Source organism: Chenopodium album, chromosome 4 (genome assembly GCF_948465745.1).
Source record: "Chenopodium album chromosome 4, dcCheAlbu1.1, whole genome shotgun sequence".
NCBI classification, from domain to species: Eukaryota; Viridiplantae; Streptophyta; class Magnoliopsida; order Caryophyllales; family Amaranthaceae; genus Chenopodium; species Chenopodium album.
In genome coordinates, this window is record NC_137837.1 from 5,895,044 (window position 1) to 6,038,075 (window position 143,032).

General features: G+C 36.0%; 13 protein-coding genes, 1 long non-coding RNA gene and 1 pseudogene across 20 annotated transcripts in view; 8 read left to right on the top strand and 7 right to left on the bottom strand.

The window, feature by feature from the left end:
• Positions 1-350: 350 nt before the first annotated feature.
• Positions 351-6,735, top strand: LOC145628718 (chloride channel protein CLC-c-like). Of its 2 annotated transcripts, none has more exons than XM_081681096.1 (8): positions 351-759; positions 1,526-1,810; positions 2,218-2,418; positions 2,601-2,778; positions 3,414-3,676; positions 3,937-4,206; positions 4,568-5,696; positions 6,103-6,735. In XM_081681096.1, the coding sequence occupies exons 2-8, from the start codon at positions 1,596-1,598 to the stop codon at positions 6,190-6,192; spliced, it is 2,346 nt and encodes a 781-aa protein (XP_081537222.1). In that variant the 5' UTR covers positions 351-759; positions 1,526-1,595; the 3' UTR covers positions 6,193-6,735. The 2 variants fall into 2 exon arrangements, with proteins under 2 accessions (XP_081537222.1, XP_081537223.1); XM_081681097.1 differs by lacking the exon at positions 351-759 and adding an exon at positions 1,211-1,338.
• A 559-nt stretch (positions 6,736-7,294) lies between these two features.
• LOC145626460 (uncharacterized) lies at positions 7,295-10,888 on the bottom strand. The gene is made up of 5 exons (XM_081678896.1): positions 10,494-10,888; positions 8,890-9,805; positions 7,859-8,268; positions 7,684-7,753; positions 7,295-7,602 (listed from the first exon to the last, which is right to left on the bottom strand). Exons 2-5 carry the CDS (start codon positions 9,675-9,677, stop codon positions 7,539-7,541), a joined length of 1,332 nt encoding a protein of 443 aa, XP_081535022.1. The 5' UTR covers positions 9,678-9,805; positions 10,494-10,888; the 3' UTR covers positions 7,295-7,538.
• Positions 10,889-11,752: 864 nt separating this feature from the next.
• Positions 11,753-16,385, bottom strand: LOC145628719 (uncharacterized). 6 transcript variants are annotated; one of them, XM_081681103.1, is made up of 4 exons: positions 16,065-16,385; positions 12,872-15,542; positions 12,730-12,782; positions 11,753-12,534 (listed from the first exon to the last, which is right to left on the bottom strand). In XM_081681103.1, exons 1-2 carry the CDS (start codon positions 16,135-16,137, stop codon positions 14,341-14,343), a joined length of 1,275 nt encoding a protein of 424 aa, XP_081537229.1. In that variant the 5' UTR covers positions 16,138-16,385; the 3' UTR covers positions 11,753-12,534; positions 12,730-12,782; positions 12,872-14,340. The 6 variants fall into 6 exon arrangements, with proteins under 6 accessions (XP_081537229.1, XP_081537226.1, XP_081537228.1 ...); XM_081681100.1 differs by having other exon boundaries at positions 12,872-12,946; positions 14,279-16,377; XM_081681102.1 differs by having other exon boundaries at positions 11,753-12,054; positions 12,242-12,534; positions 12,872-16,377.
• Positions 16,386-21,527: 5,142 nt separating this feature from the next.
• Positions 21,528-23,012, bottom strand: LOC145626461 (putative carboxylesterase 18 pseudogene; annotated as a pseudogene).
• A 3,653-nt stretch (positions 23,013-26,665) lies between these two features.
• LOC145627531 (uncharacterized) lies at positions 26,666-31,529 on the top strand. Its single transcript, XM_081679914.1, has 7 exons — positions 26,666-26,944; positions 28,478-29,086; positions 29,172-29,258; positions 29,374-30,039; positions 30,128-30,265; positions 30,355-30,435; positions 30,801-31,529. Exons 2-7 carry the CDS (start codon positions 28,496-28,498, stop codon positions 31,527-31,529), a joined length of 2,292 nt encoding a protein of 763 aa, XP_081536040.1. The 5' UTR covers positions 26,666-26,944; positions 28,478-28,495.
• Positions 31,530-32,304: 775 nt separating this feature from the next.
• Positions 32,305-32,847, top strand: LOC145626463 (uncharacterized). The gene is made up of 3 exons (XR_014111009.1): positions 32,305-32,394; positions 32,540-32,612; positions 32,723-32,847. It is a non-coding gene; the product is annotated as an uncharacterized LOC145626463 (long non-coding RNA).
• Positions 32,848-37,887: 5,040 nt separating this feature from the next.
• On the bottom strand, positions 37,888-38,688 carry LOC145627532 (DNA repair protein XRCC3 homolog). The gene has a single exon (XM_081679915.1). The coding sequence runs from the start codon at positions 38,686-38,688 to the stop codon at positions 37,888-37,890; it is 801 nt and encodes a 266-aa protein (XP_081536041.1).
• A 335-nt stretch (positions 38,689-39,023) lies between these two features.
• On the bottom strand, positions 39,024-43,703 carry LOC145626464 (protein FAR-RED IMPAIRED RESPONSE 1-like). Its single transcript, XM_081678897.1, has 5 exons — positions 43,386-43,703; positions 41,127-42,591; positions 39,663-40,809; positions 39,500-39,562; positions 39,024-39,408 (listed from the first exon to the last, which is right to left on the bottom strand). The coding sequence occupies exons 1-3, from the start codon at positions 43,422-43,424 to the stop codon at positions 40,580-40,582; spliced, it is 1,734 nt and encodes a 577-aa protein (XP_081535023.1). The 5' UTR covers positions 43,425-43,703; the 3' UTR covers positions 39,024-39,408; positions 39,500-39,562; positions 39,663-40,579.
• A 203-nt stretch (positions 43,704-43,906) lies between these two features.
• On the top strand, positions 43,907-46,178 carry LOC145628721 (uncharacterized). The gene has a single exon (XM_081681105.1). It carries the CDS (start codon positions 44,074-44,076, stop codon positions 45,886-45,888), a length of 1,815 nt encoding a protein of 604 aa, XP_081537231.1. The 5' UTR covers positions 43,907-44,073; the 3' UTR covers positions 45,889-46,178.
• A 61-nt stretch (positions 46,179-46,239) lies between these two features.
• Positions 46,240-49,942, bottom strand: LOC145628720 (uncharacterized). Its single transcript, XM_081681104.1, has 8 exons — positions 49,718-49,942; positions 49,192-49,349; positions 48,853-49,085; positions 48,424-48,673; positions 47,992-48,137; positions 47,535-47,740; positions 47,260-47,384; positions 46,240-46,979 (listed from the first exon to the last, which is right to left on the bottom strand). The coding sequence occupies exons 1-8, from the start codon at positions 49,819-49,821 to the stop codon at positions 46,384-46,386; spliced, it is 1,818 nt and encodes a 605-aa protein (XP_081537230.1). The 5' UTR covers positions 49,822-49,942; the 3' UTR covers positions 46,240-46,383.
• A 20,703-nt stretch (positions 49,943-70,645) lies between these two features.
• Positions 70,646-72,566, top strand: LOC145626465 (uncharacterized). The gene has a single exon (XM_081678898.1). The coding sequence runs from the start codon at positions 70,719-70,721 to the stop codon at positions 72,459-72,461; it is 1,743 nt and encodes a 580-aa protein (XP_081535024.1). The 5' UTR covers positions 70,646-70,718; the 3' UTR covers positions 72,462-72,566.
• A 14,007-nt stretch (positions 72,567-86,573) lies between these two features.
• Positions 86,574-95,652, top strand: LOC145626466 (uncharacterized). The gene is made up of 12 exons (XM_081678900.1): positions 86,574-86,835; positions 87,897-88,007; positions 89,624-89,710; positions 89,868-89,921; positions 90,097-90,242; positions 90,349-90,499; positions 90,579-90,716; positions 91,301-91,372; positions 91,458-91,531; positions 91,636-91,777; positions 93,899-93,977; positions 95,223-95,652. Exons 1-12 carry the CDS (start codon positions 86,689-86,691, stop codon positions 95,318-95,320), a joined length of 1,299 nt encoding a protein of 432 aa, XP_081535026.1. The 5' UTR covers positions 86,574-86,688; the 3' UTR covers positions 95,321-95,652.
• Positions 95,653-116,641: 20,989 nt separating this feature from the next.
• Positions 116,642-127,493, top strand: LOC145628722 (RNA polymerase I-specific transcription initiation factor rrn3-like). Its single transcript, XM_081681106.1, has 15 exons — positions 116,642-116,918; positions 117,553-117,636; positions 117,735-117,806; positions 118,554-118,625; positions 118,696-118,938; positions 120,348-120,461; positions 120,637-120,753; positions 120,987-121,121; positions 121,223-121,291; positions 122,721-122,827; positions 123,256-123,339; positions 123,479-123,566; positions 124,931-125,050; positions 125,172-125,356; positions 126,757-127,493. The coding sequence occupies exons 1-15, from the start codon at positions 116,790-116,792 to the stop codon at positions 127,058-127,060; spliced, it is 1,923 nt and encodes a 640-aa protein (XP_081537232.1). The 5' UTR covers positions 116,642-116,789; the 3' UTR covers positions 127,061-127,493.
• A 508-nt stretch (positions 127,494-128,001) lies between these two features.
• LOC145626467 (PHD finger protein MALE STERILITY 1-like) lies at positions 128,002-130,922 on the top strand. Its single transcript, XM_081678901.1, has 3 exons — positions 128,002-128,317; positions 128,832-129,141; positions 129,524-130,922. Exons 1-3 carry the CDS (start codon positions 128,002-128,004, stop codon positions 130,920-130,922), a joined length of 2,025 nt encoding a protein of 674 aa, XP_081535027.1.
• Positions 130,923-138,052: 7,130 nt separating this feature from the next.
• The window catches only part of LOC145628724 (uncharacterized), a 10,545-nt gene continuing 5,565 nt past the window's right edge, over positions 138,053-143,032 (bottom strand). The window contains exons 7-12 of the mRNA XM_081681107.1: positions 142,257-142,351; positions 140,957-141,070; positions 140,298-140,365; positions 139,159-139,269; positions 138,672-138,906; positions 138,053-138,407 (exon numbers count right to left, since the gene is read on the bottom strand). Coding sequence (XP_081537233.1) covers positions 138,297-138,407; positions 138,672-138,906; positions 139,159-139,269; positions 140,298-140,365; positions 140,957-141,070; positions 142,257-142,351 — 734 coding nt within the window. The 3' untranslated portion in view covers positions 138,053-138,296. The remainder of the gene's footprint in view (positions 138,408-138,671; positions 138,907-139,158; positions 139,270-140,297; positions 140,366-140,956; positions 141,071-142,256; positions 142,352-143,032) is intronic.

Genomic DNA, 143,032 nt, shown 5'->3' on the forward strand with positions numbered 1-143,032 from the left:
TTATTGTTCAAAAGATCCTATTCTACTACTTACTACGGAGTAATATTACATTGATATTAAATTCAATGTCAAAACAATATTCATTATAAAGGATTTAGATTATGATTGAACAATTCAAAAACAATATTCAATTCAGCTCTATTCTGTTCAGTTCAGCTCAATTAAGTAAATATGAACAGACTCTTAAATTCCTTAATGGAAATAATAATGTAATTAAGGGACAAAGAAAGTACGAATTACCCTTTATCCTAATTTGGTGATGAGTTAATAGGATAACATTTTCATGTCCCATCTAATAAACATCCTCCAATTATTTATTATAAAAAAAAAAAGCATGGTATTAAGGCTCCCCATAATCACAAGTGATTCCAACAAATTCACAAGCATCATGTTCTTCTAAACCTTGAATTACATGTTCTCTCAAATTTTATTACGGAGTACCCCACATTCTTCATTTGTTCTGCACAATCAAACAAGATTGTCTTCAGCTATTTAGGATTTACTCTTCCCGAAATTTTCTCTCTCCAATCGCTAAATGCCAGCTTGTCTTCTATTTCTTCGTTAAATACCACATCTCTATTTTGTGTTGCCAAATTTTATTCTAAATCATCAATGATTTGCTTGTGAATTTTTCTTTTCAATTTCCTATAATTTCATCTTTTACAGTCATTATTGCTGGATTGGATTTGTTTTTCATTGGGGTTGCTTCAATATCACTCAACTTTTCTGGGTGTTCTGAATTATGCTGATTGATCAGAGGTATGTTTAAATTTTCAGTTTTTTTCCCTTCAAAATTCAATCTTTTTGCCTTTTCTATTAATGGGTTTTTGGTTAATTCAGAAAATCATTTCTGGGTTTTTTTTTCTGATGAAGTCTTTATCTTCATTCTCCCTCCAAAACTCAAATCTTAATTAATTTGCTAATTTGTATTTATATTCTTGTTTATGGGTAATTTCATGTATCATTAGAATGTTTGGATTTATGTTATTAGTTTACTTGAAATATAAAGCAAGTAGAAGTTGACTTGTGATCGTCATCTAAGATTTTGTAGATGTTGGTATGATTTGATTTGGTGGTGTAACTGGTGTTCTTAAATTAATATGGTTGTTGATGATAAAAAGCTCATGCACTTTACGCAAGTTGCATATGATTACCTTACCTGCTAGAACTTTTTAGAGCATCTGTAAGCTCTTTAAAGTAATATAAATAAAAATTGATTAGTTTTTAAGTAATTTTGTTGCCTTGAATTTGGAGCCCATGTCTCAATTTTATGTATGTAGTCTTTTTTATAGTAATGAACTTGCCATCATGATCAACTATAATCTAATCAGTTTTATGGTATGTTTAATTCATTTAGAATTTATGATTACTTTCAATTTGAATTGCCTATGCTGATTATGCATTGGTTTCTGGCTGTGTTTGACTATGAATGTGTTGCATGATGAACAAGTTACATTTGTTTTGCATTGGTCATTCTGTTTTCTTGTTTGTTAATTGAGCCTTGTAATCTGATGTATGTTCTCAGGAGGACTCTCAAATATAGGAACCGGGTTGTGGTAGGAAAGTGATCCTATACATACTATAGCTACTTGGGTATGGAGCCACATAATAATGATGTGAACCACAATGATGAAGAGAATGATGTGGAAAACCTTGGAGAATCGGATGGCCGGGAGGAAGAGAAATGGTCATCCTTATCGGAGAGGAACATGTCAATGAGGATGCCACTTCTGAGAAAAAGGACAAATACTACCTCTCAGATTGCTGTTATCGGTGCCAATGCCTGTCCCATCGAGAGTCTTGACTATGAGTAAGTAAAATTCTTTGATTACATACTATAGTTACTACGGTATATACATTTAAGACACATAGTAATAACGCGCAGACAACCTTTACAATACCTAACAAGTCAAATCATTCAGTGGCTTGTGAAATGTATTGCTTGTTTTATTGCTTCTCCCCTCTCTATTTCCTTGGTATTACATGGCTAGTCATTCTTGTCGATCATGATGGAGTGATGAGCAGAGTTTTTGAGGTTTATGGTTGACAACTACCAGACTGTTAATTCTTTAATCCTATGTTACTTGGACATGGAGACAAGGATCTGGTAATTCATCGGATTGTTGGTTTACTATACAGTCCAGCGTTCAGACTAGCACTTGCTTTTGATTGCTGCTATATAGTTTCCTTATTTTCCATTTTTATCTGGCATTTCAGGATGATTGAAAATGAATTGTTTAAGCAAGATTGGAGAGGAAGAAAAAAGGTTCAAATATTTCAGTATGTGTTCCTAAAGTGGGGATTGGCTCTCCTCATTGGTCTTACTACTGGACTTATTGGCTTTTTCAACAACATTGCAGTTGAAAATATATCTGGTTTCAAATTGTTGCTCACTAACAAACTCATGCTTCAGGGAAGGTAAGTTTCATTAATACGTGTCTAATATTTTTTTATAAAGAAAATACATGTCTAATATTGAACAATAATGTTCCAGTTTGTTTAATACCATTATTAAAAATGCTACATCAATTAGAGTTTGAAAATTTTACTCTGGTTCTTATATATTGTTTATTGTTTTATGCATTATGGTTCTAGTACAGTTACTTCAAGGCTTTTCTTGCATTTGCTGGATTGAATATAACTTTTGCTGCTGCTGCCGGATCACTTTGTGCCTTTTTGGCTCCTGCTGCTGCGGGATCTGGTATCCCTGAGGTCAAAGCCTATCTTAACGGTGTTGATGCTCCTTCAATCTTGGCTCCTATCACACTCTTTGTAAAGGTAAATGACTCCCTCAATATCCTGAGGGTTTTTAATTTTGGGGGGTGGGGTGAAGAGTGACTGAAGATATCTCACTTCTTTCATGATAAAGTCTGATGATTAGTGATCAAGAATTGCTTTTATGCTAACATTCCTTCCTCCAAAGACGGAGATCTTCGTTTTGATAATATTTCTATTTATGCAGTTATATGATAAAATTCTTAATCTTTATCCATACCTGCAAAGAAAGAACGGTTCAATTATTTTTTCTGTAAGGCAATTTAATTATGAGTTGAGTGGTTATTACTCAGTCTCTCTAATGAGGCTAACTAAAGAATTTTTAAGCATATGCTCTAAAATTTAGCCAACTGGATTATGATTTATGAATCATTACCAGAAGATTTTTCAAGTGTATGCACGAACAGTCAGGAGGTTTCTTTCATGTGATTGTTTATGAACTGACTAATACATTCCTGAACTTGAAGTGTTTATTCCCATCTGTATAAAGGAAATAAATTTCTAGTTTTCAGCTCTTATGCCTTTACTAGAGAAATTTTTCTTTGGTGATCAATCTTGTACTAATAGTGAAAGTGAGTCAGTTTGGCATGAAGAGATACTAGTTATAATTGTTGATTCACTCAATGTTTCATGGTCAGATCTTTGGCTCTGTTCTTGGTGTTTCTGCTGGGTTTGTGGTTGGTAAGGAAGGCCCTATGGTTCATACTGGGGCTTGCATTGCCAATCTACTTGGTCAGGGTGGCTCTCGCAAGTATGGTTTGACCTGGAATTGGCTCAGATATTTCAAGAATGATAGAGACCGGCGAGATTTGATCACCTGTGGTGCTGCAGCTGGAGTGGCTGCTGCTTTTCGTGCTCCTGTTGGTGGTGTGCTTTTTGCCCTTGAAGAAGCAGCCTCCTGGTATGCTTACTCTTGTTTACCAGCAAAGTGATTTTTGTTCAATTTGAATCAGGAATTTGATGTATCATATAAGGTTTCATGTGATAGCTTAGCATAGAACAATGTATATAGAATGACTTAAAGTAGATAACTATAAGCAATGAAATGGTATGAAGTCTTTAAGAATCTATCAATGGTCTTTTGGTCTGTTACTCCAGAATTTTACAAAATCGGCTGTTTTATATATATTTTATTTACCCATTCATTTCAACATATTTCAGGTGGCGGAGTGCTCTTCTGTGGAGGACATTTTTTACCACAGCTGTAGTTGCCATAGTTTTGAGAAGCTTTATCCAATATTGTTGGAATGGGAAATGTGGTCTGTTTGGTCAGGGTGGGCTAATCATGTATGATGTTAGTAAAGAGGTATCAAGTTATGGTAGTTATGATATCCTGGCTGTGATATTTCTTGGAGTCATCGGAGGTGTTATGGGTAGCTTTTATAATTATCTTGTTGACAAGGTCCTCCGCACTTACAGTGTCATTAATGAGTAAGTTATTCTAATTGTCTGTCTACGAATATGCTTTATTTTAGGAATTAACCATTGTGGTATGTTTTAAATAGTGTAATGTTTTAATGTAGTAGGCCTTTATTCTATAGAAACTGGAAATCTTTAAAATTTTCCTTATGAAATTCATGGGGTTCTAAACTTCTAATGATTACTTAAACATGAAGCTCGAGTAATAGAGATTGCAAAACGCATATGATCATTTTAGTGAATTTAGTCTGTTGATATTTTGAAGGCACGAATATTACATGCACTATCATTGACAATGCATCTGTCTGTAGTAGATTATGTAGTTTCTATATGATAGAAAGCTTCTAATGCCCCCATGTCTAATGCCTTGCAGAAAAGGTCCATCCTTCAGAGTTTTGCTTGTTATAATTATATCTGTCCTGACAACATGCTGTGCCTTCGGCCTTCCATGGCTCGTAAGTTGCACCCCATGTCCGACAGATTCAGAAAACGAGTGCCCAACTATTGGTGAAATTGGGCATTACAAAAGCTTTCAATGTCCTTCTGGATCCTACAATGATCTTGCTTCTCTCTTCCTCACCACAAGCGATGATGCTATACGCAATCTTTTCAGCAACACCATTATAAGAGAATTTCAGATGTCTTCACTCTTCATATTCTTTGTTACAATTTATTTCCTTGGGATCGTCACTTATGGGATTGCAGTACCCGCAGGACTATTCATACCTGTAATTTTAGCTGGAAGTGTTTATGGTCGTATTGTAGGTAGAGTCTTTCACTCTGTGTCAGTGCTTGATACGGGTCTATTCTCTCTACTGGGAGCTGCCTCATTTCTCGGGGGAACAATGAGAATGACAGTCTCTTTATGTGTGATATTGCTTGAGCTTACCAATAATCTATTACTGCTTCCCCTTGTGATGATAGTTCTCCTCATATCTAAATCAGTGGCTGATTGCTTCAACCGTGGTGTATATGACCAAATAGTGAAACTAAAAGGGTTGCCATATTTGGAAGCTCATGCAGAGCCTTATATGAAGCACTTGGTGGCCGGCGATGTTGTTTCTGGACCATTAGTCACCTTTTCAGGTCTGGAGAAGGTGGAAACTGTTGTACATGCTTTGCAAAGTACAGGGCATAATGGTTTTCCTGTTATTGGTGAACCACCTTTTTCAGACTCACCCGAGTTGTGTGGATTGGTTCTGAGGTCACATCTGCTTGTTTTGCTGAAGGCAAAGTATTTCTCCAAAGAGAGGAGGCTTTCGGGTAGAGATATCTTGAAGAAGTTCTCTCCCTCTGACTTTGCTAAGCCTGGGACCGGGAAAGGGCTTAAGTTGGAGGATATATCTTTAACAGAGGAAGACATGGAAATGTGGATTGATCTTCATCCAATAACTAATGCATCTCCATATACTGTGCTTGAGACTATGTCGTTGGCCAAAGCTATGATTCTCTTCAGGCAACTTGGACTGAGACATATGTGTGTTGTACCAAAGAGTCAAGGGGTAAGTTATTACTCGTATAATTTTTATTTATTTTTATTAATGAGTTATTGAGCTCCGAATCCCTTCCCCCCCCCCCCCCCCCCCCCTCTTCCCCTTTCTCTTCTCTTAACTAGTATAACTACTATTTTGAGCTTCATTGCTTGTTAAAAGTATCTGTATGCTGTGCAATCTAACTGTGTATTAAGAGTATGTTGCTGATATTTTGACCTTTTTTGGAAATCAATTGTTGTTGGATCACTTAGCTTGTGTGACTAGCTCGCATTGTTATCAGTTTGTACAAGCTGCTTGAGTCAGCTTTTAGTATTGTCCTGACTTGTTAAACTTGTATTGTTATCCTACATTCCATAAATTACTAGTATAAAAAACCAAATTAAGTATGTGTCTGATGCTCCTTTTCTTAATGCAGAGACCCCCAATTGTTGGAATTTTAACGCGACATGACTTCATGTCTGAGCATATACTCGGACTCTACCCCCATATGAAGCAGCACAAGTAAAATTATCCATGGAGAGCTCAATGTCCGGTGGATATTCTGGTTTCTTATTTTTACAGCTATTCTTTTTTCCCATTCTTCCCCCCCCCCCCCCCCCCTTGCTGAAGCATGTGAAGTCGCGACTTTTGAAGTTGGTTTGGAATTAGGAGATATATCAAGTGTCTGCCCGGAATTTAGAAGGAATGCATCTTCATGCAAATATGACGGTTGATTGGCGTCTCGCACTCCTATATCATGTGAATATTCATCATATTTCTGTTACTTCAACTTAGGAGTGTTAATATTTCATCAGAAAATAGGCTCCTATCATCATTCTTATGGCATTATATTAGTTGGGATATTTTTTAGTTTTTTACATAAGACTGGAATGTTAATAATGAAGTTTTGTTTTCAATTTTCTGAGGGGTAGGGATGATTCATCCATATTCACAGAATTTATACCTGAAAATTTTACTTTGATATATTTTTTATATTTTATGTAAATTTCAAAACAGAATTGTCTGAAATAGTTAATTACTGGTATCTTAATGTCAGTGCCTTGTTATATACGGAGTAGATTGTTTTCGTGTTATGTTTATGGTATGTATGGCTTTCGAAGTTCAAATTATCATCAGTGGTTCTCCGGTTTAGTCTCTTTTGTTAGTTGTGTTCTTGATGCTTGTCGTTTGCCCTTGTTCTGGCAAAGAATACGGAGTACATTTGTTACAAGATCAGAGATTGCATGGTCAAATTTCTGTTAATACAATCAATTCATTAGCCCAACCTTCTCTAAGCAATCTTACTGTTTTGTACTGCAATGTTCTTAAATCCTTATGCAACATGAATCAGTCTACCTTATTGCCCTCAATCGTTTTCTTGCACCTCGATTCAATGGTTTCATGTACGTTCATCACTTCTCTTTATTGGTCCTATTTCTTCACTAGCCTCCCTTGTACCTGGTACAATATACAATACCTAAGAATCGCCCTTGTTGAAACTTGAATGTAGGAAATTTAACTCTATACTGCTGCTAAACTGCTAATAAGCGCGTTAATCAGTATGGGTCAGTATTCACCTTTCTGGCCCGAAATTAGAACTTTGAATACCGAAAAGGCAGAAATTTGAATTGAAGAATGAACTAGAAACTCAAATTATCAAAAGAATAAGGAATATACAAATTAGCTTTTACATTATGTGGGGGAACACAAATAAATAAGCCTAACTAACTTACAAACAAAACAGAATTTTCAGGTACAAAAAATTTAAAATACTAGTATGCCATGTCACTGAATCCAAGTAGCTGACATGAATGAAGGTGTTTATTGGAACACTGCAATCATTTAGGAGGCTGCTGTAAGATAGAGGACCCTTTAACTGAGACGGAACTTAGGTCGGACCATAATTGCTCCTGGTCTTGCTTCATCAAATCGATACCTGCAATGTCAAGTTGCCATTTTATTACAAAATACAAAAATTAGCATTGGGGTTGATATGCAACGAGACACGCAGACTCACCCATTGTCAGCAAGGAAGGTCCTCACGGCGGTTGGAAGTGCAGCCCCACCCCGACTATGATTTCCTATGCCTGCCAATGAAGAGGCCAACTTTAGTAATGATGCAAAAGCAAAATTAATTTGAATTTGCAAGCAGTGGGATCCATACTATTTAGAGAGGTAATTGGCAGCTATACCTGTTATGATTTCCAACCATATTGGCTTCAGCCTATTTAATGCACCATTGTCTGGTTTTTCCAAATTATTGCAGCCATCAGGATATGAAGTACACCATTCTTCCGTTTTGGTCCTGAATCTGTTTGGAAGTTCTGAGGACCTTGAACCCTCAGACAGCATTTGGGTCTCAATCATATGCAGGCGTTCCTTCACTGCTTGGACTGCTTCTGACGCATGAAGACCATGCAAGTCCAGCCTCCAGATTCCATTATTCTCATTTCGTATGCTCAAAATATCACAGGCAGCCTTTGCGTTTAGACTTTGTGTAGCTTCCCATTCCTCCCGCGCTTTTAGAGAGAACTGTTGGGCAGAGATGTGATCACCTCGTAAAAACGAGTTAGTTGCTGCCCTGGAATGACGTGCAGCAGCCCTGTTGAGAGAAAAATGATTTACATTACATATAAGTAGAAGAATGATTGCTTATAATTAATATGCAAACACTAAGCTACATATAGATTTCCCTAATTGATACGGAAACAAGAATGACAAATTATTAGATTGCAAATAAATGGTTTAAATCAAACCTAAAAAAAAGCCTTAACTTCCCTAACCCAATTGGTTAGTACAAGATGAAGCTCTACTACAGAGCAATCTAGATTTACTTGATTCGATTCTCGGTAATGCATGCTATGACTCTCATAGTTATACAACTACACCCAACAACAGCAGATATTACTCTTAGACAGAAAATAAAACAACATTCCCCAGCCATTCTAATGTTGATCACAGGAGATGTTTTTTCAAAAACTGAAGCCTATGACATCCAAATAATCAGAATTCAGAAAAACCTGCTTTAGAAAAGGATATGTTCAAAGCTATCTCAATTTTGAAGCTACTTTTTTTCTTTTCTTTTTTTTTTTATATTATTATTAGTACACCTTATGTGACTTATCCTTTTAAAAAGATTCAAATCAGAAAGCAGATACACATACTTTGCATACAAAATTAACTGAGCATTATTAATGTGAATAGCAAGTATAGAAACCCAAACCTCATCATCTTTATTGCATCTTTACGGCTGCTTAAGTACACATCATCCTCTTCCCACTCAGGCTCAACAGGCACAGATGTCAACTGCCCCAGCATTGCATTGAATTCCATACAATCATCAAATAGCTTTCCAGCAGAAAGAGTAACATCATTCGTCACATTTTCGATGTTATTACCAACACATGGCTTCAGAACAGACCACGTCGTGGCAGATTCAGACATACGTTTCAAGGAAGCATCTCTTTTTGCAGGTATCAATTTTCCATTGGTCACTGGTTCCATATTACTAAAGCTAGAACTTTTCATTACAACATTCTCATGTTCCGGTGAACTCTGGTCATAAACCATGGCTTTCAAAAAGGATGATGCTTTGTCAAAGTCACCACCTGCAGCAGCAATTATATCCTCAATCAAACTATCATCAGCCCAGTCGAATAGCTGTTTAAGCTGTCTAGAGACCAAATCGTTATTGTTGTTCAGAGAAATCTGACTGATCTGAGGCCCTACAGAGCTATTAATTCCAGAAGACTTGCCATTCAAGTCTTCTTTTAAAGGAGCTGGAAAATCTAGTGAAGGCAGTATAACTGATGAGAATGATTTCACTTGGCGTTGCTTGTTTCTTGAAAATGTTTTTTCAGGTTGAACTGTACCAGAAAGTGAAGGAAACGCCTCATTACTAGGCCGATCATCAGGATTGTCGTTCTTCCTTTGCTGCTGGTCAAAAGCAGCCCAACCAGAAGTCTTCCCACGTCTCTGAGACATCTTCGGATCACCCTTGCTCGCAATCATATCACTCAAACTCTCAAACCAAGTAGCAAGGATCTATCCGGGAGCTGATTTTCCCTCCACAAACTAAATAATACCCTTGAAATAAATAGCGCCTCTGATAAGTCTCCGCTTTCTACAACAATAAAAACCTGATATCCGACACACAACACACAAAAACGGACTTTAAAAACTTGCATTATGTTGTATAGACAGATATACGAATTCGACAGGTGCACTACCAAAATCACGGCATATGATCATTAGTTCTGGCAGGAAATCCCAACCATTCCCAATTGTCTATTTCCAACTTCAATAGAGTTTTTCAGTTGACATACACCAATTGTTACAAACTTGATTCATAAATCCATACCCGGTATTAGACAAACAAAACACGAACACTGAAACCGCTAACTCAATCAGTTTATTAACATGAAACCGCTAAACAACTAAGATAATTTAATAAGCTGTTGGTCGATTTTGAATTTTTGATAACCCAATTAACTGGAGACATATACAGCACTAAAAAAATAAAAATTGATACAAATAAACTAATCACACATATAATCAAGCTTAAAAGATGAACATGAATCAACAAATTTTCTATAACTTTGATTAAATAAACAATAATTAAACTGACAAAAGATTAATATTTAAGAAATTAGCTCAAATTTGACCAATCAAACAATGATTAATCTCAGAATTAAACACCCCATCACCAATTTCCAATCAAACAAATTTAAAAAACTCATAAACAAAAACCCCAAGAATGAAAAACAAATTAAATTGAAAATTTGTAATAAAAATTAACAAAATTAAACATTGTGGATGGATGATTACCTAAAAGGACGTCAAATAATCACCGGAAAATACTATTTCGGAGAACTAAACTGGAGGTAACGAAACCAAGGGGTAAATCTGGAAGAAAGAGAATTGTTGAAATCAGAAGCGTTGAAGATGGAAGGATCGGACGGCTGGGAAGCAATGGAAGAAGCTGAAGAACATCTGAAGCTGTAAAAATCCATAAAAATCAAACCTTGAAATTGTTTGTTGAACTGATCAAACAAAAAAAAAAAAAAATTGTTTGTTGAAAGATGAAGAGGAAGAAGAAGGAAGAAACCCAGAAAGAGGAAAGGAAGGTTTTTGAAGAAGTGAATTAGATTTGATTCGTTGGGTTATTTTCAAACACAAACTTTATTTTAATTTACTACGTATTTTTATTTTTTAAAATTGCCTATTAGTCCCAACTCCCAAGTCTCCTAACCTAAGTCCTAAATATGTGGAGGTGATAAAAAAAAGGTCGGGTTTGTGCATAAAAATTGTGCCCAAATTCGCAAAAAGGATCGGATTTTTCGGGCCAAAACGAACTTTTCAAGCTTTCCCAAATTGGGGTCGGACTGTGATTTTAAAATGCCTTTTAAGCCTTGTCCAAACCCACACGATTAACTTAGGATGATCATTCTCAAAAAGATCTCTAACACATTTTTAACTAGTTTGACTTTTTAATAGTACCACGTGTCTATGTTTACATTAGGTAGTATGAAAACCTAGGTACAAAGTACATCGTTGGCTACATACGGTGTGATGGTTGTAGTGGTGGAGAGAGAGGGGGAGAGGAGAGATTATGTATATATTTTAAACGAATCACTAATGTTCAACACGTTGCAATTTTAACCGGTTTAATATTATGGGCCCAATTATTAAGCAAACAATGTTCTTGTTCATCATGATTCATAGCTTTTATGTTCCAACCCAATATATGTTGGTCCCAAATTCGAACCATTATACAAGGGGGCCTACGTAGAAACGCAATTTGGTCCAAAATAATAAAAGGAAATTTTGAATTTTAACACCAGAAAAAAGCAAGAATTTGATTTTTAACACTACCAAAAATAATAATAATAATAATAATAAAATAATAAAAATAAAAATAAAAATTATTTTAACACCACCAAAATTTTAAAAAGTTGGCTTTCACCACCACATAACTGATTCATGGATGGAATCTGTTAATAGGGCTCACGATGTCTACATGTCAGCATATAATTGGTCCAAAATAATTAAAAAAAATTAAAAAAACAAAAACCCTAAAATTACCCTAGCCAAATCAAAATATATTCCATCTCTTCCAAGTTTCATTGTACATGAGTACATGACACTAAAATCACAGGATGTTTCTACAGTTTAATGGTCTTCTTTTCCCATCAGAGTAAGGAGGAAGAGTAGTATCCTTCACGACTCTCACCCCTTCCTCCTTCCTTCCACTGGCTTTTGCAATATTTTTAGTCTGTTCTACCAGTATAATAACTCGATATCTCCTAAAGTCCTTCATAGCCGTTGCTACTTTCACCCTTGTCTGCACATCATCAGTTCTACAGTTTTTAATCACATTGCTCAAAACCTATTCACAAACACAATTAAACACATGTCAAAAAGACCAATAATTTAAAGAACAAAACAGTCAACTAATAAAAGATTTTTAGACCAGGAGGAGAAATTAATTGCTCCAGGTACTTTTGAGTGGACTTGAAGCATATCGAATGGCACTACAGCAGTTGGAAGTACAGTTGATCAAGGCCGCATCATACCCCATATCCACCTCCACCACCTCCAAGAGCCTCTTCTTCATTTCAATCTAGCTTTTTTCCATTGTGGATCTGTGCCAATTGTTCTCTCTCAGCTACATACTTCTCGTTTTCTCAATTTCTTGGTCCTGCATCTTCTTAAACTTGGCTGCCTCCTCAACCCTGCAATGAAAGGGAAAAGAAAGCTGCTTCTTCCCATTGTGGATCTGTGCCAATTGCAGCCTCTCAGCTACATACTTCTTGTTTTCTCAATTTCTTAGTCCTGCATCTTCTTAAACTTGGCTGCCGCCTCAACCCTGAAATGAAAGGGAAAAGAAAGCTGAAAAGTGTATGCTAGTGATGCTACTACATAATTGCAATATGCATGTCAGCAAAAATTTGTTACAAGCCAAACTTTACATAAAAGATAGACAGGCTTCAAACTTTTTCTTACAAATTACAACATAATGAATAACCAGGACAGATAATTGAGGAAAGAACAATGTAATCACCTGAGTCTTGAGTGAAATAGACACATCTCAGATAGCACCACAGCTACAAGGTCCTTGCACAAACAAACGAGATTAAAACCATTAGGTGCTTCGGAATATAGACCTCTACTTTGTTAATGCTGTCGTGTGAATCATGCTTTACCTTAGTGATGAGAGTGTTGTAGACTTGCAGGCAAAAAGGCAGCAGAGAATTGAGCTTTGCTCATGGCCAGGAATCCTGTGGTTTAGTCATGGTTATAAGCCTTTTAATCTCTGCCTCTACCAGTATTGGCTCAGACATGTCAGTTGGGTGCCAATAAGGCTATACACACCAGCCAACAGAAGCAATAGCTGCAATATAATCACATTCTATATACTGTGCTTTGTATTACATACAAGGAGAGAATAGAGAGTCAGAAAAAGGTGTCGTATCATTTATCAATGTACTTAAATTATGTTGATGCAACTATGCAAGGGATTCTAGTAAGAAGAATTTAGCTACAAGGAAACCAACAAATCTTACAAAATAAAATAAGTCTCACGTATTTAGCAACCCTTACAAATCAACAGTAAGCACTAAGCAGTATATTCATTGTATAATTGTACAGAGAAATCAGAACAAACAACAAAAATCTATAACACAAGTAACTCACTCAAATTGGCCTAAATAAGCATGTGTTGATGAGAAGAATAGACATTCAAGCATTTAGATGATTGGATATACTAACATTTCAAGTAAAAGGAAATGTGGCAATTAGATAACAATATCAGCCGAACAATTTTTCTTCAATTCAACCAAGTTTTAATACATCTTCTAACTGCAAGATAATACGAAAAATTCTCATTGCATTCTTTTTAGCAATATAACTGATTGATCAATACTCGGCAAAAAAGAAGTCATCCTGCACTTATCATGGCATTAGCATGAGACTACAGAATTTGCCTTCTGTAACATGCAAGCATTTTTAATCTTAGCCACTTGGAGTCAGTTGCTAAGTGTGCCGTCTCTAAGTTTAGAATTCATTTCCATTAACAAGTTATAGCTTTCATACTCTGCAATATCATTAACTATCAAACCATCAATAATATTCCTAAAGATATCCACACAACAAAGAAAATTTCCAGCTCAGAGTATCAAACTATCAATAATATAAGTAATACTCCCTCCATCCCTAAATTAGAAGTCTCTTTCCAATTATTATGTGAATAATAAATGCTAGAAAGAGGCTTTGTATTAAGGGACGACAAGAGGATTAAATTTCAATTCAGGGGTTACATACATAAAGCTTTCATCCATCTGCAAGAGAGTTAAAATGATGGGTAATGTGGTTAAAAAACCCATCGTAGCTGAGATTATACACTTCATAGGACAGAAGGCAAATGAGAGAATGTCAATTTTGAGGATAATTGCCAACAAAGCCATAAAGTTTAAAGGCCTCAAACTATATATAATGAAAAGAGAACAATACAGTTGGTACAAAGAATATTAAAATCAAGATGAAGCTTCTTATAATTTTTATTTCTTTCAAGTGATACAAAAGTAATGGTCAACTGTAGAACAGCAACATACCTGATGCACAAATTTTTCCAAAATCTCATGGTTGTAAGTATTGAAACCATCTCAAATTCAACTCAATTGATGAACTTTCGCAGCAACTCCTTATCACGAAACAAAAGGCCGGTGAACAACGAGAATGTGTCGGCGTCAGCTTCAAATCCGTTGCTAACCATAATATCTCGATAGTGTAAGGCATTTGGAAAGTCATTGTGTTGAATAAATCCTTTTATAACCGTGTTATAGGTTATACCATCTGGAAAGCAGCTCTTTTCTTCCATATTAGTGAGAAGTTGAACAGCTTCACTCATGAGCCCTTTCTTGCAGAAGGCTTTGACCATTATATTGTATGTTTTAACATTAGGTTGCAGACCTTTTGTTACAAGATCTGAAAAGAACTTTGCTGCATCTTCAAGTTGTCCAGCCTCACACAAGTTGTCTATTAGGATATTGTAGATGACAACATTTGGCTTAACACCATTATCCTCCATTTCTTCAAGCAATTTCACTGCCTCATCAAGTTGTGCACTTTTGCAAAGACTGTCAAGCAAGGAGGCATAGGTGACAACATTTGGAGTAACTCCGGCAGCTAGCATTTCCTTGAACAATTTACGTGCATTTAGGATTCTATTGGCTTTGCACAGTCCATCAATAAGAGTGCTATAGGTAACAACATTAGGTGTGATATCTTTCCGAAACATCTCTTGGAAAATGTTAAGGGCCTTGTCAATGTTTTTAGCCTTGCAATATCCATTAATCATAGTGTTGAAACTGAAAAGGTCAGGCTCACAGCCATTTTCAGCCATGAGAACGAGTAGGTTCTCTGCATCCTCCATCTGACCGCACAAACAGTATCCATCCAGTAAGGCAGTATAAGTAATGATGTCAGGAGTCACGCCTTTCTCAATCATGTGCTTTAGAATGGACTGAGCTTGATCAACACAACCATCTTTACAAAACATGTCAACCAGCATGCTGTAGGTCTGAACATTTGGTGCTATGTTGCTGTCTAACATCTCGGTCAGCACACGCTTAGCCTCATCCCCACAACCGGAATTGTAGAGGCCTCGAACCAAGGAAGTAAAAGTGACAACATCGGGTTTAATGCCCTGAGTTTTCATGGAGGAGAACAGGTCCAGGGCCTGTTGTAACAACCTGTCCTTACAAAGACTATCGATAATAGTGCTGTATATAACAATGTCGGGCTTAAAATGAGATCGAGATTGCATTTTGTTGAGCAAAGTGAGAGCAGACACATTGTCGCCAATCCTACAAAGTCCTTTGACAATAGTACTATACGTAATTAAGTTGGGTTGGAAACCAAGCTTGAGAATTTGATTCAACAAATGAGCAGCTTGGGGTAGCTTATCAGAGTGAATATAGCCATTAATTAAGGTGTTAAAAATGACACAATCAAGGGGATAACCAAGCTTAATGATTTTACCAAGTACAGAAAAGCCGAAATCAATTCTGCCCAGATGACAGTAGCAATTGGCAAGAATACCAATTGAATGCATATTGGGTTTGATTCCATACAACTCAATCTGCCGGAAGAGAGAGATAATGGTGGAATGTGGATTAAAGCGCTTCAATTTGACAATAGCAGTAAATAACTGATTGAAATACATAACAGAAGGAAGAGGGCGCAAATTAACCATTTGATTATATAGAAAAAGAGGGGATTTAAGATCGGAAAACCCTAATTTGGATTGTTGAGTAATTGAAGTTAGAAACAATTGACGATTTTGGAAAGAAGAGAAAAGTCGAAAATGGGAAAGAAAAGAAGGGGAAAGAGAAATACCGGCATTAAAGAAGAAAGCAGAAGCTTTAGAAGGAATCATCATCATCATCATCATCATCATCATCATCATCATCCCTGAGTTTCTCGCAATCTTGGGTCTCCTACTCCACTTTGTTGCTTTTGAGTCTTTGACAGCCTTCGGTGTAAAATGGGAAATCTCATTTTGACTGTACGAAATTAATTATTCGTAGTATTTGGATGAGTTCTTAAGAATTAAAAAAAAAAAATTTAAAAAAATACTTAGTAAATACGGTTGCTACAAACATTCCTAATACTCCATCGGTTTTAAAATACTTGTTCAATTTCTCCGTGCGTGGAGATTTAGGAGAAACTGAAGAAATAATAAAATATGGAGGTAATTGGGTAAGGGAAATAATAAATAAAATAAAATAAAAATAATGGATAGAATTAGAGGAGAGAGGATATGGAATTAATAAATACAGAGTAAATATTTATGTTGGATCCACTAGGTGAGAGAAATTGATTGAATATTTTACCAAATAAGGAAATAGAACAAGTATTTAAAAATGGATGAAAAAGGAAAAAGGAGCAAGTATTTAAAAACGGAAGGAGTGTAAAATATGTGTGAAAATTTTAAGGTACAACCTCATGTACCTTGCTTGGTATAGACAAAAAAATGTGCAAAGAACATGTACGTGTTTTGTTAAGAACATATAATTGTTTTGTAAAGAACATCTAATTTTATAATTTTTATTTTTATACTCCCTCCGTCCAATAATATAGTTCTTGTTTGTGTTTTTTCACGGTATTTAAGAAATATGAGGAAAAGGCAAATAATATACATTAATAAAAGTAAAATACAATCATAAACAAAATTTAGGGAGAGAAAGTACAATACATGTGCAAAATTTGAGGGTAAATTAGGAAGTACAATAAATAAAGTTAAAAAAAATTAAGGGTATAATAGACGTGACATACTATCCAAAAAAATAGAAACAGGAACAAAATTTTAGTTCTCCTAGATAGGAAAACGGGAACTATATTATTAGACAAGTGAGTATCTACTGTGGCGGACCCACGAAGGCACAAGGGGTTTTTGGGAAAAAAAAAAGTGTTCAAAGAGACCGCTTATTTAAGATAAGTGGTCCGCTTTCCATGTTAAAATAATAAAGACATGTCTTAAATAACATGTCTCTTTTAGGCTGTCATACTTGTTGCTTCCATGTTAAAAGAAAAGAGAACTGCTATTTATAAAACAGGCCTTTTAGGGTTCGTTTGGCATTGCTTTGTTTTTTTTTTTTTTTGTTGTATAAAAGTATATAATATATGTCACATAATGAATCAAAAATTATTTAAACTTATTAAAATCATAATAATTTTGAAAACTGACTACAAAAAGGTGGAAACACTTTTTTCTTGTTTCTTGTTTTTGGATTTTAGTTTTTTAAAAAAAAACAGGAAACTAAAAAACAAAAATGATGCCAAACAAGCCCTTAGATTTTGGTTTTTTTTTTCATTGAAATAAATTACTTTTACTTATAATTGTACATTTTTTTTAAGACTCTCATTAAGTTATAAAAAAAACTGTAAAGTAGTAGAATATATAATTTTGAAATTATAAAATGTACGGAGTATATATTTATACTTTACTTTTTTAATCACCATACATACTACATAATACAAAACATAACAATAAAAAATTAAAATGAGTAACTTATTATTCTTAAAAACTCCTATTTACACACTAGTTTGTTACTCCGTAATTAACAAGGATAATGATACAACTAATTTAAAAGGAAGCAATAATGATCTACATGCAACAATACAAGGTCCACAAGATGGTTGGGGGAAGACTTTTGATTGAGTAGTTTCGGTTGCATTTTCCATCCATTGGTCCTACTTTGTTTACTAGCTACCCGCACCAGTGGACCACTGACAAAAGTGACAAATCCAAATTCAATCCATGAATCATGAGTCCAACTGTTTTCGTACTCCGTCAAAAGAAACGATTAATAATATTACGGCGTACTTGTAATTATTTTCAACGTCAACGTGTTACACGGAGTGTCGGAATAAAATTCATTTCAACTCTATTCATTTCAGTTCAACACAGTTCAGTAAATTAGAATAGGCCCTTGGACCGTTGTTATTGAAATTGATTGTCAAGTGGTTACTAACCGCTTGTCAAAAGGGGCCACCCACCTCACTGATTTGGATGCAACTCTTTTGGATGCTATGAGGCGAGAGCCGATACACATACAATCATTGTATGTTGTCCCTACATACAACACCATTAGAAATTTGACACATCAACAAAACATGGGAGAAAATTAGGAGTCAAAATATAAATTGAATTTAATGGAACTTGTGCCTATTATTTTAGCCAATAGAAGCATTACAAATTAGAGTTGTATGTAGGGACCACATACAACAATTGTATGTGTAGCCTTTACCGCTATGAGGCTGATAATCTTGCTAAGTACATTCCATTTAATGTTGAGCAAATTTGGGAGAAATATGTGCCAAATGATGTCTCCTTACGTACTCATGGATAATCTTATATATTAATGAACTAGATTAGACCCGTGCGATGCACGGATTATAAAAATTATTGAAATAAAATAGCTCATTTCTATTATTTATTTTATTATACATACTTATAAATTAAATCATAAAAGATATGAAACTATCATCATAAATTACATGAGTAACAAAATATAAAAATAAAAGCCTATTTCTAAATAGCAATTTATTTATTCCAACCAAAAATAAATTTTATTTATTTATTGACACAGTCAAAAGATTGAAATGAAAATGATTAAAAATAAAAAAAATAACCAATTCAAAAAAAAAACAAAAACAAAATATATATGACATCATAAGTGCATTTGGTCGGAAAAATTTTCATGAGAAAGTGACATATATATATTTGAGAGAGAAGGTGATGTCAGCAAATTTTTGTTTTAGTTATAGTTAATAAATGATTAAGCCTTGTGCTCCCTTTCAAAAAAAGAAATAAATAATAATAATAATAATAATTCATGTAAAAAAGATTAAATAAATCAAATTAAACAACACCTTTACGTGATTATTGATAATTAATTTTGAAATATTATTCATTATTAATTTATTATGTACTCGTATACAATTGTACACCATTGTTTACTCTATTATACACATCATTATGCACAGAATTTCTTGTTTATGTGGAACTAAAACAAACATGCAATATAATACAAGTACTTCGTAAATATTGTTCAATAGTTTTGTATGTGTGGTATGTATATAAATCTAGATGTATAACAGATATTTTAGATAACGTTAAAGTGATAAATCAGGGACATGTTCTCTTCACATGAAACAAAGAGATTTGGTCTGATTTTTATAAAATTTAATCAATGCAGTGTATACTGTATAGTTTGTTTTTTTTTGTTTTTTTTTTTTTTTTTGACAAGATGTTTTTAATACAACCTCCGTTAATGGTTATCTGTAACTTTGAAATTTTTTTATACCTCACAAATAATACCCCAAAGTTGCAGATAACCATTAACGGAGGTAGTATATAATCAGTCTCGGAATTTGTACCAGTGTACATGTTACTGATGTTTATTAAAAATCCTTGCTGTTGTAGGACGAAGTAGGATGTAGGACTATTAATCATAAATGTCAAGGAAATACTCCCTCTGTCCCTAATTGATTGCCCCAAACCACAAATTCACTTTATTAAGCCTTTGGGCAAAAAATGGTGCACATGGGTTGGCACAAATATCAATGAAGAGAGAGATAGAGAGAGTGGAAGTGGGAAAACATGCCAAAAGCAGTATAGGGCAATCTTATAGGGACACCTTAAAAAAAATGAAGCCAATAATTAGAGACAGAGGGAGTAAGGAGTATCACCTTGTTTTAAATTTATTCATAAAAAGAGTCATGAAATCTACTTGTCAATTAACAACATGCACCTCCGGCTCCACGTAATAGTCATAATATTCATAAATAGTCACTTTCTCTTTTAAGGGGACATGCCATTATCTTTGCGCTCTCTTCCTTAAGTGGGAAATCCCAAAGAGTCAATTTTCACCGCAACTTCCAAAGAAAAAATGGATATTATATTACAAAGATAATATTATAATAATGGTACCAATTATATGGATGTATAAAATACTTTTATGTTGTATACTTATATGCCAAGTGTACCATCATTTGTTCCAAAGTTTTATTTTAGGTAAGATTAATATTAAACTATGTGAAAATTAAGTCATAGTACTCCCTCTGTTCCTAATTGTTTGCTCCACTTTCTTTTTTAAGGTGTCCCTAAAAGATTGCTCCATATTATTTTTGGCATGTTTTCTCACTTGCACTCTCTTTATCTCTCTCCTCATTGATATTTGTGTCATCCCATGTGCATCATTTTTGCCCAAAACCTTAATAAAATAGATTTATGATTCAGGGCAAACAATTGGGGACAGAGGGAGTAGTAATGTACTTGATGTGTAGTTAGGACAAATAATAATAATTTTCTAACAACATCAATTTAAATTAAATAGAGTTAAGATAAGTTTTAAACTAAAATAGATTTTGATAAATTTTGGTCAAGTTATCAAAGCTCAATTTACAATTTTAAGATAACTTCATCTTTACTCATAAAAGTGAAAATAAATTCTGATTTTAGATAAATAAAAATAAGATGAATACACAGCCACACCCACTATAGCAATATAAATTTATCTCTCTTATAAACACTACTAAACCTAACTACATACAGTAGTATGTACAATTATTTTGTAAATTTTGATTTTTCTAATCTCTCCAAGTCTCCATAATTTGCAATTCTTTGATTTATCTAAGTTTATAAAGCATATATGTTCTCAATGCGTGGGAGGTTCGAGAATTATTGTTTACGGACTACTTTACTTCATATATATGCATCTCTCTTGTGCATAATTCTCATAAAAAATGTCATAATATTCTTCATTCAAAAATAATTTTATTCTTAGTGGTGATATACATAAGCATGCCTAATCTAATGGGAGCGTACTATTCCATGCGCGATTAGAATTGAAGCACCATAACATTCGTGTTTCGTGTTTAAGCTACTTGTAATCATTAATCAAGCTAGTCCTTTCAAACTGTTTGCCTAATTAGACTATGTGTGATATAAACTTTTTCCCTTTATTTTGTCCCTACCAATTAAAAGACGCACTTTCTATTTTAAGTAGATCAAACATTATATCAAATTAATTTTCTTTAGAATAGAAAACCCATTGAAACAATTATTTATTCATAGTAGTTTTACACTATATTCTCGACTTTAATCATACACTAGTACACTAGTACACTACTGAGTACTGACTACTCCATCCAACATACCCTAATCCTAATAAATTTTAAGCAAACTCCAATTGATCTCTCATCAATTTCGAACCGTTTCATCATCACTCTAATCATCATTATCAATATGTTCTTGTAACTTCAAAGTAACATATATCTCAATTATTTAAAATCTTCATCTAAAAAATTCACATAACATTATAACAAAATAGAGAAATTTAACAATATAACTATTAGATTATACATGGAACCACACAAAAGTTAATCAACAACGAGTTTAGGTTATCAAACTAGAGAGCATCTCCATAAACCTAAACGACTTGACATGCCATTAATAATTACGAAGCATTATATATATATAAACCCTATACATAATAATAGGTTTATATATATTAATCTTTTTTTTTTCTTTTTTCCCAAATTCTGAAATCAATGAACATAATACACAACTAAATTGAACCAAATAAAGATACTAAAAAAATAATAATAACAAAAGCAGCTCAAATTTTAGTTCGCCTAACTTTAGAAATTTGGTTGTTGAAAAACTCCTTAACCTCAGCAAACAACAACTCAGCTTCAGGCAATTCAGGAAAAACGTAAAAAGCATGAATAGCACTAGAATATTCCACCAACTTCACATCTTTCCCATTTCTTCTCAACCACTCATAATACCTCTTTTGCCAATCCTTCAACGGGTCAAACCCGCCCACAAACAACAATGTGGGCGGGTATTCGACCCGACTTATATCTATTGCATTCGGCCCACTTACATTCACGGCCCAATGATCACAGTCCAGCCCATCTGGTAAAAACGCCTTCCACAACCACTGGGTTCGATCCATTGACACAACTGGCGCACCCTCGAGTTCGATTTCCGAGTTGACTCGCTCTTTCCCGCCGAAAAAGGGTTGGATGTTGACGAGTCCGATGACTTTGAGGAGAGAGAAAGTGGAGGATGATTTCGCGTAGTTTACGGCGAGGTGGTGTGCGAGGTTACCGCCGGCGGAATCTCCGGCGAAGAATACGGTTGACAAGTCAGCTTTTTCCGGCCAGAATGGGAGGTTTTTCCGATTATCGGGGTTGTCGAGGAATTTAAGGACGGCGAAGGTGTCGTCGTATTGGGAAGGGAATTTGTGTTCCGGCGAGGGGCGGTATTCGACGGAGCAAACGACGGCGTTTAGTTTGCGGGCGAAACGACGGCAAACGGCGTCGTATGCGTTGGAGGCGGCGCTGAGGAAGGCGAAACCGCCGCCGTGGAAGAAGACGATGATGGGGAATGAAACGACGTCGGATTTGTGAGGGACGAAGAGGCGAAACCAGAGATTGTTGGAAGGGTCGAAAACGACGTCGTGGGTTGAGACGGAGTTGTAAGGGGTGGGATTGGGTCCGACGCGGCGGTCTAGAAGGTTCATGAGGGTGCGGTTGATTGTGCCATCTGTACGGCGGACAATGTCGGTGGCGAAGTTGATGGCTGTGACTTTGACACGTGTTTTGAAGGGTAGTGAGAGAGATTTAATGGGTGAGGGTGTGGTGTTAGTGGTGGTTGCCATTTGAGGAGAGAGAAAGTGGGAGTGGTTGAAGAGAGAGAAAGAGAGTGGTGGGAGAGAAGAAGGAAGGAAGGAAGAGAGGGAGATTTTATATGTATGAAATTATGAATTATGAATTTGAATTATGATTGTTGGATTTTTATGGATAAATTATTGGGTGATAGATTTAGCCAGGATTCTAGTGTTGGTTTATGCAACTTGACTAGTGTACCCGGATGCACAATGCTGAGTTATTGCTAGTAGATTTTAATTTTACTCGTAACGCTTATGGAGAGAGATTTGTTTAAGGTGATGGGGATTGGAGGTAAACCGCTCGTTTATTTCACTATATAGGGATTGAGTTCGTGACTAGGTATGGACAGGGATTGGATAGATATGATGAGTTTTAAAAAAACAAATTAAATTTTAGTTGAATAGGATGAGGTAGTTAAAAAGTAAGTAGGGGTAATTTTGCCCCTAATTCGATATTCTAAGTATAATACATACCAACCATGAGAAAACACTTGTTATATTCTTAAATATCTCAGTCTCCTATATTTTCGAGATCTAATATTATTACTATTCCTTATCCTAAAAATTGCATATAAAATCCTTTATTGATTAAATTAGGATGGAGTGTTGATATAAAATGCGAATAAATTTACACGTTAATTGGTGAGTATAATTATTGTTTCATTTAACCAACCTAATATTTCCACTTTTGACTGATAAGGGTGCATACATTGATCGTTTATCTAAATAATTAAGAATATGGTGAGGTAATAATGTGATAATAATGAGGAAAACGATATAAAAAACATTAGAAACTACAAAAAGTATATGAAAATCTTGTCGAACTAATTAATAAATTAAGGGTTTTCCATAAATTAAAATAAAACATTAATTTACTTCGTTCCAAAAATAATGTTTATTCCATGAAAGTCTAAGGAGGAGCGAGGAAGCTACATTGCTTGTAACCCTAATCTGGAGCATTAACTGTAAATATAATAAGTTAATGATGATGGTTGTAGTATGATTATTGGGAGTTGGTTTGAAAGATGAGAAAATAAATGAAAAAAAGAAAGAGTAATGGGAGTTGGAAATTGTTGGTTGTGATTTCATGCAATTGTATTCGAATTTATTTTAATGGAGTCCTACTATACATGTCATGTATTATGTTGGTGCACATTTCTTTTCGATGCCAACCAACTTGAAGTCTTTAGTCTCAAAAAATCTTCCCAAAAAAGAAAATAAATACCTAACTTTTAACCCTTACCTTTTCATGTTATAGATAGAAGACTTTGCAGTAGTAAAACTTTAAAAATTAAATCCCATCCATGCAATGTAGGCATGTAGCTAAATAGACACTTCTAAAGATCTAAGTCTCTAATTACCTCATCAAATTAACCATTGTGTTGCAACATATGTTGAAAAAATATACTTCTAGTATTTAAGTTTGATATGGAGTGAAGAAAAATTTACTTGGCCTGGGGCTCACTTGGGGTCGGTCAGGGCCTAGCCTTGGTGGTTGTTCCGCCTCAAGATAGACAAGCTTGTGGTGGATGTTAGTTGTCGTAGTAGTTAATTAATTAATTATATATATTAGTTTCCGATGCTTGAAATCGTTTTCATTTGTGACATGATACTTAACCGTACCATTAACTTTTCATATTAACTCATTGATATACAAAGATACAATACAACAAATCCTAGGTTGAATGAATAAATATTTAAGTGAAATTAAATTATTTATCTTTCAAATGCTACTTCAAAAAGTACCATCACTTTATTTTGTTGTTATTATTATTATTTATTTATTTATTTTGAAATTGACACACCATTTATCATGATGGTGAACAGTGAACTGGTGACAAGAGTATGGCGTAAAATGACAAAAAAAAAAAGTAACACATGAAAATATCAATTATATTTATTTATTTTTAATAATAAGGATGAAATTTGGCATGATTTCACAACAACAAAAAAAAAAGGGCATGAAATATTTTAAAATTATGTAGTAAAAAATGTAAGGATGGGAAGTGGAGTCGTATTAGCTTTAATTTGTAGCTAGGGAGGTGAGTGATGAGTCTTGTTGGCGTTTTGTTCTTCTCATAGTTTAAATTGAATTTTTCTTTTGACTTGCAGCTTGTTAGTTGTATAATAATCCCTTTTTATTAAATTGGTATTATTGCCAATTTGCTACCTCTTTTATTGGTTTGTTTTTAAGAAGGTAGAATTCATTTGAACTACTTGTTTCTATATTTGTGAGCCTTGTGTTAATGATAGAATAAAATTGTTAGTTGGTCCACTTTGATGAAAAGGAGGTGACTTTGGTGAGTGAAGGAACGGGTGGGATTAGAATTGGATGCTGTAATTCTGTAAAACTTGTCTTGTACGTACGAAACTAGTACGTAGTAATTTGACTATTTATTCCAACTTTAATCATATTAGATTTTCCTAAATTCGACACATGTTACTTCATTTTCTCCGTTTGATAATGGATATTGTTTACTCCTCTCGATAAGTGTTACATTTTGATTTTTTTTTTTTTCGCTGTTCACTTAATGGTTTTAAATTGATTAACTTACTAATATATAAAAACAAATGTTATTGTATAATACATTGTTGGATTTGTTATATTGTATACTTCCATAATAAGGAGTATCAATTTTTCACTTATATACATATTATTTTGCAAATGCAAGACTCTCATCTCATGTAGAGATTGGGAAGTTGTTGTTACTCAATGCTATAGGGAGGCAAATCGAGCAAATGATTATTGGTTGGCTAACTATATATGGCATGACAACGAATTTGAGAAGAGTTGAAATCAAATCGAGGAAAACAATGAAGAACTTAACCCTAACCAATTAAATGACTAATGAACAACCCTACCCAAATAAAATTATTGTTGACGGACTACAAAAAAATGGAGCAAAATGAAAACATGACGGAACCCAACGTTTTGTTGCGTGGACATCGTTGTGTGGCCCCAATATACCATGTCATGATGAAGAAACTACATAAATACCCCCGATTTAAGCAGGCGGAATATCAAGAATGCCCCTTGATTTACTTGGTATAGCATTGTGTATTTGTGTACATTGTGTTCAAAATTATGCACATCAAATTTGAATCATTTTTATTTTTTTTTTTTTATTTTATTATTTTTTTTTTTTTGAAGAATATTTTTTTTTTATTTTGCACATTTAGTTAAAAAATTATGCACATACTTTTTTTTTTGCACACTTAATTATTATATAATAGTATCTGTTCAACGTTGTCTAATTTATAGTTCAATGAGGTCATTTATTAGTGTGCTAATAAAAATTATTTCAATTTCCAACGATAAATTGATAGGTTTTAGTTGTAAATATAGAAGTTTCCAATATTTAAATTTCAAAAATATTAAATATGATAACTGTAAAAAATAAATAAAAAAAAAAAGTTGTCATCATCACTGCATTTGGCGAGAAAATTTTATTTGAGAAAGTGACACGTGGGCAATGGTGATGTCAGCTACTTCTGCTTTAGTAATACGGAGTAGTAAATAGATTACGGATTATACGAAAATGATACTCCATGATAAACAAATTTTCGATTTTGTCTACTACTCTACTTGATAGCTGAACGCCTGAACTTATTTTCTGTTGATAAGAATGCACTTCCTAAAAAGGTGTATAACGAGGATTTCTTGGTCTCTAGATACTTGAGACCAGTTTGGTCTCAACCAAGGGTACCATGGTAATTTCATGTTAAAGCTGACTTACTTTATATAAAAAAAAAAAGAAAAAACAGTAGTAGGGGCCCACACGTGTACAGCAAAATTTTGAAATGAAAAGTCAAGAAAGTGGAGAGAGATTGTAAGGCTTTTGGAGGGAGTAACTGAAAAGGCAGAGAGAGAAAATTTTCATGGGGTTTTGAAGAAACGATTGAGACAGAAAACTTAGAAGTGCTCCGGCGTTTTCAAATTTCGTTGTTTTGAAGCTAGTAGTGGACGCGAGAAGATCGGCAGTAAAGACGCGAGAAGATCGGCAGTGAAGTAGCATTTCCGAAGAGCATTTGGTAATTCTCTTCTCTTGATTTCAAAATGTTTGTATAGTTTGTTTAAATGTCACTAATTTTGGAGGGTTAGGGTTTACCGTGGCTTAAGTTTGTTTAAATGTCACTAATTTTGTAATTTGTGTTAGTTAGTGTGTTGGGTTGCTATTTGTTGATATTGTTTCTGGTTTGGGTTCTGCTGTAATATAGGTTCTGCTGTAATTCTCTGATTTTGTGTTGTCTTTGATTGTTTTTATGATGGTTTCTCCAAAATCGGATGCATTAATTGTGTTTTGTGTTGGGTATTTCTGAGTGGATTGTTCTGCCATGAATTATTTGGAGATAATTAGAGTGTTAATTTCCGGACTAGAGATGCAAATGAAGGAAGGTTTGTTGAAACTGATGATTTGAGGGTGTGGTCTGTTTACTAAAATGATTTGAGAGGTTGGTGCTGTTAGGTGTAGTGTCGGTGTTGTATGAATACCATTAGGAGTTTGTAGTGTATTGGTTGGTGTTGGCTTAGTCCCATTTTTGCTGTATTATATACCATCCTGTGTTAGTTGTACATATATATTTATATTTATTTATTACTATTTTCCCAATAGCACATGAAGTTCAAGTTTATTTTTATACTATTAGAAAAATATTAGTGACCTTTAGAGAAGTGTCCTAGCTATTTCTGTGTAATCTAAAATGAGGAAATTAGTTTAGATTGTGTGCTTGGCTGCTTGCTGTTCAAGTAGTTCAACTGCGTGACATTCCAAGTAGAGAAAAAGAAAGAAGATATTAAGTGCTGTGAGATCATTCTTTTGATGAATTGTAAGGGACTATTAGCTATCATATCTTTTACTAGTGGTTCGTGTAAGCCATAGTGGCTATATATCTCTCTTCAGTGCTATTTATATGTTTAGTGTGTGCTTTCAATTGAGTAGGAGTTTTGACTGTTGGTCTTGCTTTCATGTCGTGTTAAAGTGATAATGGTACCCATCGTTGTTATCCATATATTTTAAGTGAGTGGCTGTACTTAATTTTTATAAGGAATTAGTTTTGGATTCTGTAAATCACATTATTATAGATTAAGGAATTACTTTTGCGGGAAAATTGTTGTACACTTAAGTTTGTGGGAAGAGAAGGTGAACAAAGTAATATATGTTTTATTAGGAGCTGGGCTAACACTATGTAGTCATGATGTTGTTGCACTCATTTAACAATTTTGTGGTTGTATTTTTCTTTCATTCTTGCCCTTTGGGAAATATTTTATTATTAGGAGCTGGGCTAACATTATATTCTATCTGAATATGTGAAATATTTTCAAATTTTTTTTTATCTTTGTAGCATGCATGTGTTCATGGTGTGTATTTAATGAAATGTATTTATCCTTTGTTATAGTCATGGTGTTGGAGAGGTGTGGTGACTCCTCAATAAGCTGCAGACGTAATTGGGGGGTGAGTGTAATGAAGTTGTGTTGTAGTTGGTCGTACTAGCTTGGTTTACAGAATTCTGAATTTGTTAGTAGTTCAATAGATTTGTTAAATATTGTTGTTATTACTTTTTTAGGCCAGCTTGAAAAACATTATGAAGAACACTCCTGTCCCGGCTTCTAGCAGCAAACAAACGGGTAAAAGAAAACTGAAAGCTGTGGTGGAGGATGTTGTAGTGGAGGAAGTAGTAGAGGATGAATTTGAAGATGACCAGGAGGATGATGGCAGTGAAGGGGGCAGTTCTGAAGACGATGATTATGTAGAGGAGGTGGAAGAAGAGGATCCAGATGAGGTGTTAGGTGGTGGTGATTATGTTGAAGAGGTGGAGTTCCTAGAACCTGCTCAGAGCGGGCGTAAGCGGAAACTGGTTGAGAAGCAAGTAAATGATGTGCCCAAAACTTCCAGCAGCAAACCTGTTCAGCAACAGAAGAGGATTTATAGAACGGTGAAGCGTCCGGCAGCTGTGAAAAGGCAATTTGTACAAAGGCCGCAGAGGCAGTACGTGGAGAGGCAGTACGTGGAGAGGCCGTCTGCAATTGAGAGGGAATACGTTGAGAGGCCGCCTAAAGTGCAGAGGCAATATGTTGAAAGGCCCCCTCCAGTCCACAGACAATATGTGGAGAGGTCCCCTCCAGTGCAGAGGTCGGGCCAAGTACAGAGGCGGCGAATTGATATTGATGATGAGGTGAAGTAAAGTAATTATTTTTTTTGTTAAAATATGTTGTGGTTGTTAGGTCTTTAGTATTTATACATGCATTTTGATTTTGTAGATTGATCTAGAACCTGGTCCATCGGTTGGTGAGAAGGTGAAAATGAAAGGGGTTGTTGTTAGTACGCAGTTGAGGAAGTGTGGGAAGGTAAACCATGATCCCTCTTTTTTGGTGTGAGTAGGTTATGTTAATTTTGTCTTGAATTATGAGTGGTTTTCTGGTAGTGTTTGGTATAATTTATTTATTTATTTATTTATTTCAGTCTGCAAATTACAACTGCCGGGTTTCTGTTTTTTGTGAGTTGATCAGTATCTTGAAAATTGATCAAGGGAAAATAGACCTTGTGACTAGTTGTGGGTTTGGTGGCTTGATGAAGCTGAAAGTTAAAAAAATTGATCGGCGGTTTTGTTATTGGCTCATGACAAGGGTTGATCATGATAGGAGTGTGTTAGTTGGTGTTGATGGGCAGGAATTGCCTTTAGGTCCTGAGCAATGGAGGTGTATATTTGATCTGCCCCGGGGTCCAAGACCTGTGCCAGATATGGTAGAGGATCCCGTAATGCAGAGTAAAGTAACGGACATTGTTACGCATTATGGTGAGTTGAATGCAAGTGGGCGAGAGAATATCTCGATTCAGAAGGCATATGAGTGTTTAGGGTTGATGCCTATTGGAACGGAGGAGGAGAAGGACAATTTTATGAGGGCCTTTCTTATAGTTGTTTTGGGCTGCATTTTGTGTCCAACGACTAACGGTCAGAGCATGTGTACTAGCTTGTTACCTGCAGTTACTGTAGGGGCTGGTGCTGCTGAGTATGACTGGTGTTCTTGTGTGCATAGTAGGCTGATGGGTTCTGTGCGGGAGTTTCACAAAAGATTTGACCCGAAAGGGTATGCTGCTGGTGGGGGTGGATGTGCCCTGTTTCTGATGGTGAGCTTCTAAATCTGGCATTGGTTTGTGTATTGTGATTCTTAATCGTGTCATGTTCTAGTGTATTTAGTTGAGCTTCGTTTTGCAGATATTCTATTTGGATCATCTGGCATTGCCTCCTTTGAGTTGGGGGACAATGCCGAGAATCGATGTGTGGAGTGATAAAAAATTTACTGCAGCTATTCAAGCGGACTTGTTGCCGTCTTTAGATTATAGGAAACAGAAAGTAAGTGAAACTTGGTTGATTTCTGCATCCGAATTGTTGTATTTGATATAGCTGTTGTGTATTATTGATGTTGCGTATTTATTTTTCAGTTGGTTGATGTAGCGTACGGGGAAAGGCATCCATGGGAGCGGGACTCCGCGGAATCATTAGAAGTGAGGGTTGGAAAGGAGGTATGGGATTTAGAATTTTACCTTTTATCAGAAGTGAGGGTTGAGGTGGTTGTTATATTTGGGTTAGTAATCCATTTTCTTGGGTAAAAAGCAAAAATATACTACTCTCCTTGTCCCTAAAGAAATAAATGCCAGAAGTAGGAATGTAATTTAGGGACGGAGAGTCTAGTAACTAGACTTTATCATCACTTTTCACCTCTAAAACAAAGTAGTAGATAGGCATAGAGATATCAAGTAATGGGAATTGTATTTGAAATAAAAATTATTCTAACAACAAAACAAATTGAGTTGAATTTGTAACTGAACTGGAGTCTGAGTTATGTTGTGTTTTTTGTGATATGATGTTCTGTTGTATTTGATTATAGGTGTTGAAACTGATGAAGCCGTATTTGGAAAAATTTGAGAGCATTCTTAATGCTGCTAACAGGGGGTTTGTTAGGAATGCCCCTAAGGAGAGGTCTCCTGTTAGGTTACCTATTGAGAGGTCGCCAATTTTGAATGTGATGAGTTCCAGATCGGAGTCCATACAAGAAGAGATGTTAGGGGAAGTGAGTAAGGGTAGGCTTGAAGAGACGTATAGACAGCTGCAGGAGGTGGTTGGTATGAATGTCGAAGACCCGATAGGGCGTGTGGTTGATCAAGTGTCTTCAGCGGTGAAAGACCAGTTTGGTGTGGAAGAAGATCCGGATCACTCCCAAACCGGTGAAGCAGTTCCTTTAGTTGCATCACCCTCTGCTGCAGTTGTTTCTGCTGTAGCTCCTAATGAGGGGGGGGGGGTTGAGAAAAATGGGGGAAAAGGATTAGGTGATGGAGGTGCTGAGAAGGTGTCTGATGGAGGGGGGTCACTGGGGCTGAAGCAAGGTGTTCATGATCAAGGGGATAAGCTGGAGGAGGAGGAGGGTGGTTCTTTGAAAGGTGGTGCTGTAGATCAGAGCAACCGGGACCGTAGTGTTGGTAAGAGATCTTTGAAGCCTTCATCTAAGGTGTATTCTGATGACTATGTATGTGGTAATCGGAAGACAAGTACACTAGGGTCTGCAGATACTGCCCTCATCAATTATTGCAGGTCTTGGAATTCCCAAAGTGGCAGGTAATGTGTAGTAACATATGTTAATAATATATTTATATAATTTTGAGTTAAATCTGAAAAATAGTGAACTGGAATTAACTAATGCATTTTATGTTAGTGGACCAATCATGCTTCAATGTGATGATGAATTTGCTCGTCGGGAAGATTGCCATGACGTTGTTCATTGTCGGAGGAAAGTGCGAAGCCAATATGTTGGTGTTGTATCAAAGATCTACAACAAGGAATGGGCTGTTAAATATGAAGGCCACAGCAAACGGATCATGCTGCATCCGGTGTATGGGGTATGTGAATAAGTCATGATCTAGTGATAATGCATTTCATTTAGTCATATGCAATTCATGTTTTTAAAATGTGAACTTGTTTATTTTCAGATGAAGCTTGTAATTGACATGGACACTCCCCAAATACTTGCCCAAAAGCACGGCCAACCTTTGATTGGAGTACTAGCTAGCCAACTGGGCGTGGTGAGTTTTGGCTAGTTGCTGTTGTTATGTTTCTACTCTTTCAGCTTTTGATATTATTTGAGGCCTTTATTTTTGCGATATACACAGGTGTTTGTGCCGGTTGTGAAGGACGATCATTGGTGGTGTGCTGCATTTTCTTTCAAGGAAGAAAAGGTGTGGATCATTGACTCGTTATTCGCTGATCCTGTTGCACAACACAAAGATTTTCTAACCAAACTGGTATGGTCTTTATTTTTGAACTTCAATTTCTCATCACAACTGGTATTATTATTAGCTTTAGGTGAATTATGGTCTTTATTGTTTGTATGGTTGTTGTATGGTAAAGCATCATGATCAGACCTGGCCCGAAGGATCCATTGGAGCTTGGCCTATTGAGTCCTTACGAGTTGTTCAACAACCAGACATGTCTGTTGTTTATTTAAATAAGTTGTTTATTGAAATTACTTTGCAAAAGTTTGGTTTCCGATGTTAATGTGATTTTGGACTTGGAATGCGATTTATGAATTGGGTATTTTCTTTGTGACTTGGGTTTTTACCAAAATGGTTTCAGTGTTTGCTGTGGGGTGGTGATGCTTGCATGCATAAAGGACAGCACTCATCGATTTAAGAGCAGGTGGCAGATGGTAAGTTAGTGAGCCCAGTTTTGGGTTCAATATGATGTTGGAATTTGTAATGGGGGTATCAAATTGTTGTTGATGTTGAATTTTGGTTTTGGTTAATGTTAATAATGCAGGATGGGGGTGACATTAAAGCTGGACGGATGCAACTGCTCATTGAAGACCTGAGATCAGAAGCCAATGAAAGGCGACATGAACTTGACGGCCTTACAGAAGGGTGCTAGTTGTGCTACTACAAAAGATGTTGGAGGGGTTATCTGAATTATTATTATTATAACTAAAGACTATGTTGTTTTATTTAGGGTTAAATACTTCAATGCTGTTTGTGTGTGGGGTTCTATTTTGAGTATAAACATCGGTGGGTGGTGATGAACACATGTTGTGATGGTTTTACGTTAAGATAACTTTTTGGGTGCTTGGTCTGTTGTTGATGAAATGGGTGTTTTGTTTTTGATTTTCAGGAAAGAGGTTCAGGAAATAATGGAAATAGATTCACGAAATTAAGTGAATTAGTTAGGATGTATTTAGTATGTACTATCCTGCCATCTGATTTGTTTAACTCCTGTACCATCCACCCATCAGATGGTATAGAAAGGTAGGTCTACCATCCCATCAACATACTGAGGTCGTTCATCTTCTACTTGTACCTTATTTATACCATCCTGACGACATAGGATACCAAGAGTACCATCATGTTGGGAAAGATACCATCAAATTGTACCATTATGTAGGTAAAGATACCAACCTGGTGTTGGATCTGTGTAATTGTAATTGTAACCCTAAACAAAAGTCTCATTGCCTAGAAGAATCTGATGCATTAATATTTGCGGTTTTTATTGTATACCATATTATCCTAGGCTATCCTAACGAATGAGTGTAGGGAACTTAGGCACGGAGGCTAAGCAATTCATACTTCTAAAAGGAATGGTGTCCTTCGAACAAGTGTATTATTCTGATCGTGGAGACCGCTTCCAATCAGTAATATTGATGTATAAATATTGACTGAACCCTTCGTCGTGGGTCACAAATTAACTCAGAAATTAATGAGTCGCCTGAGTAATTAATAATTAAATTCATTTTAAAATAGTTGATGTTGTACCATTGTTGCTGTATATGGTACTGTACGTAAACCATCGCCACAAATTAAAACACCTTCATATCCTTTGTTGGTGTTTTTTTATTTATATGTGGAAGGGGTCATATATAATTGGTTGGAGTAAATGGCGTCATAGTTGTATTTATTGTGAATTTAATGTTGGACTATAAATATGACTATAAATATGAGGTTGATGTTGTGAGGATATATCAGTTCTTTTAAAATGACAACTTCTCCAAATATTTGTAGTAAATTAAAATCTACCCAGTTATCCCCTACTACACGAATTCCGTATCATCCACCTTTTGTTATGTATCTTAAGCCTCTAGAGACATGTGATGTAGAGTTTGATATCAACAATACGGTGTATTACAAGAAGTACGATGATATTGATCGCGTGGATCCAATAGAACTAGTCGAGTTAAGGGTTTCGTTGTTGTCTTCTGCTGTTTATTGGGAGCCTTTCATTGGACGATTCATGCTCATACCATCAGGTGAGAAAATCTTCCCTAGTCACTTACCTTTGTTGTGTGATTCGTATGGCATGCATAGGGGTTGGTGGGATTATCTTGAGTGGGAATTACAAAACTTGGAACAAGGGTTGATTCCTGAAAATTTATTACCTATATTTGATCCAAAACCCCAATACCAATTTGATAATTTGCCTATGTATGCTGTACCAACGAAGACATCTCCGGTCTTTGTTGGTTCTTTCACTGATTCTATCCATGTCATGGAATTGGCCACTGTCGCGGTGGTGTTGCATGTCCAAGTGTATTGTTCATATTCCAAAGAGCAGCAACTGCGTTTCCATGTCCACAAAATTAAGGCTGCTCCAACATCTCCTTACTGTAGCTCAAGTCCGATCATTCCAAAAGGCAAAAAAATAGTATGCTGGAATGCTAGAGGAATGAACCGTCCATGTTTTGTACGGCATTTCTATGCACTTCACCAACGTCACCAACCAACCATAATGGTAGTGACAGAGAGCCGTAACAGGTACGAAGATCTGCTACTTATTAAACTAGCACTCCCTATGAATTATGAGTTGGACTTGTTTGGTCCTATAGCTTCACTGGGAGGTGTAGTGGTGCTTTGGTGCAAAGGTGAAGTTCAACCTATGGCCCATCCACTCAAACACCCGGATGTACCACAGATAGTTCGGCAAGTTGTTAATCTTTCGTTCCACGTAAGAGCAATAATTATTTTTTGGTGCGGTGCATTGTTCATACCATCCAATTTGTGGTTAGTTGTTGTCTGACTACGTAATTTTGTACAAACGTTTGCAGGGACCTCATGGTGGTGCATCACCCACTAGCAGGAGATCACTGAAAAAACTATTCGGACAGTCATTTCATGGGAATAAGAGTTCCAAAAATATATGATCATTATTTTAGATGGTACCATATTGTCATTTTTGTTAATAGCAATTAAAAGGTACTTGGTACCAATATGATGTTTAATGGTATTCATTTTGAATATAAATTATTGTAACATGATTATGCTAACATTAAGGAACCATCCTATGCATTATGGTACTTATGTTATTATTTCCTCTAAAAATTTCGAACCACACTGAATGTCTAAGAAATGTCTATTCTAAAATACTAACTACGAACTGGTATAATATGCCACTCAAATTTTGTAGTTCTAATAGTGTGGAAATTTAAATTTTCGGTCAACACACTCAACACCTTAAATGATTATTGACTGACAAGATACAACAGGAAGGCTTTCTGGACAGTCTACTAATAGCTAGGTGAAAAATTAACAGACTACACTAGGTGAACACGTTACCCTTGGTAGCTGGGTTTCCGGTATTTTAATTGGTCCTCAATGGACTGTGCATTGTACACCAACATAAATTTCAATGGTATAATTTTGTATCTACAATAACACCATCTTAGCTTCTATCAACACCAAAGTAATCTTAAATGGTATAACTGATACAGGGTATAGTTGAACACTTCGCCTTTTTGGTTACTACATAAGTTCAAATTTGATTGGACCGGATTTCACCCAATTATGACCCGAACCTATTACGACCCGTCCTGATTAACACTTGAACTGTTTTCAAACCGACCCGCTTCAACCCAAATTGATTATGACTCGAACCGACTATAACCCGACCCGATAAGGACCCAATCCGAATAGAAACTGCAATTAAAAAAACCAAACCGAACTGACCCGATAATTTTCAAAACCGACCCAAACTAACCCGCATATTATTACAACCCGTTATAAACCGACCCGTTATAATCCGAAACTGATAAACCCAACCCAAACCCGAATTGTTTAACCGAATTGACACCCCTAATAATATGTGTTGTTGGTAATGTGTAATAGTTATAATTAAATAACATGTTATAATTAAATAAGATGGCGTACACACTTTAGTGTATGTGTTGTAATAAAAGTGGCGTAGCACACTTCATTAAATGAGAAGTGACCTTAAGAAGATTCAAATTTCCTATATTAACTTCATTGCAATAACTCTTGATGGGAATAAAAGCATGTCAAAGCTCGCCTCTTTCAGTCACTTCCATTAAATGAAGTAAATGAAACTGGTTGTTGATAAGTGCGAAATGCATAAATGCTTCATGACTTGATATATGTGTCCAAGGTTTGGTGTTGGATAAAACCCAATCTCACATACAACGGTATATTTAAGGCCGTAGATGGTATCACATAAACTACTGTGAAGATATTAAATAGCTAAGACACATCACATACTTTATCACACTAAGCACGTAGTTGAAAATTAAACAACTAACACACATCACATATAGTTAAATAACTAACATACTTAAAAAAACACACAGTTACACCTGATTAAACAAACACACAGTTACACCTGGAAGACACAATAAACATAAATCTGGATTGCCTTAGATCTCTTCACTACCATCCGTGTTGGACGAGTCTGAGGTGGTGTACTCCGTTCCAGAACTTAAATCTATATTAAAAAAGAGTCGGTCCGTGAGCTTCTTCACAGCCAAATCCATCTGCTTCTTGTAGTCTTCAGGATGGAGATCAGTGATGTATGGATTAGTAAGTAGGATATCGATGTGTTCCATAACATCCAAACCATTGGCCTCCATCATCATGTTCTTGAACGTAAGGAAGTTTTCCTCGTCATCTTCGAGCTCAAACCTCAAATTTTCATGGGAAAAGTTCACCCACTCACATGTGATATTGATCTTATCGGCTACATGAACACCGACCCCACTTTCGCCAGAAAACTTGCGTCCTAATATAATAATACCCCATTTTCCCAACTCCGGCACATTCTTCTCAACAATATCATGAACATCTTCCACCCATGCTTCAATTGGCTTAAACAAGGCAAAGAATTTCCCTAGCCAAATATATGCACGTTTATTTTGCATGCATTTTGGCAAAATTTTTTTTAACTTGACCACATCAAAAATAAAAGCCATTTTGTAGACATCTAGTAGGTAAAACAAGAAGCAATATGCGTCCTTTCTAAACTCTCTCCCAGGCCCTAGTTCTAGTAGTGTTAAGTAAGGATAATCGGGATGATACCTTAAACCGCGTATAGCACCCGAACCTTTACCACTATAAACAGCCATATGCAATGGCCGTATTAGATTCTTTGACCGATTCTCGAGTAGTATGGCTCCTATCGAATCTTTCACATCCCTCTCTCCTGGTTCTTCAAGTTCCTTTCATATGTCGAAGTCTTCAACCTTAGCTTTTCCCTTTTCGGCATACGTGTACCGACGGGTCATGCTCCTTGTGATTCTTTTTCTTTTGTGGGATGACGAAGAATCACCGTCGGGTTTTTTTTCCATGATCGAATATGATAAAATGTAACAATTTAGGAAATGGTGTTTCTATTCAAGTTTTAGTGGGAGTGTTTTGTTTAGGATGCAAGTACAATATGGGTTGAATGTATTAAATATGAAGCACTTTCATTATTTCAAGTTGTTGGGACGCTTTTATTTTCTCCCGTTTACAGCACATTTACGAATACCATCCTCACCTAGAATGGTATTGGAATGAATTAAATTATTGTACCATCTACAGAGTAAACGGGAGAAAATAAACATGGTACTCAGTATAGACATTGTTCATTGGTAAATGAAACCCCCAACAACCAAATAATTTTTATTACAGCATATAGACACTAATGTATGGTACATTATAGGTACCATCAAACCTCTAATAATCTGACAAACCCATAGCTGTTACACTAAAAGGACAACGTCGCCCTTGAAGGTGTGGGGATTTGCTCTTTACTACCATCCATTCCCGGTACCATGTTTGAGTTTCTGTGTTGAATTGCTTTGAAATGAACATCTTATTTGAAATATAACCTTCCCCCCAAGCAGTCCCCAAGGATGGTTTGACCTCCCGGCCCGACGTATAGGTTTGCAAGGATGAGCTCCCCGAACGAAATGGTGCGTCAAACACATTTGTGACCTCGTTGACGACTATGAGTGCAATGTTGTAACTTTCAGCAATTTGTTTCATTTTTCTAGCTACGGCTACTAACATTCGGTGCCGTTCGTAATATCCTTTTGATGTGTTGTCATGGTCGTCGCGAAATAAATGTGCTATAGAATCAAGCACGACAACCCTGGTGTGCCTACATCCTTCGTGTGAGTACAACACCATTTGCTCAACTTGGTTTAACACTAAAAGAATTTGTTGAGGATTGTCAACCTTCTTCACTTGAACCAAACAAAGTGGATTTTCATCTATGGCGTAATGTTGTAACAGATGTGTACTTATCTGACTAAGCCTGTTCACTGGAAACACTGGGCACGCTTGTATGTAAATAGAGGATCCATATAAGCCACCATCTTCCGGCAACAACGTACAATTCAATACCAACTGCAAGCATATTTGTGTTTTACCCACGCCACTTTCACCGTAAATTTCAGTTACCTCACCGGTGCGTACACCACCTTCTAAGACCAAGTCTAATCTTTGACATTTGGTCTTACATTTTTGATTCATTTTCGTAAGTGTAGTTTAATATTTTCACTAGTTTGATAGATCTGATGGTAATGTATATGTAGGGGGGGTACTGGGATATTTATGTGGATAATGCCTTTGGATTACATTATCCACAAGTACATGCAAGGTAAACACCCATAAAAACCCACACACACGTGCTCTCCTGTCTATGATGGTGTAATTCACATTCTCATTGGTGTGTAATGCATACCTTTCAAGGGCTGGATGGTTTGACAGGCTTGTGGTTTTGGCATACCTTTCCAGGGTTGGATGGTTGTAATGCATACCATGACATGTTTGTTAAATACCATCATAGGCCTAGTTTTGTACCGCAATCAGTTCAAGTGCTGTATTAGTTTAAAATACTAATAAAAATTTACATAATCCAATGGTTCGATAAAGTTAAGTATTATTTATGGAGAAACTAGGATGGGGATGTACATTTCCCAAATGTGGATTTGGATTTTGCATGAGAGTATGCGAATGTGGATTTTGTATCGTCGTGTTGGGCACATGTGCCGGGTTGATAAAATGGCTGCCATCGCCAAATTGGATTTCACCATACGCATTGTTAGCGGTGAAGTAACCAACTGCCTCACTATGTTGGCTCATGTGTATCCCACCAGCTAGTACCCTCCTGTTAAACGGTGGGCAAGGAACACTCCCACTTCCGGTGTAGACCAATGGGTCACCACCAGCAAAGTATCCTTGGTTGTTGACCTATATAATCATATATATAACACAACTATGAATACAATCATCTCCAACACTTAACACACTGAAATATACACTTTACTCAAATTGATGTTACCTGACTATTGGGAAACATATTCCCAATATGGTGCCGAGAAGGTAATACATTTGGGAAACCAACCTGTAATAATGTAATTACTTAGCATGTAAGTAATAAAAAAAATGTAGGAATAGGAAAATAATTGGCACAATAATAAAGCACTTAAAGGAGTTCAACTTACCTGTTGTTGAATGAACTCAGGTGGGTGGGGATTCACCTGACCGTATTGTACTTCGCTGTCACGTCCCTTGCCCTGTTTCTTTTTGGCCCCTGTCTTTGGTACCTTAGTCATGGCCTTTTCCGTTGGAGATACGTAACGTGTTGTTCGAGGTCTCCCCTTCTTATTATTACCCCGAGGTTCGGGATCTTTCACACATGTAGAAGAATTTGGTGTATCCGTAGAACCTATAACACTACCTTTGTTAACTGAGCTAGGGGTTTTGGGGGTTACGGTTTTGGGAGCTTGAGGTATCATTTCACCACTAGGCGGCCTTTCTTCACCACCCGAACCTTGGCCTGACCCCTCAGCCAACGCATGCAACTCATCGACTTTTAGGCTCATTAGCTGAATCAAGTCCATTAACACTTCCACAGCTTCATCAGATGCAGAAGCACGAAGTACAATAGGTTCAAGTGCTAACATAAGTTTATCATATCTTCGCACCTCCTCTGTTTTTGATGCGTCATGATACGCAACTTTGACAAGCGTATGTTTCCTACTTATGTCCTTTCTCCACCGATCCACAACATACATGGATGGAACTTCAGTCACTCCACTCATGTATAACACCTTTATTATATGCCTACAAATAATTCCATGACATTCAAAATGTCGACAGTCACAGTTTGCCTCTTTCCTTTCTGTATTATACACAACAGTATATTCCTTCAACCGACCTTTTAGGGGAGTCTCCTTCTTCTTATTCTTGCAATAAATCCACACACGATCTGAAAACACATACTCCACCTCATTTTGTGACAATAACTTCTTCGACACAAGAGTGAGGTATGCTACACGGTTGCATTGGTTTTGAACTTCCACAAACTTTGCATCCGTATACACCTTCTGGAATTTACCTTCTAAGGCAAATTCCGATATTAGAGGCCTAAAAATCGTGCACAATTAGCATCCGCTTCGTGCTCATCATTAGCTCGGCTCTCCATCGCCTTAATATAATTAGGAGCAAACTCACACAGCCGTGTATGTTTATTAATATAACCATCAAAAAAACTATTTATGCTCTCAACACGTTGAGTAGTCTGCATTCCTGCCCAAAATACCCCTTTAACATACGCAGGAATCCACATCTCTCGCTCCTCGTATAGACCTACACACAACAAAACCAACTACAATGAAGCAACAACAAAGATGACACAGCAGCATAAGGAAATAAAAATCACCATCTTTCACTAGGATGGTAATACATTACTTGATTTGGTACAATTTGTGTGTATAATGGTACCATCTGTCAATAGATTAGTACCATCTATGGCTAGAATGGTTTTCAATGCATTTTTCAACATATCAAGTTCAACTACTGAAACCTCTATCAGTAACTAACAGTGCAGATTTCAGATTTCAGATATTAAATAAAACAAGAACACATAACCCTGAAATACAAAATTAATTTAAGGAGCTACTAACCTTCCAGCCACTCGTAGCACTCATATTGTTCTAGCTTGAACTTTTCCACCACTTCCCACCAAGATTCAACAAATTCATCAGGTGTAATGCTGTTGTAGATCACACCTTGCAAAGCATCTTTCACAGCTTCGTAATCTTTTACAGCACCCAACTTCGTACCAAACTTTTTCATGATGTGCCACATACACCACCTATGACGTGTTGCCGGCATAGGGAACACGGCTCTTATTGCCTTCCTCATCGCTGCATCTTGATCTGTCATGATAGCCGCCGACCGCTTTCCCCTCATGCAAGACAGCCATGTCTTGAACAGCCACTCAAATGTCTCAGCATCCTCATGTGATACCAAAGCACAACCTAATAGAATAGTCTGACCATGGTGGTTGACACCCACAAAATTTGAGAAGGGAAGTTCGTATTGGTTAGTCAGGTAAGTGGAGTCAAAGCAGACAACATCTCCAAAATACTGATACGCCTCCCTGCTCCTACCATCAACCCACATGATGTCTTTCAATCGGCCCTTCTGATCAAGCCGATGCATGTGGAAAAAATTCTGGTTATCGGCAGTCATTTTATCAAAATACTCAAGCATAGCCGATGCATCACCGTTTTTTAACTTCAATCTCCTCTTCCTATTCACTAAATTATGAATATCTTTTTTCGTAAAACCAACATTCCCAACTCCGTGTCTTTGGCCCGCCATGTTGTTGAAAATCTGACTAACCGAGGCACCAGAAGCATGGTCAGTTTCAATCCTTTGCTCCAAATGCTTTGTAATCTTTTGCTTTCTGTACATTGCAATGTGCCTTGATAGCTCAGGATTCACAGTGTGATTGTGCTCATTAACGGCTTTCTTAATCTTCCACACACCGTCACTGTGGCCTTGCCCATACAACATCACTGGACATTCACATTTTTTACTCTTCCTCTTCTTTGATGGCTCATCATATACCACAACCCTCTTCTTCCCATTAACCCTCTTCTTGTATGTTGTAATTCCATAACACTCGCACTTCCAAACATAACTGCTATATGCCGCTTTGTTGTAAACATCATTCTTTCTCCCACCTATACACACAACCCCAAACCCTTCTTGCTCTCCATATGTACGATAGTAATTATTCATGTCATCCCAAGAACTAAACTCCATCCCTACTTCTGGATGAGGTAATGCAGCTGCACCTATACATCTACCTGTTCCCGAATTGTGTAAGTTCTGTCCACAATCATTATTCAACTCACCAACATCCCTGGGAAAGCTACATTCACCAGGGTCATTATTCAAATCACTAGTACGGCAGTCAGCAGGGTCCTTATTCAAATCAAAAAAATCCCCTCCATCAATATTCAAATCTTCATTTAAATCAAATTGCAAGCTATCATCACTATCTGATGAGCTATCCGAACTGGAGTTAACAAATGTGCTCCCCTCCATGACACTGTTCTGGTTATCAACGTTACAATCCTACCCAAACAAACCAAATATTAATATAGCACTATCACTTCTGACATTATAATACATTATAATAAAGTACAAAGCAACAATCTTCACAACATTACAATAAATCAACACACCACTGCTATACATAACAAAATCCATACTTGTCCAAATTGGCAGGAATAAAAATTATAAACCGAGGACAAAATCAACCTTACATCCATCAATTACCATTTTATTGTAATCTATTTCATAATTCATCAAATAAATTACCCCAACAAACATACAATCCGACTACCACACATAAAATAAAACAACTTCATATCATTTACTTACATCCACCTTCACTAATTCAATTCATGAATTATGTTCGAAGAACATACAAACAGAACCACAATGCATCGATTAAATTCAATCTCAGTTCCATCTCTTACGCATTTCACCGCTTATGCAATTCCATCTCAGTTAATGGGAATGAGAGTACCAAAAACATCTGATCTTTATTTTAGATGGTACCATATTGTCATTTTTCGTAATACCAATTATAAGGTACTTGGTACCAATCTGATATTTAATGGTATCAATTTCGAATGTAAATTATTGTAACATGAATCCTTTCTCAACTCTCTCCCAGTTCAATTGAATCAATTTCTTACAACTACCATCTTCAGATTATCTCAGCAATTACAACTACTACCCATTAACTGCATTGATTTACAACTACCACCAAATAAGGCATTGATTTATCAGTAAAAACTAATTCAGTTGCCTGAGTTTGTAGAGCAAACTAAACCAATTCAAAGATTGTTCAAAACACTAACCTCAATCATCTCAATCTCTGTAGTCGAAAAATTACGCATCAATTCGCCAACGGTAAACTTGCTCAAGTTATTAATTGATGAAGAATTTATTCGCCAACGGTAAACTTGCTGAAGTTATTAATTGATGAAGAATTTGAGTCAAATTCTGTGAATTAATTCAACAGACAACTAGGGTTTGAGTCGCCAAGAAATCAACCACAAAAATACTCCAACTCCTCCCAGCTGATTTGTTGATTATAGTCGAGCCTTCAAAAAATAATGGATGGGAATCCATTAATTTTTCCAACAATAATTTGAAGAGGGGAGGGAAAAATTTGGGGAAATTTGATCCCGCCATGAATTTGGGACAAAAATTAAAGAGGTGAAATATGTGAAATTTTCCATTTCACAGTACAAAAACACTGGTCCCCCACAACCTGTTGTCCTTTTCTTTTCTTTCATTCAGCTATTTTGTCTGCACTCTAACTTTTTCAATTCCAGCTATTTTTTTTTTTTTTTTAACCTTTGGTTGAGACCAAACTGGTCTCAAGTATCTAGAGACTAAGAATTTCCCGTGTATAACAGAGCAAAGAGCTGTGAGGGGGCTGAATTGCTGAAAGCCTGGAAGTGCATTTCCTAAATACTTCACCCAAAGGCTGTCAAAGCAACAAAGTGGAGTAGGAGACCCAAGATTGCGAGAAACTCAGTGATGATGATGATGATGATGATGATGATGATGATGATGATTCCTTCTAAAGCTTCTGCTTTCTTCTTTAATGCCGGTATTTCTCTTTCCCCTTCTTTTCTTTCCCATTTTCGACTTTTCTCTTCTTTCCAAAATCGTCAATTGTTTCTAACTTCAATTACTCAACAATCCAAATTAGGGTTTTCCGATCTTAAATCCCCTCTTTTTCTATATAATCAAATGGTTAATTTGCGCCCTCTTCCTTCTGTTATGTATTTCAATCAGTTATTTACTGCTATTGTCAAATTGAAGCGCTTTAATCCACATTCCACCATTATCTCTCTCTTCCGGCAGATTGAGTTGTATGGAATCAAACCCAATATGCATTCAATTGGTATTCTTGCCAATTGCTACTGTCATCTGGGCAGAATTGATTTCGGCTTTTCTGTACTTGGTAAAATCATTAAGCTTGGTTATCCCCTTGATTGTGTCATTTTTAACACCTTAATTAATGGCTATATTCACTCTGATAAGCTACCCCAAGCTGCTCATTTGTTGAATCAAATTCTCAAGCTTGGTTTCCAACCCAACTTAATTACGTATAGTACTATTGTCAAAGGACTTTGTAGGATTGGCGACAATGTGTCTGCTCTCACTTTGCTCAACAAAATGCAATCTCGATCTCATTTTAAGCCCGACATTGTTATATACAGCACTATTATCGATAGTCTTTGTAAGGACAGGTTGTTACAACAGGCCCTGGACCTGTTCTCCTCCATGAAAACTCAGGGCATTAAACCCGATGTTGTCACTTTTACTTCCTTGGTTCGAGGCCTCTACAATTCCGGTTGTGGGGATGAGGCTAAGCGTGTGCTGACCGAGATGTTAGACAGCAACATAGCACCAAATGTTCAGACCTACAGCATGCTGGTTGACATGTTTTGTAAAGATGGTTGTGTTGATCAAGCTCAGTCCATTCTAAAGCACATGATTGAGAAAGGCGTGACTCCTGACATCATTACTTATACTGCCTTACTGGATGGATACTGTTTGTGCGGTCAGATGGAGGATGCAGAGAACCTACTCGTTCTCATGGCTGAAAATGGCTGTGAGCCTGACCTTTTCAGTTTCAACACTATGATTAATGGATATTGCAAGGCTAAAAACATTGACAAGGCCCTTAACATTTTCCAAGAGATGTTTCGGAAAGATATCACACCTAATGTTGTTACCTATAGCACTCTTATTGATGGACTGTGCAAAGCCAATAGAATCCCACACGCGCATAAGCTGTTCAAGGAAATGCGGGATCATGGAATTGCTCCAGATGCTGTAACCTATGCCTCCTTACTTGACAGCCTTTGCAAAAGTGCTCAGCTTGACGAGGCTGTAAAATTACTTGAAGATATGGAGGATAATGGTGTTAAGCCAAACATTGTCATCTACAGTATTCTAATAGATAACTTGTGTGAGGCTGGACAACTTAATGATGCAGCAAAGTTCTTTTCAGATCTTGTAACAAAAGGTCTGGAACCTAATGTGAAAACATACAGTATACTGGTTAAAGGCTTCTGCAAGAAAGGGCTCACGAGTGAAGCTGCTCGAGTGTTGAGGATAATGGAGGAAGATGGTTGCCCCCCTAATGATGTTACCTATAATACAATAATCAGAGGCTATATACTCAATCATGACTTATCAAAAGCATTATATTATTGTGATCTTATGGTCAAAAAAGGATTCAAAGCTGATGCAGACACTTTGTCATTGTTTGTTGGTCTCTTGTCTTCTGATAACTTAAGTGACTCAAACAAGGACCTGCTAAAGAAGTTTATCAGCTGAATCTATCTGATTTGTATATTTGACAAACAAAGTCATCTATGTTGTTATGTCCTCCATAAGGCCTTGAAGGTATTCTGTGGAATAAAGTCAAAGCTGTTGTGCTGTGCATTGTCCTAAGGTTTGATGCTTCTTATCCTGTCTAAAATTGAAACTTTTAAAACTGAGATCAGCATCTTTAGCTTTGGTTTGTTGTTTTGAAAGTAGAATTGATTTGAACTACTTGTTTCCGTATTTGTGAGCCTTGCGCTAATGATAGAATAAAATAGTTAGTTGGTTTATTTTGATGGAAAGGAGGTGACTTGGTGAGTGATGAAACAGGCAGAATTCGAATTGGATGCTGCAAAACTTGTCTTGTATGTAATTTATAACTAGACTTTTAATCCAACTCTGATCAAGTTTTCCTGAATTAGACTCAAATTCTAACTCAATATTATTTTATTTTCTTAACAAAGCACTATAGATATATACATGTGTAAAGTTAAGTTCAGCTAGTACTCATTTGTTCTCAATATTGAGTATAGGCTTGACATCCTTATGCATTGTTCTAAGAATTGTAGTAACTTGCTCTACCTGTTCTTCACTTGAACAAGATGAAAGAAGAACTTTTGCAGTCCCTCCATCAGGAAAACACCCAGCATCTATCATTTGTTCAAATATCTCTAAGCTCATCTTGTACTGCTTCTTTCTCGAATAAGCTCCTAGGCGCGATGTCCATGTCACAACATCTGGTTTCAATTTTTTATCGCCGAGTGAATGGAACAGCTGCTCCATTTTCTCAAAGTATCCAGCTCGACCATATAAGTTTATTAGTATATTGTAAGTACTTATATCAGCAGCTACATTGGGTTCGTCCTCCATTGCACTCAAAACTTGTTCCATCTTCTCAAATTGGCCGAACCTACCATACAAATTCATCATGCTATTCATGACATAAGTGTCTGGTTTGATACCTGACTTCATCATCTCATTTACAAAATCTTCACTCTTGGCAATGTCCCCTGCTTTCGCGTAGGCACATAGTAACAACATGTAGGATTTCATGGTTGGAGTCATGCCGAGTTGTTGTAGCTGCACGAACACACCTTCCGCATCTGAAAGCATAGTATGAGAGGATATTATTATCCCAGTAGAAATTTAACACCAAAGTAGACTCCCTTTGTTCCTAATAATTGGCCAAAATTCTAATTCAGGTAATTTGGTCTCAAATAATTGGCCACTTTTTAAATTTAGTATGTTAAAAAAATTGAAATTTTAGATATTACCCCTCAAGCATAAACAAACACTTCGCAATTTGTTAGAGCTAATGTTTATATGCATGCAACCATGTCTGACTCGAGCTCTTAGAAGTAGTATGATGGCAAATTATGTTACCTTCAACTAGACCAGCTCTACCATAGGCATCTACCATGATGTTATATGAGGCTCTATCTGGCTCACAACCCATGTGTTGCATCAATGAAAATATCTCTGCAGCGCCATAAGGATACCCTGCACGACTATGAGAAATCGAAAACAAAGGAGATAAATTAGTTAGACTCTACTAGTATCATCAAGTTAAAGACATAACAAAAGACCGCCTTACACGATGTAACAAACAATCCAAAAAGTTTATCAGGAACCATGGAAGCATATAAATAGATACTAACTTGTAAGCTTCCATCAGTGCATTGTAAGCATAAACATCAGGCTCAAGGCCAGCCTCTTGTAGCAACTCAAATATCTCTTCCGCTTTCTCACATTGTCCATCCCTTGCAAATGCATTGATTAGTGCAGTGTAAGTACAGATGTTTGGCTTGCCTTTACGAGTTCTCATCTCATTGAACACCTTGAGGGACATATAAGATTTATTTGCCTGCATACATAATGGCCATTTATTTGTAATTCGATCTGATCAGATTATGTCCGACCTATACATTTGATCGAATAACAATGCCAAGAAACAGAATGGGTGTTTCAGACTTTCTGTAACTGATTGCAGAAACACTGCACAAAATTGGCTTACAGTATGAATTAATGATATTGATCAAGGTCCAAACAATACGCGGCTGCATGCTGATGGCTAATATAAAAGATAGTTCCTATGAGTATTAAGTTCTGACTAACCTTTCCATATAAATTGATTAGCATTGTATAAGTTTCAGTAGTTGGCTCACATCGTTCCTGCTTCATCCTCTCATATATCTCAATCGCTTTTGTGTTGTTTCCTCCTTTTATCAATCCTTCAATATAAGCATTATACACAACGGCACCTAAGAAATCCAATCAAGAACTTCATTACAGCAAATAAGAAAAAATTACAAATTTTGTGTAAGCATGTTGTCCCTAATTTTACTTAGAAAATTTACTAGTGTAAACTATGCATTATTTTTTAAGGATGGATCAAGAACAGTAAAAGGTTATTTTCTTCTATGCTACATAGCAGAAAACATGAGCTTTATGGCAAATTTTTACCATCAAGAGTGGATATAGTATCAATCATTCATGTTCTGTCAGCATACAGTTAAAAAAAAAAACAGGCAGTATATAAGAACATACTCGAGGAAAGGCCATATTTTCGCATCTCAGAGAAGATAGCTTCAGCTTTAGCAAACAACCTAGAAGCACAGTAAGTCCTCAGCATAAGTGCATAAGTATCTTCAGTTGGAATGCATCGAGCCTCTAGAAGTTCTAAATACACAGCTTCTGCCTTCTTATGTTGTGATTTCTGTCCAAAAGCATCAATCATCAAATTGTAACACAGAATGTCTGGTTTGAAGGAACTCCGGTGCAATATCCATTGACACAGCTGCAAAAAAGCCAAAGTGTCAAACTAATCATAAAAATAGCTATTCAAGGGCTAAAGAAGGATCTTCCTAGCTTCGATACCATGTCAAAGAACCACTCTGTCAAAAGATTAAACCGAAGCTAGCTACATTTAACATGACACTATACGAAAGAACTGATGGAGGTAAAAAGTTTCCTCACCACCACAATTTCATCCCATTTTTTGTTCAAGCGTAGTTGTACAGCTACATTTACAATATCATCCCAAGTGGTATGTGTTCGAGGAAGGGTGTCAAGCACGGTCCAAATTCTATCAATATCTTCATTCTGTTCTACAAGTTCCAGAATTTTCAGAGCAATTGGGCTAAGCACTGGGAAAACACCATCAATAAATCCAGAACCAAATTTCCATCCGCGTCCTCTTAATCCTCCACCTGATTTTGAATAACAGATTACCAAACTTAAGATAAAAGTTCATCATATATAGTTAAAAAATGGGTGTTAGTGCTCAAATCATTGCTATGCTTTACAAGTACATACATCGTTTCCTAGACAACTTTTTTCGATTGAACCTTCTGAACTTGCCTCGTCTGTCAACATATGTGTCCTCATGCTTCAACTTCTGAGGAACCTCAACATCGGAGCACTTTACTTTCCAAGTACTACGGTTGTTATACCTTCTTAGATCCAAATATATGCTGCACAATTGACATTAAATTAATTACATGTTAATTATGATTCTATACTATTTCACACTAACATCAAATTAAAGATCACTGGACTGTACAAAAGACTAGGCCAACTTGAATGGTAATTAAGGATATATATGATCAAATTTGTCCACACTAATCTTATCTAGTTAAATTCATATGGAGTATAATATAGTGCAAATACTAACCAAGTTTTATATATTTCATCTTTTATTTGCATTCTAATGATTTTTTCAATGCATTATCTAGTCTGATAGTCTCCATTGACTTCCAAACATTACCGCAAACTGTTTAATAGTCACGTTGATAGTATAATTTGAACTCGTAAGGTGACTAGTTGACAACTAAACATTCACCTCATGATATAGTAATTGGCAGCCTGGAATTTCCATCTGGTACCTTTAGTAGGCAATGAGCCACGAGTGAGAGAGGTGGTGATGGGATATCCGACAACCGTCATCGGTGCTCTTACTTTGACCTTAGATCAGCTCGTCAATTCTTGGTAGTAATACTAACAGTTTGCAGCAACATGTTACTTCATTTGCTCTGTTTGAGTGTTTGGCGGGGAGAGGGATAGTGTTTTAGAAACTCTCTTTTAACCACTTACCCAATGCATTATCTATGGATTTTGTCCACTTCATAAATTCCAAAAAAAATAAAACAAAGGTACATGTATTTATCAAATCAACTAAAAAAATAAAAATTGGATACAAATGTAATGTTCACCATTACTAATCTACCATTTTTTTTTTTTTTTTTTTGAAACCTTACTAATCTACCATTTATTGTGCAATAAACCTATCAAAAATTGGTCTGACTTAAAATCTTGTCCTTCCATATCTAGTAAGTATTCCTTCTGTTCCTAAATTTTTGCTTTTTTACCTCGTTGCAAAATGTTGGGTCAACTTTTATAAACTTTGACCATAAAATACTCTTAATCTATAAGTGATAATATAGTCATGCGAGATCTTGTTTGATGCGCATCATTGTACATTTTATTGATATTTAGTTTTTATAATTTTTACACGTAAGAAAATGGAGATATAACCGTTTTAAAACGTTGTTGGAGATAGCGAAAAGTCAAATGGGGCAAAAAATTAGGAGCGGAGGGAGTATTACGGAGTAACATGTACTCTTCTTCAACAAATTCCTCTTTATTTTTTTATCATAATCGTGACCTTGATCAACACTCCTTACTTTTTACGTACGGAAATATATAATTGACTCCGTGTTTTTAAGTATTACAGGACTGACACGTAGTTTTAGGCAATTTAATTTACTTAAATAAAATAAGATGTAATTGGGGTACTTGGAGTATTAAAAAATTGTAAAAGAAAGATAATGGGGTTAATAGTTTATTGAAAAATACTGTGAAAGGAAAGATATAATAAAAAAAAAGTAGCAATGAGTTTGGGTGTAGACCATGAAAGAAGAGATATATAATATTTTAATGTAATTTTTTGCCAAAAAAAGAAGTTTAACACTTAATAAAACACGGCCGAATTTAGTAAGTGTAACACTTACTTCGTATTAAAACACGAAGGGATAACTACGGTCTAAAAACATACTGTTTCAATGACAAATGTCATACGGAGTACTCTTGTAGTACTCCTTCCGTTTTTAAATATTTTCTCCATTTTCTTAATTGGAAAGACTTTACGATATTTAATTCATTTTTCTCACCCAATGAACCCAATATAAATCATGTTTTATTAATTTTATATTCTCTTCTCTCCAATTCTCTAACCTGTTTTTTTTTTTAGTGTTTAGAGAGGTACAAATTGGTGAGGTAAGAATCAATTTCAGGATCTCCTAGAATCGGGTGGAAAACTCTAACCACTTGAGTTATTCCCCACTCGACCACTCTCATTCTTTCAACTAATTACCTTCATATTTTATTATTTTCTCCTATTTCTTCACGAAGAAATGAAGTAAGGGCCTGTTCTGATTGACTGAACAGAGCTGAACTGAAATGACCTGAACTGAGCTGAACTGAACTGAACTGAACCGAACTGATCTGAACTGAACTGAACTGAACTTATTAATTAGTGATTTTTAACTACGGATTAGTAACTTTGATTATTTATTGATTATTTATTCTATACATATGTGTATATACAAATTTACATATTAAAATATTTACGAAAAATATACTATATAATTATAAAATTTATGGAAAATATATTAAAAACTTGAAACCTCTAAACATTTTAAACACATATACTATTTAATTTAAAAATAAAATAGTATTATGACAAAAGAACACAAAACACTTACATGTATCTAACCCATTTAAACAAATTTTTTTTAAAAAAATATAACCATTTGAACAATGAATTGTATCAATATTATTATTATTATTATTATTATTATTATTATTATTATTATAATTGATTATTGATTATTATTATTATTATTTATTATTATTATTATTATTATTATTATTATTTATTGATTATTATTATTATTATTATTATTATTTATTGATTATTATTATTAGTATTATTATTATTATTATTATTATTGTTATTATTATTATTATTATTTATTGATTATTATTATTATTATTATTATTATTATTATTATTATTTATTACTTATTATTATTATTATTATTATTATTATTATTTATTACTTATTATTATTATTATTATTATTATTATTATTATTATTATTATTATTATTATTATTGTCGTTGTAATAAGAACTTAAAAGAGTGAAATTTGGCTTTATATCATTAGCAATATCATTAGACATAAATTAAGAGCTGAACTGAACTGAACTGAACTGAACTGAACTGAATTTCAACGGAAGAGAACAGGCCCTAACTATCTTTTCAAAAAATTTTAAAAAAATAATAATAAAAAATAAAAATAAAAATAAAATAAAATGGGGGAGTATTATTAGTATTTTTTTTAAAGAAGGGGGAGTATTACTATAACAAATTAAATCTTGTTCATTTCTGAGATCACTTGTATTTTCTTCGAGCAATTTTCCACAATAATGCTAGAATAAAAATAAATTCCCTTTATGCATCGATTTGGAAACTAATTCCCTAGATACCATCCATGTAGGATCGGTGTTGGGTGTGATTTTTTTCACCTTAAAACCGCTAATGACAATAGCGGTTATAGCTTTAAACCCGCTACTATCATTAGTAAAAGAGACCTCCTATTTCAATAAACAGGTCTCTTTTCTTCTTTCACTTTTTTAAAAAGGTAAGGAGGCAAAGAGACCTAACAATAAAAAAGGAGGTCTCTTTTCTGAAACCATGTCTTAGCCAATACCAGAAAAGAGAACGCCCACATTATTACTGTTAAGTTCAAAGAGACCTAATTTGATTAATAACTGGTCTCTTTTCTTTTTTAAAAAAAAAAATACCAAAACCGCCAATATTGCTAGCGGTTTTATCCAAACCAAATACCAATCCTATATGGACGGTATTTTGGGAATTTGTTTTTAAATGGGTGTATAGAGGGAATTTATTCTTGTTTTAACATTATTGAGGGAAATTGCTCTATTTTCTTCCTTATAAAAAAATACACATTCAACAAAGGGGGGAATTGAATGAAGGAAACTGATTCCGTGATCATTCCATTAATTTGTCAGCCAATATATACAATTCAGTAGCCTTATCTCAAGGCACTAATTATGCTACAAATAAGGGAATAGCTAATTACAAAATATACTTAGGCTATAAACAAGGTAACTAGAATATTTACATTGACCAAAGATATATTTTGAATATATCTTAACACACCCCCATAGTCTAAGCGGGAGGAGAACGAACACTTAGACTATCCTTGAAGTCCTCAAAAAGCACTCGAGGGAGCCCCTTCGTAAAAATATCTGCAATTTGGTGCCTAGACGGAACATGAAGAACACGCACCTCACCACGTGCTACCTTTTCCCGAACAAATAAAGTATCCATCTCTATATGCTTTGTTCGTTGATGTTGCACCGGATTGCCGGAAAGATAGATAGCACTTACATTGTCACAATACACCAATGTAGCCTTTTTAATCGGACAATGTAACTCCAAAAGTAAGTTTCGAAGCCAACATGACTCAGAAACTACATTAGCAACACCCCTGTACTCTGCCTCAGCACTAGACTTGGAAAGAGTAGGTTGCCGTTTAGAGGACCAAGAAATCAAATTATCACCCAAATACACACAATATCCGGATGTGGAGCGTCTAGTATCTGGACACCCTGCCCAATCAGCATCTGTATAAGAAACAAGAGATGAAATAGAGGACGGATACAGATGCAAACCATGGTCAACTGTGCCCTGTATGTATCGAATAACCCGTTTGAGAGCAGCCATATGACTCTCTTTCGGATCATGCATATGTAAGCAAACCTGTTGGACCGCATATGATATATCTGGTCTAGTAAAAGTAAGGTATTGCAAAGCCCCTGCAAGACTACGATACAAAGTAGGATCGGCACACGGAGAACCTGTAGAACTGTCCTTCGGTTTGACCTCTACGGGTGTAGCCGAAGGTTTGCACGAAGCCATCCCTGCTCGGTCAATAATTTCCTCCGCATACTTGCGTTGTGACAAAAATAATCCACCCTTATGTCTTGTCACTGCGATGCCAAGAAAATAATTAAGAGGACCCAAGTCCTTCATAGCAAATTCCGAGCTCAGAAGGGACATAATAGAACGCCGCAGAGTATCAGAAGAAGCAGTAAGAATAATGTCATCAACATATAACAGCAGATAAGCCACATTTTTCCCATGACGATAAATAAAAAGAGAATTTTCACTCTTACTATTAGTAAAACCAATAAAAGCAACAAAATCTGCAAACCTCTTATACCACGCCCGGGGTGCCTGCTTAAGACCATATAAAGAGCCCCGCAATAAACACACATAATCAGGGTGAGTTTTATCACGGTACCCAAGTGGTTGATGCATATAGACCGTCTCCTGTAACTCACCATGGAGAAAAGCATTCTTCACATCAAGTTGATGAATTGACCATGCTTTAGATAAAGCAAGGCTAAGAACAGTCCGGATAGTAGCCGGCTTCACAACCGGACTAAAAGTCTCCCCACAATCAATGCCAACCTGTTGTGTTTTGCCATCACCTACAAGACGGGCTTTATGCCTCTCAAAAGAACTGTCAGATTTCACCTTATGAGTAAAAATCCACATAGAACGAATGACATTAACATCAGGTGGACGGGGCACCAACTCCCACGTCTTATTTTTAATAAGAGCATTATATTCATCATCCATAGCCATTTTCCAATTCGGGTCACGAAGAGCAGACACTGGGTTACGAGGGAGAGGGGATTTCGTAACATTAGACACCATAACATTGAAATTTTTATATTTCGGGTTTGGTTTCACAATGCCATTTCTGCTTCTAGTGACAATAGGAGAAGGTGGAGGTGGCTGTTGGACTAGAAGGGGTACGGTTGGGCTAGGAGGAGAAGAAGGAAGGCTTGGGCCAGCTGTGTTACAAATTTTTGCCTAGATTCTAGGGTAGCTAGCTTCTCCTACACCCCCATGCTACTACGTCGTTTTATATTGAATCATTCTGCAATTTTGTTTTTTTTTTTCTTCATCTTTTTTCATTTTTGTTAACTTTCTATTCAAGCAACTATATAATGATTTTCCTAACCTAATTTCTATTTTCTTTCTCTCTTTTTTTACTTATTTCATTTTCTCTCTCCTGCATTTTTTATTTTTCCCCCAATTTTTCTCTCTCTTCTTCCATGGAAATTTCTAGCTCAATTGTGTTTGATCGTGACTGTGATTCTAGCTTAATTGCTTTTGATCGTGATTGTGATTCTATTTTTCCTGCTGGAGTTGGTTTAGTCGACTCGTTTTCGCAACAATGTGAGTAATTTTTCCCTCAATCATTCGATTTTGATTATGCTCTGTTTTCGCATGTAATAGTTCGATTTTGATTTCATAATTTGATAATTGTATGAACTATAGTTTATATAATGCTCAATTATAATTTTTGGTTTTGTAGTTTTGCTTATTGTATGAATTAAAATCAAAATTATGGTCGATTATAATATTTGATTTCATTTTTATTTATGATTATTTTAATTTATAGTTTGTGATGTATTGTTGTGATTCGATTGATGTTTTTTCCAGTTTTCTGCATTTTAATGATTGTCTATAGTTTTATAAAATTTGACATTCAATTAATGCTCATGTATGTTAGATTATATGTACATTTACGTTAACATAGGTGTAATTACTGTAATTTACATTTATCTATGTAATCATAAATGTTCATTTATATGTTTTATTATCATTTTGATATATGTTCATTTATGTAATGATAAATGATCATTAACAGTTTACATGTGGTTATTGTACATTATTGCTATTATTTGTGTTCATTTGTTACATTTTAATATTGCAGTGGAAAAAAAGAATGGTATTGTATTTGAGGAAGCAGCTAGTTCTGAATTTTATGGGAAACAATTTCCTTCTGAAGATGTGGCTTATGAAATGTTTAATGAATATGCATTTAGAAAGGGCTTTGGAATTAGAATTGGAAAAAGTAAGAGGCGAAGAGATGATTCATTCTCTATGAAAAGATTTGTTTGTACAAATGAGGGTTTTAAAGATGATAAGTGCAGGAATAATAGGCTGTATGAGAGACTTAACATAAGGACTGGTTGCTTAGCTTTTGTGCAGTTTAGTATTGACCGTTCAGGTGTATATACATGTACAAGACATGAGATGGTTCATAATCATGAAATGATTCCTGTTGACAAGAGACATTTAATAAGGTCTCAAAGGGATATTTCTAAGGAACATATTAATTTCATTTCTACACTTAGATTGAGTGGAGTTAAAGTTTCTGATTCTTTGAGAGCTTTGAAGAAGGAGGTTGGAGGGTCTCCTAACCTTTGTTTTACAGCTCCTGATGCTTATAATGCTATTTCTGTTGAAAAGAGAGCTAAACTTGAGGGAGGTGACAACAATCAACTAATCAAATTTTTTGCTAAGAGACAAATTGATGAAGCAGATTTCTATTATGATTTTGAACAAGATGAAAATGGTGCATTGGTTAATTTCTTTTGGAGAGATGGAAGGATGATGAGAGATTATCATTACTTTGGTGATTTGTTAGTTTTTGATACTACTTATAGGACTAACAAATATGGTATGATTTGTGCTCCATTTGTGGGTATGAATCATCATGCAAATAATGTGATGTTTGGCATGGGATTTATACTTAATGAAAGAACAGAATCATTTGAGTGGTTATTTGATACTTTTCTAACTTCTATGGGAAGGAGAAGTCCTATTACTATTATGACTGATCAAGCTCAAGCAATTGCAGCTGGGATAAGAAATATTTTCCCCAAAGGTGTTCATCATAGATTATGTGTGTGGCATATTGAACAAAATTCTAAGAAACACATTGGGGCGTTGAGAGCTTTGGATGGTTTCACTGATTTATTTGGTTATTTACTGAAGTATTGTGAAACTCCACCAGAATTTGAGCATTATTGGAAAAGGTACTTCTGCTTTATACTTGTTTAGCTTCTTAAATAATTTTTACAGAAATGAACATTTAGTTTTTTATAAATGTTTATTTATAATGATCATAACTGTTATGCTTAATGATCATGTTTCATTTACAGAATGTTGTTGAAATATGACTGTGCAAATGTTGATTGGTTGAATGATTTGTATAAAATCAAAGAGATGTGGTGTCCAGCTTTTTCAAAGAAATTTTGGTCAGGAGGTGTGCTTTCATCTCAACGTAGTGAGACAACTAACAAATCATTTTCTCAAAGGCTTAACAAGACACAAGGTCTATGTGATTTCTATCAAGTGTTTCTCGATGTGGTTCAAGAGTGGAGAAGCAAAGAAAAAGGGAGAGATTATAATACAATCAGAGGTAATCGTCATTTGGCCTTTGCATACATTGGGATTCTTGTTCATGCTAGATCATTGTATACTATTCAAGCTTATGTGCTTTTTGAGGAAGAGTTCATTAAGGGTACTGCTTGTGATCATAAGGATGCTGGTGTGAATTTTCCTGAATATTATTATCATTTGTGGAGACCTGGGAAAGATATGATCAAGCACGAGGTTGTTTTTAATAAAGAAACACATGCAATATGTTGTACATGCATGTTGTTTAGTGAAATGGGTTTGCTTTGTTGTCATGCTCTTCGAATTTATCATATGAATTGTGTTCATAAGATTCCAGATGACTATATATGTAAGAGGTGGACTAAGGCTGCTATGTGTAGTCATGGCCTTGATGAACCTACAATGAAAACCAATGTAGTATCTACAAGTGTTTGGAGGACACAAACACTAAGGAAATTTGTTAAGTTGGTAACAAGTTGTCAACACTCTTTGAATGCTAGAGCAGAGGTTGAATGTTATTTCAATCTTTTAAAAGAAAAGATTGAGAGTGTTACTGGTACTATTGATTTTAATGAACCGGTTGAAGGTATTGAAATTGTTGATCATGAAGTTAAGAATCCGGAAAAATCAAGACCTATTGGAGAGAGGAATTATAGGCCTAAGAGTAATTTAGAGAAGGCTTATAACAAAGCCAGGGGTCAGTGGTTGAAGAAAAAGTCAGTATACACTCCTTATAAAAGATCTAAAGGTCAAGCAGTAGTTCAGGTAATAATGCACATTTATGTTTTTGTTATTGATCATTTATGTTCAAGAATTGAACATTTTTGTTTTGCCTAAGGAATTGGACGAGAATGGGTGTCCTATATCTTATGCTAATTCTTTGGCTGATCCTAATGAGTTAATTGTGATTGAAGATCCAAGTGCTCAGGTAAAAACTTATTTTCTTTTTTTTTTATCTGTTTTTATCAAATTCTTTAGAATATAAAACATTTTTACTTTTAATTTTTTTTCAAGGTTTGTAATAAAAAGACTGCCATTGTAGAAGATATCCCTTCAGATGATAGTGTTTCAAATGACTTTGAACAGGTATTATGTAAATGATTATGTATGTAATTGTAGTTGTTCATTTTAGTATTTTAAGTTGTGATTATAATGTTTTTATAATTTTCATTTTATTATAGGAATATGGATATAGCTCTATGCAATCAAACGTTACTGTTGATCCAGACATATCTTCTATTGTTAAGGTGAAATATTAATCATCTACCTTTTAATTTTGTATAAGGTCATTATGAATTTTGAATTTGATCATTAATTATTTTAATTTTGATCATTAGGGTAAAACAGCTGCAATTGCTCATGATGTTGATAATGTTCCAACAAGTTCTCAATTGCCACCAAAGAAACCAAGAAATGTACAATTTCCCACAGTTGTGCATGCCCAAATCAATGCTCAAGCTCCTTCTAAAGTTTCTAGCATTGTTCAAAATCCTCCAAAAGCTCCAAGAAATGTTCAAGTTCGTTCTAGTGTTTTGAAGAAAGTTCAAGCTCCTTCTAATGTTCCATGAAGTACTCAAGGCTGTTCTCGGAATGTTCAAGTTGATTCTAGTATTTCAAGAAATGTGCATGATGTTCCTAATGTTCCAAGAAGTACTCAAGGAAATTTAAGGAATGTGCAAGTTTCTCCTAGTGTTTCAAGGAATGTTCTACTTTCTCCTAGTGTTTCAATGAATGTTCAAGGATCTCCTACTGTTTCAAGAAGTACTCAAGGCGGTTCTCCACAGATTTCAACCAAATATGATAGGTTATTAGCGTTTTTTGATACTAGTGTGGCTAAGAGATTGGCTACAAATGGTAAATAAGATCGAGAGTAAATCAATATGCAATTATGTTTTGGTGTTTAACTATCAACATTTTTAGTTGTCTCAACTTTATAGAGATTCAAGTGCTTTAAGTTTTTTATATTTTGATTTATTAAGTAATTTGAATCTTTTTTTTTTCAAACTATTCTTAAATGTTCTATAAATGATTATTTTTGCTTTTGGAAGTGATCATATACTATTTTAAATAGTAAGAACCATTATTAAATTGGAATAATTATATTAGATGATTTAAAACTGGCAATTATAATGTAACACTTTACTATTTGTAAATATTAAAAAGATAATAAATTTTGTCTTTACTTGAACAACAACAAAAACTTATGTCCATACAAATACTGAAAGCAAGTATGATCATATATATGTCTATATATGAACATATTGTATTAAGCTTTGGCAAATCTTCTTGCTGCTCTTCTATTGTTCTGTGACTACCTGTTTCCTTCATTCAGCATTAGTTCAGCAGTGTATTGTACTCTGAGCTTTCTGATTTGGTTCACCTGTTCCAAGAAAATAATTTATTATAAACATGAACATTAATGGGATATAAATTATCATTATGTATTATAAAGTGATCATGAAGTATATTTTTTTGTTTTGTTGAAATTTACTTACATTGTTTGGTTTTAGGTCACAAACCCATTCTTCATTGGGATCAGCAGTGAAAGTTTCCATATGTTTCATAATGTAAACTCCACAGTTGGTGTAATCTTCGTTGCTCCTCCACTTCATTTTTTGCAAAACCACCTTATATTTCTCAATAGAATCTGCATCTTCATACCCCAACCCTTTCAAATATTCTGCATATCCTTTTAACTGCAACATATACAGAAAAAAAAATTCAAAGGATCATATTAATATTGATCATTTTAATTTTCAATATTGATCATTTTGTATAAACAAATTGATCATTTATATATCTATTAAACAATATACTTACCACCAATTGGGGTTGGTTTTCATACTTTGTTGCAATTGTTTGATGTTTTGGCAGTTTCCTGTTGTCAATTATATGCATTGTCTCATTGATATGATCAATGCATAGAAGATAGAAATGTGCATATATGGCCACTGGAAAAAAAATCTGTACATAGTACACAATATTATTATATATACACATTAATGTAAATGAACATATTATAATTCCATATTGTTCATTAATACCTGTTGATATCCAACTGCACTCTTGATTTTGTATAACCTCAATTCATTTGTTATTCTTTCTTTGAAGTATGCAATTCTAAGCTCCATTGATGATCCTTCAGGACACACTGTATTTGCATACATAATTTGCTGCAAATAATGCACAAGGATCATTTTAATATTCATAATGATCATCTAGTATAAGTGAATTGATCATTTTAGTACACCAATGTATACATGTGTAATTTCAATAAAGACTTACATGTGGAAATGTTGAAAAGTATAACTTGTTCTTTGACCTTTTTTGATTCAGAAGTACTGCCCATGAATCGATCACATTGTTAACTACTAATGTATCCCCTTCAAGAGTTTTCATCTCTGCCCTATTGATCAAATTCACTCCATCATAGTATAGTAGCTCACTGCAAAATATCATTTTTTTAAGTTTTATGAGTTTAGAACAAACATAATGTTAAAGTTTTAATGAAGTAAGTGATGTATACCTTTGATCTTTTCCACTATAAGCATAGTCTGTTACAAGTTTGTTCATTGTGTCTTCATCTTTGAACAAATCCTTGTACTTGACCATGTATGGAGATCGGAAAGCAAGAGGAACATTTGGGATTTCCCTTTGTGGCCTAGTTAATGTGACCAAATATTAATACAAATATGAATTTTTTTAATAATGAACAAATAATTTATATAAAGAACAAATAGTAATACCTTATCTCTTTTTCCTTTGCAATCTCAGTTTTTGCCTTCTCAGCTTCTCTTGATTTTTTTCTTTCCAAAGTCTTCTCTCTGTCACTGAATAAATATTGAATTATGAATTATCATTTAGTATATTGATAATGAACATTATAAATCTATACACATGTAAAGACCATTTACCTTTGTCCTGTTGTGTTTTTGGAAATTTGAATCTTCTCTGTTTCAATTTCTTTTGAATCCTTTTTTGTCTCACTGAATATAAATATAGTATAAATGATTATTCAGTTTAATGAAAAAGAACATGTATATGTGGAATAATCATTTACCTTTCCTTCACATTTGAAGCATATATCTGTTTCTTCTTGTCTTCTCTGAAATATTAATCATGGTTAGTAATGAAGAGTAATTAATATAAAAAAACATTATTCTCCTTTTTTGAACAATAAACACTTAAAATATTACTAAGACATTTAAATTAAAATACATAATTTACATATCTTAAATTGTGCATTCCTACCCTAAAGCAAAATATTCCCTTCTGATTTTATAATACATATCCATTACTAACTTCATAAACAAAAACTGTCCAAAATAATTACACTTTATAACCAAATTTATTCTACATGTCCATTCAAAATTCTATATTTTCTAACAAGATAGGTCTTCCATGTTTACCCCATGCTTCCTCCTTTCTTATTTGATTTATCAAGGACATCTTCCATACTTGAACATGCTGGAGATTTCAAGATTGTAGAAATATCTCCAGCAGCTTCCCTATTTTCAGTTGGTGTCTTGGGATCACCAACTTTTGAATCAGATGCTGCAAACAAAATACATGAAAGAAATTTTATATAACTAGAAATGAACATTATACTTAATAATTTGATCATTTATTTGTAATATGTGAACATTGTACCACTCTTTGAATTTCCTTCAACATTTTCTTCTAATGCTTCAGATTTTGAACCTTCACCTTTGTATTAATTTGCATTCACACATATATAGACTTAGTATCATTAAAGAAGAATATTTTACAATCACAAATGTTCATTTAATACTATATAAGTGAACTTTTTACCTTTTTTTGAATTTCCTCCATCTTGTGGTTCTTCAGAATTTGAACCTCCAACTCTTTCTGTTGATTTAAAATATATGAAATTGTTAATGTAAATGAACATTTGTTATTCTGAATATATAATTTTTTGAATATTTAGACTAAACAAACTTATTATTTTATAAATGAACATTATACTTTTCATAATTGTACATAGATATTAAAGCTTTGCCCTCTTCTGGCTTAGAAGAAACATTTGCATCAGTTGTTGTTGAAGTTGTGGCTGCAACATTAATCTGTGCTTCTGTGTTCAAATAAATTAAATTTTAATTCTTTAATTATATTATACTCTTTAAGTAAGGATATTCAAAATAATGACAGTTTTTAATTAAGCATATTTACCAGTTGTTGGAGTTGGGGGAGTTAAGTTGCAACCTAAACTGAATGCCTTCCTTATATCATATTCCTTCTCATTTCCTGTTTTCTTTTTTTCTGCTTCACTTGCCTCCATCAGTTCCTTCTCAATTTGTGCTATGGCATTCAAAAAATCCTCTGATCCAAATATTTCTTCATCTTGGCTGAGAATTGATGGTTCTCTTGCCATCTTTCCCAACACTTCATCTACCTTCTTGACCAACTGATTCCCAGGGAAGAGCTCTTTTGCCTTAACCAATTTGGTAGAAAGTCTTGCCAAAGATGCACCAACTTCTTGTACCATTGATGCAAATTCATTCATAAAGACCTGTCATTTATAGAACATATAAAAAAAATCATATAAGACGTTATGTGTTTTGATATTGAACATTTCATAATTTATAAATGATCATTTTGTACCTTAGGATTGTCTTCAGGCTTTTCTTCTATTCTTGGAAGGATTTTTCCATATCCATAGTTCAAATCATTTTCTGTTTTTATCCTTTCAAGTGACATATCCCTTTTCCAACAAGAAATTATTGGAATTGTTCTTGGTTGTTTTTTGTTCAATCTTTGAACTCTGTCAAAGTAGAACAACTGCACCAAAACCCATTACTATAAATGAACATATAATATAATACAAATGAACAATTAATATAAAAGATTAAAATTTTAGACGAAATCGATATTTAACATTTTGTTAATGAACATTCATTGTTACTAAAATGAACATTTTATAATTTACTATTGTGTGTTGTAAACTTACCATCAGAAATTGCAGTGGTCCATTGTAGAATCCTTTTCCTCCACTCTTTCTCCATGTCACATGGCAACTGATGAGAGAGTCAAACACGTACTGACACCAATTCAAGTTTTTTATTTTTTCTTTGTCCATCATAGAAAACAGAAACTTGAAATGGCATTGGTTGTTTGAAATACACTTCATCAAACAATTCACAACAACTACCAAAAAGTTGGTGAGAAAATCTTCTTCTGCTGGCCTTTGGTTTTTGAATTTATCACTTGTATATTGAGCAATAATTTGGTTTACAGATGGTGTTTTGCCTTGCCATTTTGACCTCCAATTTTTTATAAATACACCAAAATCTTCACTTGCTCTGTCTGATTTGGCTTCAACAATGGGAATGTCTCCCATTGGCAAACCATATACAATTCTCACATCCTCCACCTCAATTTCAATTTTCTCACCTTTAGGCAGCTCAAAACTACAACTACTGACTTCAAAGCTATCTAAAACCCAATGGCTGAATTGTTTGTCAAGCTGAGGAAGTTCTATATCCAACAACGGCCCCAGTCCTATTTCATGCACTAATTTCTTCTGTGTATCACTCATTTTCTTAACCCAATTCATGAATTTGACATGGCCTCCTCTTGTCGAACTTCCAACTTCCTCTTCATTCTTTTCTTCCTCCTCTTCTTTTTTTTTAGCCACTGAAAATTCAGTTTTCCTCTTCACAATCTTTTTTATTGGTTCCCTCTCATACAGAACCATTCTTTTTTCTTCAGCTTTTGGTTTTTTCAATGTTGTTTTCTTTTCTTGAACTACTTCCACCTCCTCACTTTCTTCATCTTCTTCTTTTTCAGCATCAAATGCTGGATCCTCACTGTCTGATCCACTATCAGTATTACTTTTATCATCTTCTTCATTTTCCTCCTTTGATTGTTCTTCAATGATTTTTGTTTTCTTCAAAGGGCCTTTAGCTGATGCAGAAGGCCTCTTCTGGCCACCTAAACATTTGATCAATTATAATATGTAAAATGAACATATATATGAAATTGTAAATTGCTAGTTTGTATTTGAACATTTAACTTTATTAATATGTACATTACCTTTTTGTTCTACTTTTTTAAGAATTTTCTTTTCTGCAGGAGCAGAACTTGTTGCAGGGACTTCTTCTTGTTCTTCATCCTCTGATGGTTCATCATAAGGCACTTGATATATGACTTTTCTTTTTTTTGCAGGACCTTTGGCTGATGCAGCAGGTCTTTTCTGACCACCTAATTATTTGATCAATTACATTAAGTAAAATAAACATTTTCAAAGTGTAAGATTGTAATTGAACATTTATTGTTTTAGATATGTTTTTTTACCTTTTTGGACTGCTTTCCCAATAACTGCAGCCCTTATACGCCCTGTTTTCTCAGCAGGTTTCTCTGCAACTGCAGTTGCAGCCCTTGGACGCCCAGGTTTTTTGGGTGTTGTTGCTGCTGGTAGGTTTTCAGCAATTGCTGCAGCAGCTGTTGCTATAGCTGATATGCCAGGCAACTTAACATCTGCAAATAAACATTGTTATATAAATATTAATATAGTTGTAATATTTTATTTAATATGATCATTGTTATATTAGAAATTGTACATTTTATTTACCTCGTGATTTACTTCTTGTTCTTCTTGCTGGTGATTGTTCATCTTCCTGTTTTTTCTGATTTTCTTCCAATTCTTTTTTCTTTTGATTTTTCCTTGCAACCATTTTCCTTCTTGGTTGCTTTGAATTTTGTGAAGATTCTTCACTCTTTTGAGACAAATTTAACTCTTCAACAGTTTTTATACCTCTCAATATTCTTGTCAACTCCTCATCCCTTTGCAATTCTTCTTGTCTTTGTCTTTCCAATTCTTCTTCTGTTTCATCCTCAATCTCAATTTCTTCACCACCTATACATTTAGATCATTTACAAATTGGTAAATGAACATTTTCAGTATAAGTGTTATTGATTAAAAAAATTTAATATTTAATTTAACAATTATGTACATTACCTAATAGGATTTTTTTAATTTCAGCAGGGGCCTTCTGTTGTGCATTGGCAGAACTTTCTGCATGGGATTTTTCTGCAGCAGAGGACTTTTCAGTAGTTGTAGCTGGGGCCATTTCAGCAGCAGTGGCTTTTCCAGCAGTATCAACAGTTGTAGCAGGGGCCTTTTTAGCAGCAATGACCTTGCTAACAGGAGCAGTTTTCCAGTTTTTTGTCAGTTTTTTTAGTATTCCTTGAGTTGACACTTTTATTTTTTTCCTGGCAACAGATAATTTATGATCAATAATATTGTAAATGTGGAATAGAAACATTTAATAAGTTATATATGTTCATACTTTTGCATTATGTACGAATGTGTTTCTTCAACTGCTGCTGGAGGCTCATCCTCTTTTGGAGGCTCTTCCTCTGCTGGAGGCTCATCCTCTGCTATAGCCTTCACTTGTGGTGTAGGCTGATCCTTTGCTGTAGCCTCTTTTGGAGGCTCATCTTCAGTTAATTCATTTCTGAAAATTAAAAATTGAAAATGATTAAAAATGTTTATCAACTAATATGAAAATGAACATTAGTTGATTTCTGAAAATACCCTGCTGCATCCTTTTTTGGTTGTAGTTGTTCAACCTCTCTTGTGTCTTTCTTAGGTGATTGATTTCTGAAAATCAATTAATTTTAAATGATTAAAAATGTTTATTAAGTAATATGAAAATGAACATTATGGGAATCAAATACCCTGTATTCACTAATTCTGATCCAGCCTTTTCTTGTTGTAGGTGATCAGTTTTTGCTTCCTCTTCAGTTGTTTTTTTTTCTGAGAATGCAAATCATTAGATTATGTATGACAACTAAGAAATAAATGAACATTAAACACATTGAGGTAGAATATACCCTTGATTTGCTGATGCATCATCTATTTTTGAAGTTTCATTCTCTTGTTCACTGAAATTTTTCGAATGTTAATACATAAAAGTATGATTATGTAACTGTATAAAAATTAATTATTGAATTTTTATTAAGTATTTATACCTTATTGATTGATTTTTCTCTGGCCTTGATCTTGACATTATAAATTTCACTTTCAACTTTTTTGGTTCACTAAAATTTTACAAATTATTTCAATTATGAGATTAAGTATTGAAGTAAATGATTGTACATTAAATATTACATATATGAATATTTGTAAGTATATCAACTTACTTGGGATGTAGGTTGTCTCCTAATAAATAGGGTTCCCACTTTTTTATAACTTCATTTCTATCCAATTTGTTGTCTATTTCAGAACATTCTTTTCTCTCATGAATTATAGGATAAGGATTGAACATTCCATTGCCAAATTGCATCAAGTGTATCACTTTAAATGGTACATCACTACAATGTAAATTAATATTGTAAATCATAAAAATTGACATGATGTTTCTATGTTAGACAAATGTACAGAATAGTTCATATAAATGATCAATATAGTTGTAGCAATGAACATTTGTATACACATATATGGATATATATAACATAATATGAATTTTGACCATATAGTGTTTTGTAAATGTTCATTTTACTACACAGATGAATAAAGTATATGTTTTCTATTTAGAAATGAACAATTAATATGTCAGTAAATGTATACACATAAATTTAGAAATAAACAATTTAGAAACAAACATAAATTGCATGCTGTACACATAATATACAAATTTGAACATATGTATACATATATATGCACACAATCCAATTTGAACATATACTGTTTTGTATTTGTTCATTATATTTCACAATACTATACTTTATATTTTTTTCCACAGTTCGTTTTTTTGTATATTTTATGTAGTTTTTGGTTGATCATTTAATCAAAATTATGCATACATTCCAATATTAACAGTAACTTGTTTAAATTTTTATTATCGTCTCAGAAATAGAGGAAAATTATGTTTATTTTGAAATTAAACAGTAACTTGTTTAAATATGAGCAAATTTAAATAAATTTATGCTTATAATTCCAAAAGAAATAGTAATACTTACTTTGATTGTTCTGGAACTCCAGCATTTTCAATTTTTTTCCTGAAGCATCATCAAAAAGAAAAAATACCAAAAAATTAGGGTTTTGTTTCGCAATTTTCAATTAATTTTACACTAAACATGTAAAACATACTTACTCATTAGATTTTTGGTTTGTTGTTGTTGAAATTTGTCGAGATTGTGCAATTTCGTCTCTTATGTCGGACATTTTAGACAATTTTACTTGCTAATTGCATGTACGAAAATGGAGTAGAGAGAGAAAATGGAGGTTGAGTGAGAAATTGGAGAAAGAGGATGAGAAAGAAAATGCAGAGTAAATTGTCTAAAAAGTTTTTTTTTTTTTAATTATATATATATATATGGGTGGGGTAGTGGGAAGTTACTGGCAGTTTTAGAGGGAAGTTACTGGGTAGTGGTACGCGTCGTTTAGGGGGGGTGTAGGGATAAATGGCTAAACTAGAGTCTAGCCATAAATAATTACAGCTGTGTGGGTAACACGCGAGTGGGCCGTGGCTGATTGAACAGGCCCACGGTCCACGTGCGTGCTATTCTGCCCAACAGAGGCCTGAGCACTTCCGGGTTGGTGAGGAGAGATAGGAGAGGCTGGGCTTGAGGGAGAGAAAAGCCCAGACGTGTGAGGAGGGTCCGGAGTTGGACTTGTAGGGGAAGTTGGCTCCGGACTGGGCTGGACCGTAGCCAATGGGCTGGATCCATAGGGAAGTTGCAAATTGTGGACAACATACGGATGTAGACCCTCATCCAAAAAATCATAAGTGTGATTAGTGGGCTTATGCAACTTAGAAAAAGGAAAAATAGTCTCATCAAACACAACGTGACGACTAATAAAATTTTTATTAGTAGATAAATCATAACACTTGTAACCCCTATGATTCGGGGGATACCCCAAAAAGACACACGGAGTTGAACGAGGTTGAAGTTTATTGATGGTGGTGGATGGAAATAAGGGGTAACACAAGCAACCAAAAACACGTAGGTGAGAATAAGATGGTTTCCTTTGATAAAGAATTTCAAGAGGAGATTTGGACCCTAATAACTTACTTGGAAGAATGTTATGAAGATAAGTTGCCATTTGTAACGCATGATGCCAAAAAGAAGGTGGCAAGGATGCATGAGCAAGAAGAGTGCGAATAATATTATTCAATGATCTAATTTTCCTCTCGGCCTTTCCATTTTGTGATGATGTATGTGGACAAGAAAGACGAAAAGACATGCCATTTGATTCACATAAAGCCCAAAAGGGTCCGTTATCATACTCCTTCCCATTATCACATTGAAAAGTTTTAATAGGTCTTTCAAATTGGGTGTGAATAAATTTTTGAAAAGCCAACACTTTATCAAAAACATCCGATTTCTTAGCTAATGGAAAAGTCCACAAAAACTTAGAAAAATCATCCAAAATTAGCATATAATAACGATGACCCATAGAACTCAAAATAGGAGATGTCTAAAGTTCACTATGAACAATATCAAAAGGCATAGTAGTATTAGAAATTGAAGAAATAAACGGCAACTTAACATGTTTTCCAAGTACACATGAATGGCAAACACTAGAACTAGAGGAGTGAGTACATTCAATGTTCTTATTATTACTAAGAGTCCGTAAAACAGAAGCACCCGGATGTCCCAATCGATCATGCCATAGAGGAGAAGCTAAAGCAGTGAAAGTCGAAGGTGATGAACGAGTGAAAAAGCTAGTGAGTGGATAAAGGTCTCCTTGGCTATCACATCTCATTATTGGCATCCCCGTCCGATAATCCTTCACAGAAAAACCATAAGGGTCAAACTCAACAGACACACAATTATCAGTTGTAAATTTACGAACAGAAATGAGGTTTTTGATGAGTTTAGGGGCATGAAGGACATTAGAAAGGGACAATGGAGGGTTTGGGGAAGGCAAAACCATATTACCACAACCACGAATTGGAATTGAATGACCACTACCAACAATAATACCATTATGATGATTGCTCAAATTAAAATAAGACGAGAGATTACCGTTGGTGGATGTCATATGAGAAGTGGCACCGGTATCCATGTACCAAGAGGGATCGGGTTGCTGCAATGTCATAGTGTGAAAAGCCGACTCGATGTCCGTTGGAGTGTAGGACTGAGAAGCCGCATACGCTTGCTGTGGACGTGGACCTAGTACACCAGGCTGCTGCCTTCCTGGGCCTTGAGGACGAGCCCACCCTTGGGATGGGTATGGGCAAGGTGGGCTGGCCCATTGAGGCATCCAACCCCAAGGAGGATACTGATTCTGCCAAAACGGAGGAGCACCCCACTGACCGTGCTGCACCTGCTGACTGCCGCGGCCTGCACCCCCTGATCCGCCGGAATTCTGACCACCGCCGGAGCTGGAACCACCACGGCCACCGCCGGAGTTATTTTTCCGACCATTATTATTATTATTATTTTTTTTCTGATTTCGTCCCTTACCACGAGCAGACGCCGAGCCATCAGACCCCGAGTCCACATCACGCAAACCCGCCACCATGGCTGATGCAGAGGCAGTCGCCGCCTTCCTAGCCAAGCCCGCTTCCTCCAAAGTTAGCATCGACCGAGCTTGGTAAAATTGAGGGAGTGGATTGCTTTGTCGGATCAAGGTAGCAACCCCAGAATAGGCTTCCGTGAGACCGGAAACAAGCTGAAGGACGAGGCGGTTGTTGTCCACCGGAGCACCCACGTTCTTCAACTGGTCGGAGAGGCTTTTTAGCCGTTGACAATACGCCGAGGCATTAGCAAAGTCCTCCATATGAGTGTTTGAGAACTCATGTTCAAGAGCAACGGCACGAGAATTCTGATTGTCTTGAAAAATGTCTTTCAACCTTTTCCAAGCTTCCATGGCCGTTGAGTCAGGTTCAATGATAGTGTTCAAAAGGTCATGAGAAATGGTGGAATAAATCCACCCTAGGACAGCCGCATCGAGAATCGACCACACCTCCTTTTCCTCATCAGTTGAAGGTGGAGTGACCTTCGTTTCGGGGGGAATAATATGGTGAAGGACCTTATGAGAACGAGCATGAACCTTAAAAAGCTCCGCCCACGTGGAGTATTGAGAATTATCCATCTCAAGAGTCATAGGAATACTAGTCTTGATGTTTGAAACAGTCAGTGCGGGATGAATTTTGGAGTCCGACATTGATGTTCAAGCACAGGAAGAAGAAGAAGAAGAAGAGAAGAGAAAACAGAGAAGGAAGAAGAAGAACAGAGTGGGCGGAAAACCTAGGGAGCAGCGGAAATCAACCCTAGCAAATCTGATACCATGAAGGAAACTGATTCCGTGATCATTCCATTAATTTGTCAGCCAATATATACAATTCAGTAGCCTTATCTCAAGGCACTAATTATGCTACAAATAAGGGAATAGCTAATTACAAAATATACTTAGGCTATAAACAAGGTAACTAGAATATTTACATTGACCAAAGATATATTTTGAATATATCTTAACATTGAAGAAGGAGGTCGAAGGTTGCGAGAAGTTCAAGGATGATGATGATTTCTTCTAAAGCTTCTGCTTTCTTCTTTAATGGCGGTAATCCTCTTTTCCCTTCTTTTCTTTCCCATTTTCGATTTTTCTCTACTTTACAAGATCGCCAATTGTTTCTAACTTCAATCACAGAACAATCCAAATTAGGGTTCTCCGATCTTAAATCCCCCCTTTTTCTATATAATCAAATGATTAATTTGCGCCCTCTTCCTTCTGTCATGTATTTCAATCAGTTATTTACTGCTATTGTTAAATTGAAGCGCTTTAATCCACATTCCACCATTATCTCTCTCTTCCGGCAGCTTGAATTGTTTGGTATTAAACCCGATATGCATTCTATTGGTATTCTTGCTAATTGTTTCTGTCATTTGGGCAGAGTTGATTTCGGGTTCTCTCTCCTTGCTAAAAGACTTAAGCTTGGTTATCCCCTTGACTGTGTCATTTTTAATACCTTAATTAATGGCTATATCCACTCTGATAAGCTCCCCCAAGCTTCTCATTTGTTGAATCAAATTGTCAAGCTTGGTTTCCAACCCAACTTAATTATGTATAATACTATTGTCAAAGGACTTTGTAGGATTGGCGAGAATGCGTCTGCTCTTACTTTTGTTAACAAAATGCAATGTGGATCTCATTTTAAGCCTGACATTGTTATATACAACACTATTATCGATAGTCTTTGTAAGGACAGGTTGTTACAACAGGCCCTGGACCTGTTCTCCTCCATGAAAACTCAGGGCATTAAACCCGATGTTGTCACTTTTACTTCCTTGGTTCGAGGCCTCTACAATTCCGGTTGTGGGGATGAGGCTCAGCGTGTGCTGACCGAGATGTTAGACAGCAACATAGCACCAAATGTTAAGACCTACAGCATGCTGGTTGACATGTTTTGTAAAGATGGCTGTGTTGATCAAGCACAGTCCATTCTAAAGCACATGATTGAGAAAGGTGCGACTCCTAACGTCATTACTTATAATGCGTTACTGGATGGATATTGTTTGCGTGGTCAGATGGAAGATGCAGAGAACCTACTTCATCTCATGGCTGAAAATGGTTGGGAGCCTAATCTTGTCAGTTTTAATACTATGATGAATGGATATTGCAAAGCTAAAAAAGTTGACGAGGCTCTAAACTTATTCCATCAGATGTTTTGTAAAGGGATAACACCTGATGTTTTTACCTATAGCACTCTAATTGATGGGCTGTGCAAAGCCAATAGACTCCCACATGCGCATAAGCTGTTCAAGGATATGTTGGCTGCCGCAGTTATTCCAAGTGTTGTCACCTATGCCTCCTTGCTTGACAGCCTTTGCAAAAATGCACGGCTTGACGAGGCAGTGAAATTACTTGAAGATATGGAGGATAATGGTGTTAAGCCAAATATTGTCATCTACAATATTCTAATAAACAACTTGTGTGAGGCTGGTCAACTTGAAAATGCAGCAAAGTTCTTTTCAGATCTGGTAACAAAAGGTCTGCAACCTAATGTTAAAACATACAGTATACTGGTCAAAGGCTTCTGCAAGAAAGGGATGATGAGTGAAGCGGGTCAAGTTTTAAGGATAATGGAGGAAGATGGTTGCCCCCCTGATGATCGAACCTATAATACGATAATCAGAGGTTATATACTCAACAATGACTTATCAAATGCTGAATACTATTGTGATCTTATGGTTGGAAAAGGATTTGAAGCTGATGCACACACTTTCTCATTATTCGTTGGCCTCAAACAAGGACTTTAGAGTGTATTTTAGTTTAGACTTTAGAGTGTTTTTTTATGTGTCTATCTGATTTGTATTTTTGACAAACAAATTATGGTAGTACCTCATCAATTTTGTTGTGGTTAAGTGTAAACTTGCTATGCTGTACATTATTGCATTGTCCTAACTCCTAAGGTTTGATGCTTCTTATCTTTTCTAAAATGGTGGCATTATAAATGGTCATTATTAAATTGCACATGCAGTTCTTTCTAGCTCTGTTATGACTAAGATGAGAACTATTAAACCAAAACTTTAACAAACTAAGAGCAGCATCTTTACAAATTCAAACCCAGGCTTGGCTACAAATCAAATTCTACTAAACATTAGCTTTATTTTCATTGCTTTATTTTATTCGAACTAAATATGTTCCAAAATATCATAGTAGAGACTATACCCTTAATAACCATATGCATGGAAGTATGGAACACAATTTGTGTTAGATTATGCGAGTAATTGTTTAACCAACATATAGGCTTATTGAAGTTAGCTTATTGCATAAGATATTCAATGATATATTTTTTCGCATCTTCTGTATTTTCATTATTTATTTCATAAACTGGGATTAAGGCTTTGATTGATTGATTGATTGATTGATTTCATAAACTGGGATTGTCTCTTGGTATTGCTATCATTCTTGAATTGAGTAATTGACCTCTAGGTGAAGGATTTGTTTTTAACTTTCTCATCAATTCAATATATGAGGATAATATGTTTGCTGCAGAGAAAGCTGACATGAAGTAGAAAAGGCAGGTTACTGAAGTTCTGACTCTTCCGAGACAACTATGAAAACAGACCAATCTTTGCTCCAATGGGCATGTTTCTTGTGATGGTCTGAGACCAACAATCTTGGAAGCATGCAAACTAACCCCTATATATCTCCTTGATGATTCAAACATATCAGCATTATATCATTTCGACTACTAGCTGCTGCTGCGGAAGTGCTGACCAGTTGTGAAGGGCTGATTCCATAGCCGAAAACTGATGTTGTTATCAATAATGTCACTAATTGGATAAGCAGAGATTGAGTTGTCAGTGAGCTTCACACCAGAAGATAAGTATCAAATTATCAATGGTGCATCAGCTTGCCAAACATGCTTTGCAGACAGATTTATACATAGCCGGAGGTTGATGCTGTTATCAATAATGTCACTGGCAGCTTACACTCATCTAGATATTCAGGACAATCAATCTTTTGTGGTTTCTCCATCAGAACTCGAAGTGTCGAAGATGATCAAAGTCTTTTAAGGTGTTTTCATCACTTTTGCTGTACTTCGTATTATCTTTAATTTGATCGTTTAAACTTTGTTACTATATGTTCATACTTGTCTGCAAAATTATATGGTATCAGTCTTTGTATGAGCATTAATTGGCTTAAAGCTTAAAATCCTGTTTGTTAAGAGTTAATAAGTGCAATTGAATTACATATTCTCAAATAATTTAATTTGAACACATTAAGGCTTGTTTGGTATCGTTTTTTGTTTTTAGTATTTTTGAAAACTAAAACCCAAAAACAAGAAACAAGAAAAAGGTTATTATGTGATATATATCATATGATTTAAAAAAAACAAAAAACCAAAAAATAGAAAATCACAATGATGCCAAACGAACCCTAATTTCTTTGTTATGTTTTTTGTTTTTTTTTGTTTTTTTTTTTTTTTTGAAAAACACATCAACTTTTATTTGAATTTATTTTGAATTTCCTTAAAAAAAAAAGGAAAATTATTTTTGGTACTCTCGTTTTTTTTAATTTTTTCTTTGGTGAAGTGCAAAAAAAAAACTTGTATTATCTTTGATAATTATGTATTATGAATGTTCCGTATAAATTTTTAAATAGGGCTTATAAGTTTTTTTTTAAAAAAATTAATAATTAAATTATATTAAAAATTATTATTTAAAGAAAAATAAATTAAAGCTTGTCCTTTTTCCTAATATAGTACTCCGTAACATACTATCACCATTATACCCACTTTCATATACTCATAAAAGTAATTAGAAAAAAAAAACACTCTTATGAGTCTTACACTCTTACCTACTTGTAATCTTTTCACATTTGTTTGTGAGGCAAACAAATAGGAATAGAGGATTTTCCTAAAAAAAAAATTAGGAATAGAGGGAGTTATATACTCGAAAAAAAATATACTCGAAGTCTCGTACCAATTTATGTGGAGCCTAATTGAGTACAGGTAAAGGAGAAAAGTAGGGTTTTTCTAAGCTATATCCCTCAAGTTATTGAATTTTTAAGCTGTACTCATGTTTTTTCAAAGTTATAAGTTGTGTCCTCCACCTCACGATATTTAATCAACAATACCCTTTGACAGCCATATCCGTTAACGAAAATTAAGTTATTTTATCAACAATGGTGTCGTGCCACTATTAATTTGACACATGTCTCGTTCTAATTGGTTTAACACTTTAAAAAAAATTAAAAAATTAGAAAATAAAATAATAAAAAAAAATGTTATTGTTAACGTCAAAGGTTATTGTTAATAAAAATTAATAGGGTTGAGGGCACAAGTTAGACATTTGAAAAAGTATGGACACAGCTTAGAAACCGAAAAAATTTAGGGGCATAACTTAAAAAAACCTTGAAAAGTAAATACTCCCTCCTTTTTAAATACTTACTCCATTTCTATTTTTTGCAGTGTTCATTAGCATGCGTGTCCAAGAGAAATGGAGCAAGTATTTAAAACGGGGGGAGTACCAATATTTGTACGAGTAATTTACTGATAACGTTATACGGAGTCGATAAAATACTTTTTGAGTCATTGGATTTTGCAAGAATACGAGTCACAAGCTAATTTTTGGTGACAAGCTAGAGACCAAAGTTGAAGAAGAAGCTACAGAAATGGCAGGATTGAAGAAGATGATTCCTAAAGCTTCACCTTCCTTCGTTAATGGCGGTATTACTCTTTCTCCTTCTTTTTCTTCTTTTCTTTGTCTTTCTCGATCATTTTCCTGTACCAGATCTCGTGACCCTCAGCTGTTTCTAGATTCTGTTAGAGATCATTGCAATTTAGGGTTTTCCGATCTTAAATTTCCCCTTTTACTCTTCAATCAAATGATTACTTTGCGACCTCTCCCTTCTCTTATTCAATTTACTCAGCTTTTTACTGCCATTTCCAAATTGAAACGCCTTGAACCTCATTCCACCATTATCTCTCTCTTCCGGAAGATTGAGTTACTTGGCATTTCATATGATATGCATTCTTTAGGTGTTCTTTCTAATTGCTACTGTCATTTGGGAAGAGTTGATTTCGGCTTCTCTCTCCTGGGTAAAAGCCTAAAGCTTGGTTATCCCCCCAATTGTTATACCTTTAACATCTTAATCAATGGCTATATTCATTCTCATAAATTCTCCGAAGCTGCTCATTTCTTTAATACAATTGTCAAGCTTGGTTTCCAACCTTCCGTTGTTAACTATAATACTATTGTCAAAGGTCTTTGTAGGATTGGCGACAATGCGTCTGCTCTCGCTTTTCTTAACAAAATGCAATCTAGATCTCTTATTAAGCCTAACATTGTTTTATACAGCACTATTATCGATAGTCTTTGTAAGGACAGGTTGTTACAACAGGCCCTGGACCTGTTCTCCTCCATGAAAACTCAGGGCATTAAACCCAATGTTGTCACTTATACGTCCTTGGTTCGAGGCCTCTACAATTCCGGTTGTGGGGATGAGGCTCAGCGTGTGCTGACCGAGATGTTAGACAGCAACATAGCACCAAATGTTAAGACCTACAGCATGCTGGTTGACATGTTTTGTAAAGATGGCTGTGTTGATCAAGCACAGTCCATTCTAAAGCACATGATTGAGAAAGGTGCGACTCCTAACATCATTACTTATAATGCGTTACTGGATGGATATTGTTTGCGTGGTCAGATGGAAGATGCAGAGAACCTACTTCATCTCATGGCTGAAAATGGTTGGGAGCCTAATCTTGTCAGTTTTAATACTATGTTGAATGGATATTGCAAAGCTAAAAAAGTTGACGAGGCTCTAAACTTATTCCATCAGCTGTTTTGTAAAGGGATAACACCTGATGTTTTTACCTATAGCACTCTAATTGATGGGCTGTGCAAAGCCAATAGACTCCCATCTGCGCGTAAGCTGTTCCAGGAGATGCGTGCTCTTGGTATTGCTCCAGATGCTGTCACCTATGCCTCCTTGCTTGACAGTCTTTGCAAAAGTGGCCGGTGTGACGAGGCAGTGAAATTACTCGAAGATATGGAGGATAATGGTGTTAAGCCCAGAATTTTCATCTACAATATCCTGATGAACAACTTGTGTGAGGCTGGACAACTTGAAGATGCGGCAAATTTCTTCTCCGATCTCGTATCAAAGGGTCTGCAACCTAATATTAGAACATACAATATATTGATCAAAGGCTTCTGCAAGAAAGGGCTCGTGAGTGAAGTTGCTCAAGTGTTGAGGATTATGGAGGAAGATGGTTGCCCTCCTGATGATGTTACCTTTAATACGATTATTAAAGGTTATATATTTAATAATGACTTATCAAATGCATTATACTATCATAATCTTATGGCTGGAAAAGGATTTGAAGCTGATGCACACACTTTATCATTGTTCATTGGCCTCAAACTTAAGTGACTCAAACAAGGACCTGCTACAGAGGTTTATCAGCTAAATTTCAGTTAAAATGTATGCAAAGATTTTGGACTTTGGTTATTAGAGTGTTTTTCTAAGAATTGTATCTATGAACCTACTGATTGTATTTTCAGTTAAAAAATTGTAAGAAGCATCATCTTGATTTTAATATTCTTTGTACCTTCTGTATTGCACTCTTTTCATCATATATAGTTTGATGCCTTCAAGCTTTGATTGCTTTGTTGCCAATTAACCTCAAATTTGACACTCTCTTTTCTTCTGTCCTATGAAGTGTATAATCACAAAGTCGCGATGGGATTTTAACCACATCACCCATCATTTTAACTCTCTTGCAGATGGATGAAAGCTTTATGTAACCCCTGAATTGAAATTCAATATGTTCATTTATGGTATTGATACTCTGAGCTTGAAATTTTCTTTTTTGTGCATGTGGATATCTTTAGTAATAGTATTTATAGTGGTTGATATTGCAGAGTATGAAAGTTATAACCTGTAAATGTAATAGTGCTTTTAGCTGGGTGCCACCTGCTATGCCTTAATCTTCATTGTTAGCTGATTTTTCTATCTTAAGAACCAAGTATGGAGTATTATTATGCTTGTCAACTGAGTTTATCCCCCCCTCTCTCTCATCGTCTCTGATGCACTGCTACCTCGCTCTCAAAATAATTGACTAGCTATGTTTGTGAAAATAATGAATCATGGATCTTCCAAACCTACTTTGTACGTTGTACTTCATATTAAAACAATAATGTTGTACTCTACTTTAGATTGGTGGTAGGGAATAGCAAGCATCTACAACATTAATGTTTTTTTAAAACAAACACTTAAACTTTTTCAGTATTTATTTAGTGGCTTTGACTTATTATTATTTTGGCGTATGACGGTATCCCTTACGGAGTATTGACAAATGTATTGGCTCGGTACTAATAAAAATTACAAAGAGAATACCGTAGTAATTAGTACTTAGCACTAGCACTGTCAAAACGGTTTGACAGTTCGGTTTCGGTTCGGTTTGAAATCGGTTCGGTAGTTAATCGGGTCGGTTTGGAATCGGTTTAATTGTCTCGCGGGTCGGTTTTGGTTCGGTTTAAATAGTTATCGGTTCGATTCGGTTTCGGTTTATTCTTAAGCGGTTTTAATTCGGTTCGGGTTGTAAACAGTTCGGGTAGTAAACGGTTCGGTGCAGGCGGGTTGCGGTTTGTTAACGGTGCGGTGTAAGCGGTTTTTATCCCGGTTCAAACAGTTTCGGGTTGGAAACGGTTTCGGGTTAGAAACAGTTCGGTTCTTTTTTGGTTCGGTTTGTAACTGGTTCGGATCTTTTTCGGTTCGGTTTTTTACTGGTTCGGTTCTTTTTCGGTTCAATTTATAATTGGTTCGGTTCTTCGATGGTTTAACCACTTTAACGTTATTCATATCGGTTCCATTTCAAGTTTACTAAATTACGGTTCGGGTCGGTTTTCGGTTTGAAAAAATAAATTGTTTATCGAGTTGTTTGGATTCGGGCACTTAAATGGCTTTGGTTTGAAATTTGATAGTACTTGCTAACCTTTTGCGTTCACAAGTTTTAAATAAAGTCGGCAAGTCGCAAATCATTTCATATTTAGGCAACATATTATAAACAAATTCTCATTTATTTTATAAATACATATTATGCTCTGTTTCAAGTTTAGTCATACTGATCTTACTAGTTTATTACGAAGTAGATTATAAGAATTAGTGTATTAATGTATTATTGTTATACAATTAGGTTATTATATGCTTCTTATTTAATCATTTATATACTATGCATACAATCATAATCATGACTTGATGAGTTCTTGACTTCTTGTGAAATGAAAATTTGCAATTTGGTAATTCGATACTTGATTAGTCAACAAGACTGATAATTATGAATCGTTTATCATTATATATTTTCATGAAATTATGAAGATATTACAAAGTGCTTTTATTTGTATAATGAAAGAAAACACTAATGAGTAATGACTAATTAACAAGGTCATATTGATCAGTTCAATCGATCATATGTACTACACATTATTAACACGTGGTATCTAACCATGTCAATATCTCATAGATAAATATTCGTATCATCGTTATTCGTATGTATTAGTACAAACTACAAAGTTATACGAAGTAGCTCATTAGTGATCTTTTTAAATTAATCTATTTATACATTTTATTAATATAACGTTTTTATAATTTTTACGTGTATGAAAATAAAGATATACTAGTAGATGTTTTAATACGTGTCTTGGGCACTGATCCCGATCAAATGCGTGTATGAAAATACAGATATACTAGTAGATGAATGTACAACACACAAACACACACGGATCACCACTCTCAACCATAGATTAAAAAAATCAATGGTTAGATTCTTTCTCCTATAACACACATGGATCACCATTCTCAACCATAGATTAAAAAAAATCAATGGTTAGATTCTTTCTCCCACAACACACATGGATCACCAATCTGAACCATAGATTAAAAAAATCAACGGTTAGATTTCCATGAAACCACTTTCACCCTTTTGAAACCCTTTCACTCTCACTCTCACCTTACCACTCTCACCTTACCACTCATGCTCATGGCGCCTCTTCTTCTCACGGCTAAGCGCCACTCATCCTCACCTTACCACTCACTCTCACTCTCACTCACGGCGCCTCTCTCTCTCTAGATTGCTGCCCTAATTGCTCCAAATTCACGGTGTCATTGGTGTTTGCTGCCCTAATTGCTCCAAATTCACGGTATGAATTGGTGTTGTTTTTTTTTAATTGTTACTGTATGTAGTTTAAAGAATTAGTTTTTAGGGTTATAATGATATTTTAATGATATTTGTTGTTGATGGTTGTGTTATTTCATTGATTTAGATGTATTTAGCTGGTCGATTTTAGTTATGTAACATCGTTTAATGAATTACTTTCAGATTGCAACACTGCTAGAAATGAAATTGTTAATGGGAATATTCCAAAAAAGAAACTGAATTGGATGCAATTTTAAATTTTTAATGCATTTTACCATATCTCACCTCTAATTAGTTGTATAAATGATATATTTTTTGTTGAATTTACTTCAAGAACTGTTGATTAGTTGTAGATTTGATACATTTGTTAAATGCACTGCAAGAAATCGGATATGTGCTACACTGCTACTTGTTCTGATTTGGGCTGGTTTAAGTCGAGTAATTTGGACCAGCAGCGGATGGTACAAAGATTCGAGGCCATACTGTAGGGTGCATGTGTCCTGGTTCCGAAACACTATTACAGCAAGTTTTAGCATAGCCTAGACTTATTTTCCATCCCGGTCCACGACTTCCAGTCTAAATCCTAACCCAAAGGCTCATGCTGTTTATAGAGGGCATAGCACAATCTGTGTTCAAGGTTTTAAGATGATGGTTGTGTTTAGAATTGGTTGTGTTTTTTTTAATATGTTAGTGCTGCATTTTAACTCTAACATGTGCTTCATTTTCATCAAGATAGATTGCTAAATATGTTGTACATTTGTAATTCTTGTTAAGATTACTGAATATGTGGCCTAGTATTGATTTTGTTTCAAATATGGTTTTGTTTCTATTTTTTTAGTAATGGAGCAAGAGTTTGGAAATTATGATGAGTTCACTATAGATTCTCAAGACACTGTTCAGAATCAAGATTCTTCTCAACAACAAGTCACTAACACTAGTGGTAGTAAGCGTCAACGAACATCAGATGTGTGGAGGCATTACACCTTTTTTGATAAGTTGGTTGGTGTTGCTCTGATAAGATATGCCCGATGCAATGTTTGCGGTAATGAATATAAAGCACCAGGTACGGCTGGTACCTCCACTTGTAAAGCTCATACTACCTCATGCATGAAAAAACACCCACATCATCCTGGACATAAAGAAAGTGGTGTTCAGCCTTTGTTTAATCAAACTCGTCATTTACAATTGCTTGCTAAAGCTATAATTTTGCATTCCTATCCTTTAAGTATTGTGGAGCATCATGGCCTTAGGGAAGTTTTTACGAATTTGAACCCTAATGTGAAGCATGTGTGTAGAAACACTATTTTGAAATATTGTATTGTTGAGCATGATAAGTTTAAGTCCTTGTTGTTGCAAAATTTTTCTGGAATTGAAGGTAGAGTTAGCTTCACTTGTGACTTGTGGACAGCATGCACTAATCGAGGTTATCTCACTTTAACTGCACATTATGTTGACAAAAATTGGTGTCTAAGGTCTAAAATTCTGAATTTTAGGTATTGTGGTCCTCCTCATACTGGTGTTGAGATAGAAAAATTCGTGTTTAAACTTATTGGGGAGTGGAAGCTTCAGGGTAAAGCTTTTGCAATTACTGTTGATAATGCTCGATCCATGGATCTTATGGTTGATCTTTTGAAGAAAGATTTAATGTTGACTTCTCCTCTTCCTTGTAATGGCAAATTTTTTCATATTCGATGTTCAGCTCATGTGTTGAACATTATTGTTCAAAGAGGTTTGAAAGAAGTCGATAGTAGTGTTCAAAAATTGCGTGAAGTTTGTAAATATATTGATTCTTCGGACTCTAGGCTTACTCAATTTGAGCATGCTCTTTCTGAGGTTAATTGTGTGTTTAATGGTAAGTTACGTCTTGATGTTGTGACTCGTTGGAATGCCACCTATACGATGCTCCGAAAAGCTTTAGAAGCAAAGGAAGCCTTGAAAGTGGTTATCGATAAGTTTATGGGTTATGAATTCAAACTTTCGGATGATGAATGGGATACAATTGCAAAAATATGTAATTTCCTAAAGCCATTTTATGAAATCACTGTGTTATTTTCTGGTTCAGAATATCCTACTGCAAATTTGTATTTTGCTAGTGTCTTGAAAATTGAGCACACGATAACTAAAGCTCATATAGATCCTAAACTTGCACCCATGGCAAAACTGATGCTTGAAAAGTTTGAGAGCTATTGGGATGATTATAGTTTGATCCTTTCAATTGCTGTCGTTCTTGATCCTCGCTGTAAGCTTATTAGAGTGAGAAAGATGTTGAAAGTGCTTTATGTTGAGGAGGCATGTGATGAAAAGGCAAAGGTGATTAAAGATGCTCTTTTGGAGTTGTATAACTTTTATTCATCTATGGCTTCCGGTTTTAACTCAAGTACATTTGTTTCCCCCTCCATCCCAATTGTGACCAATAAATCAAATGGTGACGATGATGACATATTCAAGGTAATTAATTTCTTTTTTAAAAAAATTACATAATAATAATTGTATGTTTTAATTTTATTATTTAATAAAAGCATTTTGTTTGAACTTTTCTAGAATATTGATGATGATGATGATGATGGCCCATTAAACCGACCATCGATGGAGATTGATAATTATTTGACTACTACTCGTGTCCCATATATTGAAGGGGAGAATTATGATGTTCTCAAGTATTGGGAATCTCAAGTTAGGGTGTACCCTATATTAGCTGCTATGGCTAGGGATGTTTTGGCCATTCCTATAACATCGGTAGCCTCTGAGTCTTCTTTTAGCATGGGTGGTCGTATTTTAAACAAGTATAGGAGTGCGCTTTTGCCTAAGAATGTTGAGGCGTTGGTTACCACACAAAATTGGTTACGTGGTTATGATTGTGATATTGAAGAAGACGTCCTTGAAATTGGTAAAGAAGTGATAGATGAAAGTTTTGGATCTAATTCGGAAGGTATTGACGTTCTTTAATCTTTTTTTTTTTTTTTTTTTTTTAAGTAGCTTATTTTCCTCCTGCCTCCCTCCTGAATTCTGCTGACATATAGCTTTTCTTTTTCCTCAAGCCTAGGAGATGCTTTGCGGTGAATTCTGCCATGTCTGCTGCTATTCTGTTATGCTGCTGCTGTTCTGCTTGTCTGCTGTTCTGCTGTTCTGCTTGTCTGCTAATCTGCTGCTGCTGTTTTGATGTTCTGCTGTTGCTGTTCTGATGTTCTGCTTGTCTCTGCTGTTCTGCTGCTGCTGTTCTGCTGTTGCTGTTGTCTCTGCTGTTCTCATGCTGTTCTGCTGTTCTGCTGTTCCTGCTGCCTCTGCTGGTCTGCTGCTGCTGTTCTGCTGTTGCTGCTGTCTCTGCTGACTGTTTTAGTTACTTGACATCCGCGGGTTTTAAGCCTTTAAGGGTGTAGGTAAATGCTGTGGCTTTTGTTGAGTAATTTCAAGAAACTTTTTTGCTAAATGCATTTAAAAAATTTATTATGTAAACTGGCAGTTTGGCTGCTTTTGGTTATTTCTGTTGATAGTGATGATGATGATGGTGATGAGTGGCATTGTTGGTCAATGCACTTTGTGATTGTATTATTTGCTTGGGGTAAATTTGAGTACATTGTTACTGTGTTTCATGTAGATGAAAACTTGATGAATTTAGAATATATGCTAAATATTGTGTGTGGCTCTTTAGAAAAATTGATAAATTTGGAATATATGCTAAATATATTTTAAGATTTCTAATATTCAATCCATTTAATTATATAAAAAAGTTTGTACTATTCAAAATAAAAAAAATAAATAAGTTTGTAAACGGTTCGATTTATAAGCGGTTTGGTTCATAGACGGTTCGGTTTATAACCAGTTCGGTTTACAATCAGTTCGGTTTTTAAATGGTTCGGTGCAAACGGGTAGCAGTTTGCTAACGGTTCGGTGTAAACGGTTTTTATGCCAGTTTAAACGGTTTCGGGTTGGAAACGGTTTCGGTTTAGATACGGTTCGGTTCTCTTTCGGTTCGGTTTTCATTCAGTTCGGTTTATATTCGGATCGGTTTGTTAACGGGTTCGGTTCTTAAACAGTTTACCATTACTCGGGTCGATTCGGTTTCGGGTTTACTAAAATACGGTTCGGGTCGGTTTTCGGTTCCAAAACATTCGGTTTTTAATCGGTTCGGTTCTCATTTGGGTCGGTCGGTTTCGGACAGTTAAACGGTTTCGGTTTGAAATTTGACAGCACTACTTAGCACTCATAATGTAATCGGGTCTTGGTATTCAGTATGTTGTTTGCAATAAAAGTTATATACTGACATGCATGAAAGGTAAAAATACCATTTGACTGTTGGTACAGTGGTAATTGGGACTGCTAGGGAGAACCGCTAGTTCGATCCCCCCACAATAACAATTGGGAGCGAGAGGATTGGTATTTATCCACCTAGAACTGAGCCTCGAATTCGGATTAGCCCAAATGGTGATCAGGATGGAACACCAAAAAAAAAAAAACATGATAGATAAAAATAGTGACATTTTAGAAAACAATGGATGAAATATAATCACTCTCAAGTCTCAGCACGGGATTCTCCTTGTTGTTAATGCATTAAAAAGGACTTGGTCTACTCTATGGCAAATCGACCACATCATCACAAACATTCAGACTCTCCTCCAGCAGTTTCACCCTTGGGAAATCTATCACAAAAAACAGAGAAGCAAATACAACAATAGATTGGATCGCAAATGTTGGACATCTTGTTAGTGATAACATGGATATTACTCTTTGTACTAACTCATTGTTGTACCCTATTTTCTCCTCAGATGTACTAGGCATCTCGTGAGGAGGGATGCCTAACGTTAGGGGTGTTCGCGGTGCATCACCAAAATGAAAAAGTGCGGTTTACACTTTTTTCAAAGCACACCAAATCGCATTTATAACCAAACCGCACAGCAAAATGCGGTTTGGTGCGTTGCGGTTTGGCCACATATTTATAAAAATTATAAATAGTTTTTTTTTTTTTTTTTTAAAAAAAAGACTTTATATTTTTTTTTTTGTGATAATTAATATATAATTTAAATATTAAATTACTTTTTTAACTTATTATTAGCTAATAGTAAAAAATTATATCATAATTTTAAGCTATTTTATATACTTTTTATCCTGTCAAAAATAAATAAATTTATATACTTTTTAATAGAAATAGTATAAAATTGGTATAACGATTTGACGGTCTAAACCGCAAACTGCATCAAAGTGCAATTTGCGGTGCGGTTTGGTCTTAAATGTTTTGCAAAATTGCGGTTTGGTGCGGTCCAGACCGCACTCTGAATAGCTCTACCTTACACTTTCTTTCTTTTCCTTACCTTATTAAAAAAAAATAGATAGATCCAATGAGAAAATATAAAAATAAATGCATAAATGTTAAAAGTCGTGAGGGTTGAGATTTGGTAGGGTCCTTCTCCTTAGCTTAAAAATATTACAAAAAATCATTTACCGATAATTTCACTTGATTTTTTATTACAAAAACTTTTGTATACATTCGGTTCACACTAATATTAGTGTACATCGAGCAGTATAAGGGTAACTTTAAGCCAATTTAGGGTAACTTTATTGAACATAATACAAGTATGTTTTTTTTTAATAGAAAAGAAAAGTTTTATAAGGATAGTAAAATTACTTTCTTCCTTAAAAGAAAAAAATTACTTTCAAATTTTCAACACTAAGGCCCTGTTCTTTTCACCTTAAAAAAAATAATATTAAGTAAAAATAATTTCAGTTTAGTAAAAATAAGTTTAGTTTAGTAAAAATAAGTTCAGTTCAGTAAAAATAATTTCAGTTCAGTTAAAATAAGTTCAGTTTAGTAAAATTTAGTTTTCTTAAAGAAGAATTATAGTAGAAAATCAATAAAAATAATTTAAGTTAAGTAAAAATAATATAAGTCCAGTAAAAATAATTTCAGTTCAGTAAAATTAAGTTCAGTTCAGTAAAAATAAGTTAAGTTCAATAAAAATAATTTCAGTTCAGCAAAATTAAGGTGAATCAAACAGGGCCTTAATAATTGAATTTTAGTCCTTTTAAACGTGATTTCTTAACAAATAAAGCATAGATTATATTTATATTTTAGTCCTTTTTATTCATTTCATTTGTGTTTTTATTATAGTAACACTTTTTTAGTTTGGTTTGTGGTTTGGTGCGGTCCAGACCGCACTCTGAATAGCCCTACCTTACGCTTTCCCTCTTTTTCTTACCTTAATCCAATGAGAACATATAAAAATAAATCAATAAATGTTAAAAGTCGTGAGGGTTGAGGTTCGGTAGGGTCATTCTCCTTAGCTTAAAAATATTACAAAAAATTATTTACTGATAATTTCACTTGGATTTTTTATTACAAAAACTTTTGTATACATCCGGTTCACACTAACATTAGTGTACATCGAGCAGTATAAGTATAACGACTACCTAGGATCGGGAGGGAAGTTCTAACCACTTGAGCTATCCCTCACTCTCTTGAATATAATATAATTTTTTCTTTTTAAAATAGAAAAGATAAGTTTTATAGGGGTAATAAAATTACTTTCAAATTTTCAACACTAATAATTGAATTTTAGTGCTTTTAAATGTGATTCTTAACAAATAAAACATAGATTATTTTTATATTTTAGTCATTTTTATTCATTTCATGAATAACTTTGTGTTTTTATTACGGGTAATACCTTTTTTTTTTTTTTTTTTAAGGAATTACTGGTAATACTTCTACGAGTCTATTTTAGTTTGTGTAAAAATAAAGAGTTTCGAAACGCCTAAAAACCCAAATCATTTCCTCTCTTCTACCCTCCCTCCCCTTCTCCACTCTCTCTCCTCTGCACTTTCCGACGAACCCAAATTTCGCGACGATGATCAGCGTCGATGAATCGAAAGCGTTGTTTTCGCTTCTGAATTCAGAACAAAGGTCTTTCGATGAAGTTATGGCGGATTTCACCTCGAAATTCCCTTCATTTCTCCATTTCAGGATATGCACTGCTCTCGCCACACTTATCGAGGTATATATATATATATATGTGTATTGTATTCATCCTATTCTTGATTTTCTATAGATTGAGCTTAATTTGATTTAGATTTTCGAAGTTTTTTACTAGGGTTTATTGTACTTTTCTTGGAACTGGAATTGTTGAACTTCTTTAGGGTTTGGATGATTTCTTCAACTTGTTTAGGATTTGGATGAGCAATTGAACTTATTTAGGGTTTTGATGAATTTTTGGTGAAATGGATGTATTTTGAATGTTAGGATTTGGTGCGATTTTGAACTGGTGAGTTGAAAAATTAATTGAGATTTTGCAGATATATGTGAATAACAAAGGAAGTAAACTCTTTTCGTCTATAATTGTGCAACTACTGAAGACATTTTGATCTCGGGTTTTAATTGTGTAAATAAGTTTATTTATTTTTCCAAATAAGGTGTGATGGTAATTCTCTCTACAATGATGGGTCGAAGATGTCGAATTTCAGCTAGTTTGTTTCTGTGCTCGAGTGTGATGGCGTGGTGTGTACAGTGTGTGGTATAATTGACAAGCATTGGGATGTCGAGTGTCATTTCAAACTTGAAGGATAACCTTTGCTTGAAGCTATTCATATGTTTTGTGATCCTAGGGCCCATATTCTGTATTAAATTGTTTTTCCCTTACTTTTATGTTATTCATCATTTGCTTGCATTATGCAAAGGTGTTCATCGACTCATCGTTCTTCACTGTAGATCAGACAAAAGGGATTCAGCTCAATTATTTAGACTTTCAACAAATCCATGCTTTGCTTCTGTTGCTAGTTAACTTTCACTTTTGTGGTGGAATTCTATATCACAGTTTGGACGTGTGGTATGGAGGCCTAAAGTTATTTCAAGGAACTGCATTTTATGATCTATGGATTAGAGTGGAACTTTTGTGGTTTCTTAGATGGCCTTTTTTTCCATGTATAGTTGCATGATTTGTTATTACTCATATTTATCTGTCATTCATTGCCACCACTAATTTTGATTGTAATGCGCCTCATTTACTTGGGATTTGCTCAACTATTAAACTCACTTGTCTTGATGATTTTGTTATTGTAGGACAAACCCATGCTTCTTTCGAGTCAACGTCTATACGCATTCTGTATACTCTATCAGGCATATTCTTCTCAGCAATCTTCAGAAAATCCGTTTATTTCCCTTTTGGTCAATGTAAGTTTTTGTGATTCTCCTTTTCAAAGTATGTCTTGAATCTAGTTATCAGTCTAGTTGATATAAAACACTTTTATTTAAGGCTAAGAGACAGCTTATGTATCAGACTAGCTTTTGACACTATGTGCTAGTTTTTATTTCTTTGGTTGATTGATTTTAAGTATTACTATGGAAAATTGGCAATATAAATGAGTTTATATTGCCCTTTTCCTTGTACAGATTCTGAGCAGTATTAAGCTGTGTAACAGTGTAGTTATTGTCTTTATTAAGCTCCCTCACATTTGCAAGGATATGCTTTATCTTCTGCCTACTAGTACCTGGAGGTTGGTTAGGAGAAAATAAGGCTTTTACTATAGTGCCTTGAGATTGTCTTGCATTGTAAGGCTTTTGAACTTACTGCAATTGTGATATTAGACTGCGATAGGCTGAAAGTTGCAAAACATCTGTATTGCCCCCTAAAAGTGGTTCATTTAATAGTTTTTGCAACTGCAACAGATGTGGAAACCCTAACTCAAAACATGAATACATGATTCCATGTTGCTACTGATTTGAGATAGTAAACCTTTTTTTTTTCTTGTGCCAACTGTTTATCTAAGGATGTCAACTTTAAAGCTGTACAGTTGCAACTTTCATCCTACCGCAGTCTAATATAAACTGTAAAGGTTTTGAACTTACTGCAATTGTTATATTAGACTGCGACAGGCTGAAAGTTGCAAAACATCTTTTTTTGCCTCTGAAAGCGGTTCATTTTATTGTTTTTGCAACTGCATCGGATGTGGAAATCCTTAAACACATGAATACATGATTCCGTGTTGCTACTAATTTGAGAAACAGTAAGCCACCTTTTCTTGCGTCAACTGTTTATCTAAGGACGTCAAATTTCATTAGGAGTCGTACCTATTAATTTATCGAAAGAATTGTTAGCAATATTTTCCTTTTGCTTACAGTTCACACCATTTTGCCTTGACTTGTAATGTTATTGTTTTTGATTGTCTTTAAATGGTGCTGCCAGTGCCAGCTATTAACCTTTGTTCCATGAGTTGGTACCTTATATATATCATTTTTGCACAAATAACTGAAAGAAAGGTGCTCATTTTTTGAGGAATTGCTATACCAGACTTATGACCTGCAAGCTTTTCTTGATCTGATCTTAAGATCAGGGACTAAATTGTTTAAGAAATTCAGATGTGATACACTTCTGTGACAAATTCATGCAACTATTTTGGTTGCCGTCTCTCTATGGCTCTATGGATTTTTTTTTATTTATTTTTTTTTTTTTTTTTAAGCTTTGGTTGACTTAGGGATTAGTATATTAATGTAAATCTGCAAAATTATTCATGTGACTGGTGACTTCCTCATCCTCTTGGGTTAGATTGTTTTAAGTCTAAGCAATATGCAGGCTACTGATTCTGATATTATTTGCACCTGTGATATTGTTACTTTCGAGTAGGATATTTTCCATTCACTCTTTGGTCTTCTTGGCATGAATTTCTGAAAGCAATTTTACTCCAATCTATTTTTGTGTAGTGTGAATTTGCAGTTAGCTCATCTATAATTTACTTTACTTTGTGCTACTAAATGTTTCCACCTTTCCCCCTCTTTTTTTTTTTTCCCAGATTGCATCTGATGAAGAAGGTACCAAATATGAGAGGGCACTGATTCTCCACTTGTTGGGATCAGCTGGCAACGAGATTAACAAGGAGGTATTTTTAAATTATTAATCCTCTTCTTTTAGCATTTTGAGCTTGTTTTTAGCTCCTTAGCTATGAGTTGTGCTAGATAAATGAATAATGGTCCAGTGCATTAATCCTAAATATTTTCCTTTTAGTGATGCATTTACGATTTGGTTCATTGATGCAGGTTCTCAAACAATCCGCATCAGACTATATTAAAGGCTTTGATCCTTCATTTATTGTAAGTTTGAAAAGTTATACAATTAGGATCTTGTACTATTTATAGCTTAAATACATATTACCTGACATGTGATATCATTGAGATGCAATAACAAAGTCAAGCTACTGATTATAGCATTTTAACTTGTATCTTCTAATTGTTGATGAAATGTGTATTTGCTCCTTTCCTCTTCCAGACTTTCCCAGCTCGTGAACAGTTGCAAGAGCAATTTTGCAATAAAGTTCTTCCAGAGCCTTTTAACTGCCTATTTAAGAATGCTTCTGTCAAAAATGTGATTCCAGATCCAGATGTGCCACCTCAATGTGATGCAACTTCAGAGGAGTATAGCTTCTTGCCTTATTAGCATTGTTAATATCTTGAACTTGATACTCAGTTTGTTTGTCAAAATTTCCTTCGTGTCCTACTTATTCATGGATTCTTTTGTCAGATTTGACCTCCAACCTGGAGCCAAACCCAAAATAGGATCTGGTAATAGAGATGAAACAATAACTGGGCTATTACAAAATCTATCTCTAGAGGGGCTAGAACCTAAGTGGATGAGGCCCCTTCCACCAAGGTTTCCTCTTCAAGATGGGGAGGTTAGACCCTCAGTTTATTGAATTTGTTGGGGGTACCATTTATATGTTGTTGGACTTAACCTGTTTAAGCCCTTTACAGCTGGTTTGGCTCAACCCTGACAATAATCATGAGCTTTTATGGGATTATGGCATGTGTGCGGATACAAGTAGAGGAGCAGCTGTGAGAGATTTGATTGCAAAGGCTTTGAAAGGTCCACTTGCTCCTACGCAACAAGAGGTGCTTGATTATATAACTGAACTCTGACGGTGATAAAATGTTGTACAATTTAGGTTTAGCATCCTTTTTGTGTCCTATTTATTGGACTATTTGCAAAATGTTTGATTTGTTGTATAGTTTTATGGTTGTTGTCAATTGTAATTTATCTTCCTTATCAATATTGTACTCAATACAGATCCATCTAGATTTCTAAAAATTATAGATCAAAATTATGGTTGAACAATTACTTGATTGTTCTGTATTGTGCCGTATTATATTTGTTGTTTTCCTTTATCCTTAAATGCTACTTACCATACACTATCTAGCATTGAAGGTGATCTCAGCAAACAAGAAAGGTTTTGTTGTCTGTAATGGAAATTTGAATTTATTTATTTTTTGGTACGTTGAACATGCAAGCAGTTACATTTTTAACCTCTTTAAGCTTGTGCACTTTTCTGTTCTCACTTATAAATGTTCTTTGTGAGTTATGAGTGAGTCAGCGCTCTAAAGTATATGTATTAAGTCTAAAGTTTCTATTTTTATTTAACTTTATAATTAATATTCCTCTAATCCTTCACTCATTATCTTCTTTTCCTTTTGGTTAGCAAGTTCTGGTGGAATTGGCAAGTGATCCTAAGCTGGTCTATCACTGTGGATTGACTCCAAGAAAGCTTCCTGTAATTAATTTTATGATTTGTCTTCATGCTTTAATGCAATGGTTATTACATTGATGCTAATAGGGAATTGTATCTTGCTTTTCAGGAATTGGTGGAAAACAATCCCCTCATAGCAGTTGAAGTTCTTATCAAGCTGATGAATTCACCAGAAATTTCAGAGTGCGTCTTCTTAATTTTGTTATTGTCTACTATCTTCCCCATCCGAACTCCACCTCCTGATTTTTTCCTTCTTTTGATTTCTTTCACTTCTTGGTTGAATGCAGCTATTTCACAGTTCTTGTCAACATGGATATGAGTCTACATTCTATGGAAGTTGTAAACAGGCTTACAACAGCAGTGGACCTTCCTACTGAATTTGTGCATATGTACATAACAAATTGCATATCCTCTTGTGAAAACATCAAGGTTAATTCCTTCACCTTTCTGTCAGATGTGTGTCTCTGCTTTTGGATGAACACTTATAAATGCCACTTTCTTTGAGAATTATAATTCTCTTGGTCCCTGGAAGTTCTGCTATCAATTTTTTTTATAAATGAAGGCATGATGGTTTTATACTAGAGCTAGTTATTTGCTAAAATTATTTCCTTATGACTTACTTTTTTGTGCGTAATTAAGGAATTGTTGATTCTGGTTGGATCTGTTTCTTTGTAAATTGGGTGACCTGGTTGGTTTATAGGCGTCGAGCTAAACAATCTAAATATAGTTGTGAATCTTGGTCATTTTTGTCTGCATATGCAAAAGCTTCTTTATGGCTTTGCTGCTGCATTGAGCAACATTTATCAAATATTGTCTTAAAAGCTAGAAGTGTATAAATTTGATACCTTGTGTTCAATTAAATTTATTCGTAGAAGCAAGGTGGTTTATCAAAACCTTACTGTTTTCCATATTGTGACTGAAGCTATTAAATACTCTGTAATAAGTTCATATCATTTTAGCATGATGCATGATATAGGCCAAACCAGCTAACTATGATCTCGAGGTCAGTTCTATGTTGGAAGTGGCTTTAGTGTGAATGAATGGTTGTGCATGCAAACTCAAGGCACTTTTTGGTAACCTTTGAATTGATTCACGTGGATTGTGAATAAAACCATAAATTGTGTCACTAATGTGATGAATAATTGCGTGGGCTCAGGTCTGTGTATTGGTATTTACTTGTTGGGCTGATTTAATCAGCACTCCTGAGGTTGTATTGAAAGGGTCTACCTTGTATTTTCTTTAGGTCTTTCATGCTTTGAAAAATACTTCTTCCATAATTTAACAATTGCCCAATTGCCTTATAAGAAAGTGAAACAGATATTGCAGCTTTTCCTTTAGAGCAATTCCAACATCTTTCATACTACAAATTACCCAATATACCCTTACGGATATTTCCAAAGCTCCTCATTTTTATGGGTTTTTGAGTTATACGCATGGTTTTTGTGGTTCCTCTCAACATTTACCCACTTAATTAATTTTATGCCTTTCTCGTGTTGCAATGTAGCTAGAGTGGAGGAAGTATCGTACTATGGTTCTAGTATTCATTACTTCATTTCTTAATCTTCTTCATACTTTTTTTTAGTGTCTTGGAATCTTCTTCAGTCTTATTTTTTGTATTAAGACAACATTTCAAATAACTTGTTCCTCTTCTCTTTTCATCACATCTACACGAAATTTCTCTGTCCCAACACACTCTCTCTGTAGACAATTGAAGGATAGAAGGATATGCACTATATAATGAAATTCACAAATGGTAGCATGTGTTTTCCTGTTAGCAGAAAAGGTAAATGTATTGTTTCTGAGTTCTGAGTAGTCAAATTTATTTTTATAAAAATTGGCATTAGTAGATGGTTTAGTTCTTTTTAAACCAATCATATTTATTTGAAATGGTTTTACCATCTTCTGAACCTGAGTACAAATGCTAGCCATATAAGTGCATTGTCGTTTGTCGATCCTGTGTGTGGGTGTGTCTGTGTTTCATGCACTACTATGCTACGACCTTGCCCTATATACGCTTTACTTGTCACAATGCCTTGTGGTCTGCAAAGATTAGCTGAACTTTTTTTTTTTTTTTTTTTTTTGGGGGAGGGGGGGGGGGGTTTATTGATTTACCTCCTGTTCTGTTCTATTCCTCTATAATATAGATTTGTAATCATTGCTGAGATGGAAAAGAATAAGCCTTTGTCCCTCTTGATTTGGAATGTACCGTATCAATTCTATGCTGATTTTACCTTAAAACATATTGAACCCTGTTCTATTGTTATATTTGTCGATCCTCTCCTTCTCCCCAGTGCCTTCTGTTTTCTTTTGGGGGTAGTGAGTAATTTGGCAGATAAAGTGCCCTTACTGATGCCGGCATCAGTCGTGGTATTTTTTGTGATCAATCCAACTTGCCTCTTTTTTTTTTAGTACTGCTCATGGTATTTTTTGTGATCGATCCAACTTGCCTCTTTTTTTTTTTTTTTTTTTTTTTTTTTTTTTTTTTTAGTACTGCTACCAATTGTTCCATTTCAGAAAATGAATATCTGAGATTGGCTATTTGCTGTACAGGACAAATATATGCAGAACAGGCTTGTCAGACTTGTATGCGTCTTCTTACAGAGCTTAATACGTAATAAGATTATCAATGGTGTGTCCATCTTCTACCTCACTGCAATTTTGCACTCGTCTCGCAAGTTACTTGTATAGGCCTCACCCCTGTTTTCATGCTGAATGATTTATATTTGCATATTTATGTGTAAGTGCTACCCTATTTTACGCATTTCTCACCTAATTCTTGCGTAAAAAAAATGATTCAAAAATAACTCCTGCATTGGGCCACACATAGAATCATGGAAGAGGTGTGCTGCTTGACAAACATTTCATAAACTTTGGGAGAAAATGTTAGTTCATCTAGGACCTTGATGAACAATTTTGTGATTTGTGGGAAAATTTCGCCACTGTGCATGGAAACTGATACTTCGCAGATTTGCTTCAAGGCGTATGATTTTGTTAACATAATGCAATAAAACTTTTATCTGAAAGTAATTCTTCCCTTTATTTTTTTAGGGACAATGAAATAATAAATTCTTTATTATTGAAATCTAGATCTTTCTGTTTCTCTGTTTTTCTTCCTTCAGACAGAATCTTCGAAACAGCCAATTCATAAAAGTAAAGACACTTTCCACTTTTACCCATTTTGTTTGCTGACCTTCTGATGCTTTTAAAATAATATATTTCGTATTTTTTTAGTAATACAGTGTTATCTTCTTATTTACACAAGGGAAGGGAAATGTAAGGAGGTTATTGTGAAAGATGATAATGTAATATTATTTGTACTCAAATTTAAACTTGTTCTCCTGCTGATTAGTCCCATATTATACTTCACATTTGGGTTGGGCACATAGATAGTTGTTGACTGTTAAAACATCGGAAGTGACAAAAGGGAAAATAAGGTATGATAAAGTGTTTGGATAGAAAGAAAAAGATTAAAGATAGTTTGTGGTTGATAGATATATAAAGATAAAAGAGAAAGTGTCAGGATAGGCTGAGAGTGAAGATGAGAGAATTATATTTACTTTTAGATACTTAACTTGACAGGAAGCCCTCAAAAAAAAAAAAAAAAAAAAAAAAAACAAAACAAAAAACTTGACAGGAAAAGTGAAGTTTAATTTGGTATTTCTTTGATTGGCAAGTATGAAGTTATTATGGTAACTGGTGATAGAATTATAGAAGTGAGTATCGAAGGGTATGGCTGTATTAGACCCTAAGAAGGCTTCAGATTGGGTAAATATGCAATTGCATGGTAGTTTTGTGGTGGGAGGGAATTTAAACTGGCAATCCTGAATTCATAGAGGGGAAATGCTGATAATTCTTCCTGTGATTTATTTTGCAGTTCAAGATCTCTTTATCGAAGTTCAGGCCTTCTGTATTGAGTTCTCCCGGATAAGAGAAGCTGCTGGTTTGTTCAGGTTACTCAAAACCTTAGAGTGATCTACGGAAGGTTAAGTGAAGTTATTTCATTGCAATTTATCATCTTGACCATCAATCCGAATTTTGTTTGATCATTCTTGTATATACTGACATTACCCCTCATAGAGGTTCTTTGGTCGTTGTATCCTTATCCCGATAGGCACAGGATTTTTGTTGTAAAGAGTTTAGAGCAAGAACTGTTGTATTTCAAGCTTATCTTTAGTTATACTGGAGAAATTGGCAATGCCAAATCATATTTTTTTGGCCTGCCATTGTTCCTAGGCGAGGTTTGGAATGACATCATTGCAGTTAAGATCTCAAAGATATGATTTTCCACTGTTTCTCCATTGCCCCATCTTGCCAACTTTAGTCTAAAATTTGGGGTTTTTATATTGAAATTATCCCCTCTAATAAAATCCTCGGATACTTTCTTCTCTTCAAAGGATTGGCAATCAACCATAATGCAAAGCATTTTGGTCATTTGATTAAATGTAGAAGGTATCTTTTTCTATATAATTACGAGTATTCTGATTTTCGTTTGTAAGGTTGAACAATTGAAGTTCCTCCTCTAGATGGTTAGAAAACTTAAGTTTTACATGCATTTTTATATACATTAGTTTTTTTGTTTTGTTTTTTTTTTTTTTTTCTTTTTTTTTTTTTTTCTTTTTTTCTTTTTCTTTTCTTCTTTTTCTTTTCCTTTTATTCCTCTTTAGGACCACAATTGCTTAGTAGGTTCACCTATTTCCCATTATCAACTTTTCTTCCCTTCAATTCTCCCATTTTTCTCTACTACTATTGTGGGCTTGTGGCCACTATCTCATTATTCTCTGTAACAATTATCCTTGGGACATTGGACATCGCTAACCATTGTCACTTCCCCTTAATAATATCTCATTTGCTAAGCTCAATTTTAATCTTTGATATACTTTTGCCATTTCTATTTAGATGACACGTTTAATTTAGGCACATATTTTAAAGAGAGGGAAAAGGATGTTAGCATGGGTATATCATGTACTTTTTTAGCTTATTTTATTAAATTTGTAGTGGGGCAAAAAAATTAAAAAAAAAAAAAAAAAAAAAAAAAACCTTCTCAAAAAGGAGTATTTTATAATGTATCAGTAAAATTGTGATTTTTTTTTTTTTTTTTTTTTTTTGACACAAGGGAAAATGTATAATTAGATAAACCCCTCTTCAAAAAAAAAAAGAAAATAATAATAATAATAATTAGATAAACCCAAAACATTTAATACAATAACATTAATTTCTTTTAATTAATTAAACCATAGAAGATTAGAAGTTTGTACTTTGCTGGTTAGTACTTAGGAAAATGCTATACGTATCGCTTAGGGCTACATTTAAGCATTAAAAACACTCTTGAAAATTATTTAATTTAGAAAATCATGACAAAAACACAATAATTACACTGGGATAGCCCTAATTAGTGTATTTTTATCATAAATTTCTAATTTTATACTCCGTATAATTTTCAGGAGTGTTTTTAGTGCTTATATATAGCCCCAAGGGCTATGTATAGCATTACCCTAATACTTTTTTTTTTTGAGGGAAATTACCCTAATACTTAATAGTGTAGTATTCAAAAGTTGTCATTTTAGGAAGCAAGAGGAGGTAAAAAAAAAAAAAAAAACTTAAAGAAAATACAGTAAAAAAACTAATAAAATTACAATTTTCCATTCTCTATTTTTTTTTCCCCTTTTTAATTCCCGTTCTTATATTCGATCCGATCCTTTTCTTTTATCTGAAGCAAACAATTTTATTTTAAGTTCAGTTTGGTTGTATCGAAAAATTTGAGTTTTTCATTATTTTGGTTGGGTGCTTTAAACATTGTACTATCTGGTGTGACAAAGGCTTCTTTTTTTTTTTTTTTTTTTTTTCATTTTTTTTTAACAAGGAGTCAAGGACAAAGGGTTCTTGGAAGACGATGCAAGAAGCCAAGAAGCCAATAATTGAACACGCATGACAAATGAGAAATCAATTGAATCCCAAGTAAAAACTGAGATTTTATACTCGGTGATCATAATAGACGAGATTTAAATTCTTAGGCATCACCTAAAACTAACGTATATTAATTTTAAAACTAACCTAGTCAACATTTATATTGATTGGTCCTTTTTTTTTGTTATGAATTTAAGCCTTTTCATTAAGCATTCTTTCCATCACATATTAATAGTTTAGTTTTACTAAATAATGGATCTTGTATTCAATTGCATATTGTTTGTTTTGATCGTTAACTTATTATTGGACTCTAAATTACATAAAAGTCGCTCATTAGTTGTGAAGTATCTCATTTGTGATTCTGGCAGTCTGAACCATGTTATACACAGTACGATACACTGCACCCATTGTATACAAGTTTTTTGCATTCTCACACTTATCTAATTAAATGTTTAGTAGATTTTCTTGTTCCTTGCAATCTTGCTAATAGGTAAAGGGAAATGTATCACCTACATATCATGCAGACCATACTGTACGTTAATCTTCTAAATAGATTAGGCTACAGAACCCAATTGTCATTTGTCCTATTGTATTTAAGCCAGCCAAAATCCATGAACTATTTTCATCATAAATAATGTTGGATTAATAATAATGTTCAGATTCATGTATTAGCCACCTTAACAACGGGTACATTCGTTGGTACGGCATGATCATTAATTCATTATTATAGTCCTCTAAAATCTAGGTTTAATTAACATATATAATATAATATTTGTACATTATGGTACATAATGGTACTAATTATTTAATTAATTAAGGACGCATCTAAATCATAATGGATTATGTTCCTAATTATAATAACGATAGATTCTTTTGTACATTATTGTGCGCCTACCCTAAGATTAGACATCATACGTGGGCAATACTATAACTCAAGCTTCTCTTAATTTTTTATAATTTATAGATTAATTAACTCTTGATTTATGGATTTGATCTTAAGCACTAAGTTAACAATGTGTTAGTAATGATCTTCGGATCTTGTGGAAAGCTGTTTTTATTCTATTTTTAAGATTAAGATAAGATATTAAGACCAAATGCCTAAAATGGCTTTGTTTTATAAAGTTATATACTTTGCTTCTTACTACTACTTGATGTTTCCAAAATTATTTGATCAAATTTATTGTGAGACGGGTTACAAAATACAAATCTAAGATGGTTCGATTGTAAACGTAATTTTAGGATAAAATGGGTGTATAATGTATGGCAAAGTCACTTTTTTTTCCTTTTGCAAGTATACTCGGTGATCCAAAAGCCAATTAAACTCTAACTAATTCAAATTCAACGGGAAAACCATACTATTTTATAAGGTAAAATATTTCTCTTACTAGAAAATCCAAATACTTAGGGTTCGTTTGGCATTGCTGTAGTTTTCTGTTTTTTTGTATTCTAAAAGTATAAGAGATGTGTCCCATAATGAATCAAAAATTATATAAACTTATTAAAATTATGATAATTTTGAAAACCGACAACAGAAAAGTGGAAACTCCTTTTTTCTTGTTTTTTGTTTTTGGTTTTCAAAAAAACAGGAAACTGAAAACCAAAATTGATGTCAAACAAGCCCTTATTGATCTCATAAAATTATAAAAGTCATCTCATATTCTACAAATTAAAAAATATGTTATGTCTTATTGTGCTCGTATGTCTTAAAGAGTTGAGTATGTAAAGGCACACAATACTCATTAATAGAATAATAATGCTATGTATTTTTATTATATCAAAATACTCCATATATGCTTATTTTCCATGGTGTAAGTAAAGCATTTGAGAGTTTATAATATATATTGGTTACAAAATTTAATTGAAAATTTTATGCATTACAAAAAGAATGCATATTATAATTATATTTTTATTATTTTTAAAATTTCAAATGTAAAACATAATCTATGTATTTTATTTTCCGAAGTGTAACAACAGTAAAAAAAATAAATTGTTCACACCATACACTCGAATGGCATATGTGTTTTGTGACTTTTGTCATAAGTTTCCACATTAAAGTACCAATTTGGCAATTTGATATATGTATTCAATGCTTATTATGTAAACATAGTAATAAAGTTTGTTGTTATTTAATTTGATGAAATTCATTCTTTATGTAACCAAGCATGAGAAATTTAATTAAAACTTTGGTTAAATAAAATAATTAACGTTAAAATATATACCATGAAACTTGAATAAAGATCGAAGCACGCAAAAATTAAATTGTAAGACATAAATGAAGCATATGATCAATCAAATTTCCACCAAGAGTATACTATTATATTCAATTAGTTTCACTAATGTCAATAAATCGACTATACACAATTCGGTATGATAAAAATATCAAACTATACACTTCACAAAATAATTTAGCATTTGGATAATATGCCTAATAAAACCATTCTAATTGAGATCAAGAGTTTGTATAACTCTCTAACTCTTTCTTCCAATGGTTCCATCACTTGCTCTAATGCCCTACAACTTGTACGTAAATCATCGATTTCGAAATTTCTTTTTTGTGACTTCACTTGTTCTTGTACAAATCTAGCATCCATCACCATCTTTTCCAATTCATTCATCATCCATGGAGCACACTTTTTTCGCCTTTCGGCCTCATCATTCAAAGCTACTTGCAACTCATTCAAAGAGCTTGACCATGTTGTAGACAACTTTGACCTTGACTTTAGAAGCCCTTGCCTAGATTTGAATGATAAGGCTCTTTGAAAAAGATTGCAACTCATTGATGCTACTTCTCTTGAACCACTTAGGGCTTCATGCAATTCAAGATCTTGTTCACCTTGATTAACATGAGTTATCTCTTTTCTTCCTATTAGACGGCATAATTTAGGGCTACACTTATCTAGTGCCGCACATTGTGCCTCGACTTTACTACACTCCTTAAGCATTTCTTGACTACGCCCTTCTATTGCAAGAGATCTCACAATGGATTGTAATGTATCGTCATACTTGTGAATCACGTCTATCTTTTCTACCAAACCATTACAAGCATCGAGCAACTCGATGTTGTCTTCTAGGTAAGCCTCTATTGTTTCCTTATCCAATTTGGATAAAGTTACATTACTAGCACTTTTGATCACTTGTTCTTGTGCTACCTTTTGTGTTACAATAGTAGCATCAAGAACCTCAACTAACCAACTAGCACTAGCATATTCACACTCGGATGCTCTGAGAGCATTAAGCTTTTCTGTGACTTCTTCTGAGAATTGACTCTGTACAGGCAACGGTGTGACCATCGACAAATTAGTCGATGGTCTTCCCGTTGGTAGCCTTGATAGGCTTCTAAGGAAGGATTTAGCTCCCATTTTTTTCTTTTGTCTTTGAATGTTTTTCCTCCTATGGAATGTATTTGATGTTTTGAAAGTTTAGCTTGTTTGCAACTAAGTAACGTATGTCACCTAGCTTATATATACATGCATAAAAACCTTATTATAAAAAAAAATAATTGGTGCTCCTTTCTAAAGGAGCCAAAGGTGGGCCCTCATTAGTGGGTTGTGCCCATTGGAAGGGTTTAAGGTGGACCAATTATCAACGAGAAATAAGGATTTTAAGTGGGTCCCACCTTAACTAAATTATTGGGATTGATGATTAAATACTAAATGAGCTGTATTGAATACTGTGTTCCTTCCAAATTGCGCCACGTATCAAATTAGCATGCCCTTAATTTTGGATGAACCATGCATCACCCTGCCACCCGTTACAAAAAAAATGTCTTGGTATTACAACCGTATAAAAATAAAATACCTTATACTAAAATTTAATTAAAATTTTAAATTAATTAGTTGTGTAATTAGTTTAATATAGTTAATTAGTTAGATCTAATCCTATGTCGTGGACATTGTAAGAAAAATGACCTCCACATGGCATGCAAATGAAACTGAGCATGGACTTATGTTGTTTGGCTGTTTGCCACGTTTTATTAATTTGCATGATATGATCAAATTTTTTTGATATAATATAAGGTTGCATATAATATAATCGTATAATATATAGTTTTTATGATCAATTATGGAATGGGGTGTGATTTGTGCAACGTACAAATAAAAAAGGGTTTTCTTAATTTGGCACTTTATTAATAGAATTGGAGTATTAAATTTGCTATAATTAGCTGGAAAATTGGTATCTGGTCATTGAACTTTGGATACTATGAAATCATGTGTTCATCATCAATGTTTCTATTTGTATATATAATAATAGGATTATGAATTTTATAATCATCGTCAAGTAGGGTACTTTTACCTAGAATATATGCTAAGGACTAAGGTGGGTAAGCTGAAGATCTGAAGTTGTGTACTACAATTTCTTTAATATATTTTAATAATATGTGTTTGGGTCCAATTTATTCCAATTGGGCCTAGTCATTAAATGATCCAATTACAAGCCCAAGGTCAAGGTTCATCTCTCCAATTATGATAAAGTCAAGGTCAGTCCACCAGACATGTCAATTGGGCCACGGCCCACATTCTCCATATGTGCTAAGGTATAAAAGCCTTCAATTCATTCATTTGTAAACATATACACAAAAAGCCTCAAGCAATTAATTCTCTTGCATAGCTTTCTCTCTCTACACATTGTACTGACTTTAGCATCGGAGGGGCCTTCCTCGGCAACACCCCCGAGGCTAGTTACGTGTGTTCGCTGTGCAGGAAACCTTCGGCCCAACATCACTTGGACCGAATCCAGTCTTCACCACTTCAGCGGGCCTTCGGAAAGGCCCCATTGTTTTCACCCGAAACAATTTGGCGCCGTCTGTGGGGAAGACTTTCAAAAATCTTTAAGCCAAATTTCTAATCAAAATCATCTTGCAATCATCTTAGTGGCAATGGCTAAGAACCGCAAGAGCAAAAGCCTCCGTCAAGGAGCAGGCGAAAAGCCTAAAACTCCTACACCATCACCCTCACCGGACCGGAACTCTCCCAAGGGTGCCAGTTCGGGAGGAGGATCATACAGGGAGGATTCCCTTTCTCCCGTAATTCACAACTCTCATCATAGGCCGAGTCCCTCTCGGTCTAGTAGAGATCAGTCCGGTCATAGGACTCATTCCGTGCCCCAAAGCCAACCATTGACCATCCGCTCTCATTCCCACACTCAGCCGAGGACCCCTTTGACGGGGCCCAGCTCGGAGGAGGTGGCGAGAGCGCTGGCAGTGCTCATGGAGGCCATGAGGGCACAAAATATGCCTCCACCTCGCGATCGAACTCCTCCGCATACCCGGCATCAGCGGAGGAAGCTAGACCATGATGGTGGAAAACCTCCTTCCTTTCGGGAACTGGAAAAGTGGGAAGAGGATACCTGGAGAACCGAGAGAAAGAGGAAAAAGAACCCTCAATTTTTCTCGCGATCCTCAACCTCTCGACTAGAAACGCATAAGAGCAGCAGCTCAGCTTCTCGGCCAGAATCTGCTCGCCGAGAACAACCTGAGACTGTTCGCCGAAGCGTTCTCGACCGACTCGGCGGCAAGGAACCGAGCGTGCACAGTCGCCTCTCGTTCCCTGCAGCCGAAGCCCAAACTTCCCAGCCAGGGACGAAAACCACTCCTACCTCTCTAAGAGGGCGGAGCGCGGTCCCTTCGGCCAGGAACAAGGGCAAGGCCGTTATGCTACCCACCAGTTCGCCATTTGAGCAATGGATACTGGAAGAGCACGTGCCCACGGTTAAAATACCGTCGCACATCACATATGATGGGACTTCGGATCCGAAGGACCACATTGCCTCGTATGAGGCTCACATGCATCTTTGCCCCAGGTCCGAAGCGACTTGGTGCAAATATTTTCCAACCACTCTCAAGGGGGTCGCGCAAGCGTGGATCTCCAAGGGAGTGAAACAAGGCTCTATAACAGGGTGGGACGATCTGTCCTCCAAATTTAGGAGCAAGTTTTCCACGGCAAACCGCCGAGAGAAGACTACTGCAGAACTCATGGGTCTGCAACAGGGGGAGACCGAAAGCCTCCGAGACTACCTGACCCGTTTCAGCAACGAGTCATCCAGCGTCTCTCAGCTGGACCAGGGGCTAGCCGTTTTTGCAATGCAGAATGGCCTTCAGCCTGGGAAGTTCCTAGACTTCATGGTCATGCATACCCCGCAGACCTTGGAGGAAGCTCTGAATGCCTCGGATAAATTCATCCGAGCCGAAGAGTGGAACAAAACAAAAACCCAACCTCAATCTGGGGGAGGGAAGCAAAAACAAACACCCTTGTCTGAAGGCCAAGGCCAGAGGACAAAGGGAAAGGCCAAGGCCTCGGAACAATCTTCGGCCAGCGTGACGAAAGAAGAGCAGAGTTACCGAAAGCCGAGACCACTCCCAGAGTGGTATCAGCGAAAAAATAAAAATCAGTGGTGCGAGTTCCACGAATCTCCGGGACATAACACTGAGGAGTGTATCCAGCTGAAGGACCAGATCGAAGACATGGTCCGGAAGGGATACTTGAAAAAATACATCGCGGATCACCGCGAGAAAAAGGAGGCCGAGAAGTCAGCAAAGGACTCTCGGCAAGACCTCGACTTCCCCCGGAAGAACAGTAAAAATGCGGAGGGAAAATTCTCTCCGATCAATGTTATCTCGGGAGGAATATGCTCTCGGAGGGAACACAAGCGACACCTTAGGGCTCTGACCCACCAGGTGAACAACGCCGACATTCAGCCTCCCCAGTCGCCGGTGCCGAACATGACGTTCACAGCCGCCGACTGCCGGGGGGTGACGTTCCCTCACGAGGATCCGTTGGTGATCATCGCCACGGTGGCCAACCACGACGTCAGCAAAGTCCTTGTTGACGGTGGCAGCGGAGCAAACATTCTGTTCCGAAAGGCCTACAATCAAATCAAGCTGAAGCCCAAGCACCTTACGCCAGTACCCTACCCGGTATCCGGATTCAATGGGGCTTCAACTTACCCAGATGGGAAGGTGACACTTCCTGTCACCATCGGCTGCGATGAAGCAGCCAGGAATGTCATGACTGAATTTTTGGTCATTGACGCTCCTTCAGTGTACAACGTGATTTTGAGGAGACCCATAATTCACGAGATCCAAGGGGTCGTCTCAACTTATCATCAGCTGATGATTTACGTCTCAGACGCCGGCTTCCCCGGAAGGATCCAGGGCAGCCAAAAGGACGCCCGAAGGTGCAACTACCTCAAGCCATCCACTAGTCGCCCAGATGACGACGACAAGGATGAGGAGGAGAAAGAAAAAGAAAGAGAGCCAAGCACAAAAAATCCGAAAGGCCTAAGCGCTTCGGCCCAAGGTTCCGTGCCCAGAGAAAAAGGGCCAGAAAGGGAAAAGGCTAGCTCTTCATCTGAGCCGAAAGACTCAGAGAGCCTGCCGAAGAACAAAAAATCTGGGACGCCGGCTGACATAGACAGCAGGCCAGATTGTGAAGAGTCTAGTCCATCAGCAATGGACATGGACCAGCAGACTGAAACGGTCGAATTGACCGAAGGAGACGCTGAGAAATGTGTAACAATCGGGATGGACCTTGATCCGAACACCCGTTGTGAACTTATTCAGCTCCTTCGGGACAACAGAGATGTGTTTGCTTTCTCGGCAGCTGATATGCCCGGGATAAGTCCAAACCTCATCTCCCATAAGCTTAACGTTGACCCAACGTGTCGACCAATTAAGCAAAAGAAGCGGAGTTACTCTGCAAATAAGAACCGAGACATCGCAGCCGAGGTCAAAAAGTTGCTGGAGGCAGGCTTCATCGAGCCTTGTCAATATCCAGAATGGCTGGCAAATGTGGTGATGGTTCAGAAGACCAATGGTACCTGGAGGATATGCGTTGACTTCACGGACCTAAATAAGGCTTGTCCGAAGGATTTCTATCCCTTGCCGAGGATCGATCAGCTAGTCGACTCGACAAGTGGCCATGCCTTGCTTAGTTTCATGGACGCATTCTCGGGGTATCATCAGATCTTCATGCACCCCGACGATCAAGCAAAGACGGCATTCGTCACGAACGCCGGGGTGTACAATTATAAAATGATGCCCTTCGGATTGAAAAATGCGGGGGCAACCTATCAAAGGCTGGTGGATCAAGTTTTCGCCGATCAAAAGGGCCGAAACATGGAAGTCTATGTTGACGATTCGATCGTCAAAAACAAAAAATCTGAGGACCATGTTAAGGACCTGGCTGAAACCTTCGCCACCTTAAGAAAGCATCAAATGAAGCTGAATCCGAAGAAGTGTGTCTTCGGCGTGAAGTCAGGGAAATTCCTTGGGTTCATGGTCAGCAAGAGGGGGATTGATGCCAATCCCTCCAAAGTCAAAGCAGCGCTCGACCTTCCTGAGCCGAAAACAAAGCGGGATGTTCAGCGGCTCACTGGAAGAATGGCAGCCCTTTCGAGGTTCATTTCCAGAGCTTCGGATAAGGGGTTACCTTTCTTCAAAGCCCTGAAACTCCCGAAAACAAAGGAGCTCGTTTGGGAGGAAGAGCAAAAAGAAGCCTTCAAGCAGCTTCGGGAGCATCTGGCTCAACTCCCAACGCTGGCTAGCCCAGCAGAGGGAGAAACTTTGTATTTGTATGTGGTTGTTAGCCCAGCCACCATCAGTGCAGTGCTGCTGAAGGAAGAAAGCAAAATTCAGCAACCGATCTATTTCGTCAGTCACACCCTGACGGATGTCGAGACTCGCTACCCTCTACTCGAGAAAGTCGCTTTTGCGGTAGTGGTAGCTGCTCGGAAGCTGAGGCCCTATTTTGATTGCCATCAGATAGTGGTCTTAACTGATCAACCGCTGGAAAAAGTTCTCGGCAAAGTTGAAAAATCTGGTAGGCTGGCCAAGTGGGCTTTCGAGCTTACCGAATTCAGCATCAGCTACCAGCCGAGGGCTGCCATAAAGGCTCAAGCTCTAGCGGATTTCTTGGCCGAATGCTCGTACCAAGAAAAGCTAGATAATGAAAGGAAAGTCTGGACCGTGTTTACGGATGGATCCTCCACCGTAAATGGTTCGGGGGCAGGGGTAGTGATAACCTCTCCCGAAGGCAAATCCTTTGAGTATGCATTAAAATTTTCTTTTAAGGCTTCGAACAACGAAGCTGAATATGAGGCAGCAATCGCTGGCCTAGAGCTGTGCATCTCCCTGGAAGCCGAGCATGTCTGCCTGAAAACAGACTCTCAGCTAGTTGCATATCAGATCAGTGGCAGCTACGAGGCCAAAGAGCCCTCCATGATATCCTACCTTGCCAAGATCAAATCAGTCATTGCAAAGCTGAGAACTTTTGAGGTTCAACTGATCCCAATTAAGGGGTCAGAATACTCAGGCCGATGCACTCTCCAAACTTGCCAGTTCAACTCTCACTGAGCTGAACAGATCTGTATATGTGGAGGTGCGTCGAGAAAGAAGTGTCGACGAAACACCTGAAGTGTGCTGCGCTGACCCAGAGCCTAGCTGGATGGACCCCATCCTAGCTTTCAAGCTTCGGGGAGAGATTCCCGAAGATAGAATTTTGGCCTCCAAGCTGAAGAGAACCAGCTCAAGGTTCATCGTCTTCAGGGGGGAGCTTCTGAAAAAATCCTTCTCAGCCCCATTGCTGAAGTGCGTGGGACCAGCAGATGCAGATTATATCCTACGGGAGATTCACCTCGGCATCTGCGGGAACCACATCGGGGGAAGGACCTTAGCCCATAAGGCATTGAGGGCCGGATATTACTGGCCCACCATGATCTCAGATGCTAAGGAGCTGGTTCGGAAATGCGAAAAATGTCAAAAATTCGCACCAGTTATCCATCAGCCAGCTAGGGATCTTCAGCCTATCCTTAATCCACTCCCGTTTGCCCAATGGGGACTGGATATACTGGGACCATTTCCAGATGCTATGTACCAGAAAAAGTGGCTGATAGTCGGTGTTGACTACTTCAGTAAATGGATCGAGGCCGAAGTAGCCTCGAACATTACAGAGCAAACTGTCAGAAAATTTATCTGGCAGAATATCATCACTCGTTTCGGCATCCCGAGAGTATTTGTCTTCGATCATGGGAGGCAATTCGATAACTTACCGCTGAAGTGGTATACAGATCAGTTCGGCATCAAACTGGCATATTCAGCGGTATGCCACCCGCAAAGTAACGGACAAGCCGAAGCTGCAAATAAACAGATCCTAAACGCCCTCAAAAAGAGGGTGGAAGATCAAAAGTCCAAGTGGCTGGAGGAGCTCCCAGGAACCCTTTGGTCCCTTCGGACAACGGAAAAAGAGGCAACGAGCTATTCACCTTTTGAATTGGTGTATGGTGCCGGAGCCGTCCTTCCAGTGGAAATCGGCTCTGAGAGTTTACGAGTGCACCACTTCTCGGCTGAGAATGAGCAATTGATGAAGGAATCTCTCGATTTCCTCGACGAATTAAGAGACTCAGCCCGAGACAGAATGGCTGCTTATAAGCAGAGAACCAGCAAATTTTACAACCGAAGGGTCCATGCAAGGCCCCTCAAAATTGGAGACCTTGTTCTTCGGAATGCCGCTGCAGTTCAGAAAGGCCGAGTCCATGGGAAACTCTCAGCTACATGGGAAGGGCCCTATGAAATCTGTGATGAGCTTCAGCCAGGGACATACCGACTTCGGCAGTTGGATGGAACTGAGTTGAAAAATCACTGGAACGCTGATGTACTGAAGAAATATCATGTGTAAACCCTTCGGGGCAGAACAATCTTTGTAAGTACATTTTGAATTAATGAAAGGCCTTGGAGCCACCATTTATATAAATATTTGCAACTTTTTATTCTTTCAAAGTTTTCTTTGTTCTATCTACTCTTTAAGGGTTTTTTATTCAGCCCCGTCTGAAACCTTCGCCTCCGGGTAACTGGGTTTCGGATTGCTGACAAACCCGTCTTTTTAAAGAACACTGGTCTTCCAGCTGAAGTCAAGCTTCAGTAAGACTTGTTCTCCAAAGACATGAGTCCATGGACAAGTCTGGGATATTGCCTTAACTGAGCCTCGTATCCCAGAAAGCCATTATCCGAAACATTGCCTTCAGTTGGCCCTGTGTTTCGGATATCCATTTTTAAAGATAGACAGATAATCAAGGATACCAGCAACTGTTGGAAATTTTTTATTCAGCCCTGTCTGAAACCTTCGCCTCCGGGTAACTGGGTTTCGGATTGCTGACAAACTCGTCTTTTTAAAGAACTCCGGTCTTTCAGCTGAAGTCGAACTTCAGTAAGACTTGTTCTCCAAAGACTTGTTCTTCAGTCTGGGATATTGCCTTAACTGAGCCTCGTATCCCAGAAAGCCATTATCCGAAACATTGCCTTCAGTTGGCCCTGTGTTTCGGATATCCATTTTTAAAGATAGACAGAAAATCAAGGATACCAGCAACTGTTGGAAATTTTTTATTCAGCCCTGTCTGAAACCTTCGCCTCCGGGTAACTGGGTTTCGGATTGCTGACAAACTCGTCTTTTTAAAGAACTCCGGTCTTTCAGCTGAAATCGAACTTCAGTAAGACTTGTTCTCCAAAGACTTGTTCTTCAGTCTGGGATATTGCCTTAACTGAGCCTTGTATCCCAGAAAGCCATTATCCGAAGCATTGCCTTCAGTTGGCCCTGTGTTTCGGATATCCATTTTTAAAAGATAGAAAAATAAAACCCAGCTCAGTAATCCAAAGACTTGAATCTTTAGATTTCTTGGGGGGGGGGGGGGCAAGAGGCACTACCAGTGCAACTTTATGTTCAGCAGAACTCTTTAAGCCGAAAGCTTTGTACTTCGCGAATTTTTGCGAAAATTTTTCGAGATCAGAAACAGTAAAGCAGTCAAAATAAGACAAAGCAGTTGAAGAAAGGAACATCAGATTAATGATTCATGCTCAGAAAAGTGAGCTACAAGTTCAAATAAATCAAAGACTATATCGGCAGCCGCCCAAGCGGAAAATAACAGCTGCCGAAATACGTACAGAAACAAAAATAAACTGTTTGTACGACAAGGCAAGCTGAAGCAAAAAACAAGGCAAAAAAATTCAGAAAGCGGCAAGTCTAAAGTTGAGCGCACGATGAACCGCAAGATTCTGAAGACGACTGCCCGAGTTCCTATGCTTCAGCCCGAGGATCAGACTGATCAGCGTTGTTGGGCCCCATGGTGGCCTCAGCCCCAGCAGCAGAAGAGGCGGGCTTTGCACCCTGCTGAGCCTCCCTTTCCCTCTGTTCAGCCTCCAACTCCTCCCTCTCAGCTTCTTCTTCGGCTTCCTCAGCCTTAAGGATTTCAGCTTCGATTGGAGTTGCATACTTCATGTGAGGGTCTTCGGGATCCTGGACCCATTCAGCACATTTGGACCAGTCGAGCTTCGGCTCAGCATGTAGGCAGACTCTTCGGCACACTCTGAACCCGTTTCTAAAACCCATTTCATACTCTTCTTGGGTATAGATGCGGACCTTGAGTAGAGCCTCAGCATCAGCCAGCTTCTTCTTCGTCTCCTCCAAGTCTTCCTTGGATTTCTTTAGCTCATCAGCAAGCTTGGAGGAAGACTCTTTCTGCTCGTTCAGTTCCTGCTGAACCTGGGAAGCCTTGGTCTGAGCTTGGGTCAACTTATCTTCCTTGACCTTCAGCTGATCCTCAGCCTCTTGGAGCTTAGCTAGTTGAGCTTCAGCGGCAGTAGCAGCTTCGGAGAGTTGGACATTCCGAGCCTGGAGCGCCTCTTCAGCAGCCATTCTGCTGGCTTCAAGAGCTTCCAACTTCTGCTGCACTTCAGCTTGTGCAACAGTTCCTTCTTGGATTCGGCTCCCAATGGCAGCTTTGAATTTGGAAATATCCACTCCCATGTGCTCCTGAAGGAATTTCTCCCCTTCCATCAGAGGGGGGAAAAATTCCTTCTCCATGGCATCGCAGAAGGTCTGAAGGGCTTCAGCAGCTTTCTTCTCATACTTTTCACCCTTCTGCTGCTTCTCTTCAGCCGCTGCTTGCTTCAGCTTGGCAAGCTTTAGCTCCTCCTCAGCTACCTTCTTGTCATACTCAGCAGCGTCAACCCTATCTTGTAGGGTATCTATCAACTCTACAGTGAGAGTCTGATTGTGCACAAACTGGAAATAGGGGCACAAGTCAGCAAAAAAAAATAATAATAATAATAAAATAAAATAAAGGCAAGGAAGGAGAATCACCTGCATCATCAGCAGTTGGTTAGACCTGGCTGGGTCTGGAACTGATCTGCTGGACTCGCCCATCCCAGCAGTGGCCTTCAGCGACCAGATCCTCGCCCTATCTACTTTGGACATGCCAGCGAAGTTGCCGAAGTAGGCTGCAGCACCTTCTCGGTTCTGACCCCATATGAGGTCCCAGATGTGATCTGGGATTGGCATTCGGGGGGCCGAGAAACCCATTTCTCCAGACTGCAGCGTCTGGAAGGAAGGGAAGGATGACGATGGAGCTTCTTGAGTCTTAGATGGCTCGGCATCCCCCTTCTTCTCAGCAGAGTCAATTACTATGACCTCCGCTTCTTCTTCAGGTGTGAGGACGAAAGCCTCAACCTCTCTTGCAATGTCGGCTGTGAAACCCTCAGCATTGGGCATCACAGCATCCTCATCTCTGTGCTCAGCAGCACTCTCTTGAACTTCCTCTTGAACCCCTCCCTTAGGATCGGGAGTTTTCTGATCCACCTCCATCTCGGGAGGTGGCGGAGGGGTCCTCGGAGGTGATTGAGCCGGCGGCCGGGGAACCCTCGGCGATCCACCGCCTTCCTCAGGTTCCCTTATCTCGATGCCGATGGTCATCGGCCTCCTTTGAAAGTCATGTGTGCCGATGATGGCCATTCTTCGTCGCCTTTTTTGAAGCGGCTGCTCATCCATGTCTGAGTCTTCAGACTCTTCTTGTACCTGGTCTTCGGGACGAGCAGGGGCTTTACCCTCTCTCCGTCTATTACTCTCCTCGGACTGTAAAAGACAAGGGGGGACGAAGAGTATGAGTAACAGCAAAGAAAGCAACGGCAAAGCTGAATAGCTAAGTCTAAAGAACTCACCGAAGTCTTCAGCAAAGCCTCGTCTTCTTCAGCTGCCCTAGCTGCAGCTTCTTCTTCAGCAGCCCTGGAAGACCCTACTCCTCCTTCGCAAGCTTCAATAACCCGTGCAACCTCTTCGGCTGTACGGGCAGCTTCAGCATCTTTGTCTAACAGCTGAAACCAGGGATCCCTCTTCTTCCACCAAGGCTTATGCTTCTGATATAGAGCAACAGCCTCAATTTGGAAATGGGTAGAGTCTAGATGGACTTCCCTATGCTTCGATTCAGTGATAGAAGGAGCCCGAGCAGTTACGACCCGTTCTCGGTTGACGCCGAGACGATCGTAGTTAATGCCGACGTTGGTCTCGTCCCGCTCTGAAAGAAGAAGAGGGAAAAGATTAGTTCAGCTAGGTCGGCACAGCAGAGAAGTACGAAGTAAAAACAGAGGAAAAGATATAATTAAAAGGCCTCGGCCCCAGCCGAAGAAACTTACCATCCCTAAACTTTCGGCTGAGGCCGACAACTGCTAACATGTTCTCTTGGAAGACATAATGCGTATCGGGGAGCCAAGTCTCCGGGATATGCTGCATTCGACCGCTGCCCCCCGGGTTTGGCCGCTTGTCGAAGATGTTCTGTTGATTAAGGTTCGGATCCGAACCGTCACCTTCGGGGGGACCCAAGCTCCCCATCTCGGGATCAGGCTCGGCAAGATACCTGGGGGCACTGAAGACGCAAGGGTGGTCCGGATCTGTGGGCGCCCTAACCCAGATCCATTGACCTCTCCAGTCCTTGTCTGAAGAGTCATTCGGCCACATGGTTAGGTACTGGGGCCGAGACTCAATCCGGTACCACCCAGAGCCGTGATGTTCGTGCCCACTTTGAATATTTGGCACTAGCCGATGGAGCTTTTTGAAGCAGTGCAGGTTCGACACATACCTGAAGAACTTGCAGACCCATAAGTATGTCATCACCCTTCGGATGCTGATGGGAGTTAGCTGACATAGAGAAATATTATAATGGATCAGCAAGTCTCGGACGAATACGTCCAAAGGGAACCTCAGCCCATACTGAAGTTGTCTTGTATATACCCCCACATACCCCGGGGGTGGACGATGGATTCTATCGGATGCCACAGGCATTCGGCACCAATACCCATCAGCTTCAAGGACGCCGTAATGCAACTCAATCTGCTCGGCAAACCGATACTGTTCAGCATTCTCTACCCACCATGAGTAGGGGCGGTTCTTTATCATGGCCGAAGCCACTTCAGCATCCTCCCACTCCGAAAACCCAGGAAGGATATCCCAAAGGACGGCGGGAACTTCATCATCTCGCCCAGAAACGCTCGGCCCCTCCGTCCCCTGAGGAGGAGCCGAAGAAATGGGAGTCGCCCTAATCCCTTCAGCAGGGTCAGACTCTGCTCTCTGTCCATTCCAGGTCCCCGTCCTGTTCCTAGGATCGGGAATCGGCCTTGCTCTTCTTGGAGCACGGGCCCTACCTCTAACTTCCCTCGCCATTGATGAGTTTCGAAGAAAAAAGTCGAAAAAGGAAAAAGAGTTCGAATTTGAAGAAAAATAAAAACTAAAATCAAAGGGAATTACCTTAATCTGAAGCGAAAGTCGCCGATTGACGAATTGGTATTGACGAGTCTCAGTTTCTAAGCTCAATGCTCGGGGAATTTGCGAAGTTTTGAAGCGGGTTCTTGGGTTCTCTCGAAAATTCTGGGTTCTGTGAAAGAAATGAGAAGAGACGGTGCGCTCCTTGATTATATGTCCAGAAATGAGAATTCTGGGAGTCCGTGCCTTAATTTCTCTTAAATACCCCAGTGAGTAACCGTTAAACACACGATCTCGTGGCTAAACCGCCCATTATCCGTCCAACTTCCACAAATTATTCGCCCAACCGCCGTCATTTCCTTAATTGCGGTTTAAATTCAAACTTTTTGGATTAATTAAATCATTTACTTCCCTCCTTTTTCTGATTAATCAAACCCGACCCGTCATCCTTCCAGGCCGGGTCTGGGGGGCAAGTTGTTTGGGTCCAATTTATTCCAATTGGGCCTAGTCATTAAATGATCCAATTACAAGCCCAAGGTCAAGGTTCATCTCTCCAATTATGATAAAGTCAAGGTCAGTCCACCAGACATGTCAATTGGGCCACGGCCCACATTCTCCATATGTGCTAAGGTATAAAAGCCTTCAATTCATTCATTTGTAAACATATACACAAAAAGCCTCAAGCAATTAATTCTCTTGCATAGCTTTCTCTCTCTACACATTGTACTGACTTTAGCATCGGAGGGGCCTTCCTCGGCAACACCCCCGAGGCTAGTTACGTGTGTTCGCTGTGCAGGAAACCTTCGGCCCAACATCACTTGGACCGAATCCAGTCTTCACCACTTCAGCGGGCCTTCGGAAAGGCCCCATTGTTTTCACCCGAAACAATATGGATGTTGATTATTGTCCTTAAAGAAAAGCGGTTACTATTGTGAAATCTGTAGCTACGTAATGAAGCAACTATTTCAGTCGATACTATCCAGACATATTTACAAATAAGTTATAAGAGTTTGTTGCAAATTTTGTATCTGACCTTGTTGGAACACAAAAGACACCTATCTAGCAATAATTGATCACCCCTTTATAGAATGTTAAGTTTATTATTATCTTCTTTAATTATGATAGGTTAGAGAAAACGAGCCTAAGCTAATTGTAATTTGTGTACCTTAATCTTTTCTTTTCATAAAAGTGGAGTACAAATAAAACAACGCATGCAAAATTGCAAACCAGTGTTGTGGCCAACTATGTATTTAAGAACTTTGAGGCAAGATACAATATCTTGTATCTCACTATTGAAGTTGCTCTGTATTTTGCTATAAATTTACAAGAGTACTACCACTTTCTTCAGTTTTCACTATTCGATTTTTTTTTAGAGATGGAGAGTCTCTAAAATTTGAAAACTGACTCGTATTCAATTATCTGGTTCAAAAAACATGAAATCACTTGGCATAAACTAAGCCAAAGTGTCTAGGTAACCAATATCTTTAATAATGATTTTTATATCATCATAAATGTAATGACAATATGATCAAGAACTAAGATGGGTAAGCAAAAGATGTGAAGTTGTGTACTATCATTTCTTTCCTAGCTTTTAAATTATTTGACATTGATTGTCTTTAGAAAGAAGTGGTCACTATCGTGAAATGTGTGACTAATAAGCTTATGATCGGATAGGTGATTAAAAAAATAGACGGCAAGCTAGGAAACTTTAATTTGTGGCTTGAAACTTTGAAAGATATAAAATAAAATATCTCGTAACTTACTGTTGAATTTTCCATAACTTTCGTAATTAATAAATTTCACACGAATTATCACTATTCTTTTCATTTTAGTTTCCAAGTAGTGGGGATATCATTACCTTTTTAGTTGATTTGTACTCACCTAATTATCCATTTTAAACCCAAATCACACGAATCAAGTCAAAAAGTAACCTAACTAACAATCAATAAACAAAGTATTCAATAATTATTTTTTATCTTAATAAGTTTAATAATAATAATAAGAAAATAAATATATAAAAACTTTATTTTTAACCGATCCAAACGACCTAATTGTCATCTCATCTCTAGTATTCTCTCAACTTATCCCTCATTTTCTATAGAATTTGTTATATATATCCAAGTGTACCGTATACCCAAAATCATTTATTCATTTAATCGATAAATGAGTAAAAACGGAGTAATATTTAATGAGCAAATGACCCCGAATATACGTGTACACCTGGGTGTACATAATAGACTCTCCATTTTCTAAGAATCACTCTTGTATAGCTAGCTTTGCTTATTTATAAGAGATCCTAATTTTTTATTTTATTTTATTTATTTATTTTTTAAGAAAATCATAAGAAATCCTAATCTAGGTCATTCTTTTTATACCCATGAAAAGGGCAAAACAGGGCCCACATGAGAAAAAGCTTCTTCTAGCCAATAACAAAAGAAGGCCCAACAAAACAAATCCAACGCCGGGGCATTGCTCAATTGCTGCACTTGAAGCCCAAATCTGCAGCTGCCAAATGTGCTAAAATCCCAATCCCAATTCTATGCAAGCTCTATACCAACAATTGTAGTCCATTGAATGCCCAATTGCTGCACATCACAACTCAAACCTATTACAGCATAAGGCTCCAACGAACAAATTCTATGCATTGGTTAGGTTGTATTCCCATCTTAATTATTGTTGCGGAGGATCAAATACATATGCTCCTTACTAAGTATAGTGTCAATCATCACTGCACCAATAACCAATTTGTTGTATATACATATTGTAAAAATTATTTGGACTACATATTAGATGAGTTTATAAAACTCCACTTGAAAATGTTTTTCTATTGTAGATTTATCAAGAGAGTATTACCTACCTTCTATTTTCATTGGACTTCATAAAAATTTCAAATACATATATCAATTGAAAATGAAAGGAGGTATTGTTATATTTCATTATTCGATTCGTGTTTACCTACAAATAAATAATGGAGAAGTGAGACTTCAAAGTATTAATTTGCACACATATATATAAGAAGTCCGAGATGCAAAAAAAATCATAAAATAACTTACTCGTACATACCTTATGACTTAATAGGTCACAATTCTTACCAATTCCTTATTCCTATGGTAACCTAGCATTTAAACAAGTAGATACACACTGAACTCATGAGTAGTGATAGACCACTATCAGGTATGGGCTCGTTGGGCTCATATTAGGGGCAAAACTGTAATTTCATGTATTATTTACCTATGTTGTAAAAATGTAGTCTCCCTCCTCTTACTAACAATATACAAATTAAGAATAACAGTATACAATTAAGTACCGTCGTCAATTTCGACCGAACTCAACGATTTCCAGCATAGAACTCACTGATTTTGGCTAGAGCCATAAGTTTGTGTCTCTCGTTTTTGGGTTATGTTTTTTTTGAGCGGTTTCCGGTGATTTTTAACGGAGATAGTTGAGTGTTTTTGGATTTTCGACCAAGGTAGTAGTTAGTGGGGTGGGTTTCTTACTGTTGGAGGTGAAGGTAGGGTTTAAGGGAGGAAGAAGATGAAGAGGAAAGGAAAAAAAAAAAGGGAAAAAAAATATATTGTGGTAATGGTAGTATTACCCATAGTCCCATACTGGTAGTATTACCCATACGGGCCATACCTAGTAGTGGTTAATATTTACTCCTGAACTCATCACCTCTTTTCAATAGTTAGTCACTTCATTAGTTCACTTCATTGTTTTTGACTTTTTTTTCATTCCCCCAATTTTAAGCGCGAAATTAACCGATAACCAAAAAAATAAAATAAAAATAAAACCCTAAAATTACTATCGGTTAACCAAATAAAACGACGACACTTGTCCTTTTCCAAACCCTTTGAAAACCCTTGCTCACTTCACATTCGCTCTCCTCTTTCGCGTAGGGTTTTTCCAAACTCTCTTCCTTTTTCTCTCTCCAATTATCTCCGCCGCTAAATTCGCCGCCGATCAATTTTCCGGCAAGAAACGCCGCCGTGTTCGGAGGAGAGAGAAAATTCCAAGGGATTATCATGGGAGTTGAGCCGGCGAATTATACCAAGGAAGAACAGTATCAACAAATGGAGGCTGATGATGATATTGATCGAACTGATTCTGAAATTGTTTTTCATATTCGTCAAGCTCTAAAATCTGCTTCTTCGGTATGAATTTTTTTAATTAATTGAGATTTTTGGAGGTTTAATTTGTTGTTGAAGTTTGTGTTGGTAAAATTATGAATTGAATTTGTTTGATGCTTGGGAAGAGAAAATTGTTGGATTCGAGATGATTGTTTGTTGATAATAGTATAGAATTGTGCTTGATTTTGTGATTTGATGCTTTAATTAGGCCACATTAGTATTTTTTAAGTGTTCAGGCTTCAGGATTTGAGGGTAATGCATTTTGTTGAGTTTTTGCTCGAGTTTTAGTTATATTTGTTCTCATTCAATTCTTATTGGTTTTGAAAGCTATCAGAATCGAGTGTGTACAAGAACATCTCCAATAGGATGAAGAGGATGAGACGATGAGTGTTGTCCTAACTCTTAAGGGAGCTCAACATTGGACGAGATATCAAAAATGAGAACAATTAGGCAATTAGCAAATTGATTACACAAAATAAAAAGTTCATTTATTTAATAGATGTTGCATGAGAATTATTGATATGAAGTATAAGGGTAGTGTGGAATTCCAATTTGAGATTCATGGGAGAGTAATACCATTGGACTTTTGAGTGTCAGGAAAAAAAAAAGATTTTGATTGTTTTTGCTGTGTGTTATGAGTTTGACATGCACCTTGTAGGATGAGAATGATGATTACAACGAACTTGTTGGGTTGCTACATTACAATGATCGACTCTCCCCCGAGGATGTAGCTATGCTTGTGGTAAGCTTTTATTTAATTATGGAAGTTGCTTTAGGTCACTGTCTATAGACTCTGTACATGCGATTTCTGGCTAAAATGCATCTCTTATTGCTATGCAGACAAGTTTGAAGGCCTTATCCGGTGCAGTTTCATGCATAGATACTGTGCTCCATGGGAGTCTTCTTGATACCGTAAGATTAAAAATTTTGTTTGCATTCATTTCAGTAAATTTGTTGAATTAATTTTCATGTGAGATCTTGAGTTTTTACTAATATTGTTCTTTAACTTGTCTTTGCTTTTTTCCTTATGTGTACATGTCTCATATGAATCCTCTTTTATTTTCATTGTCCATTGGCTGAAAATATATCCGATTTAGTGATTTATAGCAATTTATTGTAATGCATTTTTTTTCCCTTGGCTTCTTAAAGTATACATCTTCCATTCTTTACTTTTTTTTACCATGGGGTTTGGGGTTTGAGGTTTGACACAAATGTTTTGATTATGGATGACACATAACATGCTGTGGTTGATATTTTTAAGTGTTAGTATCGTTCACATGGAATCATAACTCATATGGGGTGAGAGAAAAGCGGAAAACAAATGACTTCTAGATTTGTGGCGACAAGGGTATATTTTGGGGGATAATGGTGTTACGTACCCAAAAAGGAAGTGAGAAACTATTTGGGAATTGGGATTGTCTAAAATAGGTATCTTTGGAAAGCATTAGAGGATAGATTCATGGAAGGACTAGCTTTTAGCAGGATCCATGAGATTACACCTTGACCCAACAAGCTTCACATACTTTGTTACTCTCAAGCACTCTTTTAATAGTCTGCATTTAATGCATCTGCTTGATCCACTAGTTCCCAGTGTAATATTTTTTGGCACCTGTGTCTTGCCACAGCTGTGTGTAGTAATTAAATTGTGCGATTGTACAGATTTTTAATATGAGCTTGTGGAGCTATGGTCCCGAGGTCATGGACGCTTTGATCGAGTTAATTATAACCCTGGTATGTGATCATATATGGACCTTGATTTTGTAAGGCCTTTTGTTCTCTTGTCTCACTTCACATGCTGCAGGCTGCCTCCAGTGGTAAATATGTTGATTCATGTTTGGATATGCTTGTATGCAACTTCACTCCTCCCAAGAGGTTCATAGAAGCTCTAAAGTGGCCATATGGTGTTGCAAAGAAGGATCACGTTTTGGTTAGGGTGCATTCTGCTTTGGAATATATTTCAGGCCTCGTTCCACTTGCGCCATCAAGATTATTGCCCATTGTTCTGCAGAGAATGCCTAAAGTTTTTAATAACCTGCAAGAACCTGTAAGTTCAGATTTCTGATTCTCAGTATAAAAAGGGATGTGTTTGCTGTATTATTTTTGTGATGAGCTGTATGCAATCTATGAGTATATGCTCTTCCCTACACTTTGTTTGATGCTGTTTTGAAAGAGTTACCAAATGGAATCATAACAAATCTGTAAGTTTGATGATTTTGCGTATATCACGATTTAAAATTAAAATTTTGCTCATTTATTATAATGTACTTGTAAATAATTCTAAGCCTACTGTAATAACTAGGAAAGTTCTCATTAGATAAAATTAGGGATAAAATAAAAGGTTTTCAATACTTTAGAAGCATGTTAAATTAATTTACAAAACTAAGTGAAGGAAAGTCCACTAAATTCTAAGCTACTAATATATACTAACCAAACAATTGTAGAATCAACCCAAAATTAGCGAAAAATAAATGAGAAAGAAGATAGAACTACATCAATCTTGCTTCTTCAAGCTGGAATTTTTAAATTAAAGAGTACAGGTTAATGAAGAGAGAGGACAATAAAATTTCAAATTTGAACAACTAAGTAAAGATGAGAGTTTATTGAAACAGGTTGTATTAAGGAGAGTGTGTAGTCTATAATTTGATTTAGTTTCCAATGATTAAAGAGGGGGTATAGCCCAGGGGAAGGGTGATCAGGCTGGGAGAGGGGTTGCAGCCAGATTGCTAGAGGAGAATGGAGGAAGAGAACTTTTCAAGCAATTTTTATCTTCTCGTGGATGAATACGTTATATGGTCTTTGCATCCTACCTGTCTGATGTTATGTTTTGTATGTTGCTGTAACTCGTATTTCTCATATCATTTTTTATAGATGTCAATTAGATTGAGGTACATATACAGTCTATTTCAGAGAGGCATGTTTATTGTTTGGGTGAAGATCATTGCCAATATGCCAACCAATAATTATATGGGATTCTTTCTTCCATTAAATACTCAGGATTGTGTGTAGTTATTTCAACCTCTTGTTGTTGCATCTGTCTTCAAGCTGGCAGAAAGCAAGGGAAGGAAGAAATGGCTTTTCATTATGATTAGATGATAGCGACAAAGTCCATGGACTTTCAGGTTAAAGGCAGAGTTAGAGGATAATGGAAGCCTGACATTTGTGACAAGATGGGAGATATTGGACCCCTAGCAGTCTAGCACCTTGGTGGTTGAGTGGGGAATTTTGGTGTGCCTTGTTGTGAAGGTCATAATTTGCGTAGTGGGCTAAACAACAATGATGCGATTTGTGGATTCAGTGCTCTTACCCTCCCTCCCTCTCACTTTGCCATTCTTATTTTATACTATATCTCTATGCATTGTCAAGAAATAGTATATAATCTGTGGTGCTGTGATTTTGCTGTGCCTTCACGTGTTCTTTCAATTATATTACTGTTAATGTGAGATGTTATTGTAGGTGGTGGTGATGTTTGTAGAAAACATGTTCAAGCTTGAAAGCAGTGCTATTGGGGAGCTGGTTGGCAGGAGAATGCTAATCATGGCTGTGGTTGATTTGCTGATAGATTTTGACGTGAGTATGCTGAAGTAACATGTAGTAGAGACAATACTTTGCTGCACCCAGTACCTTCAAATAATCATTAGTTATTTTATTTTTCTATTTTCTTAACCTGTAAATATTCTTTGTTTTGGCATTTTAAAATGACAATTTCTACTTCTGGTTTGCTATTGTTCTGTGGTATGTGTAGGTGGAGGTTGGATGGGATGATATTCTAGAGGAGAATCCTCAGAAAGGCATTTTTGAGATGGAGTTGGAAGACGAGCAAATATTAGATGATGAGGATGATGATGACGATGGAGGTGGGGTATGTTGATTCTCTTGTTATTTTGATTACTGAATTATGCATATGTAGACTTCTTCTGGTTTGATATTGCTCAATTAAGGCCAGTTTAAGAAATTTATTTTGGTAATGATGAAGAACTATACTTGCAGAAACTCCCATTTACCAACCCCCCCCCCCCAAAAAAAAAAAAAAAAAAAAACCTAAAGCCCGTTAAAGTAGCATCTATTAATGTCATGCCAATTTGAATTGTTCAGTTTGTGAGAGAAACCTCAGGTCAGAGACGTCTCTGGAAAAATCGAGTAACTGACAAGTTAGAAAAATTGGATAGCCTTATGGTCACTACTTTTGAGCATCTAAAATATTGCAAAGAGAATGGTCGTTTGGTTGAGGTACTTTCTGAATTTCTTTTTGTGTTAAGTAATGTTCACATACCTATGTTCTGTACTATCTGATTGCCTTTTATTCTAAATTTGTCTTTGAATGTGATTAGGTGTTTGAATCTCTCCTCCAGTCATTTCAGATTACAGTTCTGAATGCTTACAAGTCTAAATTTGCACAGGTAAAGTATCTCCCATGTTACTCTGTTTAAATGAATTATCCAGTTAGCAGAGATTATCTGCATTAAATGCACAACTAGCTCACATGATAAAGTTTTGTTCCTGGTGGACTTTAAACAGTTCGGGAATAATCTTTTGTACTAAGTAGATCGTTTTTGATATTGTTTTGTGATTCCTCTTTGCTCTTAGCCTCCTACATCTAAATCTTATGTGTCTCTTTAGATGGTTCCATGCTTGTGGTTTGATGCTGAATTTTCACATGAGAACTTTTTGTTTTTTCCCCCCCTTCTACTTTGAAGTTGAGGCCACTTCATATTTCATGGTGGAATACAATTCGTGGTGTAATTACCTCAAGCCACGAGTAAACTATAGATTTTTTAAAGTTCACAATCTTTGAGGTCATGTGATTGTGATGATATGACTATGAAGCATTTTAAAGTGGCGCTGAATGATTTTAGGATACTTTTGATTGAGGGTTACTGGTGCTATATACTTCTAGCTAAAGCATCTTTTTGTTTTGAATAATGATGGATATACAATTAACATTTTTATATAGCCATTCAAGTACTCCATTTTTTTGGGTGAAAACTCAAGTACTCCGTACTCATTATATATGGTGCCTTGTCATTTAAGCTCTTGCAAGAAACCTGTAATCTCTAACAAAATCATTTCGGTTTCCTCCTCTTCACAGTACCATAGCTTTTCTCTAATTGTATCCGTTAAAAGCTTATATTATATATATTTTTTAAATGTTAAGTAATTAAGATTTCAATTAACTTTTTTTAAATGATTTTTTTAAAAAAAAATTATTACCTTATTTTGGTCCATTACCTTTAACAAATGTGTACTTGAGGAGAAATGTAGATACGTTATCGACAAACGAATATTAATCAATGTAGTACATTCTCTTTAATCAGACTCTCTCTTCTATACATAAAGAGGAAAAAGAACCATTTTCACTCTCTGACCTCTTTTCTTTGGCTTCAACTAGTAGAATAACTATGCTGGTCTCTATGAAACAGAGGGAGTACTAATCATAGAATTTAGGCTTAAAAACTAAATGTAAGGTTTATCATACCTTTTCTGTCCCAAAGTCGAGGGCACTCCTGTATTTTTGTTTAACTTATGCTATCTCGATGGAAACTTTTCAAGGGTATATTTCCCAGTATTTTGCCTTTAACATTAATACTTTAGTACTAACAATAGATGAGAAGGATAAAAATAAAAAATGCTCAAGGTGTTAATTATAGTTTATTTATTTACAGTATATCTCCATTTATTTCATACTTTTACTTCCTTGATGTTAGTCATGGTTTATGCGGCACGTTGTTAGAGAAAAAAAATGGATGCACTCATGTTATACATTATTTAACAAAGTTATTTTGATGATTCTAGTCACTTTATAGTAACCTGTATTTTTTCTTGTTGCAGTTTGTGATTTTCTATGCCTGCTCTCTGGATTCTGAAATTTGTGGCACAAGATTTGCTGAATTTCTTGCGGATATGTATATTTGCTGCAGCTTTCCCCCACTTACTAGGTATAATCATATGTCCACTATGTGATTAATGTGATATGCTGTAATTGTTTATAATATTCCTGCAATTTTAGGCTTTGAACATATTAGGTTGTAAATACACCCCCTTTTGAATTCTGGTAAAAGGGACATGTTGAGTTATTGGTGTTTTTATTAATTTGTCTGTTTAACTCTAAATCTCCAAGGGCACATGTTGTAATTATAGAATAAAAAGAGCATGCACACATGTTATATACGGACAATATACGGTACATGTTGACCTACTCCTACCATGAAATCTGGTATCTTACCCAGGCACTTGATATTTGTAATGCTTTTCTGTGTAGTTTGTGCTGCTAGTTATGTTACATCCCTTTTCTTTTTGTCCTTTTTGTTTTTGGGTGCTGTGAAATGAGCCTTCGTTTTACGATTCTCATGTTGATCTTGTTTAGGATGAGTGCTGTTGCATATCTGGCAAGTTTCATGTCTCGTGGAAGGTTCCTGTCTACGCCCCTTGTTGTGAACATTTTGGGAAGGTAATTGATTCAGCATATTTGTGAAATTAATTTATATAGACCAGTTTGGTGCAAATGTCTACTAAATGCAATTATTCTAGTTTAGTTTTTGATAAATTTTTCAAGATAAAGACAATTTCTAACTTTTGTAAAATTTTAGACTTGCCAAGTGTTGCTCAGATTATTGCAGACTTCAAAGTGGCAATTCTGATCCTAAAATTCATAGAGTGTTTTATGCTGGATGCCAGGTAATATACTCACTCCCCTGCAGCTCGATTTCTTTATTTTTTTATGTGCCCTTCTTGACAAATTGCTTAAGTGATCCTTTGTTATACAATGTAGTATATCTTGATTAAAATGGTGCATCTTGAAACAATGTACTAGCTGCGTTTTCTTTTGATGTACCTAATTACTTTAAACTTTTGTTTCTAGGAGAGTTGAGCGTTTGATTGGGTATCAGAAAACTGCTAATAAAGTGATGGATGTGTATCGAAAAGTGGGGTGTAATAAGAAAAAAATTTGGATATTGTGGCTGAGGGGTCAGATTATAAAATGTGAGTGAGAGTAACGGTGTGTTTGGATTGAAGGAAATGGAGGGAAAGGAAGGGAAGAGAAATGGAAAGATGGAGTATCTTTCATTTGGATAGCAAATGAGGAAGGGAGGGAATTTGAGGGGAGAGAAATGGAATGATTAAATTGTAGAAAATTGATCCCTCCAACAATGGAGAGATTTGGAAGGAAAACTCACCATTCTTCCCTCCCCTTCCTTTCCCTCCCCTCCTCTTTTCCTCCCTCCCCTTCTTTTCCTTCCCCTTTCTTTATCCAAACAAACTGTAAATGTGTAAATATTGGTGGGTAAGGGGTCAAATTATAATATGTGTTTGCCAAAAATTGAATAAAGAAGAAATGGATACATCCAACAAAAAACCTCAAAATGAAAAGTGCGTATACAATAATAAAACAGAGTATATAATATTTTAGCCCTTTAGGTGTTATATGTATTCGTCTTATAATCAAAGTAAAATGAAAAATTCTGCAACATCCCTCTTCCATAACAAGAAAAATATGTAAATAGACGGCATAGGTTGTTTGCTTGGCTTAATGTTCCAAGTTTGCATTATAAATCTTCATTCGTGGGTCATTGTAAAACAGTAAATATCTGAAACATACCCCCCCCCCCCAAAAAAAAAAAAAATGTAAAGGCTGTTTTTAGCATCTCCGATTCTCTGTGTACATCATTGAAAAATGGAAATAAAAAGTATCCAATTCTTTACCTATAAATTTGAAGAATTTTGAGAGCTGTTTTTTTCAGTAAAACATCTGGGAACTTTTGTGTCTGAACATACATTCTGTAATCTGGGCTGAAATTAATAGAAGTGGTTGTTTTCTACAAGTAAAAACCACGTTATTAAAGTCTTGTCCCCCCCCCCCCCCCTCTTCCCTCCTTCCCTCTGAAGAAATTTTCTACATTTTGTTATGTTGTGTTATTAATAAGCATGAAATGTTGTTGAAGTCTTAGTTTAAGGATTGTTTTGTAATTCCCTTACACGTCCGTTGAAATAGTTTTGCTACTCTTTTAAGATGCAGCAGCTTCTAATTTCATCTATTGCAGGCCATCATGTATGTTCTCTGTTTCCGTATGAGATCTATCATCGATATTCCAAATCTGAAATCGCAAATCTCTGGTTTTCCCTTGAGTCAAATATTTACAAGTCATCTGGAGCCTTTGAAGGTTAATTGTTTACTCAAAATTATCATATTATATGAAATTTTCTCCTCTGATTGTGCCTTTTTAATGTTTTATAGACCTTTCTAATGTTGATTTTATTTAATTTAAATGCCAACAATGACAGGTTTGCTTGCCATCAATTGTAGAGGAATTTTTACAGCAAGCAAAATCAGCTAATTTACTTCGTAAAAGTGGTACTCCTGTTTTTCATGATATGCTAGAGTCTGAACTTTCTAAAGCTTTTGGTGGGATCGAGAGGCTTGACATGTTCTTTCCATTTGACCCATGCCTATTGAGGAAAAGTGACAGGTTCTATTTTTATCTTTATCATTTCTTTCACTATATATCTTACACAACTTAGCCATGGGAATGTTCACTACCTTGTATACCATGCTCCATGTGCATTTCAGTGTGTGCTGTGCATATGATGTAGGAGATGACATGTGATCCAATTAATTACTATACTATTATTGTTAGCCAAGTTGTCAGTCATTATATGCACGCATAGTTAATAAATCTTTGGCACCTGTAATGAGAGGGGTACTTTCGTTAGGAGCTGCTGATGACTCCCAACTCTCAAGATAACAGCCACATTTTTTCTGCTGTATAACATAGCACTTATGACCTGGGCCTGGCATTGAAGAACTCCCCATATTAATTCTTTTTTAATTTTTTTTTTTTTTTGAAGGAAAATTCTTACTTAATTAGTGTTAGTTTTATTCTTTGTAAATCATGAAGAGAAGGTAGAGAGGTGGGATTCATAAATTATTCCCTTAATTAATATGCCAGATTAAGACCCATTGCTTGTGTAGATTGCAGTAATACATGAATCCCTTGTCCCTGATTTGTAGCCATTGTAGGTGATTATTATACTTTCTCAATTAGAATGTCTGTATGGACTATCATATATCTTCACTATGCGTATTCAATGCCACTATATTGAGTTATGTCATTTGTTATATCTAGTATAATTATGGAGTATATTTATAAGTGCTGTCCTCATTCTGTACAATTTTTAGTTTGATTAAAGTTTTTTACCTCCAATTGTCCACATTTCTTCTATCAAGGATGCTCTAAGACATTTCTGTGTAGAAAATGACATTGGAAGCTGGTTGAAATTTTTATTCACTATGACTTTACTATTACCCTTTATAGTTAAGGATTTTGCGAACCATAGCAGCCCTAAGGATGTTGTAAAGATAATTTAAAATAGAATATTCTTTCTCTGAAATTAAAATTTGATGGGAAGATGTTTAATGCCAAGTGTTATGTAAGGATATGCATATTTAGTTTGTGTGGCGCGAATAAGGCAAAAATTGCTTGGCAGATGTGCCCAGTGTAAGCGAAGTAATGGATTGGATGTTGTATACATTTAGAATGATGTTTTAAGGATCTTATAGTTGGTGGTGTAATCTCCACTTACGGTGTTTTTTAATTTAATTGAAATTTACTAGTATGAACTAAACCTGAACTTAATACAACTTATATAAGTTTTAAGTTGAACTTGGGTAGTCCTTAACTCTTTTTTGAACTTATTTGTTTTCCTGTACGTGTATTATTTAAACTTATCTACTCTTTTTAGAACTTATATGAACTTGTTTTTAGGAGGAAATAAAGTTAACAAAACATGGCCATAATATGAATATGTCCCTGGTGTTGTGGTTTCTGAACAGTTTCCATTTTTAATAACCTTTGTTTGAATTTTGCAGTTCCATTCGCCCAAATTTTGTGTACTGGTCTATGGTTCGTAAAACATATGAAGATGATGAAGGCAGCAGCGATGAAGATGTTGATGTTTTCTACCCAGAAACAAATAGAGCAGCATCCCGAGATGAAGGGATTGTAGAAAGTTTTGAAGATGATTATCTTGACGAGTTTAATGATACATTGAACCGAATGTCCATCACGCCTAAAGATTCTACACTTAAAAGTAGATTTGGTCGTAATTCACAAACTCCTATGCAAATGCCGTCTAAACTCAGACCATCTATGAGCCCAGAATCTTCGTTATGAACTTCCAATTTTTTGGTGGTTAAATATCTTCTTGAGGAACCCAAGAATCCAACAGTATGCAGCTGTGAGAAAATACGCCACAGGCCGCTTATGTCACAGTGACTCTAATCTGCTGTGGGCTCTTCTCAATGCCCCATTTGTCGACAACTATCTCAAAAATGAGATCCGTGGCTTAGATTCTAGGGTGCTAGCAAATTGTGTTGTAATTCTCTTCAAATTTTGTTTGCTTTATGTAATCTCTTAAAGCCTAATTCATAATTTGACAATTAGATTAGCAAAATATGTACCATCTTAAATCCTAGTGTCAAAGATGACGATTAGTTTATATTTCTTGGGGTCGTAGAATGTAATTTATACAATAACGATACATCAAAGTTGGACTATTTTGTGCTAGTGCAATGAAAGTACAGTTAATTGAAATTTTTATTGATCATGATTCATATTTTGTATTTCGTAGTTCATCATTTTTTATTCTAGGTTTATTATTTTTACCTTGAATGTGGTAGTTGGCAAAGGAATGTTGCATTTACATGTTTATTTCCTCTTATGTAAGCTCACATTAGAGCATCCGTATCTTACCACAAATTTTAACGGAATATGTAACATTTTATAGTACCATTTTCATCTGACCAAAAGCATGCTCTTATTTATTTAACCTTAATTTAACAGTTGTTACAAGCGTTGCTGCGACAAGTTTGCATGGTACTAATATTTTTTTGACAAAGTTCATGCAGAGAGTGTAACTCATATAGCTAATTTCATTGTATTCTCCTCCAATTTTATTTGAAGGCACTTACCGTGTGATCAAGCAGCATTATTGGTATATAGCTCTGAGACTTTCTCTCTATCTTACTCTCTCTCCTTCAACTGATATCTTGCTTTGTATTTGCTAGATACTAACATTTTTGTACACTCGTTTGTTTTTTACTAAGGCGGTTGAAATGTCACAGTTAGAGTACTTGCATAGCTGCAACAAGAGGAGGAAAAGGTCATCTGCTGATCAAAGGGTTTTCAGGTTCAAGTCTTTCTGTGAACCAGGCTATCCAACTCAGTTTGATGGCCCTTTCTGGAAGAATGTCAGAGCATTACTCGAATTTGGGCATATGGAGAGTATTCATAGTACCAATGGTATGATAAGCTGGTCATTTCAGCTGGAAGTTCATCGCCATAGACCTGATCAACGTGTCTTTCTGTTTGTTATAGAGGAGCCAATCGAAACTTCAAACTACCTCTACTGCAAACATTGTCGCTACATAGGTACTTATTTGAAACTTGTGGATTGTAGTCTAGCTTTTATGCTACACTGTTAGAAAGTTATCTTAATAGTACTCCCTCTGTCTATATACATAACTAATTTTGCATATTCTATAAAAAAATTAAACATTCTCTTTAAGTTTATCCTCTCTACTTTCTCTCTAACATTGGGCCATATTATTTTACAAAAAACTTGTCGAATATTATTAGTAATCCCATGTTTTGCATAGACATACCAGTTATTGTTTAAAGCAAAAACTTAGCCCCTGACTTTCCATGACACTAGCAGTGTTCGAATCCCCATAGGGTTAGCAGTATAAGTGGATAGGTATTCTGATACAGAGGTTTTCGGGTGATTAGCATGATATAAAGCCAAATATTTCATTTTCCTTATCATTAAAGAGGGACAACTTATCATCTCAGAAGTACAATGAGTGAAAGATCGAAAAACAAGTAATTGCTTAAAATTCTGAAGCCTTTCAGGAGTGCTATTTACTGCATTTGTTGATTGTAACAGGATGGGGACAGCATATGATCTGCAACATGAAGTATCATTTTGTAGTGCCCTCCAAGGAAACTGCAGCTATGGCATCAACATGTTTGAGCTGCCAAGGTAATTGCTGTGCTGATGGTACAATTTTAGCTGCAAGATGCGGTACCAAGTCCTGCAGCTTGGTGGAACTGGAGGGTCACACTCTGCATGGAGTGTTCCACTGCAATGGCTTTGGGCATTTGCTCTGTGTTAATGGCCTTGAAATGAATTCAGACTTAACTGGTCACCAGGTCATGGATTTTTGGGACCGCATCTGCACTGGCTTGCGTGCAAGGTAATCAGTCATCTTGTTCCCTACTTCAATTTTTGCCATGTTATTGTCAATAGCCCTACAGTAATGCTGAGCATGAGGGAGTTTTTTTTTAAAAATATATTTTTTCGGTATGTATCTTAGCCTTATATGACCCTATAATGCCCCCCTGTGTATCCGACTCCAAATTTGTTTCCTTGCATTTTATGTTGCTAGGACTATGCTTACAGCAAGAGAAGAACTAAGAAGTAAATAGTAACTTTCAGAGAAAAAAGCTAGCTGAAAGAAGAGAGTTTTTTTAGCTTGTTTCTTTATCAAATTTGTTTGGATTTCCTTAGTTGAAAAAATAGGTGATATTGTTCAGACATACTACAGTTAACTGATGAAATTAAGTTTTATTATGCAGGAAAGTGAGCTTGACCGATATATCTCAGAAGAAGGGCATGGACTTGAGACTACTTCATGGACTAGCATATGGAGGACCCTGGTTTTCGCGGTGGGATTACAAATTTGGACGTGGAAGCTTTGGAGTTACAGAATCCATGTACCAAAAATCAATCCAGGCCTTACAGAACATCCCCTTATGCCTTCTGTTCCACCACTTAAGCCCCTCAGACAATTACCTTCCAATCATATACTCACGGTACCAAGCCTTATCTGAGCATTCCTTAATAACCCTAAGTGACCTTTTCCACTTCATGCTGGAGCTCAGGTCCCGCCTCCCAAAAGAGACTGCCCCCTCTGAGCTGTTCAATCCGGGTATCCTTCTAGAAACTTCCTGTAGGTGGTCTCCTAAGCGGGTTGAAATGGCCACTCGAGTCATAGTTGAGTCTTTAAAAAGGGCTGAGCCCAAATGGGTGTCAAGACAAGAGGTCAGGGATGCAGCAAGGGTATACATTGGTGATACAGGACTGTTAGATTTTGTTCTCAAGTCACTTGGTAATCATGTTGTGGGAAAATACCTTGTTCGTCGTAGCTTGAATCCTGTGACCAAAGTTCTTGAATATTGCTTGGAAGATATGTCCATTAGTCATGATCATAACTTGATGTTGAGGGAGTCTAAGTCTAATATGATGGCGGTCACTAGGGCTCAACTCGCAAAGGACATAATGTACCTCTACAAATCCACACTAAAAGAAAGAAAGGCAACATCAGGTTCAGGAAGCACAATTTTAATAGCTAGCAGGGTAATCCTTGACAGTAAACACCTTGTCAAGGAATTTAATCATCAACAAAACCTTCCACCCCGAAACAAATTCAGCATTGGGGAGGAACTAGTTGATTTGTTCTGCTCTTTGCAGCTAAAAGACAAGCAAATTATGCAGCCTTATGAAAATGTTAAAGTAAAAGGAAGCATAATAATTGAAGAGTTAAAAAGGGAGGTTGAAAAATGGTTTAAAGATGTATATTATGGAATGAAAGGATTAGTAATACAATCAATTGTCAATGTTAATGCAAATGACACAGATTTTGTTTGTGGGGTGATTGAAGAAGGAAAGGATATCATTTTTGAAGCAGGATTTATCGGTCAGGTTAATGGGAACGAGCATAGGAATGGATCACTAATACAAGGATGGAATGTATATGAACTCGGAAATTATTGCCATAATCAAGGCTATGGATGCATAGATTGTGCCTGTGGTGCTAAAGAGGATGACGGCGAAAGAATGGTTGCCTGTGACATATGTGAAGTGTGGCAGCATACTCGATGTGTTAGGATTCCAAACAATGAAGAGGTTCCAAGAATTTTTCTATGTGATCGTTGCGAGCAAGACATTATCTTGTCCCCTTCTTTGATTATGTAGTTTATTTAATAGATAATTTAGGTATCATGCATGATAGTATTAGTATGCACTACAAAATTCAGTTAATATAAGCTTAAGCATGCAAAAGAAGTCTCATATCTAGATGACATATATATAGAGGCATAATATAATGTATGTAGTGAAAGAATTCACACAAGAACAGTGAATATATAAATTTGTAGACTAAACATTAGTTAGATTTTTTGTGTTTTGGATTTATCCTTTTTATAATTCAAGTGTTTTTATCTTCCCTTCATTCGAAACTAATAGTAGTAGTTGTTTTTGTTTAATAACGATTGATTTGACCATTTAATTAGCAGATTGGTGTAAATTTGACAAATTTGTGGTTATATCAATCCAATCTACTACTCAATTTGTTTTGTACGATCTAAAAAAAAACAATATGGTTTGCTATGACCTATAGGTTAGTCACAAACTCCAATTAAATAGCTTAGCCTTGTTCTTTCCATATGATCAAGAGTAGTGATCTTTTTTTTTTTTTTTAAAAAGAAAAGAGTAATGATCTTAATTAAGCATACTAATGAGCTACCATTATTAATTTTTTTGACTAACCCTAAGCCCTATAAAATTATTTGTTATGCTTCAATGAGAATTTCCAATAGTAAAAACCATTGTTTAATGCCGAGCCAAATTTGATTTAATTTGACTCTAAATTTACATGACTATTATATTTGTGGTTATTCAATGAAAATCGAACCCTTAACCTCAAAATTATAAGTAAAAGCTCAATTATTAATATAAGAAAAATGCTATACATAGCCCTTAGGGCTACATATAAGCATTACATTTACATTTGAAAATCGGAAAAAGTTAAGAAATCATCAAAATATAAACACTAATTATACTGATTTACGCGTGTTTTTGTCGTGAATTCCTAATTTTATACAATTTTCAATTATGTATTTAATGCTTATATATATAAATATTAGGGTTACATATAGCATTACCCTTAATATAAATCCAATCAATATTTCTATATTTAAAATCGCAGCCCATTATATTTATATTTCGAAACGAATACGAACTCGACCCGACTAGTTAATCCAACATGTTTGTAAATTGTGAATTCTAGGAGCCAAACACACGCAATTAGGGGAGCTTAAACCCTTCTTCCCCTTTTCTCCTCTTTCTTCTTCTGCCTAACTTTTTTCCAAATAATTTTGATTAAGCTGCCATTATCTTCCCTCGCAACTTTCTCTTCTGCTTACAATTTGTAATTGCTACTTGATCAAGCTTCTCTTGGTAATCCTCATTCCCTCTTTCTCTCTCCTAATTGCCTGCGAAATTTCTTAATTTTCTGTAAATCCGGTAATTTGATTATATTAATTTAAAAATCCCAATTTTGTGAAATTTTAATTCTTTTGTATATTATAAGAATTGGGATGTAGGAAATTATTGGGTTAATTTTGTTTAAATGTAATTTTTTGGATTTTTATATTTTATGTTCTCTAATTAACCGAAGGAAAAGATGAAATTGTACAATGTACATTGTTTATGGCTCTTAATTTAAAGTGAAAATATGTAGGAAAGCTTATTTAATTGATTTAATTTCATATGGGTATATACATAATTTGATGTTGTATCAATTTTGATTGTGACTTTATCCTTGATTAAATTTTGCTGATTTTTATAACTTGATTATGATATTTGCTGTGCAATCAAAGATTGTGATGATTATTAGCATCATATGAAATTTATGGAATTATGGTGATTATCATAACTTAACTAGGGGAGGCCCATGATTTAAGAGTTTGATGAAAAAGGTTGACTATATTAAGTTTTCTGTCAAGTGTGATTTGGGTACACCTTGATGGTGGTCCTTGAATGGCTTAAGTGTCCTTGTCAGGGTCTCAACTTCTACTGGTTGGTAGGATGTACTGATATAGGAGTGCTATAACGCGTCGTTATGTTGTCTCGCTTTTCTTTAGTTTTACCTAAGCTTCTTCACTTCTTGCATAGTTGCACCCACCCTAATGGCCTAATGAAATTGAGACCATGGGAATATTATTCTTATTGGTGATATAAGGTGAAACTTATGGGTAGAATAAAGGATGTTGAGGACCTTTGTCCATTATAAATTAGAGCAAAGCAAGCTTTAGTTTATAAAGTTGGACAAAAAGGGTATGTGATCATATATATAGGTTACGGTTTAGCATGTTTTGCTGCTCTGTACTGATGACTGCTGTCTTCAGATTTTTGGCAAATATATCAATAAATTTGGGTTTGCTGTTGGGGAAATCCTGATTGTTATTCTAGCCGAAGTCTGAAGTGGTTTTTCAGTTTTTTTCATAGTAATAGGCTTCATCGATTTCTCATAGGAGTTTAAGTTTTAAGATACTTACATGCCAACTCTTTTATTTTTTTATGCTCTTCCCTGTGAAGAAGTTTTAAGCTAGCTTCTGTCTTGCACTTTTTCTGTAAATATCTCTCTTTTGCATCTCCCCTCACCTTAGAGTGAGTTGGGATTGGGGCAGGTGATTTATCATTCTCTTTGATTTAGAGCATGCAGATTTAGTTGCTTAATAGCAGTCAACTTCAAGCTTATTTTCAAGTCTTGAAGTTTCTTCTGTGCTGCTTTTTATGTTTTCTTAGTGAATTTTGGGATTTTTGACCATAGGATGCAATCTATTTGCTCTAATATATGATAATTTAGACTTTCAATGATATAACTATGGACTTTATCCTTGTGCTGGGGTGTAGACAGTTGTTGACGTTCCTGAGGCTTTGAAGATGTCTCTTTATCCTAATGCACCATTAAACTCAGTGGATGAGGATGCATCTTCTGGCTCTGGAGAGGAGATGAATTTGGTTGATGGGCATAACAAACGTCATTCTGCTGTCCCATCAAGTTCAGGACGTCAAAAAAGAAGTCGCAAGGCAACGGGTGATGCCATAGTTGACGCTATGCTAGAAATAGCAGCTGCATCTAAAATGAGAGCTGCTGCAATGATGAAGAATGAAGATCGATTTTCAATTAGCAAATGCATCAAAGTCTTGGATGAAATGCAAGGTGTTGATCAGCGCCTCTATTTTCTTGCCTTAGACTTATTTGAGAACTCCAACGCACGAGAGACTTTTATAGCTCTTAAAAGTGAGAGAAGGTTGATTTGGTTACAGGGGAAGTGCAAAACCAATTCTGTGGTATAATCGTATAAGATCAATTACTTCTAATTTGGTTTATAAGCTACAACAGGATGTTCTATAATTCCTTTCAAGAAATTATGTTACAAGTTATTATTATTTTTTTCTTTACTAGGTGAGCTCTTTGTTAATAGTGAGTGGACTCTGTGGGGTAGCGAGTCCTAATTGAGGCCTTTTCTTTTTAGGTTTACTAAGAACTAACCTTTAGCTTCCAGATTAGCATTTAGTATTTACTATGGAGCACTCTATGTATATTCCTTCTTTGGTCCCTTATGAAATCTTTTTTAAAGATAGGAAAGTTTATACATGAATTATTGATATTATAGATTTGCTACTTGTAGTAAGTACCATTTTCCTTTTGTTATGAAGTATCTATTGTGCTATGCAATTTCTTCAGATACCTCAGCTGGCATGGAGGATTTTGATATAGAATTGGATGGGATGGAACTAGTTGCTGCTGCAGTTGGATACTATTATCATAATAGTATAAATAAACATCCTCGCCATAGTCTGTCACCTAATCAACCTAATTACATGACTGGACTAATGGAAGGGCCAGAGGATGCATGTCGTGAAATGCTTAGGATGGATAAACATGTCTTCCATAAATTATGTGGCATTTTTCGACAAAGAGGCATGCTTCGTGATACTGCTGGAGTTTCAATTGAAGAGCAACTAGCAATTTTTTTGAATATTATCGGGCATAATGAGCGTAATAGAGTCATACAGGACAGGTTTCAACATTCTGGAGAGACCATAAGTCGGCATTTCAATAGTGTGTTGAAGGCTATCAAGTCATTGTCTCGTGAGTTCCTACAAGCTCCACCTATAAACACACCCCTACAGATCCTTGGTAGCAGAAGACTCTTCCCTTATTTCAAAGTACGCTTTTGAAACACTCGTGTCAATTTGTATGGAAATTATGGCTATTATTTTGCACATTAACCCCCTTTCTTTGTACCTCAGGATTGTATTGGGGTAATAGACGGCATGCATGTTCCTGCACATGTACCTGCAAAAGATCAGACTCGATTCCGTAACAAGAGAGGTTTTCTATCACAGAATGTTTTGGTAGCTTGTACTTTTGATCTGCAGTTTATATTTGTATATCCTGGATGGGAAGGTTCAGTTTCTGATTCTCGTGTACTGCAAGCTGTTCTTGATGACCCAGATCAGAATTTCCCTCGCATTCCTGAAGGTGATGTTCTTGTTTATTTGATTGTAAAAGTGTAATTACTATGTCCAAGTTCATGGTTAACCCTTACCAAAAAAGTATGCCTTATTCTACTTTACACATGTCTTTTTCTATCTGCATACTCTCTAAGTTAGGGATACATCCACATGCCCCTGTCTTCTTTCTACATTTGCACCTTCATCTTCATGCCCTAACTTAAATCAAACCTTGACCTGGTACAGAGTCTGTGGGTGTTTACCTTATTTCTCGCAGGTTGTTTACCTGAAGATTATGTGCTGCAGGTAAATACTACCTTGTAGATACAAGTTACTTAAATATGGAAGGATTTGTCGCCCCATTTCAAGGAGTTCGATACTGCAATCATGAGTTCAAAGGTGCTAACTGTCTACCAAGAAATGTGCAAGAGCTCTTTAATCATCGGCATTCAACCCTAAGACAAGCCATCTTGAGGTCTTTCCATGTTTTGAAAGAGCGATTTCCTATTCTGAAACTTGCTCCTCAGTACGCATTTCAGATTCAAAGAGACATTGTAATCGCTGCTTGTGTTATCCATAATTTTATCCGGCAAGAAGATTGCAATGATCGGTTATTTTCCAGCGTTGAAGAACAAATGGTGGAAGAAGTTCCAGACTTTGATGATCTGCTTGATATGCCATCAGGACCTCCCTTAAAGGAGGAAATGGGAATGTTGCTACGAGAATCGATTGCAACTTCTATGTGGAATGATTTCTTGAATGAATGGAATGAATGGTGAACTTTTGCATGCCTTGCATCCATACTGACGAAACTTACTGCTTTAAATCATCCTTGTGTACAGAATTTATTTCTGTAGTATTTGGCAAAATCTATACACTCAAATATACTAGTAGGTTTATTCCAATAGAAGGCCAGCTCTTGCAGTTTCTTGTGACATCAGGATCTTGATTGAGCATTTTGCTTCCTTAAGTTGCTGGCCTGTTTGATAGAACTATAGATATAATTTTAAGGAAAAACATAGCTTAGCCTTAGATTTTACAACTTAGGCTTTTATTATAGGAAAAATTAGAAAAAATAATCCCAACTTTGTCTAATTTATGTAGAATAATCCCAACTTTCGTTAATACTGGAATAATCCGAACTTTGGGGGTCTTCTTTTTCTTCAATCCCAAACCGGTCAACAAAAGTCAATGACCTATTATAGCAGGTCACTTGACAAGTGTCAAATCCTGATTGGTCCAAATATTAAAAAAAAAATTAAAAAAAAAAAAGAAAACCACCCAGCTCCCCCTTCCCCAACCGATCCACCCTAACCTCCACCACCACAGCCCGCCCCGCACCCCGCCTTACACCCTAACCTCCACCATCACAGCCCAGCCCGCCGCGTCTCCCCCACCCCTTGAGTCGCCGTTTTCCCCTTTCCCCAAAACCCAACGCAACCACTGAGACCCCCAACCACCGTAACCCCACAATCGCAGCCACGGAGGCGCAACCACGAAATCGCAGCCACGGAACCGCAGCCACGAAGCCGCAGCCACGAAATCGCAGCCACGGAATCGCAGCCACGAAGCCGTAGCCACGAAACCGGAGCCAATGAAATCGCAGCCAATTTTCGAGTGGGGCTGGTGGCTTTGGAGGGATTTTCGAGATTGGGGCTGGTGGTTTTGGGGTTTTCGAGAGTAGGGGCGTGAGACTTTCGGGGACGGGGACTGCAGTGGTGGAGGAAAGGTGTCGTAGTGGTGGTGGTTTTTGGGTTTGGTTGGTGGCGTGGGAGTTTCGGGGACGGGGACTCCAGTGGTGGGGGAATTTCGGTCGTCCGGCGAGGGAGGTGGTTGGGGTAGTCGGAATCGGATTGGCTGGGTGGTTGGGGTTTGGCTGGTGGGGTTTTTATTTTTTAATTTTTGTGTTTTTTTAATTTGTTTTTTTAATTTATTTTTAACCAATTAAATTGTGACACGTGTCACTTTAACCAAAAAAAAAAAATAACCCATTCAACCGGTAACCGGCATTTGGGATTGAAGAAAAAGAAGACCCCCCAAAGTTCGGATTATTCCAGTATTAACGAAAGTTGGGATTATTCTACATAAATTAGACAAAGTTGGGATTATTTTTTCTAATTTTTCCTTTATTATATACTTCCTCCGTTCTATTAATATTGCAACAAGGATGAAATTACGCATCCCAAAGCACATTTTATATGCTAAATATGTATGATTGTGTAAGAGTAAAAATTATAAAAAGTTGATATTGTGAAAGTATTTTATGAGACGAATCCAACATGATCCCACATGACTAGATTTTGCTTAACGTATAAATCATATTATATGGTCAAACAAGAGTGATGAATAGTGCAAAAAGTCCATTATTGCAATATTAATAGAACAGAGAAAGTACTTTGTATGGCTCTGCATGTAAGGGTGTAAAATATCTCTGAATGATTGGTTTCATAGGGAATTATAAAGGCATTTGATGCAGACGATGAAGTATTTGATTTTAAATTAGAAACGAAATCTTGGGCACTATCTCTGGTTAACTAGGTCCTTTTGTGGTCAAAATTCTGCAACATTTTTATCAAGTTTCACTGCTACAAAACACAATCTCTAGTAAACTAGATCCTGTTATTCCTAACCATAATGTCTTTTTACCATTTCACTTTAATACTTTGAATTTGATTGACTTCAGACTTCTTGAATAATACTAATTTTTTAACTACCGTACTTTAACTCTCATTTAACCAATTAAAATTATACATTATGAAGTACAGTACTTAATTTTTAAGGTGAAAAGAACCTGACCATAACAAGGAGAAATGTTTTGCAATGCAATTTATTAATATAATGGTAAGGTGCCAAGGTCTGAAAATACACCAAATGATGCCTTAATAATTAACAAGAAACTCGAAATTCAGAGTTTCCCATTACATAAACTTTAACCTATATTACAAGTTACAACCCCTATCGCCTATCCTATCCATGTTGGCTATATCAATTCAAGATCGACTTACAACAGGTAATATGATTAACATAGGCAAAGGCTTAGGCTTAATTTGGAGATAAAAAATGCACCCTTGCAAGCGGGTATTCTTTTCCGGAGACCCAAACACCGGTTTGAGACCACTGCACATCTTCCCAATCGAGATTCTCCTCCAAAACCTGTCAAAGCAAAAATGAAGCAAATGAGGCTATGATCCTTTCACCTTATATTCACTTCGTAGTCAATCTAAATAAGTTCGACTTTAAAAATGTTCAGGTAAGTTCATCATACAATTCTGTAAATTCAGTTCAGTTAAAGTAAGAGTTGCCCAAGTTTAATTCACAACAAAAATAAGTTACATACATGGAGTAAAAGACACCATTTGAGGACAAGAAAAAGATTTCATCATGCAATTGAAATAAGCATCGTTTTTTTTGCAATACCTCCACATGTTCAAGAGGCAGAGGGATCCCAATTGATCGCATAAACTTCTGCGGAAGAGGCTTCTTACACTTAGACCACCGGAACATGTCTACTACCATGTTATCACCTTCTGCACTACTTCTTTCGCCATTTGCAGTATGAACATGGTTCTGGGACTTATCTGACTCCGCCTCATGTGCTTGTGAGACAGATGGGACTTTAACAATCTTCTCGCCGGTGAAGCACAGCTCATACCTACATATGACGAACAATGTGTCATAAAAATGCAAAAATTGTTGGTAACAGGCGTAATAAGGAGAGGGGCCATTCTTTCACCCACTGCATGTCAGAAATAGTTAGCCAAATGAAACAAGCTGGCAAACAAAGAAGTACAAGTATTTGGGGACTATGCCAATTATGAGTACAACATTGCTGTTAAAAATCATCCAAAAACTGCAATAGGAAATAAGAATTCTCATTGAAGAACTAGCATTGACAACATATTACCTGCAAAAATGAGTTTCTAAATAGAGAACTTCTCCCTTCTTCAGACGAGCTGATGTGTACAAGGGCTTCTTCAATCCCTTATCAGCTACAATACTAATACTATATTTTATCCTGAAAATAGAAAAGAAAAGAAAAAGACAAAAAAAAAAAAAAAAAAAAAAAAGACATCACATAATATGAACAATTTTTAAACATTCCAAAACCAGAGTATTTACTGTGTGAGAGGGATATGAAAGCAGATAAGCTCCACTTTTAGATTAACATACTATGAGGCTAGTAGCCTAATACCACAACCAGTAACAATGCAATAATGAGTTGCATTTAAAAAAACAAGTAATCATGAAAACAATCAATTTAGAGACAGTATAAAATAAGAGTATATCTATATTCCTGAAATACCATAGAGATTAACAGTAATCAAGTCTATTATGAAGGTATTTCAGTTAATACTGCTTTGTTTCTAAAAAACCTCATTTGTTTATTTGCAAATTTGTTACGTATGACTTACAGAAAGTTTTATTATCACTTCATCTAATTAGGGTAAAAGGATGTGCATCAAAACCTTCCTAAAAGGAGTTTATATTTATATATTTTATACACAAGGATAACTTTCCCCCCTTAAAATTCACTTGATTACTTGAATTCCCAACTAAAGGAGCATGCAATGGCAGACAATTGAAACTTAAAATTACCAAGGAACAAAATGAATTTTGTCAAAAGTGCCTGGTAAAACATATCAAGCATCATAAGTACTCTCTACATCCTATATAAATACAAGTAGGCTTGATTGCTGAAAACACACAAATTAAGATAGAAACTGTATGTCAAATGGTGTGCTGGAAATTTAATGCTATAAAAATGACAGTAAATTTAACTATACAAATCTCAAACTGTGTTGAAACCTATATAAGGGTAATTGTAGATGTATAATGTATTTAGTAGAAATTAAGACACTGATACGGGAAAGAGAGCATTGAACAACACATGTAAAGTCTTTATATCTGTAACCTCACTGTGTCAATCAAGTATAATAGGAACATGCAATGAAATACACACTAATACACTTACACAAGCATATATGAGAGTAATGTATTATGTTAAAAGTTAAAACTTCCGTATTAACAAGTAAGATGGTGTACCAAGGTTCATTGCAGAGATTATACTGTATTGTGACTTCTCGTACAAATCTTTGCTGTCGTAATGCATTCTGGAAAATAAAATAAAACAAAATTATCATTATTCAACAAGATAAACAGAGACAGTAAGATTTCTACATTCATCAAATTTTTTCAGCATCATTTTTTTTAAAAAAAAAAATCAGCAAAATAGAAGGAAACAATAGAGTACTAAATTTTACAGAGTTTGATGCCTTGGAAAGAAAACCATGGACAAGATAGAAAGCTAAGAATACCATACAATTAAGGTTTACCAATTTGTCCATAGTTCTCTTTTTGATGATAAATTTGAGGAAAATTAAGAGAGAGAGAAAAAAAAATATAAAAAAAACAATAACACTAATATACATACATATTCACTTATTTTTGTCTTTTGCAAACTAATCAATGAAAAAAATGTGTAATTATATACTTCTCCATACTTTACCATATAAAACAGCGAAACATTTCACAGTATTACTTTTATACAGTCTTCTTCAATTAACTTTCCTGTATAGTTCAACATTAAAAAGATTTCCCAACAATAATAGTTGACCAATGTATGGTTGGGGAACTTCGTTGCTTAAACAGCCTATATATAAGTTAAATGCTGCAAATTCCATAGAGAAAACAAAAAAAGTTACCGAGGCTGCAGCTCTAGTTGTCATTGAGCGCTCCACAGCAACTGGAGCCAAGGTAGGCTCAATTGTAGATGTATGCGTGAGGCAAGGTTCAAGATCAATGGATCCACCTCCTTTCTGAAATAAAACAAAGAAAGTAAAAAAAACCATCAAATCAATTAGAATTGATGAATCACGCTGCTATTCTGAGACCAAGATCTTATCTACTGCAAGCATGATGGGATCTGGTCCTTATAATACTTAATCCCCTATGATTTAATTCCTCCTCACAGGATTTCAACCATTTTATATCAAATACCTTTCCTAACTAGTTCAAATCCTTGCCATTGCTCCCCCCCAAATGCTAACATCATACTACTTAGCTTCATTTCTAGTGAGGACAGAATTGGTCAAAGTACACAACTTTGCATAATACATTTAATCTTGCTTGAAAAATCTTCTGATTAGTAAAGCAATCAACTAGCTTCATTTGTCGAGATATTTAACTTGAATTGATAATTTTGCAAATAAATAGAATTCATTTCTCATTAAGATTATACAGAGTACTTAAACGGCAATCTTTTGTAAAGAATTCATTCATTGAATTAGGCTATCAACAACTATATACCATATATATCCCAATAAATATAGTCCATTTTCAATCTCCTATATTTAATCCAGTATTTGATTAATTTTACTACCTAATTTTTATGCTTCGTATTCATTATTTCGCAGATACAAGAAGAACCAAAGAATATTTCCTCAGTTAATATCTATACTCCATCCGTGTTTTAATAAGTGTTATTCACCAAATGCGGCTGTGTTTTTACTAAGTTTTACATGTCCTTTCTTTTGGCAAAAATCTACATTTTAATATTATATATTACTCATTCAATGGTCCCAACCCAAACCCACTACTACATTTTTTTTATTATTTCTTTCCTCTCACATTCATTACATTTCAATAAATTATTAACCCCACTATCTTTCTTTTATAATTTTTAATACTCCAATTACCCCACTTACCTCTTATTTTATTTAAGTTAATTAAATTGCCTAAAACTATGTGCCAGTCAAGTGTAACACTTATTAAAACGCGGAGGGAGTAAATTGTTATTGTGAGCCACATTAAATACCTCTCCCCACCTACCCCCCCCCCCCCCCCCCCCCCAAAAAAAAAAAAAAAAAAAAGAAAAGCACATCTAGTTTAAGATCATTCTGAAAATGGAGAAACATGAAAGTCCCCAAGGAAACAAAGAGTGTAAGTGTGAAAAATCTTGACTAAGAGAAGGAGAAACAAGAGGGATAGCACCAAATAGCGCACCTTCATAATGCAGCAACGTTCAACACGAAAACTACAGCCGATTGCTGCTCCCCATGCACGAGATCGGACGTTGTTTCTCAGAGTAGAAACATAACCTTCAGGCAGTCCAAGTTCACTTGTTAGATGCAGTAACAGCAAAAGGCAGGATGCATGCATATAAGTGTTTCTTACTAGGAAAAAAAATATCAAAAATAGCAAATGGGGAACAAATATAGACAGCTGAACAGAATAAGGGTGTCTATAATTTAACAAGCAGAAAAAGAGGAAATAGATCGCCAATGCAGCTCACATAACACAAACAAAGCATTGTGCAAAAACTAGCAAAGAACAAAACTGTAGACCCTTATGGACAGAAACAGAAGCAACCATAGACCTTCTATTTAATTAATATATAATGTCCTTTAAATCCAGATGAAAACGTATCAGAGCAGATGATCAGAACCAAATACCAAACTCATAATTCAATGTGACATATTTGTCATCAAAACAATAGAAAGAGACAAGATGAGATTTGGTGGGTTAATCTTTCAACAAAAATTGCATATCTTTTTCTATGTAAAGCAAGAAAAAGAAAGGATTGTTTTTTTATGGAAAGAATATGGAAGGAAGGAAATGAAATTGATTTAGAGATGAAAGAAAAAGGTGAATATATAAGAAAAAGGGGGGAAGGCAGGGTAAAAGAAGAGATGATACAATGTGAGTTGCAACTCAAAACCGGCAGCATAATTTAAGGAAACGTCTATCTGCCAGACATTTGCCAACTAAAGGTCAAACTT

Bases quoted from the DNA above. Each gene is read 5' to 3' on its own strand.
- LOC145628718 (XM_081681096.1), top strand. From the start codon at position 1,596: ATGGAGCCACATAATAATGATGTGAACCACAATGATGAAGAGAATGAT. The intron at 1,811-2,217 runs GTAAGTAAAATT...CTGGCATTTCAG, and splicing joins ATCGAGAGTCTTGACTATGA to GATGATTGAAAATGAATTGT. The intron at 4,207-4,567 runs GTAAGTTATTCT...AATGCCTTGCAG, and splicing joins ACTTACAGTGTCATTAATGA to AAAAGGTCCATCCTTCAGAG.
- LOC145626460 (XM_081678896.1), bottom strand. From the start codon at position 9,677: ATGATTGCGAGCAAGGGTGATCCGAAGATGTCTCAGAGACGTGGGAAG. The intron at 8,269-8,889 runs GTTTGGGTTTCT...TTCTCTCAACAG, and splicing joins GATGCAATAAAGATGATGAG to GGCTGCTGCACGTCATTCCA. The intron at 7,754-7,858 runs GTATAGCTGCCA...CTTCATTGGCAG, and splicing joins ATGGTTGGAAATCATAACAG to GCATAGGAAATCATAGTCGG.
- LOC145628719 (XM_081681100.1), bottom strand. From the start codon at position 16,137: ATGATGATGATGATGATGATGATGATGATGATGATGATTCCTTCTAAA.
- LOC145627531 (XM_081679914.1), top strand. From the start codon at position 28,496: ATGAAGAACACTCCTGTCCCGGCTTCTAGCAGCAAACAAACGGGTAAA. The intron at 29,087-29,171 runs GTGAAGTAAAGT...TTGATTTTGTAG, and splicing joins GAATTGATATTGATGATGAG to ATTGATCTAGAACCTGGTCC. The intron at 29,259-29,373 runs GTAAACCATGAT...TATTTATTTCAG, and splicing joins AGTTGAGGAAGTGTGGGAAG to TCTGCAAATTACAACTGCCG.
- LOC145627532 (XM_081679915.1), bottom strand. From the start codon at position 38,688: ATGAATCAAAAATGTAAGACCAAATGTCAAAGATTAGACTTGGTCTTA.
- LOC145626464 (XM_081678897.1), bottom strand. From the start codon at position 43,424: ATGCGTAATTTTTCGACTACAGAGATTGAGATGATTGAG. The intron at 42,592-43,385 runs GTTAGTGTTTTG...TTGTTTGGGTAG, and splicing joins CAGAGATTGAGATGATTGAG to GATTGTAACGTTGATAACCA. The intron at 40,810-41,126 runs GTTAGTAGCTCC...TGTTGTGTGTAG, and splicing joins GTGCTACGAGTGGCTGGAAG to GTCTATACGAGGAGCGAGAG.
- LOC145628721 (XM_081681105.1), top strand. From the start codon at position 44,074: ATGATGATGATGATGATGATGATGATGATGATGATGATTCCTTCTAAA.
- LOC145628720 (XM_081681104.1), bottom strand. From the start codon at position 49,821: ATGACGGTTGTCGGATATCCCATCACCACCTCTCTCACTCGTGGCTCA. The intron at 48,674-48,852 runs GTGAGGAAACTT...GCTTTTTTGCAG, and splicing joins AATGGGATGAAATTGTGGTG to CTGTGTCAATGGATATTGCA. The intron at 46,980-47,259 runs GTAACATAATTT...CTATGCTTTCAG, and splicing joins TAGAGCTGGTCTAGTTGAAG to ATGCGGAAGGTGTGTTCGTG.
- LOC145626465 (XM_081678898.1), top strand. From the start codon at position 70,719: ATGATGATGATTTCTTCTAAAGCTTCTGCTTTCTTCTTTAATGGCGGT.
- LOC145626466 (XM_081678900.1), top strand. From the start codon at position 86,689: ATGATCAGCGTCGATGAATCGAAAGCGTTGTTTTCGCTTCTGAATTCA. The intron at 88,008-89,623 runs GTAAGTTTTTGT...TTTTTTTCCCAG, and splicing joins TTATTTCCCTTTTGGTCAAT to ATTGCATCTGATGAAGAAGG. The intron at 91,532-91,635 runs GTGCGTCTTCTT...GGTTGAATGCAG, and splicing joins AATTCACCAGAAATTTCAGA to CTATTTCACAGTTCTTGTCA.
- LOC145628722 (XM_081681106.1), top strand. From the start codon at position 116,790: ATGGGAGTTGAGCCGGCGAATTATACCAAGGAAGAACAGTATCAACAA. The intron at 118,626-118,695 runs GTATGTGATCAT...CACATGCTGCAG, and splicing joins TCGAGTTAATTATAACCCTG to GCTGCCTCCAGTGGTAAATA. The intron at 120,754-120,986 runs GTATGTTGATTC...TGAATTGTTCAG, and splicing joins ATGATGACGATGGAGGTGGG to TTTGTGAGAGAAACCTCAGG.
- LOC145626467 (XM_081678901.1), top strand. From the start codon at position 128,002: ATGTCACAGTTAGAGTACTTGCATAGCTGCAACAAGAGGAGGAAAAGG. The intron at 128,318-128,831 runs GTACTTATTTGA...TGATTGTAACAG, and splicing joins CAAACATTGTCGCTACATAG to GATGGGGACAGCATATGATC. The intron at 129,142-129,523 runs GTAATCAGTCAT...TTTATTATGCAG, and splicing joins TGCACTGGCTTGCGTGCAAG to GAAAGTGAGCTTGACCGATA.